Source organism: Scyliorhinus torazame, chromosome 3, assembly GCF_047496885.1.
Source record: "Scyliorhinus torazame isolate Kashiwa2021f chromosome 3, sScyTor2.1, whole genome shotgun sequence".
Lineage (NCBI taxonomy): Eukaryota > Metazoa > Chordata > Chondrichthyes > Carcharhiniformes > Scyliorhinidae > Scyliorhinus > Scyliorhinus torazame.
Window position 1 is genome coordinate 244,666,816 of NC_092709.1, and position 144,179 is coordinate 244,810,994.

The 144,179-nt window shown below is 49.0% G+C and overlaps 1 long non-coding RNA gene across 1 annotated transcript; it reads left to right on the forward strand.

Moving 5' to 3' along the window:
* Positions 1–5,920: 5,920 nt before the first annotated feature.
* On the forward strand, positions 5,921–101,992 carry LOC140409589 (uncharacterized). The gene is made up of 4 exons (XR_011940409.1): positions 5,921–6,028; positions 33,826–33,901; positions 84,017–84,059; positions 101,502–101,992. It is a non-coding gene; the product is annotated as an uncharacterized lncRNA (long non-coding RNA).
* The last annotated feature ends 42,187 nt before the right edge of the window (positions 101,993–144,179 follow it).

Below are 144,179 nucleotides of genomic sequence, written 5' to 3' on the forward strand. Positions count from 1 at the left end.
TTTCAGTCTTGCCCCTTGCCTGAGGCCATAGAGTCATGGAGTCCTACAGTACAGAAAAGGCCCTTCTGCTCATCTAATCTGCGCCAGTCAAAAACAACCACCTAATTATTCTAATCCCATTAACCAGCACTTAGCCTATAGCCTTGTGTGCCTTGGGAATGCAAGTGCACATCAAAATACTTCTTAAATGTTCTGAGAGTCTCGGTCTCCACCACCCTTTCACGCAGCGAGTTCCAAACTGCCACCACGCTCTGGGTAAAAACGTTCTTCCTCACATGCCCTCTAAACCTGCTGTCTCTGACCTTTAATCTATGCCCCCTGGTCGTTGATCCCTCCACCAAGGGGAAATGTTTATTTCTGTCTACTCTATCTATGCCCCTCATAATTTTATACATTTCCCCACGCAGACATGGGGAGAATGTGCAAGCACCAAACAGACAGTCACCCAAGGCCGCAACTGAACCTGGGTCCCTGGTGCTGTGGGACAGTTGTGCTAACCACTGGCACTTTCATAGCCATTAGCAATGGTTATCTTCTGAGCCCCTGTGGCACCAATTCCTGGAGAATGTGGCAAATGTGAGTCACCAGATCCATTGACATGCGGAGACATTGGTGAAACAGGTACTTTCTTATTTGCAAATCAGACATGCAATGTTTAGACGTTTATACACCTTGGGCCTAGCGAGGTGCCTATGCATGATGTTTCTGTTCTGCTATTTCTCTTCGTTCAGAGGGTCCTTGCTGCCCCTCGGTCTGGAGGGTTTTACTCCTCCTTTTGGCGAACCAGCCGCCTCTGTCACAATCTTCTCCTTCCTTCCTTCCCTTCTGCCTACAAGTGATTCTACAATTAGCACCAAATCCATGCTCCATCTTTGTGATGGCTTTCTCTCTGCAGTGTCATTGAAAAACAGACAAGAGTCAGGATGAATCTGCAACGGTTCTCTTTCTGTCCCTGATTCGTCAGTGAATATGGGGTCGACGGGCTTTGTTCCTTTGCTGGCAAGTACTCGCCTCTGAAAGAATAGGCAGTGCAGTGTGTGTATCTAGGGCCTCCCCATGGGTGACCACTATGAGATTGATTTGTCCAGGTGCCTGGATGTGCTGCTTTCAGCCCAAGCACTGGGATCCTCTTTCACGGCACTGTAATACTGGAGTCTTTGGAATATACATGAGGTCAAACTTTAGTCAGGCTGTGAGGTATTTTGAGAAGAAAGTAAGGGTTTTGTTTTGTGATCTATCCAGTACCACCACAGGAAGATGTTTTTGAAGCTCCTCCAGTTGTCCAACTGCTCTGAAATACTTTATCACTCTGGAGAATTTCCACATTGTGAGAAAAGGGTTAAACCCAGGAGATCGATTTTTGCCACTTTGCACAATTAGTCTTGCATGAATGCACATTGTTGCTTCACTTTGGTGATTCCCTGTTCTTGAGGAACGACTAACATGTCTCAGGTCTGTCAGTGTGCCCATATGGGAATGCACAGCCCATCAAGCCACTGCCTGGAGCTCACTAGCACAGCCTCACTAGGGCAGCACGGTAGCACAGTGGTTAGCACCATTGCTTCATGGCTCCAGGGTCCCAGGTTCGATTCCCGGCTTGGATCGCTGTCTGTGCGGAGTCTGCATGTTCTCCCCGTGTCTGCGTGGGTTTCCTCCGGGTACTCCAGTTTCCTCCCACAGTCCAAAGATGTGCAATTTAAGTGGGCTGGCCATGCTAAATTGCCTGTCGTGTCCAAAAAAAGGTTAAGTGGAGTTACTGGGTTACAGGGCTAGGGTGGAGACATGTGCTTAAGTAGGATGCTCTTTCCAAAGACTATTGCAGACTCGATGGGCCGAATGGCCTCCTTCTGCACTTTAAATTCTCTGATTCTGTTCTCGTTTACAGTTTTGTGTGTAATCCCTGCAGGTTTGAATGTGGGGCTGCTGAGCTCTCGCTGGCAGGCCAGCTTGCACCCTCCCTGTGCTAGTATGGAACCCACCCCCGAGGAAGTTAATGTTCAGGTTACGCTCCCTCAAATAACTCTTAGTCCTCCCCCAGAATCTCTTGATCCCACAGTTTTTTGTGGTGAATATTCTCTTGTTAGCCCACGGACAGTCTGAGATGGAAGTGTCTCTGCCTCGTGTACACCTCAGCCCTCATCATCTTGTGGCCACTTGTACCGTTCAACATGTGCTCCCACACATACCCTAGTATAGGCTGCTGGGTGCCATGATGAAACATTATGAAACACGTCAGAGTGATTCCACACCAATGTTTGGTCATGACCCAGAGTGGGGCATGATTCTGTTGAGCAAGGCTATCATAAGATGCCAATGTATTGATATTATGTTCTTATTGACGGGTCGAGTGGATGATCATGAACTATTTTTATGACACAGTGAAACAGGTTTTTGTAATTTTACAATCTTTTCCTCTCCCATCCAACATGACATTGGCTGTGAATGCGGCCAGAAAATAGATTAGATTTATTACACGAGGCCGACTTTTATCAGTTCCCATAGCAAGGTTGTTCCTCGAACAGCTGGTCAACTCATCATCGGAGGCTTACATCTTGAGCAGGCGCCACTCTGCCTCAACTATGGCTGACCACAAGTCTCTCCTGTCATTGGCTTGTGCTGGATGGATTTTGCTGGTTGATATGGAACCTGTTTGGCGACATTATGATCACACCTTCCTTGGCCATCAGGGCTTGGGGTGAGGCTCGAACCCGGAACTTCTGGCCTGGAGGCAGGGACACTACACCCTGCACCACTTCTATAGCTGTTGATTTGTTAGACTGTTTAATTTGTCATAATAGAGAAATCAAAGGATGAAGGAAGATGCTGATAAATAAGTATTGACTAATTATTATATAGTCACATAGAATTTACAGTTCAGAAGGAGGCCATTCAGCCCATCGAGTCTGCACCGGCCCTTGGAAAGAGCACCCCACCCAAGCCCAAGTCTCCACCCTATGCACGTAACCCAGTAACCCAAACTAACCTTTTTTTTGGACACTAAGGCAAAATTTAGCATGGCCAATCCATCTGATCTGCACATCTTTGGACTGTGGGAGGAAACCGGAGCACCCGGAGGAAACCCACGCAGACACAGGGAGAAAGTGCAAATTCCACACAGATAGTCATCCGAGGCCAGAATTGAACCCGTGTCCCTGGAGCTGTGAGGCAGCAGTGCTAACCACAGTGCAACCCCTATCTAGCATCATACTTCTGGAGAAGAACAATAGCCAAGCAAAATTGCTAATAATAAAGTCCTCACAGTGGAGACCGTGGCGAAGGCAGGAGGAAAAGAGCGCCCCCATGGCAGAATACAAGACAGAAATGATTTTAAGATGTTTTTGAAATCTTATGAGAGTTTTTACTGTCTATTGCCAGATTGTGAAATCAAAATATGGGCAGCAAGTGTAGAACATCTCACTGTTGAACTTTCCATATTCTGGAATGAACTTTTTCTTCAGAAGGAGAATGATACATTTGGGTATATTTTAACAGCAAGTTTATGCATTTTGTTAGGCAAAATATTTTAAGTTAAAAGTTCTCTTTCTTGAAGTCCAAGATGGGACGTCCACGGTGCAATGGGAATCAATCTCTCAGGGATTCAATACCTCTATATCAATCGCAGGGGCAGCTAGAGCTCAGAATGGGTCCATGTCTGCTCGCTGTAGCTTTAGGTATTGCTGGATTTATCAGAGGATTTTCATGGTAACCAGAAAATCTCTGCCAATAGGCACCTACATTAGTGTCAGGCCCTGTCCACCCCACAATGGGATTTGTTGGTACTTCATGACTAAGGCAGAAAGACAACTGATTCAGATTCCATGCCAAATTCTGGTGCAACCATCCTGCATGCACCCAAACTTTACCTCAAGAAGGAGTAAACTTTATGTGTTTGTGTCTCAGGCTTTTTCTCATCAATCAGTGTCTTATCTGCACAGTAGTCCATCACTATGTTTAGGAGTCTCTGAAGAAAGCTGCTGATAATCTGCATCAGTAGAATTTCTGTTTGACAAATATTGCACAATCTCTCTCCAGAGGGATTTATTACACATAACTAAATCCAAAGTGTTTAAGCACAGGTTGTCAAAGTCTGACTGTGCGACTCCTGAGCATGTCAGAGGCACTGCTAGAAACTAATTAAAGTTATGCTGAATACTGACATAAAACACTGATAAGCTTTCTGAGAGTTGTCCAGCTATGATCACCCTAATCAAGACGGACATGGTTTCACAATTCTCTGAAGGTGCCTCGGAAGTTCACAGTGCCAGGTCTATCCCTCCAGGTTCCATTCGGGAAACAATAACTGGGCGATCATGAACAGTGTTCATGAATACTGAGTTCAGGCATTGGATTACTAAATTTGTCAAACATTTAATCTGGAATTTCTATCACCTGGGACCTCATCCTGGAATTATATCAAAACCAAAGGTGTCCACTTATATCCTCCTCCTCCAAGGATAATTGGTCTTTGGTCATTGAACAGTTAACAAACCTGGGCTTGGTCCATGTTAGGTGAACGTCAGGTAATGTGTGGCATGGTGAGCAGCATAATGTACCACAACTCTCTATGTACAGCATCAGTAGCATCCAAACTACTGTTTGAGTACATATTATAACTCATCACATGTGTAATAGATCCCACCAGTTAGATTTTATTAACTTCATCTTTCTATATAATCCTGTCCTGGTATGGGGAGAGCGTGGGACTATAGCATTGATATACAGGACCACCGTGATCATATTGAATGGTGGAACAGGCTCGAAGGGCTGAATGGCCTTTCCCTGCTCCAATTTTCGATGTATCTGTGGTAGTTAATGAATCCAGGACAATGTATGTTCTTCTACCTGGCCTCTAGATTAATGCCTCAATCATAGCAAGTCTCAGAACAGCTTCATTAGGTCTGTGAGATCCAGGACTTAAACTTGCTGTCATAACATAATCCAGCTATCTTGTGCAGATCTTCCTGAACCACACTGAGAGCCAAATTAATTCTTCTTATTTGGTGGCTGCTGTAGGGAAAGGAGATCCAGTAAAAGTCTGACCAGTTCATAATATTGAAAGAAAACAACGATTTGCAGAGTTCAGCCAAGTTAATAATAGTTGTTAGGCTGTCCTTCAAGATTCCAGTTGAAGTCTTTCAGCACAGCCCTTCCAAAAATTTGACACTGAAGCAATTGGTAAGGAATGAGAGTGTGAATGGAAGGGCTGCAAAATAAAACTGGTTACATCTGTTACACTGAGGCAGGAAACTAATTCCTCTGCTTCTGGTGTTGAGGGCAATTGTAACGGATGTGAAGCTCTGAGCTGCATAATAAAAACTATTACTTTATTTTATCTTTTCAAATAAATTCTTAGGTTGATCTGAGCATTGGGATGTTAAAAGCAAGCGTTTGCAGTGTCAGCTAACGTCATGTGTAAAATAAGTGATTGATTTCAGAGTCATGAGAAGAGAGTGCACAAGCGACTGTCTGGAATCCAAATTTAATTAAGTCAAACCTTGTTTTGCTCTACACATTGGGACTTATTTTCAGTTTTAGTGCTCTCAATGCAGAACTTCACATGCCAGGAATATTAAGCTCTTTGCTAAGACAGCAACAGACTAAAATCAACCCCATTGGTTACTGAAGTTGTTCTGTTATAAATTATTTGTGTTTCTGGTTGATTGCTCCCGCAAATCATGAGACAGTTCTGATTTTGGTGACCCTGGAATTCTTGTAGCAGTAGAGGTTGCAAAGTATGTTTACACACACTGGGGAGGCCTAGAATATGGGCCTTTTCTGGAGTAGTGCATCAACTAGGCAGGGGCTGAAGCTCAGCAAAGCACACCGGAGGAGGTAACACATTTAAATACAGTGCATGCGCGACATGGGTTGCGACATAAATAGGCCTGGTGACCAGTGTCTGCTGAAAGAGGAGAGAAGAGGGTTATGTCACAGATGGTATAGAAGGCTGGATCTGGGAGCAGAGCTGAGTAGGATCTGGAAAAGTGTGCCATTTTGGTGAAGTTGGGGTCAACGGAACATGGGTGAGGTAATGCTGCAATTGGAAGAGAATTCCTGACTTTATCCTTGAAGAAAGGGAGTTAGAATTTTACCGGAGGACGTTCAGAAGAATGAAAGGCAAATTTATTGCGATGTATAGAATTCTCAGGGCGCTTGGTAGGGTAGATGCCGAGAGGGCGAGTCTAGGACCAGAGGGCATAATCTCAGAGTAAGGAGTCGCTGACTGAAGACAGAGATGAGGAGGAACTTCTTCTCTCAAAGGATGGAACTTTGTGACTGAAATTGGCGTCACATAAGACCAGAAGACATAGGGGAAGGAGTAGGCCATTCGGCCCATTCAGTCTGCTCTGCCATTCAATGACATTGTGACTGACCTGGGGCGCAGTTCTCCGACCCCCACCGGGTCGGAGAATCACCGGGGGCTGGCGTGAATCCCGCCCCCGCCGTGTCCTGAATTCTCCACCACCAGAGATTCGGCGAGGGCGGGAATCGCGCCGCGCCGGTCGGCGGAAATCGCGCCGGTCGGCGGGCCCACCCCCGGCGATTCTCCGGTCCGCGATGGGCCGAAGTCCCGCCGCTGTCAACCCACGCTAGCCACCATGGATTGAACCATCTTTCGAACGTCGGGACAAGGCGGCGCGGGCGGGCTCCAGGGTCCTGGGGGGGGGGGCGCGGGGCGATCTGGTCCCGGGGGGGGTGCCCCCACGGTGGCCTGGCCCGCGATCAGGGCCCATCGATCCGCGGGCGGGCCTGTGCCGTGGGGACACTCTTTTCCTTCCGCCTTTGCCATGGTCTTCACTATGGCAGAGGCGGAAGAGACCCCCTCCACTGCGCATGCGCGGGGATGCCGCGAGCGGCCGCTGACGCTCCCGCACATGCGTCGCACGGCAAAGTCATTTCTGCGCCAGCTGGCGGGGCGCCAAAGGCCTTTCCCACCAGCCGGCGGGGTGGAAATTACTCCGGCGCGGGCCTAGCCCCTCAAGGTGAGGGCTCAGCCCCTGAAGATGCAGAGAACTCCGCACCTTTTGGGCGGCGTGATGCGGGACTGATTCGCGCCGTTTTTGGCGCCAGTCGGCGGACATTGTGCCGATTGCTGAGAATCCCGCCCCTGATGTGATAATCCTCAACTCTATTTTCCCGTCTTATCCTCATTATCCTTGACTTCCTTACCGATTAAATATTCGTCTATTTCAGCTTTGAACATATTTAACAACCCAGCGGTAAAGAATTCCACAGATTCACCACCTTCTGAGAGAAGAAATTCCTTCTGTCTTGAATGGGCGGGGTTTACCGACCACCCCATCGATTGTTTTTCATCGGTGAAGGCTGCCTGTCAGCAGGATTTACTGGTCCCGCCATTGTCAGTAGGATTTCCTATTTACTGCACCCCTCAGCGCGGGAAACCCCTGTGCCGGCATGGGTTTCCCGCAGGCGTGAACAGCCAGTAAATCCCGCCCCCAGTCCCTAATGGCAGTAAAGTGGTGGAGCATGCAGAATATGGTGACAAATGTAGATACTTGCGTACGGATGCATTGCAGATATCCTCCTGACTGATCCAGGTAGTTAAAACATGGCTTGAGAATTGGGATTTTCCAACTCCTAGATATGCCTTGTGGCAGCATAGCTCTCTTCATTGACATGCTCTGCAGCTATGCAAGGATTTCTAACAGGAATCAAGAGGCATATCCAAGGGGCTAACCTTTGGTGACCAAAAATAAGCCTGTAATTTCCAGCCTGGATTTTGGAATAAAGGCAGCACAAAGGACTGGTGGTCAATGGAAGAGTCACGACTGCAGCAGGGATAGTGAACCTAATACTGTACGATGAGTTGACTGTGGTCAGAAACCAGCCACAAGTAGAGATGCCAGACTAGTGATAGGGAACACGCAAGACAGTCAATGGGAAGTCTGCCAGTTGGTTGAGACCAAATGTTCTCATCCTGTTCCACTCTAACTAGCGCAGGAGATGTAAGTATTTGTTTTAGGGCAGAGAACTTCAGTGATTTACCTGAAACATTGACATACTGTGACCTCTGAATGTTGCCATTGCAGTCTGGAAGAAGCCCCCATGTCTTAAAAGTGGTAACCCATTATAGCCACAAACAGTGCTGGTTATTCCCTGATTTAAAGCTCGTACTGTGGGTAGAGCAGGTGTCAGAACTTGGACATGGTCTCTGTTGAGTAGTTTCCTCCTCCCCCATCTTCTGGCAGCTTTTTCTGCTCAGTGATGTTTTTTGCTTTCTCACATCCTCCAGCCTCAAAGTCAGCCCTCTGAGACCATTCATTTCTGCATGGAGCTACAACAGTGCAAGATCAACAAAACCCCTTCTGTGCAGACAAAGAACTTTCCAGAGTAATACAATTCACCAGAAAACTTGTAGAAATAATTAGGAATACTAACCCATCAATGCAACATGCAACATGCTGCTGGTGAGGAAGGCCTTCCTGCCAGTTAGGGCCATGTTGTGCATATTAACACATAGCAAGTGGTGTGCCAATCCAAATTTAAAACAAGAGCTTAGAATGGAGACAGTGTGCGCTCCTATTGACCAACTTAACCTTCTTTCCCAATTCAGTGGCTAGTGCACCTATAGCCAGATGTGTGCCCACACCTCCTGCCTGCCATACTTGGGGACTTAGTAGGCCCCTTAAGTGCCTAAGCAACAGGTGTTTCGCGACTGAACTTTGAGGCTGACATGTTTCAGGAAGCTCTTTAACCTAATCACAAAGTGTTTTCCTTTCACTCCTTCCCCAGTTTTTGTTAATTTACTGTGTAGAACAGGTGCTTTATAACCATCTGAGACTTGAACGTAGCCAGTACTGAAGTGGGCAAATGAAGCACACAGACAGTCGGTCCATGGAACAAATTTTTCTCTCAATGGGACCATCTGGTAACTGAAAAGATAAATGTTTTGCTGGATGCTTTGTAAGTTTGCCTGCACAATTACCCTTCCTAAATGCTGGCAGTAATAGTGCTACCTCTGTGGAAGTGCTATGATTAGTCTATTTCTGTAATACCTTTGTCATTGCTTCGGCTCAAGTAATGAACTGTGATACGTTACCAGATGCATGCTGCATTGACTGATAAATGTTATATTTTGTTGTGCATCACTGTTTCAGGCTACATTATGTTACTATTTGTTCCATTTTAATGTGTGCTTGAGTTACCAAAACAAGAGTGATTTATTTCTAAAGTGGTTTGTTACTACTGAAAACATTCGTTGCCACCATTTCAACTTTGTCCCTTTTAGGCAAAGTTGTGAAGTACAAACAAAGAAAGGCAATGCTGTTTATTCTGCAAGAAAAGGGAAAGACATTTTGCAATTTTAATCAGCTACATTGACATGATGTTTCTTGTTGTTGAATTCATTTTGATTTAATAGTTTATATAGTCAGTTGATACTTCCCTGAATAAAATGTGACATTGATTTTAGTCAACACCGTAGTCCGGATCGAAGATGATTTCCGCAGAAAACTTTGGAAGTGATTTTCCAGCCCTATTCGCCGCAGACTCAAAGCAAGTTATAGCTGTTAACTATAAGAGGGTCATAATGTGATTTGCGCCAGGGGGCTTTCAGAATGAGATCTTCCCCATCCCCTGCCGGTGATGTGCAGTGAGGGCGTGAACCTGATAACCAAGAATTTAAATCGATTTAAATAATGTCTTATGTTCGGGTTTGCCATATCATGCCAGGCCTTCAAGCTGGCAGTGCCAGGGTGCCCAAATGGCATCTATCCTGTGCCGGGGATTGGGCCCGTGGGTGCACTGCCCTTATGAGGAGAGGTGAGGGGGACTCAAAGACCCCCTAATCGGTAAAGTTGGGCTTTGGGGAGTCACGTTGGTGGGAACGAGAGATCGGGGCACCATTTAAAAATGGCACCCCGATCTCTTCCTGCATTGGCGAGCTGAGCTCCTCAGTGCAGGAAACAAAGGTAAATGCGGCCTGGGCGGGGCCTTCCTTGCCAAGGCCGAAAAAAGAACAGAGTCCCGTTTTATAGCGGGTCGTTCTCAGCGCAGCAGGTGCTGGGAAACACTCTGCTAAATGCTCCCACAACGGATCTCTGTTTCTTTTCTGATAAATCGTGTCCTTTACCATTTTGGGGGAGAATTTCACCCTTTGAGAGTCAGAACAGTATAAAATAGACCCCCAGTCAGCAGTTACTAAGCATTGTGCAGCAGCAATGCAGGCACTGGATCAATTACATTTTGAACAGCTGTCAGCTGTGATGAATTTGATGGCCTCCTTGAATTTCTATGCTTAAAATAGTGTTGAAGGGTTTTATTTTCAAAGGGAATCTTTTACTCTGTGACTGAGAAGGAAGCTATCAGGTAAGATCCTTCAGTGGAGTTTAGCATTACTTTCAGACATCCAACATTCACAGTCCTTCTATTCATCTCAGATTCTAGCTGACCAGTGTTTTTGCTTCAGTGCAATATTTTCTACAGCTCGTTCATCAGAACAATATGAGTGTATTAATTCAGAAAGATATTGCACATCTTCAATACTTACTCAGCTCTGCGAAAAAGAAACGTCACATGAGTAAATGTTTCCACTGATGCACTGACTGTTGGCAACCAGTTTTTCCCCTCTTGAACAAACCGATAACATTGATTTACCAGACTATTGCAATCATCAGTGAAGGAACTATTTTTCTCCTTCAGCTCTTGAGTGATAAACTGAAGGGGAAGGTGCCAGCCTATTAAAGAAGCCACCCAAAATGAGTGAAGACAAAAATTGTTCCATGATGTCTGAAACGTGCTTTAGAACATTTGCCTTAGTTATTTTTCTGAAAAAGGTGTGACTTCCATATTCCATTACTGTGTAGAAAAGGCAAGGAAAGCAGAACTAAATTAAAGCATCTACAGATTCAGAAAAGGAAATATTTCTTGGGTTGTGGTCAAAATGTAAGGGATTAGTAATGGTTGGTCAGCTTTTTCCAGCCAACGTAGACACAATGGGTTAATTGACCTTTTGTGCTGCATAATTCTATGATTTGTCATTAGAACATTAGAAGAGAAGATTCTCAATCCAGTGTCGCCGGAATCGCGAATTGAATTCGGGCAGAGAATCGTGAGGCAGCCGAAAATTGCAGTCAGTGTTTGGCGCCCATTGGAATATCATGCTTCGACACATCAATAGCAGTGTGGACATGCAAATTGTACAGTAGCATGCATTAACATCTGATTAATTAGCCCGATCAGGTAGTCTCCGGCCTCCCGCTACACTCCGCCTCCACCAGGTGAACGTGATGGCAGTGCGGTTCACTTGTGGTATTTAAAATCAAGAAACAGGCACCATGGCTACTGAGGGAGAGAGGAGGTAGGTAATATCCCCAAATGGTCAATGGTGGGCTGATGGTTGTGCTGCTCGCTGGGGGCATTTGCCAGGACCGGGGTGAGTAACCGGGGTCGACCAGGGGATGGGGTGTCTCCCTAGGACTGGTTTGTCCAGGCACAGACTGCCCACTATGGCCCATAGATGCGCAGAGTGCACCGGTTATATGGGTGCACAGGTCACGCCCCTAGAAGCCCACAGACCCCTGCTGGCCTAACACAGCAGTGGCCCAGCAGATGTTGACATACCCTAGTGTACCCATCTGAGGCATTCTCCCACTGCAAGGGCCACAAGGAAGCCACAGAGCGTGCCTTGACTGGCGGAAACATAGAACAAGGCCGTTGGCACCCACCCTGGCACACAGCCCCTCACAGGACAGATGTCCTGCCAGTGACACCATCAGCTAGCCCACCCCACGGGACCACCGGCTGGCACCACGCCCTGCCCTACTACTGCGCCTCTGTCCCCATCCATCCTGCCCCCAGACAAGTAGGCACAAAAGGGTGCATGTCACATGGGACCCACAGTACACCGCCGCTGGTCCCAACAGGTGTCCACCCCCGTGGGCCCTGTTCGCACGCATACCACCAAGCATTGAGCTGGTCGGTAGCACACTGAGCTCACATCAGCTCCCCCACAACCTGGTACCACCCTGCTGGAAGACCACCCAAGGAGGACCCCCACAGTAGAACTCACAGGAGGGCCCAGGTCAGGGGCCACAGAGCATACTGCTGGCATGGGTAGCGCCAGCCGCCGGTAACTCTGCCAGCAAGGACAGGTAGCGGGTGTTAGAGGTCCATTGGTACCAGTCATGGACAGGGCCAGTGGTGTAGTGTGGAGGGCAAAGTGTCAGGAGGAATGGCCAGGGGTGGGGGTGGAATTGGGAGGGGGGGTCATGCAGGGGCAGAGGCTGCAGTGCAAGACAGGGCCACCATGCAGCCCATTGAACCTGGTCGGGCATGGGAGTACTCACCATGCTAACATATCTGCACTTCACCCACTCCAGATAATGTAGTTCAGTATCCAACCAGGAATGGTTGGCATCTGCCTAGCCGCCGCAGCCCTAGCACTGCGGCTGCACAAACAGTAGCTGTTCAGGGAGAGTCCTGCAGAACCAGAGCCTGCCCCAGAGAAGCAAGAGCCAGCTGGTGATGCTGGAGAGCCAGCCGCCCAACAGGCCGAGGAGGAGGCGGGACGGAAGCGTTTCATCAGGCTTCGTGCATACTTGCAGAGCCTGTCATTCGAGGACCTGCCGGACTGAGCGTGTCACCGAAGACCTTGACTGACTAGGGAGACCGTACAGTATAGCTGTCACATCATGGCGCATCTGGCACCGCGGGGGTATGGGGGAGGAGACCCGCTCCTGGTGGCTGTCAAGGTGACGGTCGCCCTGAACGTTTACGCCATTGGGTCCTTCCAGGCGCCTAGTGGTGACCTGCCTAGGACCTCACAGACCTCAGTGCACAGATGCATTTGCCCCATCATGGAGGCCCTGTATGCCTGGGCAGCACAATATATCCATCTGAATATGGACCAAGACCACCAGGAAGCCCAGCAGAGGATTCACCACCATCTCTGGGATACCCCAGGTCCAGGGGGTGATCGACGGGATGCATGCCCCCTATGAGCACAGGAACATGAGGGGGTGCCCTTCACAAAACAAAAGGGATTCCACTCTCTCAATGTGCAGTTGGTGTGTGACCATCAACTACACATCATACACGTCTGCATATGAAAATCAGGCAGCGTGCACAATGTCTTCATCCTGGCACGCTCAACAGTGCCCAACATCTTTGAGGCGCTCTTCTGGGTGAGGGGCCGGCTGCTGGAAGACAGAAGTCATCCGCTGCGGTCGTGACTGATGACACCTATCTGGAGGCCTCAGGACAAGACCAGAAGCATCATTGAGCGTTTCACCAATGTGCAGAAGATGTGGTTCAGGTGCCTGGAACAATCTGGGGGGCCCCTCCTGTATAGACCTGGGTGGAGGCTTGGAGCAACATACTTGAGGAGGAGAATGAACTCTAGGCCTCATCCGATGAGGACAATGCGGAGAAGGGCCAGGATTGGCAGGGCATGGGGCCTGTGCAGCCACAGGAGGCCCTTCCAAATTGCTGATGATATCATCAGTATGTCACATGATCAAACTCTTTAAAGTGACCCTGTTTCCACCCGGAACAAACACGAATACATGGCACTTTTCTTCCCCTTTTCATTAGAGCTTCCAGTAATGAAATACAATATAACATTAACAATCAAAATTTACAATGTGGAAGACTTCCGGTTGCGGCGATGACCAGCTAAGCCGCACGTTTTGGCGGCTCCAGTTTAAACGGACCTTCGGGTTCTTTTAAGAGCCCCAACGGGAAATTCTTTTTTGACGAAACCCGGTGTGGGTTGAGGCAACAGGGAGTCCCCCCCCAGTGAGAAAGAAAAATATCGGCGGCGGCGGCGGCCAGATCTCGGAGAATCCTCGAGGGCAGCGGCAGAAGAAAGAAAGGAGCAAGATGGCGTCAGAGGGAGCCCAGCCGACCTGGGGACCGGACCAAGACGAATTTTTAAGACGGTGTGTGGAGCTGCTTAAAAAGGAGGTGCTGGCCCCAATGCTACAGGCAATCGAGGGGCTTAAAGAGACACAAAAGGCCCAGGAGATAGAGCTCCGTGTGGTGGAGCAGAAGGTAATGGACAACGAGGACGAGATCCTGGGCCTAGCGGTCAAAATGCAGACGCACGAGGCGCTCCATAAGAAGTGCATCGAAAGGATTGAAGTCCTGGAAAATAGATCAAGGAGAAAGAACCTCCGGATCCTGGGTCTCCCCGAGGGAGTGGAAGGAGCTGACAGCGGGGCTTACGCGAGCACGATGCTACGCTTGCTAATGGGAGCTGAGGCCCCCTTGGGCCCCTTGGAAGTCGAAGGGGCCCACCGGGTCCCTGCGAGGAGACCAAAGGCTGGAGAACCACCTAGGGCGATGATCGTGCGATTTCACCGCTTCAATGACAGAGAGGTGGTTCTGAGATGGGCCAAGAAGGTACGAAGTAGCAGATGGGAGAATGCGGTGATACAAGTGTATCAGGATTGGAGTGCGGAGGTGGCGAGAAGGAGGGTGAGTTTCAATCGAGCCAAGGAGGTGCTGCATAAGAAGAAAGTGAAGTTCGGGATGTTGCAGCCGGCGCGATTGTGGGTCACGCACCAGGATTGACATTACTATTTTGAGACATCGGAAGAAGCATGGACCTTCATTCAAAAAGAGAAACTGGACCAGAACTGAGGGACTGATGGTGGAGGGGAAACAACACTGCTGATGTATAGAGGTGTAAATTGGGGAGGTGGGGACACTGAGAAATGTGAGCGCAGGTGGGGGGAAGAAGAGACACAGGCGGGGGATGGGGAATAGGAACGGGGCGGTAGGGGGAGCTGCGTCATGGGGGGCGGGATGGTTCTAGAAAGTTTTTTTTTTCTTTTCCCGCACCAGAGAGATGATGGCGGGAAGATAGGCGCAAGGAGGATGGGAGTTCCTCATACGGGGGGGGGGGGTCAAGGAGAGAGCGGGAGAAGCCGGGGGTCAGTTGAGGTCAGCTGACTTTCGAAAGCAATATGGGGGGAGTAACCATGCTAGATGGGGATCTAGCGGGGGGGGGGGACAACTGGGTTGCTGCTGCGGAGATCGAAAGGGAGCTGGTAAGAGAAAAGGTGGTCGAGGTGGGAATGCGCCGCCTGGGGGACGGGTGGGTGCGCGGAACCGGGACGTGGGACTGACCCAGAGAGGGTGATGGCTAGTCGACAGGGGAGGGCGGCGGGCAGCCCCCCAGTCCGGCTGATCACGTGGAACGTGAGAGGCCTAAATGGGCCGATTAAGAGGGCCCGAGTGTTCGCGCACTTGAAGGGACTGAAGGCAGACGTGGCCATGCTTCAAGAGACGCATCTGAAGGTGGCGGACCAGGTTAGGTTAAGGAAAGGATGGGTGGGACAGGTGTTCCACTCAGGGCTGGACGCAAAGAATAGAGGGGTGGCCATATTGATGGGGAAACGGGTGTCGTTCGAGTCTCGGAACATTGTAGCAGACAGCGGGGGCAGATATGTGATGGTGAGTGGCAGACTGCAGGGAATGGAGGTCGTGCTGGTCAACGTATATGCCCCGAACTGGGATGATGCGGGATTTATGAAGCAGATGCTGGGATGCATCCCGGACCTGGAGGTAGGAAACCTGGTAATGGGGGGGGGACTTCAACACCGTGCTAGACCCAGGGTTAGATAGATCTAGATCCAGGACCGGAAGAAGGCCGGCAGCGGCCAAGGTGCTTAGGGGGTTTATGGACCAAATGGGGGGAGTGGATCCGTGGAGATTTGCCAGGCCGCTGGCTAAAGAGTTCTCCTTTTTCTCCCATGTCCATAAGGTATACTCCCAGATAGATTTCTTTGTTCTGGGAAGGTCACTGATTTCGAGGGTGGAAGGAACGGAGTACTCGGCCATAGCTGTTTCAGACAATGCTCCACACTGGGTGGATCTGGAGCTAGGAGAGGAGAGGGAGCAGCGTCCACTCTGGCGACTGGATGTGGGATTATTGGCGGATGAGGGAGTCTGTGGAAGAGTGCGGGGATGTATCGAAAGGTACCTGGAGGCCAACGATGATGGGGAGGTCCGAGTGGGGGTGGTATGGGAAGCGCTGAAGGTGGTGGTCAGGGGAGAGTTGATCTCCATCAGGGCTCACAAGGGGAAAACAGAGGCCAAAGAAAGGGAAAGATTACTGGGGGAGATTTTGAGTGTGGATAAAAAATATGAGGAGGCCCCGGACGAAGGACTATATAGGGAGAGGCGACGACTCCAGACGGAGTTCGACCTGCTGACCACAGGGAGGGCAGAGGCACAGTGGAGGAAGGCACAGGGGATGAGATATGAATATGGGGAAAAAGCGAGTCGCCTGTTGGCCCACCAGCTTCGAAAGAGGACAGCGGCGAGGGAAATAGGGGAGTTAGGGATGAAACGGGAACCACGATGCGGAGAGCAGGGAAGGTAAATGAGGTGTTCAAGACCTTTTATGAGAGGTTATATAGGTCCCAACTCCCGGAGGGAAAGGAGGGGATGCAGCAGTTTCTGGACCAACTAAGGTTCTCGTGGGTGGAGGAGCAGGAGGTGGCAGGCCTGGGGGCGCCAATTGGGGTGGATGAGGTGACCAAAGGGCTGGGGAACATGCAGGCAGGGAAGGCCCCAGGACCTGACGGGTTCCCGGTGGAATTTTATAGGAAATATGTGGATTTGTTGGCCCCGCTGCTGGTAAGAACCTTTAATGAGGCCAGAGAAGGGGGGACCCTACCCCCGACAATGTCGGAGGCGACGATATCACTAATCCTGAAGCGAGATAAAGACCCGCTGCACTGCGGGTCTTATAGGCCTATCTCACTCCTAAATGTGGACGCCAAGTTGCTGGCAAAAGTGCTGACAATGAGGGTAGAGGATTGTGTCCCGGGGGTGGTGCACGAAGATCAGACAGGGTTCGTAAAGGGGAGACAATTGAATGTCAACGTGCGGCGGCTATTGGGGGTGATAATGATGCCCCCAGCAGAGGGGGAGGCAGAGATAGTGGCGGCAATGGATGCAGAGAAGGCATCTGATAGGGTAGAGTGGGAGTATCTATGGGAGGTGCTGAGGAGGTTCGGGTTCAGGGAGGGGTTTGTCAGCTGGGTTAAACTCCTCTATGGGGCCCCAATGGCAAGTGTAGTCACAAATCGGCAAAGGTCGGAGTATTTTCGACTACATAGGGGAACAAGACAGGGATGCCCGCTGTCCCCATTACTGTTCGTGCTGGCAATTGAACCACTGGCCATAGCGCTGAGAGTCTCCAGGAAATGGAGAGGGGTGGTTAGAGGGGGAGAGGAACACCGAGTGTCACTCTACGCAGATGACCTACTGCTATATGTGGCGGATGCAGTGGGGGGGATGATAGAGGTTATGCAGATATTGAGGGAGTTTGGAGATTTCTCGGGATATAGGCTTAACATGGGGAAGAGTGAGCTTTTCGTAATACACCCTGGGGACCAGAGTAGAGGGATAGATGGCCTGCGCTAAGGAGAGTGGAAAGAAACTTCCGATACCTGGGGACTCAGATAGCCAGGAGCTGGGGAACCTTACACAGACTCAATCTGACTCAGCTGGTGGAGCAAATGGAAGAGGATTTCAAAAGGTGGGATATGCAGCCGCTGACACTGGTGGGTAGAGTGCAGGCGATTAAGATGATGGTCCTCCCGAGGTTCCTATTTGTGTTTCAATGTCTCCCTATATTGATCACTAAGGCCTTTTTCAAAAAAATAGATAGGAGCATCATGAGCTTCGTGTGGGCAGGGAAGGCCCCGAGGGTAAGGAGGGGGTTCCTGCAACGTAGCAGGGACAGAGGGGGACTGGCGTTGCCGAATTTGGGCGACTACTACTGGGCCGACAACGTGGCGATGATCCGTAAGTGGATGATAGAGGGAGAGGGGGCGGCGTGAAAAAGGCTGGAGATGGCGTCCTGTAAAGGAACGAGCTTAAAAGCGCTGGTGACGGCGCCACTACCGCTCTCCCTGAAAAAGTTTACCACGAACCCAGTGGTGGCGACAACATTAAGTATCTGGGGGCAATGGAGGCGACAGAGGGGTGTGCTGGGAGCCTCGGTGTGGTCCCCGATCAGGAACAACCATAGGTTTGCCCCAGGGAGGTTGGATGGAGGGTTCCAGAGCTGGCACCAGGCAGGAATTAGGAGAGTGGGAGACTTATTTATAGATGGGACGTTTGCGAGCTTGGGAGCGCTAGAGGAAAAGTATGAGCTGCCCCCGGGGAATATCTTTAGGTATATGCAGGTGAGGGCGTTCACGAGACAACAGGTGAGGGAATTTCTGCTGCTCCCGACACAAGGGATCCAGGATAGAGTGCTTTCGGGGGTGTGGGTCCGGGAGGGCAAAGTGTCCGAAATATACCGGGAGATGAGAGACGAGGGGGAGGAGCTGGTAGAAGAACTGAAGGGAAAATGTGAAGAAGAGCTCGGGGAGGAGATTGAGGAGGGTTTGTGGGCTGATGCCCTAAGTAGGGTAAATTCCTCTTCCTCATGTGCCAGGCTTAGCCTGGTCCAATTTAAGGTGCTACATAAAGCACAAATAACGGGAGCGAGGTTGAGCAGGTTCTTCGGAGTGGAGGACAAGTGCAGGAGGTGCGGGGGAAGCCCGGCGAACCACACACATATGTTTTGGTCGTGTCCGGCACTGGAGGGGTATTGGAGGGGAGTGGCGGGAGTGATCTCGAAGGTGGTGAAGGTCCGGGTCAAGCCAAGCTGGGTGTTAGCTTTATTTGGGGTAGCGGATGAGCCGGGAGTGTAGGAGGCGAAAGAGGCTGATATTGCGGCCTTTGCGTCCCTAGTAGCCCGGCGTAGGATTTTACTCATGTGGAAGGAAGCGAAACCGCCCCGGCGTGGAGGCCTGGGTGAACGATATGGCAGGGTTAATAAAACTGGAGCGGATGAAGTTTGCACTGAGAGGATCGGCTCAGGGGTTCACCAGGCAGTGGCAACCATTCCTCGACTATCTAGCGGAACGTTAGGGGGAAAATAGATAGCCAGCAGCAGCAGACCGGGGCGGGGGGGGGGGGGGGGAGGGGTGGGGGGGGGGGGTAGGGAAGGGTGGGGGGGGGGTAAATTGTTTGTGTTCTAGATGGGGTGAGGGGGCGGGGGGGGGCACTATTTCGTATTATTTTGTTAGTTCACTATTTTATTTAAACAATGTTATCTATCAGTTATCATGTTACCGTTTTTGTTGATTTGTAAGGGGGAAAAATTGTGTTTGAAAACTTTAATAAAATATATTTTTTAAAAAAAATTTACAATATGTACAATTAACAAACACAACAGTCAATAAGTTAGACATTTCAGAGGACGTCGATTTTCTGTGTGGTTGTCGGCGAACCTCAGGCATCTGCTTTTTCTCGTTGACTGCAACCTCTGGTGATTTTAGTTGCATTTGTACGTCATCCGTAGTTGTCTCAACCAGAGACAATGCCATGTTTGCAGGTGTTCTCAAGTGTTAAAATGTCCTCAGTGTCATGATATGCAGACATGCAGCTAATGATATAGACAGGCACAGACAGGCAGCTAATGAACACAGAGAACAGGACATGACCAATGAGCAGGCAGGACACTCAGGGGTGGTATCTCACTATAAAAGGCGTGAGGCACTCACAATCCGTCTCTTTCCACTGATGAACATCTACAGAGTGAGTCAGGCTGTATTTACAGTATCACACCTCCAGCATGTGACGAAGAGCTAGTCTGGTTCAGTCAGGCAGAGTAACCACACTTAGGTTAGCAGAGAGTCAAACTCACAAAGAACTGTGCTAACTGTGCTGCTGGTTCAATAAATCAGATTGAACTAACTTCAAGGTCTGGCATATCTTTTGGTTAAAGTTGCATCCAGTTGCAGCCTGTGTTATCCCAGAGTACATAACACATCACTCAGCTGGGGTACTATCTTCCACAGTTGTTTCTGGTATTGACTTTTGGACTCTGAGAGGAAACCAAAGCACCCGGAGGAAACAACAGCAGCATGGTGGAATGGTGGTTCACACTACTGCCTCACAGCGTCAGAAACCCGGGTTCAATTCCGGTCTTGGTTAACTGTCTGTGTAGAATTTGCACGTTCTCCACTGGTCTGCATGTGTTTTCTCCAGGTGCTCTGGTTTCCTCCCACAGTCCAAACATATGCAGATTAGGTGGGTTGGTCGTGCTAAATTGCCCCTAAGTGTCCAGGGATGTACAGGTTAGGTTCCAGGGATATGGCAGGGGAGTGAGCCTAAGTAGGGTGCCCTTTCAGAGGGTCGGTGCAGACTTGATGAGCCGAATGGCCTCCTTCTACACTCTAGGAATTCCATGGTTCAATCCTGTGGTTCATGCCGGCACGGGGATAATGTGCAAACTCAACACAGTCACCCAAGGTCCGAATTGAACATGGGTCCCTGGTGTTGTGAAGCAGCAGTGCTAACCAACATTCCACCTTATTACAGTGTTATATTGCTGCCTTGTTTACTTCAATTATCTTATTCATTTATAACAGTCACATAATCAAATGTTATGTTTTGATGTTCAGCAAGACATTTAGTAAGACGGAGAAGCTTGTAAAGTTTAATGGAAAACATTTATTAACAAAAATAATTTTATAAATACAAAACTTTGAAATCAGTTAAAGTTAAACATTAAGTTAAATGTAATCAGCTGAACAATGACAGAAAACGACCTAAATTTTTACAAATTATTTGCAATAAAATGTATTTTCTCACTTAAATACAATGGTTAATACAATATATGTTTCCACATAAACACAATGGTTCTGTCTATTGGTAAAAAGGAAAGAAGAGGGGGCATGGAGAGGGAGGGGAGAGAGGAGGGGGCAAGGGGAGGGAGGGAAGGGAAGTGGAGGGAAGAGAGAGGAGGCAGGGTTTTGACATATCAATTGTTAATTTTACAAGCTCAATGTTTGAAAAGAGTAGCTACCAGGCAATCTCAAATGACCTTTGCGTCACTGGGCAGAGATGATGCCTCAAAATGTGATGCTCCAGTAGAGGTGAAGCATGACTACAGATTTTGAATCGGCACTGGATTCTGTAATACCAGTCAGAGAGATAGTTCACATTTGCTTACAGGAGGCTTGCATGTGCCAACTATCGCATTAAACTTTGTTAATGCATTTGAAGTAATCACTGAGGCTTGTAAGGATGAACATTACATCAGCGAGACTCGTAAACAGCACAGCTTAAAATACATTGCAAAATCCAAATGTACTTTAGCTCTGAATCAGCTGGAAGGACAGGCATGGTAACATTAGTGTCCTTGAAGGAGTCAATGGCACCAGTATCAATGCCATGATCATCCAAAACCAACTCTGCTGGAACCCCCAAATGCTCAGGATGTCAGAGTCCCAACTGTCAAGCAAATCTTCTTCACCCAGCTCAAGGAAGGATCCTGAACACGAGGAGGACAAAGGAAGCTCTTTAGTGACACCTTGAAGGATGAACTCAAGAAATGGAACATAGATGTCACTGCCTGGGAGACCTTTGCTCAGAATAGACCCACTTGGAACCTCCTTATTGAAGGGACATAATTCTTCAAGAACACCCAAGGGAAAGAGGAGGCCCGGAAAGGGAGCCTGAGAAAGGAATACCTACAGAAAGCAAATTCAAGATGCGCCTGGGCATAGGGATCTGGATGCCTTTGCTCGTCAATCAGTATGCTGGTAGAGCATGTAATTAAAAAGGCAAATGGAATGTTAGCATTTATTGGAAAAGGACTGGAGTATAAAAGTAGAGAAATATTGTTGCAATTGTATAGGGTGTTGGTGAGACAACATCTGGGGTTTATCTCCAGTTTTGGTCTTCTTATTTGAGGAAGGATGTGGTGGCATTGGAGGCAGTTCAGAGGAGGATCACCAGATTGATTCCGGGTATGAAAGGGTTGGCGTATGAGGACAGATTAAACAGTTTGGGTTTATACTCGCTAGAGTTTAGAAGGATGAGAGGGGATCTGATTGAGCTGTATAAAATACTAAGTGGGATTGGTAAAGTAACCGTAGACCAAATGTTTCCCCTTATGGGGAAATCTAGAATGAGAGGTCACAGATATAGATTGAGAGATGGCATATTTAGAACTGAGGTGAATATAAACTATGCCTTGCAGAGGGTGGTGAATTTGTGAAACTTACTGCCCCATAGTGCAGTGGAACTGAGTCACTAAATGTTTTCAAGAAAGAGATAGGTACATTTTTTATAAAATAGGTGAAAGGGATATGGGCAACAGATGGGGAGGTGGATTTGAGACCAGGAAGAGATCAGCCATGATCTGATTGAATGGCGCAGCAGGCCCGACAGGCTGAATTGCCTACTTCTGCATCTAATTCCCATGTTCCTATGACTTAGCGTCAAAGGATTGATCCCATCTTTTGGATCCTCCTGAGTAATTGAAGATGTGGTTCTAGGCCACGGTAGCATAATGATTAGCACAATTGCTTCACAGCTCCAAGGTCCCAGGTTCGAGTCCCGGCTTGGGTCACTGTCTGTGTGGAGTCTGCACGTTCTCCCCGTATGTGCGTGGGTTTCCTCTGGGTGCTCTGGTTTCCTCCCACAGTCCAAAGATGTGCAGGTTAGGTGGATTGGCCATGATAAATTGCCCTTAGTGTCCAAAATTGCCCTTAGTGTGGGTTGTGGTTACTGGGTTATGGGGATGGGGACAGGGTGGAGGTGTATGGTTGGGTAGGGTACTCTTTCCAAGAGCCGGTGCAGACTCGATGGGCCAAATGGCCTCCTTCTGCACTGTAAATTCTGCAAATTCTATGAAAAAGGTTCAGGCTCATCAGCCACGCACGGACCCAAAGAACCCGTGACCAATAACACAGGGTATCTTAGATGGGCAATAATACTCATTTGCAAGTGATCACCGCGTTCTATTCATTGTAGTTCATTTAATGGGATAGCATCCTCATGACAGACCAAAGTTAAAAATATATATTTATTTCACTTTCTGTGACTCCAAACTCACTTTATGAAGTACCTTTTTATTGGAATTAAAGTCTCATGACAAACCAAAGGTTTTAAAAAATACGTCTCCCTTTCATTTTATTTGCATGTTAAACATATTTATAAATGTTAAACACTAATAATATAAAACATTACCCTACCAAATAAATGTCTCCCAAAGTCTTGTGCCTCTGCTCCATGATTCTGGACCGAGAAATAAAAGTACAAATAAACCGGTGTAAAACCGGGGCAAGTCGACCAAGTTAGCGTTGTCCCTGGATTTTTCATTCAGCAGGTCCAGCGCAGCACAGGAATCCCAGCTATCAAAGAAAAGCTGGCTGGGCTTTGAACGTCACGTGCTTCCAACGCCCGTGTCCCCGCACTTCCAGTTCATCGCGCGCCATGCATGTGCGGCGGCCCAGCGACTTAAGTCGGGGTTTCCACAGGAAGTTACAGGCCAATGACATTACATTTGTGGATTTCCAATCCTCTGGGACCTTTCCAGAATCCAGAGAATTTTGGAAGTTTACAACCATTGCATTCATTGTCTCTATAGCCACTTCTTTTAAGAGCCTAGAATGCAGGCCATATAGTCCAGGAGGCATTTAGTCACATTAGCTTTCATAGTACTATTCCTCTAGTGATAATGATTATTTTAAGTGCATCCCCTCTTTTTCCCTTTTGATTCTTACTGTTCCTGGAATGCCTTTTGTGTCTTACACCGTAAGTTGCAATGATTTACATGCTGATGTAGGCACTCTGATTGTTTTTGGCCTCTGCCATGAGTCACATCACTGACTCCATCCCATTTTGTGTCTATTTGCCAGACTGACCTAAGCCACCCAGAACCTTGTCCAAGCTTCCACGCTCATATCCTATCTGCTATTGAGGCCAACTATGTAGAATTGCCCATTATTATCTCTACATCTACTCCCTGCCCATGTTTAAGTCACCACTACATTTGATTATTTCAATATCCTCCCCGCTTGCATCTGATCCTTCACTTTGCACTTTGAGGCAGGTTGTCTTACATCCTTTAAAAGGTACGTGGATGAGCACTTGGCACGTCTTAACATTCGAGGCTATGGGCCAAGTGCTGGTAAATGGGATTAGGATTGGCAGATCAGGTGCCTTTCATGCGACGGTGCAGACTCGATGGGCCGAAGGGCCTTTTCTGCACTGTATTTTTCTGTGTTTCTCACAGTGGGGGGCACAATTACCCTCATCATTAGCAGTTCTTCATAATTTGGTGCTTTTATTACAAAGGTTATTGTTGCTGTTGCGTATAGTGTATTGAGTATATAGTACTACTTCAATTAGCTGTTATCTCATTAGAAATGAAACTTTTAGGACACTATAAGAGCAGGGGACTGTATTACCAGAGTTTTATTTGTATGGTTCTCCAGCTTCCAAGCTCAACTGAATCCAGGGATCGATTACTGATCGATTGGCTCATTGTTCTCTCACACACCCCAACAAGGGACTGGATAGGCTGGATACCAAAAGGATGTTTCCTCTTGTGGGGAAACTAGAACTCAGGAGCCATTGTTTAAAAATTAAGACGGCGATGGGTAGAATATTTTTTTCTTTGAGACAGTCATTAGAGCGTGCAATTCTCTCCCGCAGAAGGTAATGGAGGTTGGGTCTTTAATTTTATTCAAGGCTGAGTTAAACAGATTTTTGTTAGACAAGGGAATCAAGGGTCACGGGAGGCAGAGAGGAAAATGTAGCTGAGATCACAACCAGATCAGCCATGATCTTATTGAATGGTAGAGCAGGCTCCAAGGGCTAAAAGGCCTACTCCTGCTAATAAGTCCTATGTACTTATTTTCCTATGCTCTCCAGACTTAGGACCTGCAGCAGAAATCAGTGTTTTCCCACTGGCATTGAATGACAAATGGTAAGCACTGCAGATGGCACACATTTCCTTTCCTTAATCATCTTGACAACCTTATTGCTTTCAGTAACAGCACTGATATTATAGTAACAAATGACTCTAAAATTATCAGTGCTTCTTACTTTTTATTCTTTACTCTTTCACAGGATATGGTCATCGCTGGCAAGCACTAATTTGTTGCCCATCCCTCATTGCCATTAAATTGAGTGCCCATTTCAGAGTGCAGCTAAGAGTCAACCACATTGTGTGGGCCTTGGAGTCAATGTAGGCCAGACAGTTTTTAGGACTGATTTCCTTCCCTAAAGGACATTAGTGAACCAGATGGGTTTTTATGACAATTGACACTGGTTTCATGGTCATCATTAGACTTTTAATTCCAGATTTTCTTTTGAACTCAAATTCAAATTCTACCATCTGCCGTGTTAGGATCGAACCCTGGTCCCCTGAGCATTACCCTGGGTCTATGGATTACTAGCCCAGTGAGAATACCAGTACGCCACTGGCTTAAGAAATGCTTATAATGCAATTTTAATTTTAATTAAAATTGATAAAACTTTAATTCTGTTTCAAGCTGTTCTTTTCTTTCAGGTACTTGATCGCTCCTATTTTTTATTTCATACTTTGACTTTGTCCTCTACCTAATGTAGACTGTTTAATATTTTCAAGTCAATTGATTTGTGAGAAGTTGTTTTCAATGTTTAATTTATTTTCTTTCCTCTGCTCTGATTCCCATTGTGTAGTTCGTAGCTTGAAGTAAGTTTTAAAATTTCAGATTTCACTGGATGTTTTGGAGGCAGGCATTGTAACTGGTCAGAAGACCAGATTCAGAAGATTGACAAGTTTGCAAATTGGATTTGGCAAGGTCAATTTTTGATACATTCCTCAGAATCCAAATGGGAAGATGCTGAGGACTGGTAACCTTGACGGTGGCAACCCTAGAAAACATAATAAGCAAACTCGAAGCAGTGATGAAAGGTAGATGCATGAAAAATAAATTGATTCGAACAGCATTCCTTCTGCAATCTAAAAAAATATTTTCAAAGATTATTTTTGGAAATAATTTTAAAGGATTTGAAAGATGCTTCAATATGAATGTTGCTCCCTGTTGATCAGCACAAGTTCAAAAATCTGTTTGGTGTATCCCATCAGCAGTTAAAGAATAAAAGTTCATTGACAATTCAAAGAAGAGCAATAAAGATGCCTCCAAGCCTTAAAACGCTCCTCAATGAGGAAAAGCATTAGCACCTTACCATTCAACCCAACTAACCCACTAACCTTTTAACTTGCTAAAATATGGAAATAATAAGAGCATCTAATCTAGCCTCCTGGTTTACTATAGCTGCTGGTCTCTGACTAGACTGAAGTCAATAACAAAGGAGGAAAAGCAGAAAATGCTGGAACCAGCAGTTCAAGCACCATTTATGGAACAAAGAACAAAGTTTATATTTCCGGTCTTCGATGTGGCTGCTTTTTTCTAACTTTAGAAATATTGAACAATAAGTACGCAACATTTTTTAAATGCATTTTTCTTCCCTCGAATGGAGTTGTATTGTGCCGAGTGCAAACTCAAGCTTCGTGTGAGACAGCCTCTGGGGGCTATATTACCCTGCTTAGAATTCTTTCTCTGCACAAGTAATAGATACACGGAATCCTATCAAAAAACCTAGTGGAGGATAGGATTTAAGATATAAATGCAAATTATGAATAGAGATAATACATACAATGAAAAACATGTTTTTAGCACTCCTTACACAAATGAAGTGACACTTGTGAAATGCAACTGACCAGGGTTGAATTACATAATTTCTAAGTATATTGATATCCTCAGGTTACAGGTGTGAAATAACCATTTCACAGATCTATCTAGTATGTTTTACTTCACCGAGGAGTTTAAATCCACTGATAACAGTTCACAACATTGCAAACTGCAGCAGGGCAAAAGCGTCTTGAACTGATTGCACATTTACTCCAAACAGGTCTATATATAAAAGACAGTAATAAACAAGAATAATGGTGACGCATCTTCTGGGTCCTAATTTAGGTAGCTATTTTCATCCTCCCAAGGTGGGAAGTTGGAAACTCATTTTTTCAACAGGTTAATGATTTTCTTCCCCATTTGCCAACACACTTTATTATTTATCTGTTACACTACCTTTTCTTAACCGCTTGACTGCTTTTGTCTCAATATTTGGCACAACCCAGAAGCTGTTGCCCTTAACCAATAATAACGTGGTAACACTAGATATTAGAGCGTCCTGCTAGGGCTGTAATAACAGAGACTGACAACCTCATACACCAATCAATCTTTGAACAACTGTATTACTGATGTTGGCTGTTTGATTTGAACATTACTTAAGAGCAGAAAACATTTGTTACATAAATAACTTATTTGTTTGGAAATATTTCTTATCATGCATACAGTTGGTAATGGTTGGATGTGAATTATTATGCTTGCCAGGTACTTGAATTCAGATTAGTCACATGATAGAAGTAATTATTAGAGTTTCCACTTAGGGCATAATCTGTGACTTTGACTTAGTTTCTCCGGTCCCACGTGGGCAGTAAGACAACACTTGCTCATGTGGTGTCCCGATTTTGGCGACCCTCCTTAAATTTATTCTCTGGCCAACCCCGTCATTTTCTTCTGTCTGGTGGTGCCCACTCTGGCGGGGCGCACATCTGAGAGGCACAATACATGTCCTACCAGCCTCAGTCATATCCCCATCATGATGACCTGCAGACACATCTGACCTGCCCTTTGTAGCACTCCTTTGTAATGGTGTTGCTGGCTCTCCATGTGGAGCCCAGGATCTTACATAGCATGGTGAGACATCCAACTTATGTGAAACTTTTCCATGCCTCGCTGGCATGAACTGTAGTTGGTACTACTATAGACAGGTGGGGCAAGGTTCTCGGGCCTCCCTGCGACATGTTTCTCAGTGGCGGGTGCTGGCACACCGATGGCCGGCAGCAGAATCTTCTAGCCCCGCTCATGTCAATGGGATTTCCCATTGAATTCAGCCCATGCTACCCGGAAACCAATGGTAAGGCTGCACCGGCGATGTCACCAGAAGATCCCGTCGGCGTGAACAGCCAGAAGATCTCATGCATTGAGTCACAGCTTCATGGCCATGTTTATGGTGTTCAATACCCAGACCAGTAAGAAGTTTTACAACACCAGGTTAAAGTCCAACAGGCTTGTTTCGATGTCACTAGCTTTCGGAGCGCTGCTCCTTCCTCAGGTGAATGAAGAGGTATGTTCCAGAAACATATATATAGACAGATTCAAAGATGCCAGACAATGCTTGGAATGCGAGCATTAGCAGGTGATTAAATCTTTACAGATCCAGAGATGGGGTAATTAATTTTATATGGAGGTATGTGAACAGGATCAGCTTTGAGCATGATCGCTCAGTAAACCCAGCACACAGATATTGGAAAGTTAATTTGGGTTGAAATTTCCACAATCTTTTGTGCTGGTTTGGCCGATGTTGGGCAGATTGTACTGAAATAACGAGCAGAACTGAACAGAAACTCCAGGCGATAGTATTTTTGAATCCAGAGTTTCAACTATTTTGTTCTCTTATTTACTCCTTTCAACAAAATCCCTTCAATGCAAACAGCACATCAGTATTTTATCACTGAATTGCTATCTGTAATTAGAAAAAGGGAATGAGTATCTTACAGAAGGAAATAACTGGCCATAATTTACTGTAGCTGGGCATTTAATGGCATCTGCAGCTAGTTAAATTTACACTTATATGATATGATCTTTAATTTTTTTTGCATGGCAAGTTGATGAAAGTGTACGTTTATAATCTTATAGCAAGGAAAATGAAGCATATGGGCCCTGAGTGAACAGAGGAGGTAAGTTAAATTAAAGTGGGACAATATCAGATCTCGTACAGAAAGAGAAATAAAGTGAGTGAAAGAAAGGATAAAAGCAAATTACTGCGGATGCTGGAATCTGAAAGCAAAGAGAAAATGCTGGAAAATCTCAGCAGGTCTGGCAGCATCTGTAGGGAGAGAAAAGAGTGAACGTTTCGAGTCCTGATGACCTTTTGTCAAAGCTAAAGACTTAGAAAGTGGGAAATATTTATACTGTGGGGTGAGAGAATGAAAGGTGAGTCATAGCCACAGAAACCATGGGAACAGAGTGCTAATAGCCACAGAAAGCAAAGGGAAAGAGTGCTAATGGCAGTCCCCAGAGAGAACAGAAGGTGTGCAAGGCCAAACAGCAGAAAAACTAACATCAGAGGGTAAACTGTGACAGATGTAGATGTGGGGGGAGGGGGAGAAAGGGTAAGGAAAGGGGGGATGGGGGGTGTAAATATATATAAAGAAAGACAAGAAAGAAAGAAATGGTAATTGACAGTTAAAATGAAATGGGATGAAAACAAATGGGTCGAGGTGGGGTAGAGCTAATCACCTGAAGTTGTTGAATTTGATGTTGAGACCGGAAGGCGTGTCTAACCGAAAGATGAGATGTTGTTCCTCCAGTTTGCGTTGAGCTTCACTGGAACATTGCAGCAGGCCAAGGATAGACATGTGGGCATGGGAGTAGGGTCTTGTGTTAAAATGGCAAGCAACGGGAAGGTCAGGGTCCTAAATGGCCACAGACCGAAGGAGCTCAGCAAAGCGATCACCCAGTCTGCGTTTGGTCTCTCCGATATAGAGGAGACCACATTGGGAGCAGCGAATGTAATAGACCAAATTGACAGAAACGCTGCTTAACCTGAAATGAGTATTTTGGGCCTAGGATGTTAAGCATGGAAGGGGTAACGGGGCAGGTGTTACACCTTCTGTGATTGCATTGGAAGGTGCCATGGGTGATGGGAGAGGTGTTGGGTATGGTGGAAGAGTGGACTAGATTATCTCGGAGGGAACAGTCTCTGCGGAATGCTGGCAGAGGGGAGTGAAAGGAATATGTGTTGGTTGCAGCATCACGCTGGAGTTGGAAAAAAATGGCGGAGGATTACACTTTGCATAAGGAGGCTGGTGGGGTGAAATATGAGAATGAGGGGGACTCTATCCATGTTCTGGGAGAGAGGGGAGGAGGTGAGGATAGTGGTGCGGGAGATGGACTGCACGCTGTTGAGGACCCTGTCAACAACTGAAGGCGAGACATCACAGTTGAGGAAGAAGGAACACATTTTCGAAGCACCATTTTGGAAAGTTCCATCATCGGAACAAATGCGACGGAGGCGACGGAGCTGAGAAAGGGATGGAGTCCTTACAGGGTGTAGGATGCAAAGAGCTGTAGCCCAGATAGCTATGGGAGTCACTGGGCTTGTAATGGATATTAGTAGATAGTCTATTGCCGGAAATGGAGACAGAAAGATCAAGGAAGGGAAGGGAAGTGTCTGAGATGGACCAGGTGAAAGTGATGGAGGGGTGGAAACTGGAAGCGAAGTTGATGAGATCATGAAGCAGCACCAAAATAGTCATCAATGTATTGGTAAAGGAGTTGTGGGAGGGGACCCGGATAGGCCTGGAACAAGGAATGTTCCACATACCCCATAAAAAGGCAAGCGTAGCTAGGACCCATGCGGGTACCCATTGCTACACCTTTGATTTGGAGAAAATGGGATGAGTTAAAGGAGAAGTTGTTGAGAGATAGAACAAGTTCAACCAGGCCGAGGAGAGTGGTGATGGATGGGAATTGTCCGGCCCTCTTTTCGAGAAAGAAGCGAAGAGTTCTAAGGCCATCCTGGTGTGGGCTGGAGGTGTAGAGAGATTGCACATCCATGGTGATTAGGAGGCGGTTAGGGCCCGTGAACTGGAAGCTGTCAATCTGACGCAGGGCATCAGAGGAATCCCGGATGTAGGTGGGGAGGGAATGGACCAGAGGAGTGAGGATGGAGTCAAGATAAGAGGAGATAGGTTCGGTGGGGCAAGAGCATGCTGACACAATGGGCCTGCCAGGACAGTCCTTTTTGTGGATTTTGGGAAGTAGGTAAAAGCGGGGTGTCCGGGGTTGGGAGACTATGAGGTTGGAAGCCATAGGGGGAAGGCATCCGGAGGAAATGAGGTCGCTAACGGTGTTGGAGATCATTGCTTGATGTTCAGTGGTCTGGTCATGATCCAGGAGGAGGTAGGAGGAAGCTCCTGAGCGTTGGTACTCAGCATCAGTGAGGTAGAGGTCAGTACGTCAGATGGGAACAGCACCCCCTTTGTCGGCAGGTTTGATGACAATGTCGGGGTTGGACCTGACGGTGAAAAGAGTGGAAAGTTCAGAAGGAGAGAGGTTGGAATGGGTGAGGGGGGCAAAGACGCCCAGTGTCCCATCGACAGTTCTTAATGAAAAGAGCGAGGGCAGGTAATTGTCCCGCCCGGGGGGGGTGGGGGTGGGGGTGGGGGGTGGGGGGGGGGGGGGTGGTCCAGTTGGAGGCAGAATGCTGAAGACACATGAAGGGATCTGTGGGACGGGGGGAGGACTCTTGCTCAAAGAAGTGGGCACGGTGATGGAAGAGTTCAACATCATGTTGAGCCCAGAATTCATTGAGTGGGGACATAAGGTTACAAAGCTGAGTCCTTTGCTGAGAACAGCACGCTCAGCCTCAGAGTGGGGAAGGTCGGGTGGTATGGTGAACATCTGCAAGAAACAGGAAAAGCTTCTTGTTAAGGCCTCGAATGATGTGGAGGATGAAATGAAATTGGGGACAGGGACAGCTTTGAGAGAGAGTAAGACGGTAATGTCCGTGTCTTCATGTGGCGCCGCATGGCTCTGAGTGTGGCTTTCAGGATGCGGCGAGAGCAGCACTTCGAAGAATGTTGTATATCCTGCAGGTACCTGTAATCCTGGAGGTTACATACAGGGTGGAATTAAAGTTGAAATCCCCTTGGGGTATGTCGGAGACAAAGATAGTCACCGAGGAGGGAAATATGGCTGTGGAAGTGAGTCTTGATAAATACCTTGTCCAGCACTAAGAGAGAAATGGAAAGCAGTGAAGGTGGATAGTGGGGGAGGGACATACGGAAATCCTGTCAAAGAGAAGAGCAGTACTTCTTCAGGGTAGGCATTCCTGGAAGAGAAGTGGCAGTGAGTTAAACACTGGATAAAAGCAAATTACTGCGGATGCTGGAATATGAAACCGAAGAGAAAATGCTTAAAAATCTCAGCAGGTCTGGCAGCATCTGTAGGGAGAGAAAAGAGCTTACGTTTTGAGTCCAGATGACACTTTGTCAAAGCTAAAAGACTTAGAAAAAGGGAAATATTTATACTGTGGGGTGAGAAAAAGAAAGATAAGTCATAGCCACAGAAACCTGGGGTGAGGGAAAGAAAGATTGGATTACGAGAAAGAGAAAAAAAGAGGCAGAAATAAAATTGGAAGAAAACATAATCTTCCACTTTAAAAATCTCTAATAACAAATCAAAACCTGAAAAAACTGGACTTCACATTGATATTTCATTTTCAGTGCTAGAGAGGTTGTTTGACAGGAAATAATACTTAGTGTAAAAAGTGTACTTTGATTGAAATGGATAGGACTTAAGTTTCTGAGCAAGTTTAGTTTGTATCCACCACGCAATTATTTGTCCCTCAATCAATGTCTAGCAAACAGGTTATTTGGTCATTATCACATTGCTGTTTGTGGGACTGCGCTGTGTACATATTGGTTGCCATGTTTCCTACATGACAACAGTTGATGATATTTCATGAAAGTACTCAATGGCTGTAAATCATTTTGAGATCTTTGGTGCTTATAAAAATTGCTCTTTAATTGCAAGTCTTTCATTTTTGTTTTCCTCTCCCCAGCAGCATTGATGGTGAATAATCTTTGATAGTTTTCCATATAAATGTGCATTCTGTGCTGTTAGTCTTCTGAGTGTATGTGCAAACTAACAGTACGGTGTGTACTGAATATAGCCAAAGGCTTTTATTACTTCCTTCTCTGCAATCATTTTCTAAAGCCACTTCCCCACACGAGTTTCATTAAATTCACTAAATCCAGGCAAAATACTCACTTTGTGATTTGAATGTGTTGCTGTGGAATACTTTCAGCATTAATGATCTTCACAAAAACCTCAGGCAGTAACATCACGGCGAAATTTTCAGAAATGTTTGTATGTCCAATTTTGGAGAGATCTAAATCAGTGCCAGCCATACAAAAAAACTGTTGAGAGTTTATTGCACAGCCTTTTATTTCTTTACTGTGTTATTAAAATTAACTGAAGAATATATGATCAGGAGTTGTATTTTATTCAATATTATTTTATTAATAGCCATATGATAAGCAGGGGCATTCTGGAATATTTGTGGTAACTGAATTGGAAAATAATCTTGGAAGGTGAACCAAAATTAGAATTTTAAACCTCTAATTTTATAATTCCTACATTGAACCCAGGTTCAGTTACAAAATTATATTACAGAAAGGGAACTTTATTTAGGTTCTCTATTACAACAGAGATCAACAAGAACTGTTAATTCAATAAACGCACCAGCAAAATATAAATCTTGCAAGTGGAAAATGGGTGTGGTACTCGGACATTGTTGAAATACCATTCTTATATTTAAGATGTTCGCATTGCCCCTTTGTTAAAGTATAATATTTGTTCAATGTACCTATCCTTAATGAAAAAATAGGACTGTTTGTTTAACTGATTTATTGGCCAATAATACAACAGAGCTCAAAGCCTACTTATTGTTGATTTATTACTGAAACAAGCTTAAGATTTAATGCCACAACAAACCTTTTTGTTCTAATAAAGCTCTGGGGCATGGTACTTCCCTTCACTTGAAAGTGAGGATTTGCTGCTTATAGTTTCTGTTTCCTGGAGCAAACACCTCACAAATTGATGGATCTGTCCTCTGAGGTTTTCTCTGAGGCATTACAGCTTTTTAAAATATTAATATGTGAGCACATTTAGCAGAAAGTAGCTAGTCTGAAAGTCTCTTGTGGCTGCTATACAGGTCACCAGAGACCTTCTGCCTCTCAAAGCAAAAGATTTAGTCTAAGTGTAGTATTAAGCCAAGCTTTTGGATTTTACAGAATGACATTCCTTGCTGTCACATTTTCAGATGGAACTGCAATAGCATTTTTCACATTTATTTTTGTTCATCTTGTTTCAGAATTTAGTTTGTGTACTGGGAACAGCGATAATGCAGAATGCACTACAGCCTCAGATCTCAGCTGAACACTGATTAGGTAAGACTGGACGTCACATCTTGTTATAGTGTTGTATAGTTGCAGGATTCCCTCTGAGAATTGGATTAGGACATGCACTGATTCCATGGAGAAAAAAAAAACTTCAGATGAAGAAGTACATCACAGGCAGTAATCAAGGGTCAGATTATCATTATTTTTAACACAATTACAGACTAAATTTAAATTCCAGACGTTTTAACCGACAGAAGAGAGATGCACATTTATTATACAATCAGATACGAAGCAGTAACAAAACAAAAACTCCACCAAGGAATTGAAAAGATCTAAACTATTGCAAAATAAAAATCATGGGCAGAATCTTGAGGCCGCCTTTGGTGTCCACAGGATAGGCAGCGTGGGCGAAACACCTTGCGAGAATCGGGAAACCTGATTCTTGCCAGACAGATTGCGTTTCATGATTTTCCCTGCACCTCGCTGGCGACGTCATGAAATTCATGCCCACAGAGGGTGTGAACCTCATTTTAATCAATTTTAATACATTACTTACAGTACTTAGCACCCCCCACTGCCCCCTGCCCCCCAAAAAACCATATGATACTACCTCACTGACTATTTTTTTTTTTCATTTATATTTTTAAATTTAGCGTCGCCAATTCACCTACCCTGCACAATTTTGTGTGGTGGGGCGAAACCCACTCAAACACGAAAAGAATGTACAAATGCCACACAGATAGTGACTCAGAGCCGGGATCAAACCTGGGACCTTGGAGCCATGAGACTGCAGTGCTAATCACTGTGCCACCATGCTGTCCACACCTCACTGAATATTGAAAAAAATTGTCGGCGTGAGGGAGTTGAGGGGATCTCTCCTGGGGGCAGAGGTAAGTATAGCCCCCAGAGGGGGGGAGGGACATGCCCGGGTATTGCCCTGGCACAGCCCAAAGGTTGGCACTGCCAATTGATGTTCAATATGAAGGAGCACTGATTCATTAGCTGAAGAGACGGTTCCTTTCCCATGTTTGACCTGATGCCACGAGACTTCATGGCGTCTGGGGTCAATGTTGAGTACTCTCAGGACAACTCCCTCCCAACTATAAACCACTGTGCTGCCACCTCTGTCATGTCAGTGGGGCAGGGCAGACCTTGGGATGATGATTGTGGTTTCTGTGACATTATTTTAACGCATGATTCCATGAGTGTGACTTTGTCAGGCTGGTGTTTGACTAGCCTGTGCGACAGCTCTCCTAATTTTGGCACAAGCCAAAGTTAATCTATGGACATTTCATAAGAGGATAACTTAAATTCATTGAAGTGAAAGTTATGGCACAAGAATAAGATTGTGGCGCAAGAATAAGATTGTATGTTCAAGTTTTGATTAAAAAACTGCATGCACTGTAGCTTGGGAACATCTAAAGATTTTACAGGAAGTCATGAAAAATCGAGCAGAGACAGCTGAAGTTCAAACTTTTAAAACTGGTGATAAAGTATTGACACCTTTGCCAGGTAAACCAGTGTTGGTTAGGTTTAGTGGGACGTATTATGTTAAAAAGAGATTCACTGAGGTAAACTCTGTAAGTAGTCCCCCAAATAGAAGGGAACTAAGAGTGTGTCAAATACATATATTGAAATGGTTATTATCGGGCGGCATGATGGTACAGTGGTTCGCACTGCTGCCTATGACGCTGAGGACCCGGGTTCAGTCCTGGCCACGGGTCACTGTCTGTGTGGAGTTTGCACATTCTCCCCGTGTCTGTGTGGGTTTCGCCCCCACAACCAAAGATGTGCAGGTTTGGTTGATTGGCCACACAAAATTACCCCTTAATTGGAAAAAAATACTTGGGTATTCTAAATTTTAAAAATATATAAATGGTTATTATGATAAGGAGGCAGGTCAACCAGTGAGTGTACTACAAAGTGTAAAGAAGAAAAATAGTGAATAGACTGGAGTGTTCAAATGATGAGGCAGATTGAAAATATTCAGATTAAACCTCCAGTAATCACGTTAGCCAGTGGTTAGAAAAATTATATAGAATATTAAACCGTCTTCCGGAGAAGTTACAGGGTGACATAGTGAAGCTGCTATTAAAAGTATGAGTCAGTGTGTATAGATAGACTAGGGCCAACTTCATTAGCTTTTCATGAAATTGATGTGGGAAATGCCTTAACCATCAAACAATACCCTTCCCTTCTTAATCTGGAAAATTGGCTCCAGTCAAAGAGGAAATTAAATTTATGCTGTCCCATGATATCATTGAGCCTGCCAAAGTAGCTGGAGTTCTCCAGTCGTACTGATCTGATGGATCATTAAGATTCTGCATTTATTATAAGAAAATTGATACTGTAACAAAAATTGATTCTGATCCAATTCCCCAACTTGAGGATTGCCTTGATAGTGTTCAAAATTCAAGCTTTGTTAGCAAGATCAATTTGTTAAAATATTATTGGCACGTTCAACTAACAGATCAAGCCAAGAAATCTCTGCTTTTATAACCCCAGAAAACCAGATTCCCTGGTCCTGGGGATGTGGGGTGGCGTCAATAGGTGGGAGCAAAGAATCCCGCCACCAGCGAACGGCACACGCATTTGGGAGACCGGAGAATCCTGCTCACAATATGGAGCATTCACAATAAGGTAGCTGAATTAACAAAGCAAATTGGTATACAAGATAGGACATGGTTGCAGGATGACCAAGGCTGGAAACTGAATAGCCAAGGGTATTCGATATTTAGGCAGGACAGGCAAAAAACAAAAGGAAGTGGGGTGGTGGCGTTAGTTAAGGATGAAGTCAGTGCAGTAGTGAGAGAGGATATTGGCTCAGAAAGTCTAGATGTAGAATCAGTCTAGTTGGAGCTATGAAGAGGTGAGAAACATCAATGGTAGTTGCCAAAAGGCCTCAAAACATAACGGTAACATCGGGGATGGCATGCAACAGGAAATTTGAGGTGCAAGTCACAAGGGAGCTACAGTAATCAGGGGTGACATTTCTATTGGACAAACCAAATTAACAACAATACGATGGCAGATGAACTCCTGAAGTAAGTACGGGATGGTTTTTTAGACCGGTATGTTGAGGAACCAACTAGGGAACATCCTAGATTTGGTATTGTGCAATGTGAAGGATTTAATTAATAATCATGTTGTGCGGAGTCCTTAAGGGAACAGTGACCATGACATGATAGAATTCTTCATTAGGATGGAAGAAGACCGATCTGAAACAAGAGTTCTAAATCTAAATAAGCAAAACTACAAAGGTATGAGTTCGCTAAGATAGAGTGGGGAACTTAATTATTCGGCACAACGGTGGATAGGAAATGGCTAATATTTAAGGAATGAATGCACACATTGCAACAGTTATACATTCCTTTCTGGTGCAAAAGTGCTGAAGGAAAAACAACCCAAAAATGACTTACAAAAGAAACTAAGGATGGTATAAGATCCAAAGAGGAGTCATATAAAGTTGTTAGAAATAGTAGCAAGTCTGAGGATTGGGAGAAGTTCAGTATTCAGCAAAGGAGAACAAAGAGATTTATTAAGAGGGGAAAAATAGTGGGTGAGAGCAAACTGTCAGCATAAAAGCGGATTGTAGGGGTGGCACAGTAGTTCAGTGGTTAGCACTGCTGCTGAGGGCCCATGTTCGATCCTGGCCCCGGGTCACTGTCTGTGTGGAGTTTGCATATTTCCCCCTGTCTGCATGGGTCTCACCCCCACAACCTGAATATGTGCAGGGTACGTGGGTTGGCCACGTTAAATTGCCCCTTACATAGAGCATAAAACATACAGTACAGAAGGAGGCCATTCGGCCCACCGAGTCTGCACTGACCCACTTAAAACCTTACTTCCACCCTATCCCCGTAACCCAATAACCCCTCCTAACCTTTTAGGTCACTAAGGGCAATTTATCATGGCCAATCCACCTAACCTGCACGTCTTTGGACTGTGGGAGGAAACCGGAGCACCTGGAGGAAACCCACGCAGACATGAGGAGAACGTGCAGACTCTGCACAGTAACCCAGTGGGGAATCGAACCTGAGACGCTGGCGCTGTGAAGCCACAGTGCTATCCACTTGTGCTACCGTGCTGCCTAATTGGAAACAAAATTGTATGAGTAAATAAAAGCAGACTGTAAAAGTTTCTTTTAGCGTAGAAAAAGAAAAAATATCAGTGAAGACAAATGTAGGTCCCTTACAGTCTGAAACAGGAGAATTTATAATGGAGAACAAGGAAATATCAGAGCAATTAAACAACTACTTTAGTTCTGTCTTCGCAGAGGAATACACAAATATCTTTCCAGAAGTTTTAAGGCACCAAGTGTCGAGTGGGAAGGAGGAATTGAAGGAAATTTGTATTTCTAGAAAGAAATAATGCTAGGAATATTAATAGAACTGAAAGCTGATAAATCCGCAGCGCCTGATAAAGTACATCCCATTGTAATAAAGAAGGTGGCCATGGAAATAGGGACTGCGTTGATTGTCATCTTCCAAACTTCTATAGATTCTGGGACAGTCCTGGCAGATTGGAAGGTGGCACTATTTAATAATAGAGGGAAGGAGAAAACGGAATTACAGGCAGTTTAGCCGAACATCAGAAGTAGGGAAAATGCTGGACTCTATTATAAAGGATGCAATACCAAGACACTTAAACAATATTAACAGGATTAGACAAATTCAACATGGATTTATGAAAGAGAAATCATGTGTCACAAACTACTGGAGTTTTTGAGAATGTAAAAACTAGAATAGACAAGTGTGAACCAATGGATATGGGTGTATTTTATTTTCAGCAAGCTTTTGATAAAGTACCATGGAAGAGGTTAGTGTGCAAAATTAAAGCATGTGGGATTGGGGCAATACACTTCCATGAATTGAGAACTGAGGAAACAGAGAATAGGAATAAATGGGTATTTTTTGAAGTGGCAGGCAGTACCGGGTGGAGTCTTGCAGGGACTAGTGGGGTGTCCTTCTCTCCATTTTTAAATACTGGAGTTACATTTGCCACAGCTATTCACAATATACATCAATGATTAGCATGACGAAACAAAAAACAATATTTCCAATGTTGCTGGTGACACAAAACTTGGTGGGAAATTGAATGGTGAGGAGAATGTTAAGAGGCTCCAAGGTGATTAATAAATTAATCTGTTTTGGGTGTAGACTAAGGAGAGGTGCTGTTACACAATGATGATACTGTTGCAGTCATTTCTCAAGAAAACCTAATAAATACCCACAAAACTACTCCGCAATTGAGAAGGATACAGGTTGGGCAGGCCTTTCCACCCCCGTGGCATGTTTTCCAGTGGCGGAAGTGGCTCGCCATTAACCACCAGCAGGATTTTCAGATCCCACCGATTTCCATGCCGCTTTGCATGGCTTGCTCACCCAGCTGCTGGGGAACCCGTTGCAGGGAGTCACCTCCGCCGGACCAGAAGATGCCCCCCCCCCCCCCCCAGCAGGAAGGACTGGAAACACCCACCCTAAATCTTGACTTGGCTTTTAAACAATTTGTAACCAAGGAGAGAATTTAATTTACACTAATCATAACCCACTCATGCTTTTGAAGAGGTTCTGCATGAAGAATCTTCGGTTCTTTTGCTGGAATTTGATGCTGTAGTCCTTCAATCTCAAACTTGATCATGTCACGAGGAAAAATATAACATGACTGCTGATGCTCTGTCCAGAGTTCAAAGAATAGTATAGGCAGGCTCTGAGTTATGATAATTCTTTGATGTTTGAATCTTACTAAACCAAATTGTTACATTTACTTCCTTTTCCTTTGGTTAAGCCCTTATCGTTCTGTAAATACGATATGTGTAATTGTGACCCCTTTCCTTGGATTACCATCTTGCCATGGTGAAGAGGCTTGAACGTTCCGTTGATCACAAGAACAATGCCATCAGGAGTTTTAAGCTCTTCAAACAGTGCGCTGGGGTTCAAGAAAACAAATTAGCAGTGACATCACAGGAAAGCAGTAAGCTGACTGATTGGAGAGTAACTAATATTAGGGACTGTGTATAAATAGCTGTAACTGAAAGAATTGAAAAAGGTAACAGTTATGGAACCAAGCTTACAGAATAAAGTGAGCCATTTATAGTAGTGGTCGGAAGCATATAGTTAACTGTAAGTCATTTTAATTTAATAAGTATTTATTTTTAAATTAATTTATTAATTAGTTCTAGAAATGGCAGTTAGAGGGATAAAATGCTTCACTTATGAGATGTGAGAGTTCCGTGAAGCTTCTAGCATTCCAGACAATTGGATCGGTTGGAGCAGCAGCTGGATGCACTTAGTAGAATGCAGGTGGGAGAAAGCATCAAATACAGGAGTTTTAGAGATGTGGTTACACCCAAGGTGCAGTAGGATAGATGGGTGACCACTGGAAGGGGCAGGCAGTCAGTGCAAAAATTCCCTGTGATTGTCCCCGCCTCCAACAAGTATACCATTTTTGATACTGTTGGGGGGACAGCCTATTACAGAAAAACAGCAGCATCAGCCAGTGTGGTGGCACCATAGCTGGTTTTGTTGTTAAGCAGGGAGAGACAAAGCGCAGAAGAGCAATAGTTATAGGGGACTCTATAGTCAGGGGCACAGATAGGTGCTTCTGTGGACGTGAAAGAGACTCCAAAATGGTATGTTGCCTCCCTGGTGCCAGGGTCCAGGATGTCTCTGAAAGGGGGAATTCTGAAGGGGGAAGGTCAACAACGAGAGGTTGTGGGACATAATGGAACTAGTGACATAGGCAGGAAGAGTGACGAGGTCCTGCAGCAGGATATGAGGGAGAAAGTTAAAAAACAGGACCTCTAGGGTTGTAATCCCGACACTTTCTGTGCCACATGCCAGTGAGGCTAGAAATAGGAAGATAGTACAGCTAAACACGTGGAAAAACAGCTGGTATAGAAGTAAGGGTTAATAATAATAATCTTTATTAGTGTCACAAGAAACTTACATTAACATTGCAATGAAGTTGCTGTGAAAATACCCTAGTCGCCATACAATGGCACCTGTTCGGGTACACAGAGAGATAATTCAGAATGTCCAGTTCACCTAATAAGCATGTCTTCGGGACTTGTGGGAGGAAACCGGAGCACCCGGTTTCAGATATCTGGACCACTGGGATCTCTTCCAGGATAGGTAGGACCTGTACAAGAAGGATGGTTTCCACCGAAACTGGAGGAGCATAAATATTCAGGCCGTGAGGTTTGCTAGTGTCACACAGGAGGGTTTAAACTAGTGTGGCAGGGGGGTGGGAACCGGAGCAATAGGTCAGAAGGAGAAATAACTGAGGGAGAAGTAGAGAATAGGGCCAGTTAGACTTAGGGAAAGAATAGGCAGGGAGATGTGCTGAACACAGCAGGACTAGTGTCTGAAATGCATTTGTTTCAATGTGAGAAGTATAACAGGCAAGGCAGATGAAGGTAGAGCTTGGATTAGTACTTGGAGGGATTTTGATGTTTCAGGCAGGATATAGGGGGATGCAAAAGGGGTGGGGAGTTGCGCTACTGGTTAAGGAGAATATCACAGCTGTACAGCCATAGGATACCTCAGAGGGTACATTCAGCAAGGCAATATTGGTAGAGCTCAGGAATAGGAAGGATGCAGTCACAATGTTGGGGGTTTACTACAGGCCTCCCAACAGCCAGTGGGAGATAGAGGAAAAGATATGTAGGCAGATTTTGGAAAGATGTAAAAACAACAGTGTTGTTGTGGTGGGTGATTTTAACTTCCCCTATGTTGACTGGGGCTCATTTGGTGCTAGGGGCTTGGATGGAACAGAATTTGTAAGGATCATCCAGGAGGGCTCCTTGAAACAATATATAAATAGTCCAACTAGGAAAGGGGCTGTACTGAACATGGTATTGGAGAATGAACTTGGCCAGGTGGTCGAAGTTTCAGGAGGGGAGCATTTCGGGAACAGTGACCATAATTCAGTATGTTTTAAGGTAATGTTGGATAAAGGTAAGAGTAGTGCTTGGGTGAAGTTGCTAAATTGAGGGAAGGCTAATTATAAGAATATTAGCAGGAAAGGAAGAATCTAGATTGGGGGTGGATTCCCGTACAGGCCTCCCCGAACAGGCGCCAGAATGTGGCGACTAGGGGCTTTTCACAGTAACTTCATTGAAGCCTACTTGTGACAATAAGCGATTATTATTAATTATTATTATTATGTTTGAGGATAAATCAACATTTGGCATGTGGGAGGCTTTCAAATGTCAGTTGATACCCCAGAATACTGAGGGAGGCAAAGGAGGAATTTGTTGGGGGCTTGACAGAAATCTTTGTATCCTCACTGGCTACAGGAGAGGTCCCAGAGGACGGAGAATAGCTTATTTTGTTCCTTTGTTTAAGAAGGGTAGCAAGGATAATGCAGGAAATTACAGGGCAGTGAGCCTTCCGTCAGTGAAATTATCGGGGAGGATTCTTCGAGACATGATTTACTCCCATTTGGAAGCAAATAGATGTATTAGCGAGACTGGTACAGAAGGTGAAGTCACATGGGATCATAGGTGAGCAGGCAATATGGATACAGATCTGGCTCGGTTATGGATGACAGGTTCCTATTCCTGAGCTCTACTAATATTGCCTTGCTGAATGAACCCTTTGAGGTATCCTATGCAGGTTGCAGTGGAAGGGTGCTTTTCTGAATTGCGGGCTGCGACTAGTGGCATGACACAGAGATAAGCACTGGAACCTTTGCTGTTTGTAGAATATTTAAATGATTTGGAGGAAAATATAACTGGTTTGATGAATAAGTTAACAGACGACACAAAAGTTGGTGGAATTGCAGATAGCGATGAGGACTGCCAGAGGATACAGCAGGACATAGATTGGTTAGAGACTTAGGTGGAGCGATGGCAGATGGAGTTTAATCCGGACAAATGTGAAGTGATGCATTTTGGAAGGTCTAATACAGGTGGGAAATATACAGTAAATGGCAGAACCCTTACGAGCATTGACAGGCAGAGGCATCTGGGTGTACAGGTTCACAGGTCACTGAAAGTGGCAACGCAGGTGGAGAAGGTAGTCAAGAAGGCATTCGGCATGCTTGCCTTCATTGGCCGGAGCATTGATTATAAAAATTGGCAAGTCATGTTGCAGCTGTATAGAACCTTAGTTAGGCCACACTTGGAATATAGTGTTCAATTCTGGTCGCCACACTACCAGAAGAATGTGGGGGCTTTGGACAAGTACAGAAAAGGTTTACCAGGATATTGCCTGGTATGGAGGGCATTAGCAATGAGGAGAGGTTGGATAAACTCAGTTTGTTTTTACTGGAATCACGGAGGTTGAGGGGCGACCTGTTAGAGATCTACTAAACTATGAGTGAAAGAGTCAATTAGTAGTGGACATATGTTTAAGGTGTGAATGACAAAGTTTAGAGGAGTGGTATGAGGGACATTTTTTACACAGAGGGTAGTGGGTACCTGGAACTCGCTGCAGGAGGAGGTGGTGGAAGCAGATGTTTAAGCGGCGTTTTGACAAAATATATAAATAGGATGGGAATAGAGGGATACAGGCCCTGGATGTTTAGAAGATTTTAAGGTAGATGGGCAGTAAAGTCGACGGCGGCTTGGAGGGCTGAAGGGCCTGTTCCTGTCCTGTACTTTTCTGTGTTCTTTCTTCTTTGTTCCATGTTTCCTTTTACCATTCGCCGTCTTCGGAGTCAACCACATCTCACTCCTGCCACTCTTCTGGGGAGCAGCTTTGTGCAGATAAGCAATGCACCATAAAACCAATGTTCTGTCATCCAATTTACAACATCAGACATGATGAAATCCAGAGCTTCCACCACTCTTGCTGTGAATTCATTTGATTGTCACAATTGTTGTTGCTTGGAACACTCTACCCATCTAAAAAGGCATCCTCACAGTGCCCTACAACATCAGCCTGCTCATTCTTGAGCTGAACTCCTCCATTCTTTCTGCAAATATTGACTATGTGCATGGAAAACCTGCAAGATTGGTGAAAATGATACAGAACAATTTCCATACTTTAGAGATCCTGGGGAAAAAAATCAGTTGAAGTAATAGATAGTGTCATGAAAAGAGCACTTATTTAATACTTCATCATATCAGAAATATCTCAAAACCCCTTCACAGAGAATGAATTACTTTGAAGTATAGTGACAGTTGTTATGTGTCCTGACTTCAACAAAGTGCAGACGCAGGGGGTGAGAACAGCATGTAGGAGTACAGAATGAATGTGAGAGGAAGGTACAGGGGACTAATGATCAGAATAGTATTGACAGCATCGAAACAGGAAAGATTGTGACAGGCAGAGAGTCAAGAGGTAAATCTTAGGGATTGCTAACAGGCAAGAAAAGATCAAAGTTAAACACTTGTATATTACTTCGCATTGGTTTAATAATGGAACCTGCATCTGTGAAGTCAGTTTTCCCATTCATACGTATTTGTGCATTTGTATACTGTCATAGCCCTCGCGTGGACCACGGGGAAACCTTCATTGTTCTCCCCGTGGGACTCATGGACTACGAGACCCCCAGGAAGGAAGTGGAGGCCAACACTTGGCCTCCACAGAGCAAAGGTTAAAAGCAGTCCCAGATTGGGGCTTGGTACTATAAGTTATAATTGCACTGGTAGTGAGATGTTGCATTATGCAAACCATTGTAAATACTTGTAAATAAATCTATCTTCCATTTACCGTCAGCCTTCTCTGTGTCTTTAGACTGGCGATGTGGATTAACGGAAAAGCCAGACTAGCCTATAGTTTATTAATCTTTATTAGTGTCATTAGTCGGCTTACATTAACACTGCAATGAAGTTACAGTGACAATTCCCTAGTCGCCACACTCCGACGCCTGTTCGGGTATTCTGAGGGAGAGTTCAGAATGTCCAATTCACCTAACAGCACGTCTTTCGGGACTTGTGGGAGGAAACCGGAACACCCGGAAGAAATCCTCGCAGACACGGGGAGAAAGTGCAGACTCCGCACAGACAATGACCCAAACCGGGAATCGATCCTGGGACATTGGCACTGTGAAGCAACAGTGCTAACCACTGTGCCAACATGTGTCATCACATTGTATTGAATAAAGTGCTGTTGTTCAGGAAACTGGGTGCTTTCGATGCAGGTCTGATGGATTGGAATCAATATGAGGAACGCATGCAATCCTTCTTCCAGGCACATGGAATATTGGGGGAAGTTTTCCTCCTGACTGCCTGCAACCCAGATTTTGGGGATTATAAAGAGTTTGGCATACATGGCTGCGCCAGATTCCAGGGGCTGGATTCTCTGTTTTTGGGACTATGTCACAACGCTGTCGTAAAACCTGTGGACTTTTACGCCAGAAAAACTGGCATGAAAAGGTCACCTATTCCGAGCCCTGCAGGAGGCTAGCAGTGAACCAGCGTAAAACTAGCAGCCTTTGCTGCAGATATGGGCCCCTGCATTTCCAAGTCAGAGGCCGCGCACGCGCATGCCAGCGACTTCCAGAGGTTGCGCCGTGCTCCATGGCAGACTCGGACCGTGGAGCTGGACCCTAAACATAATGGCCCTGATCGGCCACATGCCTGACCCTGACCGCCCAGCCCAAAATTGCACGGCCATGTAAAAGGCCCCCTCTGCCCTCCGATCGGCCCGCCCCTGACCAGGGCGGCCAGGGACTGAATCCGCAGCCGCCACGCTAGTATCCCGACCAGCAGGACCATGTTAGATCCACGCCATCGGGACTTCGGTCGGTCGCTTTTCGGGGCCCGGAGAATCGGGGAGCTGGCGCTGGTCCCGATTCCGTGAGGGGAAATGGATTCTCTAACCTGGCGCCGGCCGCGATTTTGGGATCGCGGTGCGGAGTATTCAGCCTCACGTCTTTTGATGAGTTGGTATCTATGATTTCTAACCACTATGACTTCAAGCCTTCCGTAATTATACTAAGGTCTCAATTTAACACGGTGGTGCACTCCCTGGTGAATAAGTCACGGACGTCTTGTCCCATCTGGGGCACCTGGGTGAGCATTGCGGGTTCAGTCTATCTATCTCGGAGATACTGAGGGATTGGCTCATATGTGATATTAACAATACAACCACACAGAGGAAGCTATTAGCGGAAACTACATTTAGATTTGAAGCGGGCCATTGAACTTGTCCTTTCTCGTGAACATGCGGAGGAAAGTGTGCAGGAGCTGCAGGGCTCCATGGACTATGGTGTCCATAGCTGCCCTCCTTTTCAGACACCCTAATGGTTAATGGACTGTGTGACCCAGCCAGTATTCCTTCGACAGAGTGACCCCGAGGCAGTTCCGCGAAAGAGTTCAGGTCTCAGGTGCTGCCACTGTCCGATGGGATACTTCGCCCTTGGATGAGGGCCAGGGTCACCCGGTGAGGCACAGAGCGTGCCTGTGGTGCTTTTGTTACTGTTCAGTGGCGTCTCCCTCTGAAACAACTACTTACACAGAATGACCTTACAGATGGGCAAAAAATGCTGGCCCGGCCAGCGACGCTCATATTCCATGAAGGAATCAAAAAAAGGAAAAATATTTTCAGCACAGCCCGGATACCAAGATTGTCCATGCTGTCGCCCTCCACGGTTGGCCATGAGCCTGTGGCGGATGAGGTGATCGCGATGCTAAATTGGACATCTTGCCGGAGACAGCTGATTGGGTGCATGCGTGGACTTAGCGAGACCTGGAGATGATGAAGCTCATGGTGTTGTGCGGCGGTTCAAAGGAGGCCGTGCCAGCGACTCTTCGGCCCTTTGTTCAGAAATTCTCCAAGACCAATTTGGAGGATGGAGTTATATAGTGGGACGCTCGGCTGGTCACCAGCCCCCCCCACCCCCCCCCCCCCCCGCAGGATCAGGAGGCCCTGCTGCAGAACTTACATAGCAGCCATCCGGGGAAGTCGATAATGAAAACGTTGACCCGGAGTTATGTTTGGTGGCCGGGTATCGATGGGGACATCGACAGAGTTAAGAAAGGCTGGCCGGCGTGTCAGGATCTTCAGAAACTCTCTGCACCCATGGGAATGGCAGGGTTGTTCATGCGTTTGTCTCCTTGCAGACTTTGAGGCGCCGTTCACGGTGCCCATGTTTCTGGTGCTCCTGAACGCCTGGTCGAAGTGGCTGGAGGTGTCCAGGCTGACCTCCACGATATCCAGGGCCACAATTGAGTAGCATCCACGGGAACCCAGAGGTCCTGGTGGTGCACAATGGCACACCATTCACCAGTGCGGAGGTCACCATTTCAATGTGGCGGAACGGCATTCAGAATGTTCGGAACTACATAGCATCCTTCCTCCAATGGACTAGCAGAGAGGGCAGTTCAGACTTTCAAACGGGGATTGAAGAAGCAGTTGTCTAGGTCCGTGGATACATGCATTTCCTGTTTTCTTATCGCTGACAACTGCGATCACATCTGCAGAACGTTTTATGGGTCGACCGCTCAGGACTCGGCTGAGTTTGTCTTTTCCATGCCTCGGTACCAAGGTCGAAGCAACACCATGATTTGAGAGCACAGGAACTGGCATTTCGCGTCTGACATGTCATATGCACTTGAAACTTTGATGATGGAGCTTTGTGGCTCCCCGGTCTGGTCCTGGAACGGACGGCCCTGGTTCCTAGAAAGTCCAGTTTCAGGGGAGGTCCAACATTTGGACCACTTGACCAGGCATCAGCCCGCCAGTCAGGATGCCCAACCAATGGTGATTCCACCTTCGCCACGTCAGGAGCTACCCGTCGAATTGAGGGCCCAGCAGTCCTGTCCAGCAGGAGGTCGATGACTTTTGTTCCGACCTGGACATGGACGTGTCCATACCGGCGGACGTCAGCGTGCCCAGGACTGAGGTCCCAGTTGTAGCACTTCGGCAGTCCAAAAGGACCGAACCTTGTGGGGGAGGGGTGTCATAACCCTCATGAGTGTTATATTTTAAATAATGACTGATCTAAAATATATATATTGCTCTTAAATCCACCAGGATGATAAAATAACCAATACTCTTCTTGTTGAAAGAGGAACTATTTAATGAGTAATAAAATAATAAACTGTGAGTCCTTTTACTCAATAATAAACTAACAATAAAGAAATAAAGGACAATACAGATAACTATATAACTATACACTGTTATAACAAACTAGTTCTAACTTCTCTCACTCTATGTCTTGCTTGTTCACTGTTCTGAATCACATCATCATGTGACTTAGAAAAGGCGGGAATCCCGTTCTTATAGTATCTGACTGTGAGCCATCTAGTGTTGAAATGACTGTTCTACATTTACATACATTGATCATGTATATCTGAATATCACTACAATGAGGACCACGTGGAAACCTTTATTGATCTCCCCATGGGGCATGTGGAGTACAAGCTACCCAGGTAGAGGGCTGAGGCCTACCACCTGGGGCTCGTTATGAGCAAAGGTTAAAAGCAGGTCCAGATCAGGGTCTGGTGAGTTAAGTCCTCCCAGCTAGGATTGCACTAGGAGTGAGATGGTGTGTTATATAGATCATTGTAAATAAATCTATCTTCTGTTTACTGTCAGCCTTCTCTGCATCAAACAAACGTTTATTTACAGACAGCACAGTGGCACAAGTGGATAGCACTGTAGCTTCACAGCGCCAGGGTCCCAGGTTTGATTCCCCGCACGGTCACTGTCTGTGCGGAGTCTGCACGTTCTCTCCGTGTCTGCGTGGGTACCCTCCAGGTGCTTCAGTTTCCTCCCACAGTCCAAAGACGTGCAGGTTAGATGGATTGGCCATGATAAATTGCCCTCAGCGACCAAAAAGGTTAGGCGGGGTTATTGGGTTATGGGGATAGGGTGGAAGTGAGGCCTTAAGTGGGTCGGTGCAGACCCGATAGGCCGAATGGCCTCCTTCTGCACTGTACGTTCTAAGTTCAAAGTTCTATTATATATACCTGTGAGAAAAATTTCTTACTGATAGATTCATCGTTGAAGCCTGTTGACTTGCATCATAGCATTTGGAATGCAAAATTCAGCTCTGTAAAGTCCAACTTCAGACTACATCACCTTGGCATGGCAGCTGCAGTCTGGGCGGGCTGGTGCCAAATGACACAGCAAGGGAATAGCAGTCCTGGGAGGACAAATTATTTTTCAACTTGAGAGAGGACTACAGGTCCCTGCTCCATGGATCTAACATCACATTCTAGAATGGCACCTCAGCAATCCTAGTAATCTGCTGGAGCACAGATTGTAGACTGTTGTGAAATATATTAAGCCCCTTTGACACTGATATCTTCAGCCATGGTGACAGAAATGAGAGCCTGAACTTTCCTGGCAACAACAGAAGCTGAGGCACCAGCTATCACACACTGAATTATGTTCGAGTCTGCCATACTACCTCTAATTATGGGCTATTCCTGTCTCTGAGCTGGTGGCTACAGGTACGATGAGATTGAGTGAACGTAGTTTACCACTATCAGTGCCTTGCACCTCTTGGATGTCACACTTCTTTGCCATAGCTTGGCTGTGTGGCATTTCTTGACAATCTGAAAGAAGGAATGCTGCACAAGGATAAGGTGATGCTAAGGGAAGTGGGAGGTGTGCAAAGCAAGAGGTGCATGCTTACAGAATCTGCAGCTTGTACACAAAAGTTTGTGGAATGAGGAGGAAGTAGAATGTGGGAACATGGATTATATGAGAAAAGATGATTATTATTATAAAATGCCTTCATAGAACAAAGAACAAAGAAAAGTACAGCACAGGAACAGGCCCTTCGGCCCTCCAAGCCTGTGCCGACCATGCTGCCCATTGAAACTAAAATCTTCTGCACTTCCAGGGTCCATATCCCTCTATTCCCATCCTATGCATGTATTTGTCAAGATGCCCCTTAAACGTCACTATCCTCCCTGCTTCCACCATCACCTCCAGCAGCGAGTTCCAGGCACTCATTATTCCCTGTGTAAAAAACTTGCCTCATACATCTCCTCTAAACCTTGCTCCTCGCACCTTAAACCTATGCCTCCTAGTAATTGACCCCTCTACCCTGGGAAAAAGTCTCTGACTATCCACTCTGTCTATGCCCCTTATAATTTTGTAGAACTCTATCAGGTCGCCCCTCAACCTCCGTTGTTCCAGTGAGAACAAACAGAGTTTATTCAACGTCTCTCCATAGCTAATACCCTCCATGCCAGGCAACATCCTGGTAAATCTCTTCTGCATCCTATCTAAAGCCTCCACATCCTTCTGGTAGTGTGGCGACCAGGATTGAACACTATACTCCAAGTGTGGCCTACGTAAGGTTCTATACAGCTGCAACATGACTTGCCAATTTGTATACTCAGTGCCACGGCCAATGAAGGCAAGCGTACCGTATGCCTTCTTGACTACCTGCTCCACCTGTGTTGCCCCTTTTAGTAACCTGTGGACCTGCACACCTAGATCTCTCTGATTGTCAATACTCTTGAGAGTCCTACCATTCACGTTTTTTCCCTACCTGCATTAGATCTTCCAAAATACATTACCACACATTTGTCCGGATTAACCTCCATCTGCCATCTCTCCGCCCAAGTCTCCAAACAATCTAAATCCTGCTGTATCCTCTGACAGTCTTCATCTCTATCCGCAATTCCACCAACCTTTGTGTTATCCGCAAACGTACTAATCAGCCCAGTTACATTTTCCTACAAACCATTTACATATACTACGAACAGCAAAGGTCCCAGCACTGATCCCTGCAGAACACCACTAGTCACAAGCCCTCCAATCAGTAAAGCACCCTTCCATTGCTACTCTCTGCCTTCTATGACCTAGCCAGTTCTGTATCCATCTTGCCAGCTCACCTCTGATCCCGTGTGACTTCACCTTTTGTACCAGCCTGCCATGAGGGACCTTGTCAAAGGCCTTACTGAAATCCCTCTAGACAATATCCACTGCCCTACCTGCATCAATCATCTTTGGGACCTCTTCAAAAGACTCTATCAAGTTAGTGCGACACGACCTACCCTTCACAAAATCGTGCTGCCTCATCCATTTGCTTCCAAATGGGAGTAGATCCGGACTCAAAGACTTCTCTCCAGTAATTTCCCTACCACTGATGTAAGGCTCACTGGCCTGTAGTTCCCTGGATTATCCTTGCTACCTTTCTGAAACATAGGAACAACATTGGCTTTTCTCCAGTCCTCCGGGACATCACCTGAAGACAGTGAGGATCCAAAGATTTCTGTCAAGGCCTCAGCAATTTCCTCTCTTGCCTCCTTCAGTATTCTGGGGTAGATCCCATCAGGCCCTGGGGACTTATCTACCTTAATATTTTTCAAGGTGCCCAACACCTCATCTTTTTGGATCTCAATGTGACCCAGGCGATCTACACACCCTTCTTCAGACTCAACATCCACCCATTCCTTCTCTTAGGTGAATACTGATGCAAAGTATTCATTTCGTGCCTCACCCATTTTCTCTGGCTCCACACATAGATTCCCTCCCCTGTCCTTCAGTGGGCCAACCCTTTTCCTGGCTACCCTCCTGCTTTTTATGTACGTGTAAAAAGCCTTGGGATTTTCCTTAACCCTATTTGCCAATAACCTTTCCTGACCCCTTTAGCCCTCCTGATTCCTTGCTTAAGTTCCTTCCTACTTTCCATATATTCCACACAGGCTTCATCTGTTCCCAACCTTCTAGCCCTGACAAATGCCTCCTTTTTCTTTTTGACGAGGCCTACAATATCTCTCGTTATCCAAGGTTCATGAAATTTGCTGTGTTTATCCTTCTTCCTCACAGGAACATGCTGGTCCTGAATTCCTTTCAACTGACATTTGAAAGCCTCCCACATGTCAGATGCTGATTTACCCTCAAACATCTGCCCCCAATCCAGATTCTTCAGTTCCCGCCTAATATTGTTATAATTAGCCTTCCCCAATTTAGCATTCACCCGAGGACCACTCTTACCCTTGTCCACCAGCACTTTAAAACTTACTGAATTGTGGTCACTGTTCCCGAAATGCTCCCCTATTGAATTTTCTACCACCTGGCTGGGCTCATTCCCCAATACCAGGTCCAGTACAACCCCTTCATAGTTGGACTATCTACATGTTGTTTTAAGAAGCCCTTCTGGATGCTCCTTACAAACCCTTCCCCATCCAAGCCCCTAGCACTAAGTGAGTCCCAGTCTATATTGGGGAAGTTAAAGTCTCCCATCAAAACAACCCTGTTGCTTTTACTCCTTGCCAAAATTGCTGGTAAACCAGGGGCTGGTTTAGCACAGGGCTAAATCGCTGGCTTTTAAAGCAGACCAAGGAAGGCCAGTAGCATGGTTCAATTCCCGTACCAGCCTCCACAAACAGGCACCGGAATGTGGCGACTAGGGGCTTTTCACAGTAACTTCATTTGAAGCCTACTTGCGACAATAAGCGATTTTCATTTCATTTCATTCATTTGTCTACCTATCTGCTCCTCTGTCTCCCACTGGCTGTTGGGTGGCCTATAGTAAACCCCCAAGATTGTGACTGCACCCTTCTTATTCCTGAGGTGTCCCATCACAGTACAGATGTGATATTCTCCCAAACCAGTAGCACAACTCCTCCATCCCTTTTACATCCCCCTCTATCCTGCCTGAAACATCTAAATCCTGGAACCTTTAGCTGCCAATCCTGTCGTTCCCTCAACCAAGTCTCTGGACTGGCAACAACATCATAGTTCCAAGTACTCATCCAAGATCTAAGTTCATCAGCTTGACCTGTTATACTTCTTGCATTAAAACATATGCACTTCAGGCCACCAGTCCCGCTGTTTTCAGCAACATCTCCCTGTCTGCTCTTCCTCAGAGCCATACTGGCCCTATTCCCTAGTTCTCCCTCAACTTTTTCACCTTCTGACCTATTGCTCACCCAACCCTCTGCGTACTAGTTTAAACCCTCCCGTGTGACACTAGCAAACCTCGCAGCCAGGATATTTATGCCTCTCCAGTTTAGATGCAACCCGTTCGTATTATACAGGTCATACCTGCCCTGGAAGAGCTCCCAGTGGTCCAGATAACCAAAACCCTCCCTCCTACACCAGCTGTTTACCCACATGTTTATCTTCAATATTTTCAGCCCAGTAGCTAACCAAGGCACCACTACAATGAAGGTTAACATCATCTCCACAATCATGGAAAGTGTATCCAACCACACTTGACCCTTTACTGGTTAGGTACTGCATTTATACACATGGATATGGCCATGTCTTGTTTGTCTGTTTGAAAGATCAGCCTACTGCTGTTTGCTCCAGGAGGTCGTGTCTGACAAATCTGTTAGAGTTCTTTGAGGAGGTAACAAGGAAGTTAGACAAAGGAAAACCAGTGGACGTGATTTATTTAGTTTTCCAGAAAGTCTTTGACAAGGGGCCGCATAGGAGACTGTTGAATAAGTTAAAAGCCCATTGTGCTATGGGTAAGATCCTGGCATGGATAGAGGATTGGCTGACTGGCAGACGGCAGAGAGTGGGGATAAAGGGATCTTTTTCAGGATGGCAGCCGGTGACTAGTGGTGTGTCCCAGTGGACTGTGCTGGGACCACAACCTTTCACAATATACATTTATGATCTGGAAGAAGGAACTGAAGGCACTGTTGCTAAGTTTACAGATGACACAAAAATCTGTAGAGGGACAGGTAGTATTGAGGAAGCAAGGGGGCTTGCAGAAGGATTTGGACAAGCTAGGAGAGTGGGCAATGAAGTGTCAAATGAAATACAATGTGGAAAAGTGTGAGGTTATGCACTTGGAAGGAGGAATTTAGGCATAGACTATTTTCCAAATGGGGGAATGCTTAGGAAATCAGAAACACAAAGGGACTTGGGAGACCTTGTTCACGATTCTCTTAAGGTTAATGTGCAGGTTCAGTCGGCAGTTAAGAAGGCAAATGCAATGTTAGCATTCATGTCAAGAAGGCTAGGATACAAGACCAGGGATGTACTTCTGAGGCTTTATAAGGCTCTGGTCAGGCACCATTTGGATTATTGTGAGCAGTTTTGAGCCCTGTATCTAAGGAAGGGTGTGCTGGCCTTGGACAGTGTCCAGAGGAGGTTCACAAGAATGATCCCCAGAATGAGGAACTTGTCGTGGGAGGAACGTTTGAGGACTCTGGGTCTGTATTCGTTCGAGTTTAGAAGGAAAAGGGTGGATCTTATTGAAACTTACAGGCTACTGCGAGGCCTGGATAGAGTGCATGTGGAGAGGAAGTTTCCACTTGTAGGAAAATCTAGAAGCAGAGGACACCATCTCAGACTAAAGGGACGATCCTTTAAAACAGAGATGAGGAGGAATTTCTTCAGCCAGAGGGTGGTGAATCTGTGGAACTCTCTGCCGTCAAAGGCTGTGGAGGCCAAATCACTGAGTATCTTTAAGACAGAGATAGATAAGTTCTTGATTATGTTAAGGGGAATCAGGGGTTATGGGGAGAAGGCAGGAGAATGGGGATGAGAAAATATCAGCCATGATTGAATGGCGGAGCAGACTCAATGGGCCGAGTGGCCTAATTCTGCTCCTATGTCTTATGGTCTTATGGTTATGCAGGCATTTCTGCCAAAGCCTGCAATCAGCTCTTCGCTCATGTTTCAAAGAAAATGTGATTGTTTCCATGTAGTTTTGCACAAGTTCAAGGTCTTTTCCAAATAAGGTGCAGTGTTTGTGTTGATTCCACAACCTGGGTGGGATTCTACCTTCTGACAGCAGAGTGCTGACGCCGTCGTAAAAACCGGAGATTTTAACGACGGCGTCATCGGACCGCTAAGTTGAGCGATTCTCTGCCGCACAAGGGGCCAGCACGGCATTGGAGCGATTCACGCCACTCCAGCTGCCGATACAGGCGACAAACGTGCGGTGTGGGTCTGCGCATGCGCGCTGCGACTGGCGCGAATGCGGCCATGCGCGCTGCGACTGCCGCGAATACACACATGCGCGCTGTGACCGGCGCGAATTCGCGCATGCGCAGTAGCTTCCTTCTCTATGCCGGTTCCGACGCAACATGAGTAGGGATACAGGGAGTAAAAGAGGCCCCCACCAGGAGAGGCCGGCCTGCCGATCAGTAGGCCCCAATAGCGGGCCAGGCCACAGTGGAGACCCCCCCTGGGGTCGGATCCCCCCTCCCCCCACCCCCCCACCAGATCGCCCCCCACACGATGGACGCCGAGGTCCCGCTGGGTAAGACCACATGTGAACGGTGCGGGCGGGCCTCAGGCTTTCTTGGCGGCCACTCGGCCCATCCCGCGCGGATAGCGGCCCCTGACCGGCGCCACACCAACTGTGCTGGCGCCACTGGCGCCAATTCTCCGGAACCGGCGTCTTGGCGGCGAATCGCGCCCGGCCCTGCGTTTCTCCGGGCTGAGAGAATCCCACCCCCTGAGTTGTGGGTCAACACCTCTGAGATCCACTCAGTCTAATTTAGACAGGGAAAACCATCGTGATGCAACATGAATTTGCTAGCAGCCATTCACTTCCAGCTGCCAGAAATTGAGTTTTGATATTTCCTTTTGCCCAGTATGAGACATGCAGGTAGGCAGTCTGGTGACTCCATTGCCTTTTGTGTTGGCACATCCTTAAACAAAGAGATGTGTGAATTCCACAGATAGCTGTGGATGTCCAGATTAAGACTTGCTACTGTCCTTAGCCCAAATTTCAATACTCACATGATTTGCAACAGCCACCTTAACAGCATGATTGTGTACAGTTTTTGACTGAAAGTTCACAATATAACATGTTTGTACTGGGCATAAAGGGCATCTCCTCTTGTCCTCCACTTTCACCACATCAGAGAACAGTGGAACACATTCTCTACCATGTTGTGCCATATTCACTCTTCTTGCAGGTCGACTGTCTTTATCATCAATTTCCAGTGTCTAATGGAGCCAGAACATACCTGCAGCCCAAATTCAGGCTAGCTTTAAATGGTGCTAATTTCACACAAACTTGGGTCCTCTGCTGAATCCACAGTAGCATGTCTAACATTGGGCTGCACACTATCAACATTAGCAGGCAGCTTAAAGTTTGAATCCAGTCGATGTTGAAATGCACATGCATGATTTAATCACGCACTGTGATCCCTACATCCATTTTCAAGTCTTTTTCAATTTCCCCCCTCTATATTTAGCAATTTTGTGAAAGGTCTCATCACATTCAAGACAATCATAGAATCCCTACAGTGCAGAAGGAGGCCATTCGACCCATCAAGCCTGCACCAACTCTTCAAATGAGCTTTCTACCCATACCCACTTCCCCAACCCCATAACCTAATCTGCACATCCCTGACACCAAGCGACAATTTAGCATGGCCAATCCACCTAACCTGCACCTCTTTGGACTGTGGGAGGAAACCAGTGCACCCGGAGGACACCCACACACACATGGGGAGAATGTGCAGACTCCACACAGACAGTGACCCAAGGCCGGAATTGAACCCAGGACCCTGGAGCTATGAGGCAGCAATGCTAACCACTGTGCCACCATATCGCCCCCAGTGTGGCGGAATTAGGAATATATTTACATCTAACTTCTTTCTTATTATTTTAATGGGATATCAATGTCGCTGACAAGATCAACATTTGTTACCCATCCCCAACTGCCCTTGAATGAAATGGCCATTTCAGAGGACAGTTAAGAGTCAACCCCATTACTGTGAGTCTGGGGTTACATGTAGGTGACAACAGGTAACAATGGAAGATTCCCTTCATTAAAGGCCATGAGTGAACCAACTGAGTTTTACATCAATCAATGATCATTTCAATGCACTATAACTGAGACTAGCTTTCAATTCCAAATGTTTTAATTTAATTTATTTATTGAATTTAAATTCCATCAGCATGGTCGGATTTGAACCCATGTCTCAGTCTGAGTCTCAGGATTGCAAGTCCATTAGAACATAGAACATACAGTGCTGAAGGAGGCCATTCGGCCCATCAAGTCTGCACCAACCCACTTAAGCCCTCACTTCCACCCTATCTCCGGAACCCAATAATCCCTCCTAACCTTTTTGGTCACTTAGGGCAATTTATCATGGCCAATCCACCTAACCTGCACGTCTTTGGACTGTGGGAGGAAACCGGAGCACACGGAGGAAACCCACGCAGACACAGGGAGAACGTGCAGACTCCGCACAGCCAGTGACCCAGCAGGGAATCGAACCTTGGACCCTGGCGCTGTGAAGCCACAGTGCTATCCACTTATGCTATCGTGCTGCCCATGTTCTCCCCCCCCCCCAAAAGACAACACAGCTAAAAATAAAATGCTATCCATGCATGCCCATGGGGCATGGCATTCTAGCATTGGTAAGCACTCAACTGGAGAGGAGGTCTTTAAGGAAATAATGTTTAACAAATATATTTTTCCTGGTTTTCTTTAACAAGTTTGGTGGCTGGGAAGGATCGCATATCACTTTCAAATTTCAGAAGGAGTATAGCTGAAGCTTGTTTCCATGCCATTAAGTTAGATAATAGAGTACACTATTGTGAAACATAACGATGCAATAATGGATCCCTCCATGTTGCTAAATTGATGTGTGTACGATGTTAATCCCTTTAAAGGTTCCCTCCTCCGTCCTCCTTCCCTTAGAAAGACGCATGCTAATTAACAAAGGAAAAGTGCTGATCTTTGTTTAGTGAGCAATGAAATGAAACCATCATGGAGGAGAAAGGTTATAGGTTACCAGTGCATTCAACTTATTCAGTATCAGTGAAAATACAAGCAGATGTACAAAATACAAAGCAAGCAGAAAAAAACCCCAATGGAAAAGGGCATGACTAATCTAACTTTCGTGACCATCATCTGAAAAAATAATAGAAATTCATGCAAGCACCTCAGAGATTCAAGTGCTGAAATAAAGAAGCCAAGAAGAACAACTTGATAATGACGTGAGCCAAATGAACACACCAGAACCTGGTTCACCAAATGGCACACCTGAGGCCAATTCAGGAGAAGCAGTGGAGATAATCAATCTGTGGGTTGAGCGATGATGTCAGAAATTGGGCAATGAGGGAAGTCAGTATTAGATTACTATGGTATAAGAATTCTGGCATTGGAAAAAGCTGTGCAGGTCAAATGGGCTTAATCTTAATCGAAACCGAATCACTGGGTGCGAATTCTTGGGTCTATTTGCTGCAGTCCAGGTAAATTGGCATCAAAGATTGTCACGCAAAACTGTAATGGCACAATGGTCTCCCTCTAAAGAGAAGATGGTTCAGATACAATCGAGGTGCATTCCCATGATTGAAAATTAGGGAAAAACAAATAGTGTTCCCTGGATGATGGAAGCGATAGAAAGTAAGATGAAGCAGAGAAAGACTGCTTATGGCAGATGTCAGGTTGATTACATCAAGTGACAATTGAACATATATATTTCAAAGGGGAGGTGAAAAAATAGATAAGAGTGACAAAAAGAAAGTATGAGGGCAAAGAAGCAGCCAACATAGAAGGAATAAAAAGTCTTCTGTAGGCAAATAAACAATAAAAGCATGTTAATCGAGGAATCAGGTAAAACAAAGGGAATTTAGGCATGGGTGCAAAGGGTATGGATAAAGTATAAATGACTACTTTTCACCTGTCTTTACCAAGGCAAAAGGTGCAGCCTAAGTGATGCGACCATCAAGTCACACGAGACGATGAGTAGAAGTGAACAGTGGTTTTAATACGCTAGATCTGTGCCTGCCTGCGACTGCTCTGTACTGAGTGCCGCCTACAGGCTTACAGGATTATATACCAACCCTGAAGGGGCCGAGCCACAGGCGGAGCCCACAAGGGCATCAACATAATACAACACAGTCCAGTGGTGAATTGTAAGAGCATACGTTCACCACATTCACCACTTGTTTAAAAAATTGAAGTTCAGCGGGGGTGAAGTGGGCTCACCGAGCGAGTCTGTCCGGTGCCTTGATCATTCGCTGTGATCGCCTTAGCTCCGGCTTCGCTGCAGGTATGTGTGTTGAACTCATAGCTGCGGGCACGGGTGTTGGGCTTGTTGACTCCGGGAGCGTGTCGTCTGGAGCTTCATCACTGTAGGTCGGCGATGGGAGGAGGGGGTGTGTGGGCCATGTAAGGGCGGGGGCGGTGTTCGGTGTAGGGTGGGGGGGGGTAGGTGATTGTGCAGGGGAACCGGCGGGTGCCAGATCCCGGAGGGAGACTGTATCTAGTCGGCCGTTGTGTGCGCCACGTAGGCATACTGAGGGTTGGCATGTAGGAGCTGGATCCTCTTGACCAGAGGGTCGGACTTATGGCTCCTCACGTGCTTTCGGAGGAGGACAGGCCCCGGCGTTGTCAGCCAGGACATAAGCGAAACCTAGGAAGTGGATTTCCTGGGGAAGACAAATAGGCGGTCATGAGGGGTCTCGTTCGTGGCTGTGCAGAGGAGCGACCTAATGGAGTGGAGCTCGTCGGGGAGGACCTCCTGCCAGCGGGAAACATGGAGACTTCTAGACCGTAGGGACAGAAGGCCGACCTTCTATACCGTCACAGTCTCTCTCTCTCCACCTGTCCGTTTCCCCGGGGGTTGTAGCTGGTAGTCCTGCTCGAGGCAATGTCCTTACCGAGCAGGTACTGACGCAGCTCATCGCTCATAAACGAGGAGCCCCGGTCCCTGGGGACGTATGTGGGGAAACCGAACAGGGTGAAGATGCTATGCAGGTCCTTAATAACAGTGGTCAGTGTAGCCACCTAAATTGGCCAACTCCCGATTTAAAATGGCGAACGGCAAAGGCTGAAGGGAAATTCAGCCAACACAGGCAGAAACCAGCAGGTGCAGGTTTACTGTGTATTTAACTCTGCAAAGCCCAGACAGCATCGATACCAGCGACCATCAGCATAATAATGTAGCAGCCATCTACATACTAATGAGCAATCCCCGGGAACAATAGCAACATTTGGGACACACAAAACTAAGCCAGACTCCCCGGCGCCAGCAGGAGACAACACAAAAGAAGTTAACGAACACCTCAAGACCGCCCATCGATCAGGGAACCGCTCCAGTATTGGAGAAATCGAACCAAGCGATTGTAACGTAGTTCAATCACCTAGAACCAGGTACAGGGTCCGCCCCGAAAGGCGGGAAGCCCCTGGGGTCTATAAAGTTAAGCCCCCAAGTTCAACTCACTCTCTTCTTCCTGCCCGGGTCACCCAGCAACCTCGAACCAACCTTGACCGTGACTGGTGCAGTGACCGCTGAAAGACCGTAAGTCTTAATTCAAATCTCGCTACGAGATAGGCGCTCCTAGCTACCAATCCGTACCAACTTCAAATCCCGCAGACTCAGAACCCGAACGAAAGGCCATTTGTTCCCCTGACCTGGTGGGCCAGTCCGAAGTTAAGTATAGGCCTGTTAGTTGTAGAAGTAGCTTAGACGTAGAATTTGTGCATGAGTAGCGATTACTGTGGATAATAAATGTGCTTTGATTTGAATCTTACTAAGCGGTGTATTGGATTATTGATCATTACTCGGACTTGAACCTCGTGGCGGTATCATAAAGATACTTGGCGACTCGAGAGCAAAGGTAATAAAACAGAGCAATTGAACCAACCGGGAAGTTAGCAACATTATTTGGCGACTCTGGTGGGACCCGATCTAGAAGTGGCTTAACCACTCCGGGATAACCCAAAAATTTGGATTAGAGATCCAATTGGGAACAGAAAACCACAAGTGTTCAAGCAGTTCTGATCAATCCTCATAATTCGGAAGTGTGTGTATGCATGCGTAACTAACAGGGCGATAAGGTAAAACTGATAGATTTTTTTGTTGCGACAAAACTGTCAGGAGTTTGTATTCGGAAAGTAGAGAAAGCCGTACCCGTATTTACAGCACAGTCTTAATACCCCTGTCCCAAATTTGAAGAGCAGCATTCGGATAGGAAAGATGGCAATGCAGGCAATGCAACGCTTCATGAACCCCGAGGAATTTGCGGTCGCAGCGACCAGCAGCAGTAGAGTGGGACAATGTCCCATTTGGGAAGAGGAGATCAGGAAATATCTCAAAGGGAAGGGATGGCCCCTTTGGAGTGAATTCTGTGACAACGAGGAATCAGGCCCCGGGAGTATAGGGCATACTTGTTGGGAGAACCTGAGCGAGATCCACAAGAAGAGCTTAGGGAAAGCTCGCAAGCCGATGGCAACCGTGTCCTGCTTGGCACAGTTGCGAGGTACAGAGGAGGTCGTTAGGACGCTCCGGAAAGAGGTAGAAGGCATACATCGAATGAGCAAGGTCGATGTCAGTGAGGTAGAAAGAGAGAACTTAGAGTTGAGGAGGAAGTTGGCAGCAAAAAACGGAGAGGTGGAGGATGCCAAAAGGGTACACCAGTCTTGTCTGGCACACTTAAGCAGCTTACAGTCCCAGTATGAAAAGGCCTATCAGGACACGCAACATGCAGTCCTGGTACGAGAAGAAACCGTGAAGCAGGTAGAAACATTGCAGAGGCAGTGTAGTGACCTGAAGGCAGCGTCAAGAGCACTCCGTGCTGCCACCACGGAGCAAAGTCAAAGCTCACTAGACCACGCAAAGTGCCGGAAGCAGATTGCAGAGCTGCAATCGCTGCTTTCAGTCCAAAAAGGATTCCAGGAAACCTTTGGAGCAAAATTAGATAAGGAAGACGGCCCTGATTGGGAAGAATTAAATGAAACGGCAGAGATATGTTCAGGGAACATGTGCGCAGGGAAAGCCACAGAAGAGGAAAGTGCCCCAACCCCCCACAGAGCAGATAGTTCAGGCTCCAATGAACCCAGTCACCACCCACCGCACAGCCACATCAGACGACACGGAATTTTTGTATACCACCCCCTTAACAGTGACCCAATTACGGGACGCGTGCGAGAAAATCACACCGTCCGTCCCCACCTCAGACCCCCACCACTTCTTTGCCAGAGTAAAGCAGCAGGCAACCATGTACGGCCTGGATGAGCGAGAGCATGTAAAGCTCACAGTTTTAAGTTTAGACACTTCAGTCGTAGCAGCCCTTCCCGACCCACAGAATGTAGGAGGAGGCACCCTTGCAGAAATGCATACCGCGATCCTAGATGCGGTCGGGTATAAACGGGGTGACCCCGTAGATGGCCTCAATAAATGCAGGCAAAAGAAAACCAAGCACCCCACAGCGTTCGCTGGACGCCAGTGGATCCACTTTGCAGCAGTTTTTGGAGACTTAGACTGCGCCCATTTGTCCCCAGACAACATGGCCAAATGGACCCGCACCCTTATCTCCCATGCCACAGAAACAGGACAAAAAGCATGCGCGAATTATGATCCCTCAGAGGAGGCTCATAATGAAAAATGGGTAGTAAAAAGATTGTCCCGCGCCTGGGAGCAGACTGTACAAAACAAACCCGCAGTTAAACTTCCCGAAGAAAAGCAGGCCGACGCAGATAAACAGGCAGTTACAACACACCAGAACCCCGCATGGGTGAATGAAGGAAAGAACAGCCCCCCACCCAAGTTCCAGGAGTGTTACAACTATGGACAGTTGGGACACTTTGCAAGAGAGTGCAATGCCCCACGAAAGCCACAGAGAGCCCAGCAGACGGGCACTCTGAGTAAGAAGAAGACAGAGCCCATTCATAGTGTTAGCACCCGTTCAGATCAGACGGACCTGACCGGAATGGACTGACGGTGTTCGGGCTTCCCCAGTTGGGTCTGCGACACGCTTTGGGATAGGTCCGGACGACCAGTAGTTGCAGCGAAAATTCGGGGACAGCCCATCGAATTTCTCTGGGACACAGGAGGGTCCCGCACCACAATAAATTCCTCCACCATGTTCCAAAAGGACACGTGGCCCACTACAGCCACCATTACCCTCAGCGGCTTTACAGGCCACTCACAGCAGGGACACATCACAGCCCCTGTACCCATTCAAATCGGCAACATCACCACCAAGCACCCCGTGGTTTTAGTTGACCTGCCTCACACAGCAGAACACATTCTGTGAATAGACTTCATGAATTCCCTCAATCTATCATTTGATCCAGTCAACCAGTGTGTCTGGAAAATGGCAAAATCCACAAGAGCCCCCGCAACGCTCAACATAGGTGAATAGGCAAACAAAATTAGCGCAGTAGACGAATTTTGGTTCAACCCGACCACGCTTAGCACGGGCAAGCAGGTTAGGGCGGTTCTGCAAAAGAACAGGGCAGCATTCGTGACCCACAAACACGACTGTGGCCGGATGCCTGGCTCCGTACAAATAACAGGACCTGACCCTAGACCCCAAAAACAATATGGATTTCCCCAAGAGGCAGAGGGAGAAATCACAAAAGTAATCGAAAGCTTATTAGAGCAGGGCGTACTTAGATCAGTAGCCTCCACTAATAATGCCCCGATTTGGCCGATGGATCATGGCGACTGACCATCGATTACCGGGAACTCAACAAAATCACCCCTGCAGCAGCCCCCACGGTAGCACCAAGTCCCGAGACCATGCTCAAGCAGGGACTCAATTCCCGATTCTTTACGGTTTTGGGTGTCAGTAATGGATTCTGGTCCATTCCATTGGCAAAGGCGTGCCAGTACAAATTTGACTTCACTTTTAAAAATCAGCAGTACACATGGACATGCCTGCCACAAGGATTCCACAACTCCCCCTCCATTTTCCACCGACAGCTGGCAAATAGTTTAGCCAAATTCTCTCGCCCCGAATGTTTCGTCCAGTATGTAGATGACCTACTACTGCAGACAGACACCAAGGAAGAGCACATCGAACTTCTGTCCAAACTCCTAGAACTTTTACATTCAATTGGTTGTAAAGTTAACCCCAAAAAGGCCCAGATTTTGGAAGACAAGGTGATATATTTGGGAACAATTATCACGCACGGTAAACGCGAGATCGAGCATAAAAGGATTGACTTGATTGCTAAATTGCCCCTTCCCCAGAACGTTTCAGCCCTCCGGTCATTTTTAGGACTAGTTGGCTACTGCCAAAACCACATTGCCGGTTTCGCCAGCAAGGCAGCACCCCTCTCAGACTTCCTAAAGAAAGGAGCCCCCTGGGAATGGCTTCCGCAGCATAGGGATGCTGTGGACTCTTTAAAACAGGCACTCATAGCAGCCCCCGCACTACAAGTTCCAGAGCCACTTTCCCCTTACGCTATAGAGGTAGCAAGCACAGACCGCACCCTTTCGGCCGTGCTCCTTCAGGAACGGCACGAACAGTTAAGGCCCGTGGCTTACGCCTCCAGAGTTTTAGATGCTGTGGAGCAGGGATTTTCAGCCTGTGAGAGGCACCTGCTCGCAGTATTCTGGGCAGTCCAGTATTTTTCGTACATTACCGGACTGAACCCCATCACAATTCTCACCGAACACACCCCCACTCAACGTTTACTGGACGGACGACTCAAGGACGGTACAGTCAGTCAGATTAGAGCAGCCAGATGGACCCTTCTTTTGCAGGGACAGGACATCACTGATAAAAGGACAAAGACCCACACCTTTTTAGCCGACAACCTACAGTGCCCCGGAACCCCCCATGAATGTGAAATTAGCTCTCCACGCCACAACACAGGCCCCTTTATTGCTAAAACACCCCCCAGAAAGATAGGTAGTTCAACCCAGAGCCCCAAGCACACAGACACGTGCGAACCCATAAAGATATATGTGGATGGATCTTCCACGATACTGGAAGGGAAGCGCATAACAGGTTGCGGTATTTATGTCGAGGACGCGCAGGGACGCGCCCTAGAAGAAATAGCAATAAAACGTCCAGGACACAGGCAGCAGAACTTGCGGCCATCGCATACATAGTGGAACACCCAGATTCCTTCCCCAGCCCAGCAGACCATATACTCGGACAGCCTCTATGTCTGCAACAGCCTTACAGAATTCCTACCCCTGTGGAAAGCAAGAGGATTTGTTTCCGCAGACGGAAAACAACTCCCCTCAGCCCCATTACATTTTAGAGAGAGCACAGAACAGGACTTTTGGGATAGTCAAAGTTCGAAGTCACCATCGTTCCTTCACCCCCTGGAAATGTAAAAGCTGATGCACTGGCTAAAGCAGGTTCCAGACACGGATATTTTTGGACACCCCCCCGAGAGCGCACCAGTGAATGCAGTTCAGGTCTCGCAGACGAATATCGAGGATTTAGTGCAGGCCCAGAAGCAGGACAGCAATCTCAGGGAGATTTTAAAAGGAGATTCCCAGCACCTTTTGATAGGTTTAAAAATGCTCTGTCCACACATGACGGTGTTGTGTTAAAAGACACCCTTTATGTGGTTCCTGAACAGGACAGGAATCAACTGATATGTTTGTTCCATGACAGTCATGGACATCAGGGAATCGATCCCACTACAGCCCACCTCAGGCAGCTCTGCTGGTGGCCTAGTTTAAAAGATGATGTAAATCACTACATTGAGAATTGTCTTATCTGTGCCCAGAATAATCCGGACAGATACGCCAAAAAGGCTCAGCTGAGTGAAATGAAATGAAAATCGCTTATTGTCACAAGTAGGCTTCAAATGAAGTTACTGTGAAAAGCCCCTAGTCGCCACATTCTGGCTCCTGTTCGGGGAGGCTGGTATGGGAATTGAACCGTGCTGCTGGCCTGCCTTGGTCTGCTTTCAAAGCCAGCGATTTAGCGCTGTGCTAAACAGCCCCAGTCACACCCGACTCGTTACTGGCCCCTGGACTAACCTCCAGATTGATTTTATAGAGCCATTGCCCCCTTGCAGGAATGGTTATAAATATGTACTCGTGGTGATAGACACGTTTACAAAATGGGTGGAAGCATTCCCAGCCAGAACAAACTCTGCAAAGACCACAACCAAGATTTTAACCCACCACATCCTTTACAAGATGGGGACTCCCCCGCAGCATTGAATCCGACCAAGGTTCCCATTTTACGGGACGTGTCATGAAGAACGTCCTCACGATATTTGGCCTTACCCAAAAATTCCAATTGGCATACCACCCCCAGTCAAGTGGTATCGTGGAGCGCATGAATCGGATCCTAAAATCCACCCTCAGAAAAATGGTCCAGCAAAACAACACCACTTGGGACTCAGTCCTTCCTTTTGCACTGATGTTTTTGTGAAATACAATTTCCACATCCGCAGGTTACACCCCGCACACCCTCATGACCGGACGCCCCATGAAAGGCACAGAATTTTTATTAGGTTTAGACTTGACCAGCCCCGAAGTGATGGCCCTCACACACGAGAACGCAGTCAAACAATTAGTGGAAAATGTTAAAACGGCTCAGCTAGCAGCCGCAGTGAAATTGGGCACAAGAAAGAAACAGAGCAAGGCCTGTTTTGACAAGACTGTGCATGCAACTGAGTTCAGTGTAGGGCAGCAAGTCATGCTCTCCATATACAATCCCAGCACATTCCTGTCACCAAAGTACTCGGGTCCGTACTCCATTGCGGACAAAGTAAGCCCTTCCGTCTACAAGATAAAGTACCCCAATGGAAAGACTGCGTGGTTCCATATCAACCAGCTGAAGGCATATGGCCCACAATCCAATCACGCACACCACGTCATGCTCAACGCAGCAGACCACACCCCGCCCACAGCCAACGTAACCCTACCCTCCCCCAACACGTCCAGCCCAGCCATGGACTCAACCTCGACTCCACCCCCAAAATATACACTCCACCCCGGAATGCCCACCGACTGCAGCAGTGGAGACAGCGACTTTGACTCGGACGATAGCCACAGCACGCCTCCCTACTATCACCATGCAACAGGACCCACACCCAGCGAATCTGACCACGATTCGAGTGATCCCTTCACAATCACTTTCCTACACAAACCCCACCACCGACCACCGACCTACAATGACGACCCCGATTCCGTCCCCGCACAACTAAACACCACCTATTGGCACAGAGACAATTCGTACAGACTCGTCCGGAATGACGAGAGCGATCTGAAATCATACCAAGCAGCCCTATCAGCCCTGATACATTCAAGAGTTTGGCATCCGGGAGAAGATGATGACCTTGAGTCTGACTCCTAAAACGAGAACCCCTTTGCGACCCTGTTCGCAACCAATAACTGAGGTGTCCAGATGATGTTTTAAAAGGAACCGCTTGGGAGAAAACGGTGTCCTTTCTGATGGAACCTGCAGCATGGTTTATGTTGTTTGTACTAGTATTGTTAAATGTTGTATGTCAGACCGGAATTTTGTTTTCCCACAGCCCCACGCTTTTTCGGCCGAAACCTCTGAGGACTTGCCCACAGAGACTTGCTACTGTCTCAGACGCCTGTTCAGAGGAACTCGTCTGTCGACAGACGCCCGTTCGTAACTGCCCTTCTGGTTCGAAGGTAGAACCAATACGGCAGCCCCACCACGATGACTACATTTCTTGCCCGTTCTTGTCGGTTGCTCAGGAGAAACGGCTTGGGACCCGCCCTGCCTGGGAAACCCTCCTCTGGTCAACTACGCTCGGGTAGGGGACACGCGGCATTGGTCGCCGTCCTACCCGGGGACTCCATCCAACTCTTACCCGTCGCGGCCCATATGCACCTCATTTTGGAAACTTTTAGTTCAAAAAGTTTTGTTTTGTTTCAGGTAATCCTTAGATTGCCAACCATATGCTATTTACATCCTCAAACATTTGGATGGTAAACCGCACAGTCTGCGAGACGGCTCGCACTGGTTCATTATTTGTAAGTGTGTCTTGTTAACGCACACCTTAAGACCGCCCATCGATCAGGGAACCGCTCCAGTATTGGAGAAATCGAACCAAGCGATTGGAACGAAGTCCAATCACCTAGAACCAGGTACAGAGTCCGCCCCGAAAGGCGGGAAGCACCTGGGGACTATAAAGTTAAGCCCCCAAGTTCAACTCGCTCTCTTCTTCCTGCCCGGGTCACCCAGCAACTTCGAACCAACCTTGACCGTGACCGGTGCAGTGACCTCCGTAAGACCATAAGTCTTAATTCAACGCTCGCTACGAGATAGGCGCGTCTAGCTACCAATCAGTACCAACTTCAAATCCCGCAGACTCAGAACCCGAACGAAATGCCATTTGTTCCCCTGACCTGGTGGGCCAGTCCGAAGTTAATTATAGGCATGTTAGTTGTAGAAGTAGCTTAGACGTAGAATTTGTGCATGAGTAGCGATTACGGTGTATAATAAATGTGCTTTGATTTGAACCTTACTAATCGGTGTATTGAGTTATTGATCATTATTTGGACTTGAACCTCATGGCGGTATCATAAAGATACCTGGCGACTCGAGAGCAAAGGTAATAAAACAGAGCAATTGAACCATCCGGAAAGTTAGCAACGCCATGATCATGTCGGGGCATGGGATGGCAAAGGGGAAACGAGAGTGCTTGCACTCCACGCAGATTTGGCAGTCCCTGGTCATGGCCCTGACCTCCTCGGTGGAGTAGGGCAGGTTGCGGACCTTGATGAAGTGGAGAAGCCGGGTGACCCCTGGGTGACAGAGGTCATTGTGGATGGCCCAGAGTCAGTCATCTTGTGTGCTGGCGCATGTGCCGCGGGAAAGGGCATCTGGGGGCTCATTGAGCTTCCCCGGACGATACACAATACCGTAATTATAGGTGGAGACTTTGATTCTCCACCTCAAGATTTTTTCTTTCTTGATCTTGCCCCGCTGTGTGTTGTTGAACATAAAGGCTACCGACCGTTGGTCGGTGACGAGGGTGAATCTCCTACCAGCCAGGTAGTGCCTCCAATGGTTTAGCTGGTTTAGCACACTGGGCTAAATCGCTGGCTTTTAAAGCAGACCAAGGCAGGCCAGCAGCACGGTTCGATACCTGTACCAGCCTCCCCGAACAGGCGCCGGAATGTGGCGACTAGGGGCTTTTTACAGTACCTTCATTTGAAGCCTACTTGTGACAATAAGCAATTTTCATTTCATTTTTCATTCCAATGTCGCACAGCTCCCACAATGGCTTGAGCTTCCTTTTCGACCGAGGAGTGTTGAATCTTGGAGGCGTTGAGGGTATGGGAAAAAAAGACCACGGGCCTGCCTGCCTGGTTAAGGGTAGCGGCCAGGGCGACATCTGACGCATCGCTGTCCACCTGGAAGGGGATGGCCTCATCCACGGCGTGCATCGCAGCCTTGGTAATGTCTGCCTTGATGCTGCTGAAGGCCAGACGGGCCTCAGTCGTCAGGGGGAAGATGGTGGCTTTGATAAGTGGGCAGGCTTTGTCCGCATAGTTGGGGACCCACTGGGCATAATATGAAAAGAACCCCAGGCATCTTTTCATTGCCTTGGGGCAGTGGGGAAGAGGGAGTTGTAGGAGGGGGCGCATGCGGTCGGGTTCGGGCCCCAGGACTCCGTTTTCCACGACATAGCCGAGGATGGCTAGTCGGGTTGTGCGGAAAACGCATTTCTCCTTGTTGTAGGTGAAATTGAGGGCTTGGGCGGTTTTAAGGAACTTCTGAAGGTGAGCGTCGTGGTCCTGCTGGTCGCAGATGGTGACGTTATCCAAGTAAGGGAACGTGGCCCGCAGCCCGTACTGGTCCACCATTCGGTCCATCGTTCTTTGAAAGACCGAGATCGTGTTGGTGATGCCGAAGGGGACCTTGAGGAAGTGGAAGAGGCGGCCGTCTGCCTCAAAGGCCATGTAGTGGCGATCTTCCAGGCGGATTGGAAGCTGGTGGTGTCATAATATCCACTCATGTATATAATGAGATGCAGACAGGCAGTGATTGACACACAGGATAACCAATGAACACACATGACACAGAACAACCAATCACCAGACAGTACACCACTACTATAAAGCCCACAGGGCTTTAAGACTCTCTCTCTCTCACAGGACAAAGCTACTGAGATAGTTAGAGTGCACAAGCCAGTGAGCACCATCTCCATGTGGTAGAGAGCTAGTCTGGTCAAGCCAGTAGGAGGTTATCAGTTAGATTAATAGAGTGTCAACCCACAGCAGGTTATGTACAGCAATCAGCAGGTTCAATGAAATAGTGTTGGACCATCTCCTGTGTCGGAAGCCTGTTTCTAGTTTCACTGCATCCAGTTGCAGTCAACATTGAACCAACTCACTTAACACATCAGGTGGTATGCAGACTTCAGATCTACCGTGGAGAAAACCCAGTAGTGTGCAATCTGATTCACCATGTCCGCTATCCGGTGAAGGAGGCACGCATCGAGTTGCATGTACTGATTTATGGTTTGGCTCTAGTCTACAACCATCCAGTTCTTTTCCCTGGTCCTGACGACCACCACTTGGGCTCTCCAGGGGCTATTACTAGCCTCGATGATCCCTCCCTCAAGAGCCGCTGGACCTCTGACTTGATAAAAGTCCTGTCCTGGGCACTGTACCGCCTGCTCCTGGTGGCGACGGGTTTACAGTCGGCGGTGAGGTTCACGAAGAGCGAGGGAGGGGCGACCTTAAGGGTCGCGAGGCTACATATGGTGAAAGGGGGTAGGGGCCTGCCGAACTTCAGGGTCAGGCTCCTGAGGTTGCACTGGAAGTCCAGTTCTAACAGAAGAGGAGCGCAGAGATTGGGGAGGACATATAGTTTGAAATTGGCGTACTCGGCGCCCTGTATCGCGAGGTTCGCGACACAGTACCCCTGGATCTGCACTGAATGTGATCCGTAAGCAAGGGAGATTGTTTGGGATGCGGGGGAAATCTGGAGAGAACAGCGCCTTACCGTGTCTGGATGTATGAAGCTCTCCGTGCTCCTAGAGTAAGACAGACAGGGCGTTCCGTGCCCATTGACCCGGACGGTCACCATCGAGTTCTTGAGGTGATTGGGCCGTGACTGGTCGAGGATGACAGCGCCAAGCTGCGGGTAGCCGGCGTGGTCAGAGGTAGCGGGTTGGTCCCAAGATGGTTGCCCCCGTCGATCACACGTGTCAGGCGGCATTGAAGATGGCGGCCAAGATGGCGGACCCCGTCAGTTGCATGTGTCGGGTGGCGTTCAAGATGGCGGCCAAATGTCGGCCCCCATGAGTCGCACTTGTCGGGTAGGGTTAAAGATGGCGGCCCCCACGGATAGCACGAGGCGGGTGACACGTCAGAAGGGGGCGGTACCGGCAGGCATGCAGCCATGCTGCGGGGTCTGCGGGCCTGTGAGTCTGTGATTCGGGCCTGCGATTTGGGAGCTTTGGGTTGGGCCAAGCAGACTTTGGCAAAATGTCGTTTCTTGCCGCAGTCGGTGCAGGTCGCGTTCCGAGCCGGGCAACGCTGCCTGAGGTGCTGGTTCTGACCGCAGAAATAGCAGGGCGGCCCCCGGGTTGGGCGGGCAGCCGCGCGGCACAGGCCTGGGTCACCCTCAGGTCGGGTGACCGTAAGGGAATCGCGTGGTCGGAGGGTGAAGCATTTAGGCTCTGGAAAGCTACTTCTAAGGAGGTGGATAGTTTTACCGTCTCTTCTAGGCCGAGTACGCCCTTTTCGAGCAGACGCTGTCTGACATTGTCGGACCAGACTCCAGCCACATACCTGTCCCGGATGTCGAGTTCCAGATGCAGCAAGGCCGTGACGTCCTTGTAATTGCAGTTTGGAGCGAGTACCCGCGACGTAGGTATTCCTCCAACGATTCCCCGGGGCATTGATGACGACTGGTGAGGAGATGCCGCGTGAACACTTCGTTCACTGTCCTCACGTAATGTCTTTTGAGGATCGCGACCGCGTCTGCGTACGTGGTCGCTTCCTCAATTAGTACGGAGATTCTGTGGCTGACCCGGGCGTGGAGGAGACTCAGCTTGTGTGCCTCGGTAACTGCGGGTGAGGAGGAGGCAGTGAGGTAGGCCTCAAAGCAGCGGAGCCAGGGGGAAAAGATTCCCTTGGCTTCAGCTGCTTGTGGGTCGAGTTCCAGTTGGTCAGGTTTGAGGGCGGCTTCCATAGCGATACCTTAACGTATTAAATTGATGCGACCATCAATTCACACGAGACGATGAGTAGAAGTGAACAGTGGTTTTAATACGCTAGATCTCTGCCAGCCTGCGACTGCTCTGTGCTGAGTGCCGCCTACAGGCTTACAGGTTTATATACCACCCCTGAGGGGGTGGAGCCACAGGCGGAGCCCACAAGGGCATCAACATAATACAACACAGTACAGTGGTGAATTGTAATAGCATACGTTCACCACACTAAGTCTTAGTGAAAGAGGAAGTAGTTAAGACAACAGGCGAAATGTAATATAGGCACTGGCTGCAAGAGCTCCATCTCATCTTTTCTCAGGAAAATCCATTAAATTAAGTGCCAATCAGGCACTTAACTGGGCAGTGGCTAATCGTTTCCAGAGTCAAGGACCCCAGTGGTGGAAGTCCCACCTGCTGAGAGATAGTAGCCACAGAAGCCACCCAGCCAAAGCCCAGGATCATCAAGAGGCCCTGGAATAGTTGAGAAATGGTGGGAGTGATTGTGGGGTCGGAGTTGTGGATAAGAAGGAGGAGGGGTGTTGGCAACAGCAAGGGCAAGAGGTGGCTGTTAGCAGAATCCACCAATTTCCAATACCTTGACCGCCCTTCAAGCACTGAGTGCCTTTAAACAAGGGAAACTCCCCCCACCCCATCAACTTCCAGAGCGCACAAACAATCCAAATGAGAATTTGCTATTTGGGCTTCCCGAATGGTGAGTTTCCTGCCCATTTGTTTTTTCAAAAAGATAGGAAGTTATGTAAAGGGAGTGTGGTAACACTATTCGTTAAGGATGTCATTAGCACGGTAATGAGAGATGAACTTTGCTCAAAAGAGCAAGATGTAGAATCAGGTCTGGTAGCATCTGTGGAGAGAAAATATGGCCAAATGGTTTTAGTCTGGATTATTTTTTATCCGAGCTTGTTTCATGTTGTTTTTTCCCCAGTACCATCTCCCCTCCCTCTACCCAACTCCACGAGAGCACAAAAGAGCTCTGATGAAGAACCATCCAGATTTAAAATATTAGCTCTGTTCCCTCCACAGATGCTGCCCGACCTGCCGAGATTTTCCAGTATTTTCTGATTTTGTTTTAGATTCCTGTATCTGCAGTAATTTGCTTTTATCTAAAAAGTAGAATTAGTTTGCATGGAGCTAAGAAATAGGAACAAGCGGTGACTTGTGGGAAGTGTTTATAGGCCCCATACAGAAGAAATAAATGGAATATATAAGAAAGATACTGCAATCATCATGCATGATTTTAATCGACATGTAGATTGGGAAAATCAAATTTGCAAAGGTAGCCTGGAAAATACTTTCATTGAGTCTTTTCAGGACAATTTCTTGGACAAGTACATAAAACTAGGAGCAGTATTGGGCATTTCAGTTGCTCAAGTCTTCTCCACCATTCAGTATGGTAGCATAGTGGTTAGCATTGTTGCTTCACAGCGGCAGGGTCCAGGTTTGATTCCCGCTTGGGTCACTATCTGTGCGGAGTCTGCACGTTCTCCCCGTGGCTGCGTGGGTTTCCTCCGGGTGCTCCGGTTTTCTCCCACAAGTCCCGAAAGATGCGCTTATTGGGTGAATTGGACATTCTGAATCTCCCTCCGTGTGCCCGAACAGGTGCCGGAATGTGGCGATTCGGGATTTTAACAATGTTAACAGACGTAATACCAACTATGTAAAATATTTTTAGCTTTGTATCTTGGATTGATGAAGTATGAAATAATGTAAGCTTTTCAACTGCTGTACTTTTCCAGTGAAGTTAGAATTATTGTTATCATAGATGTCATAGAATTTACAGTGCAGAAGGAGGCCATTCTGCCCATCGAGTCTGCACCGGCTCTTGGAAAGAGCAACCTACCCAAGGTCCACATCTCCACCCTATCCCCATAACCCAGCAACCCTACCCAACACTATGGGCAATTTTGGACACTAAGGGCAATTTAGCATGGCCAATCCACCTAACCTGCACATCTTTGGACTGTGGGAGGAAACCGGAGCACCCGGAGGAAACCCACGCACACACGGGGAGGATGTGCAGACTCCGCACAGACAGTGACCCAAGCCGGAATCGACCCTGGGACCCTGGAGCTGTGAAGCAATTGTGCTATCCACAATGCTACCGTGCTGCCCACGGTATCAAGTTATCAAGGGCAATTAGGGATGAGCAATAAATGTTGGCTTCTCCAGCGACACTCACATTCTATAAATGAGTAAAAAAAAGTATTTGTAAATACGAATAGCTTTCCAAACACAGGAAATCTTCTGTTAAATAACATGTGACTCTTCGCTGTTCTCTGAAATGTGATGCCACTGGGACGAACATTCTTGTTGGCAACGTCCCATCACTACATCTATTTTGATTTACTGAAGCTCATTTGCCATATTTCATTCTGTCTATCTGTGATTAAGCAATAATGAACAAGCAGGAAGGCAGCATGTGGTAATTGAGGATAAATTGCTTGATGAAGGACAGATTAAGAGTGAATGTGAACCGCACCCTATCTCCAGCCATAAACTTTCTGCAATTATGTATCTATTTTTGCTTTGATCACACCTTAGTAGGTATTTTATGTTAATCATGAATTTTGTTCTCGAGCCTTGGGACATACAGCCAGAGACTGACAGATCATATCAAACAGCATGCTCCTTCAACGATTCGCCCGTGTTTGCAAAACCTGAACAGCGCCCAACATTAGGTGTGATTCTATGATTAGACAACACTTGCTCAACAATCATGAATGTGCTAAGAATTATGCTGACAACAAATTTAAGATTATCAGTCAGGCTTATATGCGGTGTGCTTCTGCGTGCTAGAAGCTATACATATTAATATACAGGACCCGGTTGTTTGCAGACAGAAAGAACATATACACACATTGCACCTGTTTCAACTAAACAAAATAGGTAACACTTATTCTTTGGTTCATTCCCCAGGGCAGAGCCTGGACCAGAGAGACCTAACCCTAACCCTAACCCAACCCCCTGCTTTGAATTTAAATAAAGCTTGGCAGTTAATTTTCATTCATCAGTTAACTGGTGATTTCTTCATTGCAATGCCTCTACAAACCAGATTCCACTTACCAATCAATCAGCACTCTCTTCTCATGAAGTATAAATTGTTGTTCACTTTACATTTGGTATTCTTGCAAATTGTGCTGACAAGTGCAAGATGAAAAGCTATAACAATGTGTTGTTTTTCAGTGCTACTCAAGCTCTGTTCTACCAAATGACTAATTTTGTTCTACTTGCACCCACTTTGCAGCATAATTTGTATTTGCTCTTTTAATCATCAGGAAGGGGCCGACTGAGAGTTACTCCTATCCTTACTTCTAACCTCTGCCCACTGCTAGCCAGCACCCTCTACCCACAATGCCCATCCCACCCTCACTCACATGCGGACTGAGTGCCTCATGGTTCTCTGCCTCTGGGGGTGCGTTACTGTTAGCTGCCACTTCACCTGGTGGCGCAGATTAGAAAGGGAGAGCTGTTGACCACTAATTAGCCAGAAACTCTTGGGGTTAGGATTTCTACTCCGGAATCATCAATCCCGTGGAAAGCCTGCCATGGTCAAATAAGCGCCTTTTCCAACTGGCCTTCTCCAAAAGTAACAATATAGGCTTCAGTCAGTTCTCCAGCCAGCAGGCAAAGCCCCATCCCCAATATTATATTCCTGTCTATATTCCCACATGGCTCCTACTGTTTGTGGCTCACCATCCTTATTCACCAGACTTTGTGCATTTACATACATGCATCGTAAATCTGCCTTTCTAATGCTCTTAGTCCTTCTTAGTCCGCTCTTATCTAATCTGGTGCTACTGCTCACTTGTCTAGGTCAGCCCAGGCTCGAGCAGGGACCTGTGTGGCATCTCGCAATTGTCAACACACAGGTGCATCCGGGAGGTAATGGATGCTCTGTATGCCCAGGCATCCGATTACATCATTTTACATCAACTTAGACGAGGCCAACTAAACTGCCCTGGCTGCAGGATTCACCACCATTGCCAGGATGTCCCAGATTCTTGGGGTCATGTCACCCTGTGAGTATCGAGGCATCAGGGAGTGTCCTTTAGTAACAGGAAGGGGTTCCACTCCCTGAATGTTCAGATCATGTGCGACCACCCGCCTCAGAATCATGCACATGTGTGCCCGCTACCCTGGGAGCATGCATGATAAATACATCCTAAAGCACTCGGTGATCCCTGGTGTCTTTGAAGACCACCCCAGGATGACGGTTTGGCTTGTCAAGGGATGCCTGCTGAGGTCATGACTGATGGTGCCAGTGCAGAGGCCTGAGACCAAGGCGGAGACCCGATGTACTGAGGCCCATGCTGCCAGCCATGCTGTCATTGAGTGGTGCATCAAGCTGCTCAAAATGGGTTCTGCTGCCTGGACTGCTCTGGTGGTGAATTGCAATACAGCCCCCAAAGGGTCTCCCGCTTTGTGGTGGTCTGCTGTGCCCTGGCACAGTGATGGGGTAACATGCTGGACAGGTAGGAGGAACATGTGGCCTTGTGGGAGGAAGAGGAGGAGTACCAGGAGGGGCTGGAGAATGAGCCGGAGAAGGACCCGGAGAATGGAGGACGGGTGGCATCAAGGGTCCAACTAATCAGGAGAAGCAGGGAAGCCCTCATCATCTCTAGATTCTCATGAGATGAGGATGAGTGTCCATCAGCTCTCACCCCACCCCCCCCATCACACCACCCCTTCCCCGATCTGCCTGTTCCCCCTTCCCATATGCCCCGGTCAACCCTTCCCTCCTCCAAGGGTCTATGGTACATGACACCAGGGTGATGGTCCTGTGTCGGCACTGCAATGGGTCACAATTAAAGACAAAAGGGTGATGACCACTCGCTGTGAGGAAAGCGGTTGTCCTCCTCAGTTTCGGATTAAATTTGACTCGTGTCTTTCTGGTGACAGCGCGCACACACCCATCCTCACGACGGAGTCTGCATTGGGGCTATTTATTTTGGAACACTGTTGTCGGGGGCGGGGGGTGTCAGAATTTGTGTCCAGTGAGTGATGGGGCTTGCAGTCCAGGATGTCCATCACTGTGGGTTTCCTATGCTCCCACCATTTCTTGGGGGCCTGTAGCTGGAAAAGACTCCAGATGGGGAGAGAGAACCACCCTGTTTCGAAGATTAATATAGCAGAGGCGTCATATGTTTCAAGTGTGAATTGTTTTACTGGTAATCATTTTAATGTGACAATTATCCATTCCCCCTAGCTACGACTACTGGCCTCATCAGTGCCCACTCAGTGCCCAGTCTTGATCCTCTGTGGTCTAGTGCTCCAACGAGGTGGGTCCCCAGGATGCACATCAGAGCTGGAGGCAACCTGTTGCCTTCAGCTCCCTACGGCCTTTGATGTCCTTGGCAGTTGTCCTCTGGAGGACCTGGAGCTGGAGGGCCCAGGCTAATTTACCAGTGTCAGAGGTATCGCCATTCCACCCTGTTCTGCCTGCTGCCCTTGAGATGTGCCGATGTCAGGAGGGAGAGGGGCAAATTCAGAAGGACTGGAGTCTGCCTGGGTCTCCTTGGTGGCAGGCCCCAGGATGGGCTTCAGTGCTTCCTCCTCCGTGAGGGTGAATGTAGGGCCTGGGTGATTCCATGGGATGGAGGGAGCTCCAAAGGCCTCTTAATCATCTGCCGCTGGAGGACCGACATTGTCTGCACCATGGTGTTGAAGCCCTCAGTGATAGTTCCCTGTGACTGGGCCAAGCTCTGGAGTGTTTTGGCAATGTGCGCCTGTGTCTAGGACATGTCCCCCTGCAAATGGGACATGATGTCGAGGTCCTCAGCCATGGTCATCAGAGACTGAGCCATACCTTGGACATCACCACTCATGGCTCGGACGTCACCCTCCATGTTTCCCAGTGCGGGTGCCATCTTAGCAGTGTTAACTGGGTGCCACAAAATGCCAGCACCATCTCATGTGACTGAAGCCTTTGGCATTCCTTCAACTTCCTTGCAGTTGCAGAAATGTCACTGACACCCCCACATGTATTTCACCGCTGTGGCTTATCGTGTCCAGCATCTCAGGAAGAACCTATCCCAGAGGCTCAACATCCGGCTGGGGCACAGCTGAGTCTTGGGATCCAGAAACTTCCGACTGCTGTCTCTCTTGGATGTACCTGCCATCACCTGATGTGCATCAGCAACTGGTTGGTGCCCACCAGATAGTTACCCAGAATCCTGTCTGCTAATCACACCTACCAAGGTGTGTGTCTCTGATGATCTAAGGCGGGGATGATAATTGTCTCGGACATCAATAACTCACTTGAAACATGTCATCTGGGTGAAGATGCAGTGGATCCTCACTTCTCTGGTGCAGGCCAACCTCACTGTCAGTCACTGATCTCTCCTCGGGCAACCCCGTGATCTCTTGGTCCTTTCATCATAGGGGCTGAGCACTTGGATCTTTGGAATTCGTCCCTCCCCCTTCACCCCACGCCCCCTGTTTTCTCCCTTTCCCTCTTATGGGCTCTCTCCTCCTGCGGGGACAAAGAGATGCTGTGGGGTGTCAGCCAGTGGTCTAGGCTGGGGTGGTGGTGTGGGGAGGGGGGTGGGGGGAGCTTGGAAATGAAGGGTGGCAGGTGGGACTGATACCAGGAGGAGAGAGGTGATAACTTATCCGTGCAGTTCGTAGGAGGCTGTTCATCTTCTTCCTACATTGAACAGCAGTCCTCCTGGTCATGCTGCCTGCACGCACTGATGCTGCCACTGCCTCTCAGGTCACATTCCATTGGGTTTCCTACTCCCTCAAGGGTACAGGGTGCCCAGCCTCTCCTCCGTGGCATCCAGAAACCTGACCTGGTCGGTGTTCACAAACCAAGGAGCAAGCCTCCGCACTGCCATCCTGGCTTGACTGGGAGTGAGTGCTGAGGGTCCATTTTTATGACATTTCCCTTGGGGACTGCGACAAACTGAGCTTTCAGTCGGGCAAATCAGACAGCTGGGGGACAAATCAGACACATGGGGCGAAATTCTCCCCCAACGGCGGGATGCCCGCCGACTGGCGCCAAAGCCGGCGGCAATCAGACGGGCATTGCGCCGGCAAAAAGGTGCGGAAGTCTCCGCATCTTTGGCGGCCTAGCCCCAACATTGAGGGGCTAGGCCGACGCCGGAGGGATTTCCGCCCCGCCAGCTGGCGGAAATGGCGTTTGTTGCCCCGCCAGCTGGCGCGGAAATGCGGCGCATCGCGGGAGCGTCAGCGGCCGCTGTCAGTTTCCCAGCGCATGCGCGGGAGCGTCAGCGGCCGCTGTCAGTTTCCCGCGCATGCGCAGTGGGGAGAGTCTCTTCCGCCTCCGCCATGGTGGAGGCCGTAGCGGAGGCGGAAGGGAAAGAGTGCCCCCACGGCACAGGCCCGCCCGCGGATCGGTGGGCCCCGATCGCGGGCCAGGCCACCGTGGGGGCACCCACCGAGGTCAGATAGCCCCGCACCCCCCCCCCCAGGACCCCGGAGCCCGCACACGCCGCCTGGTCCCGCCGGTAAATACCAGGTTTGATTTACGTCGGCGGGACAGGCAATTCCTGGGCGGGACTTCGGCCCATCCGGGCCGGAGAATCCAGCGGGGGGTCCCGCCAACCGGCGCGGCCGGATTCCCGCCCCCGCCCAATCTCCGGGAGCGGAGACTTCGGCGGGGGCGGGATTCACGGCGGCCAACGGCCATTCTCCGACCCGGCGGGGGGTCGGAGAATGACGCCCCTGGGAACTTAGGCATGGGTGGGAGGGTGAGCTGTGAGGAGGATGTAGAGATCCTTCAGTATGATTTTGACAAGTTGAGTAAGTGGGCAAATTAATGGCAGGTGCAGTATAATTTGGAGAAATGCGAGGTTATCCTCTTTCGTAGAAAAAATGTGAAGGTAGACTACTGTCTGAATGGCCATAAATTGAGAGAGTGGAATGTGCAATCTGCCTGGGTGTCCTTGAACACCAGTCGATGTAGGTAACCATGCAGGTACTGCAGGCGGTAAAAAAGGCAAATGGTATGCTGGCTTTCATTGCGAGAGGATTCGAGTACAGGAGCAAGGCTGCCTTGCTGCAATTATACAGGGCCTTGGTGATATTTTGGAATATTTTTGTGCAGTTTTGGTCTCCTTATCTGACTAAGGATGTTCTTGCTGTAGAAGGAGTTCAGAGAAGGTTTACCAGGCTGATTCCTGGGATGGCAGAACAGATGCATGAGGAGAGATTGAGTCGATTAGGATTGTACTGGCTGGAATTCCAAAGAATGAAGGGAGATCCTATAGAAACTATGAAATTCTAACAGTACTAGACAGGGTATATGCAAGAAGGATGTCTCGATGATAGGGGTGTCCAAAACCAAGAGTTCCAATCTGAGGTTATGGGATAGACCATTTAGGACTAAGATGAGGAGAAATTTCTTCACCCAGAGAGTAGTGAGCCTATGGATTTCAAGAAGAAGTTAGATATCGCACTTGGGCTGACGGGAATCAAAGGATATGGGGGGAGTGGGGATTAGGTTTTTGAGTTGGATGATCAGCAATGATTATAATTAATGGTCAAGCAGGCTCGAAGGGCTGAATGGCTTCCTCCTGCTCTTATTTTCTATGTTTCTAGAGGGCCATTTAGAGGGGTCATTTTTTGCACTAAGTGGAAAATCCCACCCATCATCATCTACCTGTATGATTGTAAGGGCCATAATTGATGTTAGTTTAATCTCTCACCTGAAGAATGGCACTTCTGACAACACAGTGCTCTGTCAGATTACAAATTGAAGGATAATTCTCCTACTTACATCCTCCCAAAAAGTTTGATTTGAAAATCATGCACCAGGTGCTATCAGTGCGCTTGGCTCAATTAATTTATTTTGAAGTAAATAATTACGGTCAAGTTATTGGGGGGCACGGTAGCATTGTGGATAGCACAATTGCTTCACAGCGCCAGGGTCCCAGGTTCAATTCCGGCTTGGGTCACTGTCTGTGCGGAGTCTGCACATCCTCCCCGTGTATGCGTGGGTTTCCTCCGGGTGCTCCGGTTTCCTCCCACAGTCCAAAGATGTGCAGGTTAGGTGGATTGGCCATGATAAATTGCCCTTAGTGTCCGAAATTGCCCTTAGTGTTGGGTGGGGTTACTGGGTTATGGGGATAGGGTGGAGGTGTTGACCTTGGATAGGGTGCTCTTTCCAAGAGCTGGTGCAGACTCGATGGGCCGAATGGCCTCCTTCTGCACTGTAAATTCTATGAATTTCATCTGTTTTATACCACAAGGTTGAATAGATAAATAGATCCAGGAATGCTACTTAAGAGACAAACACAACTGCTTATTGTGTCGCATTAGTCATCACTGCGAAGATGACCATAAAATGTTGCAATTGCTGACAAAGAAATATCCTAGTAGTCTTGACAACAAAGGTCATTTATTTGAGCCTGGGTGAGAGATATATTGGATTATGTGGTAGCTTATTTCAGTCAAGGAGAGTACTGAAAGGGGGTAACTGGCACAATGATTGTATCTGTTCCTCTATAAATCATGATGCATTCGACTGAACCTTACATCAACTTCAAAATGTTTGTATTGATTCTATATCTATCAATGAGAATCCACAGTGTACATCTGTTCGCAGTAATGCTAAGAGCAAGCACTTGCGTTATGAAAAAAATGGGCCTGTCAGAAGGAGGGGGGCAATCCAATTAGGAAATCAATGGAAAAAGTACTGAGACAAAGTAAGGAAAGAGCACACAACCTCACACATTTACCCTTACGTTTAGAGGGCCATTTGCACCACATAACTTGTATGACAAATTAAACTCTCACTAGTTACAGGAGCAGCCTCTCTTTTATTAGATGAGTTTACCACTTCTTTTCAGACGAGGAGTTAAATCGAGGCCCCAGGCGTGGGCATAAAAGATCCCATGGCACTATTCAAAGGAGAGCAGGGAGTTAGTCTTGGTGTCCTGGCCAATATTTATTCTTCAATTCACATCATTATTATTTGGTGTGACAGAATCTTTATTATCTACCTGCATGATTGTAAGGTCCATAACAGACCCTGAGTTTAATTTCTCATCTGAAAAATGGTACTCCCAACAACACAGTACTCCCTCAATATTTCACTTGCATACCAGCTAAGATTACAAATCTCCCCTCCAGTCATTACAAAGTTTGGGGGGATTGCTGTCCCAAATTTCTACACTACAACAGGACTTTGTTGGATGTAAAGCACTTTGTGGCACCTTGGGGTCATGAAAGGTGCTATATAAATGCAAGCCTTTTCTTCTACTGAAAACTCAAAAACAATTGTTCTTTTGTAAACAGGTAACAACTTCCTGAAAGAATGCACTAATATTCAGATTTAGATAAATTCTAAAATGAATGCCCTGGTCAGAGTTTAAGGAACTACGGGGGAATATACAAAACAGGACCTTAAAGGTAACAATTTCTGGAAGACTCCGATTTTCAGTAAAACGTATAACCAATTAAACTAAATCAAATAAACTGAGGACAAATTAAAGGCACAGTCCCTTAAAGGAATACTGCCTTAAACAAAGAAACAAATCATAAATGAAACTTAAACATTAAAACATGATTAAGAGGGTTGATAAGGCACCCAGTCCTCTCCGGGCATGGAAGGCCTCGAAGCTAGACACTGCATGTTCCTTCTCTAGCGATATCCACCTGTGAATGTATCCACAGAAGAGGCGTCAACAGTCGGGTCAGCCACCCTCTTACTTGCCCACTGCCTGGGCCTGTTTATGTATCTGGAATACTCCAGTGCCATACGCTATTGAAAATATAATAGCAGGATATGGCAGGCTTTTGAATGGCTAGAGCCATGGTTAATGGAAAGGGTTTCAAATTCCTGCGACATTGGAAGCAGCTGTGTGGCAGAATCGAACATGTTTATGATGCGCAGATTGCACCTGAAGAAAATTGCGGCCAACATCCTTGCATGTCGGTTACCAGTGCTGTGGTGCAGGGCTTTTTAAGAAGGACATCGGGAGTCCATATCGAGTAAAATAAAAACAAAGATTTATTTACACAAACGATATATACACCACCTGGTAGATCCCTACCAGGTTCCTCCCTGGTCGGTGCCTTTTTGGCCAACCTTATATATATTGGTTAATTGAGATACCCTACCTCTAGTGGAGAGCTTGACTCCACAAGGAGCATGGGGATGACAAGCATTCCAACCACTTGTTCCGTGCGGGGCATTACAGGCTTAAACTAATTCGGCAAGAGGTTTGTCACCAAGATGTCGTATTTAAAAGTAAACAAGTGATGCACATTCGACTGAGTAAGACAACAAGGGTTAAAGTAGAATTAGATGGAATTGTAGAAAATATAAAAAGGTCCAAGTTAGGTTTGACGTGGATGCATGTAAATTGCAAATCCGGTTAATAGAGTAGGTGGACACCAGGCACAAATTGTCATGTGGGAATATTATTGAGTTGTGATATTTGAAAAATAACTCAATACAGGAGAGATTGTATAATCCTGGTTACAAGATATTTTGGATAAAATAAGGAAAAAATACAGGAGGAGGAGCAGCGGTTTTCGTAACAGAAAATATTACCGTCCAAGCAGGAGAGGTCAAAGACACAGTTTTTCATAAAGGTCAAGAAGTATTAGCAAGGAACTATACCATCAGTGAGAAGTAAATACCTGCCATCATAGAGGTTTATCATAGAATTTACAGAGCAGAAGGAGGCCATTCGGCCCATCGAGTCTGCACCGGCTCTTGGAAAGAGCACCCTACCCAAGGTCAACACCGCCATCCTATCCCCATAACACACTAACCCCACCCAACACTAAGGGCAATTTTGGACACTAAGGGCAATTTATCATGGCCAATCCACCTAACCCGCACATCTTTGGACTGTGGGAGGAAACCGGAGCACCCGGAGGAAACCCACGCACACACGGGGAGGATGTGCAGACTCCGCACAGACAGTGACCCAAGCCAGAATCGAACCTGGGACCCTGGAGCTGTGAAGCAATTGTGCTATCCACAAGGCTACCGTGCTGCCCGTAAATATAATATTATCATATTAGCACAAACAGGATTTGTCTCCTACACTGCTCAACAAGGTTGTCTGTAGAAGACACGCTGACCAGCTTTTGGCAGCTAGAACAAGGTTGTCAACGGAGTCAACCGAGGGTCTAAAAAAACTGTGCTGAATGAAGACCTGTACATAGCTGAGGACCCGACAATACCAGAAACAGCTGTGGAAGACAGTACCTCAGTTGAGGACGTTGCAGCACCGAGTCAACCTCCAAATCCTACATTGGCTCCAGTTGAGGAAACAATGGACAACGTCTAATCTACACCAAAAACACAAAGGTTACAGTCAACATGATAAAGCAGACACCTGGGTTACCCGACAACCACACAGAAATCAACGTCCTCAGAAATGTCTAACTTATTGACTTGTGTTTATTAATTGTTCATCTTGTAAATTTTGATTGTTAATGTTATACTGTGTTTCATTGCAGGAACCTCTGATATGAAGGTGGAGGAAACGTTTGTTCGAACAAGGTCACTTTTAGGAGTTGAATCATATGACGTACCGATAAGGTCGTTGGTAGTTTGGGCGGGTTTACCAGTTAGTCTATCCTAAAAACCTGTGAGAAAACCCTCGTGGTCTACAAGCCTATCCTTTAAAAATACCACAGACATATTGGACAGGGAGCTAGGGTGATGGAGTTGTTGGTAAATGAACGTGAACACATTGAAGTAGAAATTAATAGATGGGTATGGGGGTAGAATTTCAGGAGGTAATTAAAGTGGGATTAGGCTCACAAGGATTATAAACGTATATAGAACCTAATGTGCAGCAGACGGGAAGCAACTTAGAGATGGCGATAGCTCAACCCAGCCCAACCTCCTCAACTGGCATAGGCTTCTGACATCACCTGAATTCAGGAAGCCGCATGTGATTTATCTCGAGTATCGGCTACATGTTATGCGCCTGACCGATGGATTCTGTGGGGGTAATTTTACTTTTGGGAGATGGTGTATACAGTTTACACCACTTGTACATCATGCTTGATTTTCTGTACCATTTGAAGTGGATAAAAGAGAATATTGGATGGAGTGTTCAATAGCCAGCCAATCCAAGATTACCTATTGTATACCATTTTACATGGTTAAAATTACCCGCATTGTAATTCTGTCGCACCGGATGCAAAATAAGGTGTATTCCATTCTGCAGCAATGGCATCTAAAAGGGCAGCACGGTAGCACAGTGGGTAGCACTGTTACTTCACAGCTCCAGGGTCCCAGGTTCGATTCCCGACTTGGGTCACTGTCTGTGTGGAGTCTGCACGTTCTCCCTGTGTCTGCGTGGGTTTGCTCCGGGTGCTCCGGTTTCCTACCACAAGTCCTGAAAGATGTGCGGTTAGGTAATTTGGACATTCTGTATTCTCCCTCTGTGTATCCGAACAGGCGCTGGAATGTGGTGACTAGGAGCATTTCTCCGGAGGAGACCGAGATGCATCATCCACTCGGCACTTCTGGCTGAAGATTTTTGCAAATGCCTCAGCCTCGTCTTTTGCACAAATGTGCTGGGCTCCTCCACCATTTACTTCATCGCAGTGTTAATGTAAGCCTACTTGTGACAGTAAAGATTATTATTATAGTGTGTGTTTCTTTGGTAGCCTATTTCTACTGTTGATTTTGTTCTGCAAGAAATAAATTCTGCGTGGAATTTTTCAGATAATTTCTGTTACACGAAAAATGTAAACTGCCAGGTGCTTCGAAGTTTGTTACATATTTTTTCAGCAGTTGACCATTTTTCTGTGACCTTCTTCATTTTTAATTCAAACTGTTCAAGATCTTTGCGCCTAGTCCCGCAACTGACCTATACGATTCTGACTATCCACCCAAACAATCTCAATTCTGTATTCCAAATGCATTCCAGTGGACAGCCCAAGTACTTTATTTACCGAACTGAAGGGGACGGCATTACTGCAGTGGCTGGGGACAATACATAAATATTGATTTCACAACTTAGAAGATACAGTAAAAGACTGACCCTCCCTCACCCTTTTAGTGAAACAATGCCATAAATAAATTTTATCTTCGCTTCTCTAGTAGTTCGATTGCTGTTTAATTCAACCAGTAAAGTATCTTCATTATCACTTTGCCTGTTGGACAGGATGATGTGACAAGGATAATACAGGAGATGTACTTTTTTGTGCAAATCACTACACCGGATGCTGTGCTATGTCAACTAAATTCTTTATTTATAGTGCACTCCAAAAAGGCCGTTTGTAACAAGCAAACATTATTCAGGAGCTAAAGGCCACAGCTGACAAATGTTGTTTATATAAATTCCTATCCACAATGAAAACAAAATCAATAAATGCAATTCTGGAATTAAGGAAAAATGTCTTTCTGCCATTTTGGGTCACGGCCAACTCATTTATTTACTTCTTTTTCTAAGGAGAAAGACTTTGTTACCTCCAGCATTAACAGGATTTTGTTTTATAAATTAAGTTAATCACAGAAGCAATTTTCTTTCTTTCAAGAGAAGTTGGTTGGGATATAATGCGTTATCTATTAGAGGCATTCATTCCAACGCAGAAGCAATATTAATCTTTTAGCTATCTTTCAAATAGAATCTGCAAGGAACTTGAACATCTGCAGGTTCCAAGTCACATACTTTTGCAAATAGCTGTTTTATACAGTGCAATGAAAGCCTTTTCCCAGAAGAATTGTAAAAATATGAACCAGTAATATAATTTCATGGGCTAGTCTTGGGTAGAGAGTAACTATTCTTTTACTTAGTTCATGTTCCATGTTTCCCAATGCTACTTAAGCAATCATACATTAGCGTACATTTGCATTGTGGTATAGTTACAAAAATATGCAATCATAATGAGGAAATCTGGTCATTTTCAGGCATTCTTTTAAAATTGCATTATTATTCCGAGGATTTTCCGACCAATTGCTAAAATGCTGATACATAAACAAAAAATAGCAGAGAAAACCAATTTGTTCATTTCTTCTCAGTATCTGCAATATATTTAACATATTTTGCTCAACGTAACCGCATGGTACTTTGAAAGAGTATGGGGGGGAAAATAAATCATCCAAGTAGCACGTCCTCATGATCCATGTTCCAATAGATTTCACAGTCAATGACTTACTTTTGAGGTGTAAGTCAGTTCTGCTGAAATCACCGCCATTTGAGTTTAGAAGGACGAGGGGGGATCTTATTGAAACTTATGGATACTGCGAGGCCTGGATAGAGTGGACGTGGAGACGATGTTTCCACTTGTAGGAAAAGTTAGAAGCAGAGGACACAATCACAGACTAAAGGGAAATCCTTTAAAACTGAGATGAGGAGGAATTTCTTCAGCCAGGGGGTGGGAATCTGTGGAACTCTTTGCCGCAGAAGGCTGTGGAGACCAAATCACTGAGTGTGTTTAAGACAGAGATAGGTAGGTTCTTGATTAATAAGGGGATCAGGGGTTATGGGGAGAAGGCAGGAGAATGGGGATGAGAAAAATATCAGCCACGATTGAATGGTGGAGCAGAATCGATGGGCCGAGTGGTCTAATTCTGATCCTATGTCTTATGGTCTTATAATCTAACTAAGCCACACAAATAAATGGCCAGGTAACATATCTTTTGGATATGACGGATGAGGTAAAAATGGAGACCAAGGCAATGAGAGAGCTCCCGATTCCTCAAAATAGTATTGTGGAATATTTGACATTGGTCTGAGCAGACACGACCCAAGGTAACATCTTAGCTGAAAGGCTGCAAGAAAACAAAAATAGAAGACCATTTTTTTCATAGAATGTACAGTGCAGAAGGAGGCCATTCGGCCCATCGAGTCTGCACCAGCTCTTGGAAAGAGCACCCTGCCCAAGGCCACACCTCCACCCTGTCCCCATTACCCAGTAACCCCACCCAACACTAAGGGCAATTTTGGACGCTACGGGCAATTTAGCATGGCCAATCCACCTAACCTGCACATCTTTGGACTGTGGGAGGAAACCGGAGCACCCGGAGGAAACCCACGCACACACGGGGAGAACGTGCAGACTCCGAACAGACAGTGCCACAAACCGGGAATCGAACCTGGGACCCTGGAGCTGTGAAGTAATTGTGCTAATCACTATGCTACCGTGCTGCCCTCCATATGGCCCATTCGAACCTGCTTCACCACTCAATACAAAGATGGCTGATCATGGGTTTCAGCTCCACTTTCCTGCCTTCTCTCCATATCCCTTGATTTCCTGGGAGACCAATAATATGTCTATCCCAATATATTCAGCGATGGAGCATCCACAACGATCTGAGGTAGAGAATTTCAAAGATTTGCCTCCTTTTGAGTGCAGTAATTTCTCCTCATCTCAATTCTAAATGAGAGGCCCCCTTATCCTGAGACTGTGTCCCCATATTTTAGGTTCGCTGACCAGCGGAAACAATCTCTTGGTGTCCACCCTGTCAAGGCACTACAGAATCTTGTATGTTTCAAGGAGATCACCTCGCATTCTTCTGAACCTTCAGAGAATGTAGACTCAAGTTACTCAGCCTCTCATCATAGGACAACCCCATCATCCCAGGGACTAATTTAGTGAACATTTGCTGTACCATTTCCAATATATTGAAGAATATTAATCAAGAACAAGAGGGCACAGATTTAAAGTGATTTGCATGTGTGACTTGAGAAAAAAGCTTTTCACAATGCATGGCTTGGGTTTGGAATGCACTGCCAGAATGTGCGGTGGAGGCAGGTGCAATTGAGGCATTCAAGAGGACATTAGATGATTACTTGAAAAGAAACAATTGTGCAGAGGTATGGGGAAAAGGCAGAGAAGTGGCACTGTCATGTTGGCTAGTTTGGCGAGCTGGTGCAGATGCGATGGGCCAAATGGCCTCCTTCTGCATCTTAACGATTCTATGACTCTGAAATATGGTGCATTCCAATGGCCATGCTGCGCCCGAAAGGTAGCTCACCACAGCGCAGCGTGGCTGCTGATAGCCGGGAGACCCTGCACCCGGGATCTACCCGGCTCACAATGTCTCGTGGGATTCAACGCAATGGGCAGGATCACCTTTTAGCAAATCTGTATATTAGAGCGAAGCAACAAGCCTCACTCCAGTGTGCAGATTCCCAAGATACCTGAGGCTTTGGGATTAAACCTTTTCGCCTCAGAGACTATGGGCGGGCACCGTTCGGCACTGGTCTCCACAAACGAGGATCAGACGGAATGGCACTCGTGGGGATCTCCAAGAGGATCAGAGGCTCCCAGCTGCATGCCCTTTGGGCAGAGTTGTGCCCTGGCACTGCTGGCACCACCTGGGCATCCTGGAAGTGCCATCCAGGGGTACTGCCAGGGTGCCAGGTTGGCACTGCCATGGTGCCAAGCTGGCGGTTTTTGCTCGCGCACACGCGATCAGGCCGGAGTCTCTCACTACAATGGCGAGTTCCAGCGAGCAGAGCTCCCACTGTACAAAACAGGCAATGTGCGGCCTCAGCTGCGCATTCCCCATTCAGGGCCCTTAGCCATGTGTTTCTCGGCACTCCCTTTTGGGAGAATCGCATCCATAATTTCTTAACATGGAGACCAAAAATGCATTTCTGGCTCGAAGGGCCAGATGGCCTATTCCTGCTCCGAGTTCTTGGGCGGGATTCTCTGACCCCCCCACCGGGCCGGAGAGTCGCCGGGGGGTGGTGTGAATCCCGCCCCGCCGCCCTGACGCCGGCAGCCCGATTCTCCAGCGCTGGTTTTTCGGCGGGGCCTCGAATCGCACCGCGCCAGTCGGGGGCCATTGGCAGCGGCCCCCCCCGGCGATTCTCCGACCCGCGATGGGCCGAGTGGCCGCCCGTTTACGGCAGGTCCCGCCGGCGTAAAATACACCAGGTCCGTACCGGCGGGACCTGGCTCTGCGGGCAGCCTGCGGAGTCCTCAGGGAGGCACAGGCGGAATTGGCCCTGGGGGGGCCCCCACGGTGGCCTGACCCGCGATCTTTCCATCCACGCCGGCCGGTGCAACAGCCTGCCATGGCCGGCATGGAGAAGAAACCCCCTGCGCATGCGCTGGGATGACACCAGCACACGCTGGCTCTCCCGTGCATGTGCCAACTCACGCTAGCTGGCGGAGGCCCTTCGGTGCCGGCTAGCGCAGCGCGAACCCCGCCGGCGCCGGCCTAGCCCCTGAAGGTGCGGAGGATTCCGGGCGGCCCGATGCCGGAGTGGTTCACGCCACTCCTCGCTGCTGGTACAGCCCGCCCCACAGGGTAGGGGAGAATCCCGCCCCTTATGTGTACTCCAGGTATGGGGCGGGATTCTCCCCTACCCGGCGGGGCGGGAACCACTCCGGTGTCGGGCCGCCCCCAACGGTGCGGAAGTCTCCGCACCTTTAGGGGCCAAGCCCTCACGTTGAGGGGCTAGGCCCGCGCCGGAGTGGTTTCCGCTCCACCGGCATTTGGCGCCATGCCAGACAGGACCGAAAGGATTTCGCCGGCCTGCGTAAGTTCACGCATGCACGGGACGTCTGCGGCTACTGACGTCATCCCCGCGCATGCGCAGGGGAGGGGGTCTCCCCCGCCTCCGCCACTGTGAAGACCATGGCGAAGGCGGAAGAAAAAGAGTGCCCCCACGGCACAGGCCCGCCTGCGGATCGGTGGGCCCCAATCACGGGCCAGGCCACCGTGGGGGCACCCCCCCGGGGCCAGATCGTACCGCGCCCCCCCCCCCAGGACCCCGGAGCCCGCCCGCGCCGCCTGTTCCCGCCAGTAAGGTATGTGGTATAATCCACGCCGGCTGGCGAGGGTTGACAGCGGCGTGACTCGGCCCATTGCGGGCCGGAGAATCGGCGGGGGTGGGCCCGCCAACCGGTGCGGCGCGATTCCCGTCCCCGCCGAATCTCTGGTGGCGGAGAATTCGGTACACAGCGGGGGCGGGATTCACGCCAGCCCCCGCCGATTCTCCGACCCGGCGGGGGTTCGGAGAATCCCGCCCATGGTCTTACCAAAACCCTGTGCAATTGTAGACAAACTTCTTCAATCCTATATTTCAATTCCCTTGAAATAAAAGTCAACATGCTTAATTCGCTCCTGTACCTGCCTGCTATCTTTTACATTCCTTGTACAAACTCAAGATTCTTTGAACATCAACAATTACGGGTTTCTCACCTTTCAAAAATATTTTGTTTAAAAGGTGGGAAACTGTACTCAAAACAATGCAGTACTTCTTTAACACCATTGTCAGCATTAATGGCATGCTCGTGTCTTGCATGACCCTTAAATGTAAACTTCTCAGAAACTAGTATCATATTAATTAATCAAACTGTTGCGAAAAGAGTAACATACTTGTCTCGTCATCAGATTTCAATTTATTCTCAGATATGAGTTTCTCCAAAGGTACATGTATATCTGAAAACTATCTGTTAAGTATCATGAACCAATGGGGCAGCACGGTAGCAAAGTGGATAGCACTGTGGTTTCACAGGGCCAGGGTCCCAGGTTCAATTCCCTGCTGGGTCACTGTCTGTGCGGAGTCCGCATATTCTCCCCCTGTCTGCGTGGGTTTCCTCCGGGTACTCCGGTTTCCGCCCACAGCCCAAAGACGTGCAGGTTAGGTGGATTGGCCATGATAAATTGCCCTTAGTATCCAAAACGTTTAGGAGGGGTTATTGGGTTACGGAGATAGGATGGAAGTGAGGGTTTAAGTGGGTCGGTGCAGACTCGATGGGCCGAATGGCCTCCTTCGGCACTGTGGGCGTCATTCTCCGACCCCCCAGAGGGTCGGAGAATGGCCGTTGGCCGCCGTGAATCCCGCCCCCGCCAGTTGCCGAAGTCTCCGAAGGGAGAAAAGTCGGCGGGGCGTTAATGTCGCCGCCGCCGTCGGAGAATGTCACGGGTCTGCGCAAGGCAGCCGATTTTCGGCCTGCCGATATTCTCCCTTCCGGATGGGCCGAAGTCCCGTCGACATGATGACCGTTCAAGGCGACGTAAATTAAACCTCCTTTTCATCGGCGTGACTCTGTGCTCCAGGTTCACGCCGACCAGCGTGGAGGTGAGTGCCGGCATGAGGGGTTGGCTCTGGGCAGGCGATGGCGTGGCCGCAGTCTAAATGCGTGAGGAGAGGTGTGTCTCGGGTTGTGTGTGTGTGTGGCGGGGGGGGGGGGGGGTGGTTAGAGTAGGCTGGGCTCCGGGGGAGTGCCGGGAGGGGGTCCGTGCCGGGGTGGAGGTTGGGGGGGTCCGTGCCGGGGAGGGGGATGGGGGGTCCGTGCCGGGGAGGGGGATGGGGGGTCCGTGCCGGGGTGGAGGTTGGGGGGGGTTCCGTGCCGGGGTGGAGGTTGGGGGGGGGGTTGGGGGGGGATCCGTGCCGGGGTGGAGGTTGGGGGGGGGGTCCGTGCCGGGGTGGAGGTTGGGGGGGGGGTCCGTGCCGGGGTGGAGGTTGGGGGGGGGAGTCCGTACCGGGGAGGGGGATGGGGGGTCCATGCCGGGGTGGAGGTTGGGGGGGGGGTCCGTGCCGGGGTGGAGGTTGGGGGGGGGTCCGTGCCGGGGTGGAGTTTGGGGGGGGGAGTCCGTGCCGGGGAGGGGGATGGGGGGTCCGTGCCGGGGTGGAGGTTGGGGGGGGGGTCCGTGCCGGTGAGGGGGATGGGGGGTCCGTGCCGGGGTGGAGGTTGGGGGGGGTCCGTACCGGGGTGGAGGTTGGGGGGGGTCCGTGCCGGGGTGGAGGTTGGGGGTGGTCCGTGCCGGGGTGGAGGTTGGGGATGGGGTCCGTGCCGGGATGGAGGTTGGGGGGGATGGTCCGTGGTCCGTGCCGGGGTGGAGGTTGGGGGGGGGGAATCCGTGCCGGGATGGAGGTGGGGGGGGGGGGTCGTGGTCCGTGCTGGGGTGGAGGTTGGGGGGGGGGAGTCCGTGCCGGGGAGGGGGATGAGGGGGGTCCGTGCCGGGGTGGAGGTTGGGGGGGGGGGGTTCGTGCCGGGGTGGAGGTTGGGGGTGTCCGTGCCGGGGTGGAGGTTGGGGGGGGGGGTCCGTGCCGGGGTGGAGGTTGCGGGGGGGAGTCCGTGCCGGGGAGGGGAATGGGGGGTCCGTGCCCGGGAGGGGGATGCGAGGGCAAGTGAGTTGGTCCACCTGGCCAGGTGCCAGCCTCCAACAGTTGGACCCATGCGGTCCATGCCACCTGGCTTGGGGGGAAGAGGGGATATGGGCAATGATGACATGTCGTCGTTCCCCTCCCCCCAACCATGCCGTCATGTTTTCCGATCATCCAGCGATGTTGGCCGCCGTGGCGGCAGCCGCTCATGTCTATGTTGCCCTGGATGAGGAGGAGGAGGAGGAGCGTGCCAGAGAGGCGGCGCAGGCTGCCGCAGAGGGACAGGCGGCAGCCGCCCAGGCTGGAGGGACACCTGACCGACAGGACGAGGAGGGGGAGGAGGACATCGCGGCCCCACGGCAACGGAGGCACCCGAGGGCGCCCCGTGTGTACCAGCCCCGGCAGTCATGACAGGAACTCACGGACCGGGAATGCAGGAGGAGACTCCGGATGAGGCGGGAAACCGTGGCACACATCTGTCACCTGCTGGCACACCTGTCACCGCGTGGCACTGGCGGGGGACACCCTCTCCCGGTGTCCGTCAAGGTTACGGTGGCCCTGAACTTTTATGCAACGGGGTCATTCCAGGCACCGAGTGGGGACCTGTCCGGCATATCGCAGACATCGGTGCATCGGTGCATCCGGGCAGTGACAGATGCCCTATATGCCATGGCGCACCGCTACATCCGCTTCCCCGTGGACCGGGCCAGCCAAGATGCCCGGGCCGTGGGCTTCTCTGCCGTGGCCGGGTTTCCCATGGTCCAGGGCGCGATCGATGGGATGCACGTCGCCGTGCGGCCATCTGCAGATAACAGGGCCGTGTTCACCAATAGGAAGGGGACCTATTCGATGAACATACAGGTGGTCTGCGACCACCGCATGATGATCCTGCACGTCTGCGCCCGTTACCCAGGCAGTGTACACGACCCATACGTGTTGTGGCGGTCATCCATCCCCGGCATGTACGAGGGACGCCATCCCCGGCTGAGGGGCTGGTTGCTGGGCGACAGGGGCTACCCATTGAGATCGTGGCTGATGACGCCTATACGGAGGCCACGCAATGAGGCGGAGAACCGCTACAATGATGCCCATGTAGCGACAAGGGGAGTGATAGAGAGGTGCTTTGGCGTGCTGAAGATGCGTTTCAGGTGCCTGCACCTCTCTGGGGGCTCCCTCCAGTATCGGTCAGATAGGGTCGGCCGCATCATTGTGGTGTGCTGCGTCCTGCACAACATAGCCCAGCAGAGGGGCGATGTGCCGCCGGCAAAGGAGAGCGGACTGGAGGAGCAGCAGGAAGAGGCGCAGTCCTCCCCAGATGAGGGGGATGGGGGTAATGGTCAGGGCAGACGGGGTAGACACAGGCAGGTGGCTGTCCACCGTTACCGGCTGGGCCAGCGGGCATGGGACAGACTGATAGCCGCCAGCTTCACTGACTAGATGGGCGTGGGAATCGGGTAGTATGGCCACAGACCGCACACCATGGCAACAGCCGACCACCCACACCCCCCACCCATCCACCCACCCAGCACCCTCACCCCCCTCCCCAACCCCACCCGCATGCACACCACCCCCCCCCATTGCCGATCCACCTGCGGCACAACGGGCCGGGCTCACATAGTTGCGGGTGGACGCGTGTCTATTGCAGGCCATGGAGGATGATGACAACCCGCCCTGCGATGAGCTCCTGGCTCTACATCGTTGGACTATGTCTGACCCATGGCCACAGCACCACCATCCACCCGGACCATCCCTGCATGCAGCTGTGACACTGCAGCGCACGGTCCCGTCCTCTGCCCAGGGGGATGTTGATGGCGGCCCAGGGGGAACGGGGCAGACTCACTTGTAGCTGAGGTAAGACCACCCCTCACACACACACTTGCGCTCAACGTACATGACACTCCCGCACGCTTTGGACAGAGCACAAAGGCAGCTTCTGTAGGTGTAACATTGACTTTAATAACCAAAGGAGTTCATGCACGTGCCCTAGCTCCTAAAACTCATCTGTGCCCTGCACCCGTGCCAACTTACTCAGTGTCTAATTGTTTGGCCTTACGGGCCCTTTGACTACGTCTACGTGGTTCCCCAGATGGTACAGCAGAACTGGAGGTGGACTCCTGTGATTCCTGCCCTCTGACACTGGATCCCTTTGACGGCCGTTTCCTGGGGCGTCCTGGCCTAGATGGGCCAGGCTGTGGCCCGGGCGACTGGGATGGCGAGCTGCCAGCCTGTCCTGCCCGTTGCCCACCTGATGCACCTGGGACGGAAGGGGGGGAGTCCGAGGTGTCGCGGTGTACCAGGACCTCCCCTACAGGGGGAGCCGGGACGGACCACACCACCTCCTCCTCCCTCGGGGTGCCCGATGGCCCCCAGGCCTCTACATGGGTGGGGGATGCGAACGGACTGGCCATCCGACGCCCCCCAGACATCTGGCGCTGCCAGTCCTGGAGTCCCGTGCTGGTATCGACAGGGGTCTGCAGGTTTGCAGCCATGGAGCCCAGGGGGTTGGCAAACCCTGTCTGTGACAGTGCGACGCCGGCTCGCACATGGCCACTGGCGCCGATGCCCTCAGCGATGGCCTGCAGAGACTGGGCCATGGCCTGCTGAGACTGTGCCATGGCCTGCTGAGACTGGGCCATGGCCTGCTGAGACTGGGCTATGGCGTTGAGCGCCTCTGCCATCTGGCGCTGGCACTGGCTCATGGCCTCCTGTGAGAGGGCAGCCATTTCCTGGGCCACAGACGCCGCCTGCACGGAAAGCCCCAGGCCTCGCAAACCGTTCCCCATGTCTGACATCGTCGCACCCGTTGCCTCCACCGTGGACGGCACCCGTGCGGTGTCAGCTTGGGTGGCACGCATGACCGGCACCACTCCCAGCTCCTGGACGCGGGTGGACTCCTCCACCTGCGACTGCAGCCGCCGCAAGCCGCCCGTCACCCTCTTGGTGGTTGCATCGGATCTATGTGTGGGTGTGGTAACTCCAGGAACGCGGGATCCATCTGGGCGGCAGATGTTCGCTTGGGCTGGGCTGCCATCCGACCGCCCAGCCCCTCTGCTGCTCCTACCTCCACCTGCTGTACCGGGACGGCTGTGTTGTGCGCACCAGTGAGTGTGCCAGACGCCTCATCACTAAAGTGCCCAACCGAGGTGAGTGTTTCTGCGATGGTGGAGGGTGTTGGTGACAGCAGTGGCGTTGTGTCGTGCTCTTCGTCCCACTCTGAGTCCATGGCACTTTGGGGTGGGGGTTCGTCTCCACCAATCCACTCTGAGTCACTGTCCGGTATTTCGTCTTCCTGGGTAGTGCTGTCCCGGGTAGGGGTGTCCTGGGCAGTGCTGTCCCGGGTAGTGGTGTCCCGGGTAGTGGTGTCCTGGGTAGTGGTGTCCTGGGTGGTGGTGTCCTGGGTAGTGGTGTCCTGAGTAGTGGTGTCCTGGCTCGGATGTGACGGGGGCCTGTGGTTGCCCCCCTCGTCGCTGGGTGGTCACTCCCGCACGTGACGGGGGTGTCGTCTCCCTGTTGCTCCAGGTCTCTCCGTCTCCCGTGGCCTCCAAGGGGCATCCTGCGGGCGTCGCATGCTGGAGGTTGCGGGTCTCTCCGTCTCCCGTGGCCTCCGAGGGGCATCCTGCGGGCGTCGCATGCTGGAGGGTGCGGGTCTCTCCGTCTCCCGTGGTGTGCGAGGGGCATCCTGCGGGCGTTGCATGCTGGAGGGTCCGGGTCTCTCCGTATCCCGTGGCCTCCAAGGGGCATCCTGCGGGCGGTCTGCATCTGCGGGGATGGGTGCCTGGACGTTTGGTCCTGCGATACACAATGAAGCATGCATGGTTAGACATCAGGCAGTGATCAGGTGATATGGGGGAGGGGGATATTGGGGAGGGGGGATATGGGGACGGGCTGTCGGTGGCTCACTTGCTACTATGCCCCCGACCTCTGCATCAGCAACCTCCCGGTCCTCAGGTCCGCCAGCCAGTTCCAGGGCCCTATCCTCGTGTTCGGTCAGTGGCCTCTCATCAGCGGGGCCTCCTCCAGTCCTCACATGCTCCCTATTGTTGTGTGCGTGCTTATCCTGTGGGGGGGGGGGGGGTGGCAGGGTAAAAGGCAACACTGTTAGGCAGGTATATGAATGCATGCCATCGGTTGCGCGTGAATTGCAGAGGTTAAGGTTAGGGCTGGATTCACTTGGGGATATGGGGGATATGGGGGAGGGGGAATATGGGGGATATGGGGGAGGGGGAATATGGGTGAGGGGGGGATATGGGGGAGGGGGGATATGGGGGAGGGGGGATATGGGGGATATGGGGGAGGGGGATATGGGGGAGGGGGGATATGGGGGAGGGGGGATATGGGGGAGGCTCACCCTGCCTGCTCTGACAAGGTCGTTCACCTTCTTGTGGCACTGGGTGCCTGTCCGTGGTGTCAGGGCCGCAGCGGTGACGGCCTCTGCCACTTCCCTCCTCAGACGCTGGCTGTGGCGTGGGGCAACTCTGCGGCCGTGCCCGGGATACAGGGCGTCCCTCCTCTGCTCCACTGCGTCCAGGAGCGCCTCCACATCTCGTGACTCGAACCTCGGGGCTGTGCGGCGGCCAGCCATCCAGTCGGGTGTTGCGGTTCCGGTCGGGTGGGGGGGAGCAGCGCGGCCTTATGAGCCGTCACGCCGTGCGGCGCATATGACGCTGCACGGCGTGAACCACTGCGCAAGCGCGGATCCCGTTACGTCGCTGCTAGCCCATTTCGGGCCGGAGACTTTCAACCCATTTTTCCGACATGATGCAAGTCAGATTTGCGCCGTTTTTTGCGCCGATCGGCGGACTTTCCGCCGATAACGGAGAATTTCGCCCCAGCATGTTCTACGTCTATGTCTAATGAAAGTATTAGGTAAGTCTGGTCTTCTAGGTAGTGTAATGGATAAAGAAATCATTCAAGAGGCAGTTAGATGATGTGATGAAGGAATTGTAAGTTTCTATGGCAGAATAAGCTAAGGGGAGGAACAGCAATTACCATCACTGCAATCCCAATTGGTCCTCTGTGATTGCAAGGAGGTTATTTATTCCAGAGTGTGAAGGTCTGGTAATGGCAAACAGCTGAATGCTCCCTCCTCTACACTCACTTCCACTGATCATCCTCTACCTCTTCTACCCCTTTCTCAACTGCTACCCCTTCCCTTCTCAGTGCTCAGCACTGCATCCTGAGCTGAAATAGTAATTATGGGTGTGATTCAGTGACCTCGGGCGAAATTCTCTCCCAACGGCGGGATGTCCGCCGACTGGCGCCAAAGCCGGCGCCAATCAGACCGGCATCGCGCCGGCCCAAAGGTGCGGAAGGCTCCGCATCTTTGGCGGCCTAGCCCCAACATTGAGGGGCTAGGCCGACGCCGGAGGGATTTCCGCCCCGCCAGCTGGCGGAAATGGCGTTTGTTTCCCCGCCAGCTGGCGCGGAAATGCGGCGCATGCGCGGGAGCGTCAGCGGCCGCTGTCAGTTTCCCAGCGCATGCGCGGGAGCGTCAGCGGCCGCTGTCAGTTTCCCGCGCATGCGCAGTGGGGAGAGTCTCTTCCGCCTCCGCCATGGTGGAGGCCGTAGCGGAGGCGGAAGGGAAAGAGTGCCACCACGGCACAGGCCCGCCCGCGGTTCGGTGGGCCCCGATCGCGGGCCAGGCCACCGTGGGGGCACCCCCCGGGGTCAGATCGCCCCGCGCCCCCCCGCAGGACCCCGGAGCCCGCCCACGCCGCCTGGTCCCGCCGGTAAATACCAGGTTTGATTTACATCGGCGGGACAGGCAATTCCTGGGCGGGACTTCGGCCCATCTGGGCCGGAGAATCCAGCGGGGGGTCCCGCCAACCGGCGCGGCCGGATTCCCGCCCCCGCCCAATCTCCAGGAGCGGAGACTTCGGCGGGGGCGGGGGCGGAATTCACAGCGGCCAACAGCCATTCTCCGACCCGGCGGGGGGTCGGAGAATGACGCCCCTCATCTTTCCTGACTTGGTGTCGGGATGAGGCCATTTAATCTCACAAGATTTGCAACATTCAAAACATCTTGTGACATTTAAGGAATCTCGTGAGACGTTGCGATCTGGATCTCGCCCTCACTGGATGTCATCCAGATCACCATATTTAAATGAGCTGTACTGCTCACTTAAATATCCGTTCACTGGATTCACCCAGCGCATGGGATTGAATGGCCATATCTGGCAGACCTCACCAGGGCGACATTTAGTACTAGTCCACACAAATATGGTCAGGCATAATGGCACCTGGGGGAATCTCCCAGTCCATTGGAGTCCCCAGGGTGGTCGGTGACAGGGCAGGTTGGCGCCCTGGCTCTCCCTCTGGCACCTGGGTACCATGACACTACCAGTCTGGCACCCTGGCATAGGCACTGTCAGGCCACCAGGCTGGCAGTACCAGGGCAGTGCCAGGTCGGCACTGTCAGGGTCCGGGCCGAGGGGGGAGGTTCCTACCATGTAGAGGGATGGTGAGGGGGGGTTCCTGGGGGCCTCCCCAAGGTTGGGGAATTGAAGGGGGGTCAAAAATGGAGTGTGCCTGAAAGTTGGGCGGCAGGTTTGGGGTGGAAGAGATCGGGGCAGCCTTCCAAAATGGGGCCCCAATCTGCTCCAGATGGAGTTTAATCCGGACAAATGTGAGGTAATGCATTTTGGAAGGTCTAATGCAGGTAGGGAATATACAATGATTGGTAGAACCCTCAAGAGTATTGACAGTCAGAGAGATCTAGGTGTACAGGTCCACAGGTCACTGAAAGGGGCAACACAGGTGGAGAAGGTAGTCAAGAAGGTATATGGCATGCTTGCCTTCAATGGCCGGGGCATTGAGTATAAAATTGGCAAGTCATGTTGCAGCTGTATAGAACCTTAGTTAGGCCACACTTAGAGTATAGTGTTCAATTCTGGTCGCCACACTACCAGAAGGATGTGGAGGCTTTAGAGCGGGTGCAGAAGAGATTTAACAGGATGTTGTATGGAGGGCATTAGCTATGAGGAGTGGTTAAACAATTCGTTTTGTTCTCACTGGAACGACAGAGGTTGACGGTCACAGCCTGCAGAACACCATTGTTATGGGACCTTTTTCCCGAAAAAGATTTATTTTCTGAGATTTTTAATGGAATTGTTCTCACTTGTTTTTCATTTCTTCTTGATGCTCTTCCATGATGTTGGTTTCATTGCCAATCTTGATACACTCAGGAATCCATGTCCAAGCAACTTGAATCCAAAATTGATGATTGGACCGAGACTCTATTATTAAAGATGTGGTAATAAGGCACTAAGAAAATTATAGTGGCCCAGATCTTCCGGATCGGAGACTATGGCCGGGATTCTCCGATCTGAGTTCACCCCGCCACCACTGCCAGCAAGGTCGAAGAATTCCACCGGCGTGAACGGAAGGAGAATTCCAGTCCACATGTGACCCCCCAAAGAGATGCGCTACGGAGCTCCTTGGAAGTGCCAGCGCATTGACTCCATGGGGATTGCCCAGGAAGTTTAACCTTCCGATGGGTAATTACCCTGCCCCGGGACACTCCCAAAATGTTTCCAACTCTGAGTTAGAAACAAAAGCTTCGGGCAGTTCCAATTAATTACCGGATAGTTACCCAGGTAATGTTAGGCAAATTAAAACCTCGTCTATCGACAGAATTGAGCCCCACAAACACACACTGGCTGGGATTCAAACACACACTGGCTGGGATTTTCTGCTCCCGTTTTCATCGGCTGGCTTCGACACTGGAGGCGGAAAATCTCATGAGAAGTCCAAATTGCGTATCATGCTGATGTAAACGTATGATGCGATTACCTTCTCTACCCCGTCAATTAAGTTGTTTCCCACCTGGCAAGCAGACCTCCCAGAGGACTTTGGATGAGTGCATCACTCATCAGGGAAAGGCCCATGCCTGGGCACTACCAGGTTTTCTTGGTGAAAACTTGTGCAGAAGGGTGGCCTTTAAAAATGATGCCCTGATCTTCAAACTAAACTGCTAATGGGGAAGGCTCAATCAGAGCACAGACTACTAGTGTTGCATCATGGGATCCACCCCTTTATGATTTTCTGACTAAGTCCCGAATGATTCTAACATTCTACGATAGGCAGAGAAAGCCATTGTTTCTCCTTGTGAGTTGAACGACGCTTTTCCCACCTGCTATTGGCCTTTGTCGATATCTGGGAAATTCTCACCCACTGACCCTCTCGACTCCACTTTCAAACTTTCCAAACCCAACCTGACTAACCTCCATCACTCAACTAACTACAACCCTCCAACCTCTGAACCCAATCTGACCCAATATCACCACCCTACCCCCTCAACTTTCCTAGCCCTTTACCGACCCTTACCCCTTCCTAAAAGCACCCATGCCCTGCAAAACAGAATTTAAAAAAAACACATGACCATTGCAGCCAAAAACATTTTAACCCCAGGCTTTTAACCCTTAAATTTCCCAACACTTAGAATTCAATATTTCTAAAGTCTTCCCATCGTCAAACAACATGTCTCCTTTTAGCAATAATCATAATGCTCAAGCAGCCGAAATTAGAGGAGTGCAAATATCTCAGAAGGTTTTGGGGCTGGAGGAGATTACAAAGCGATTACAAAGAGATTACAAAGAAAGGGAAGGGTGAGACCATGGAGGGATTTGAAAACAAAGAGGAGAATTTTAAAATAAGAACTTTGCTTCACCAGGAGTCAGTGTAGATCAGTGAGCACAGGGGCTTTAGGGAAATGGGACTTGGTGAGAGTTAAGGCACAAGCAGCAGAGTTTGGAGCTTGGTAGAATGGAGGAGACCAACTCAGTCTACGGGTAACAAAAGTAGAAAATAATCCCTTAAATGTCCAACCACTCAGGCTCCCAAGAAGTACAGTTAAAGGTTTTCCCAAAAATTCTGTACCCAAAGCATTAACCTATCTATTTTTTTATTTTCAGATGCTGAAGGCCTTCCAATGCATTTCCAGCATCGTCTGTTTTGATTTTCTAGCCAAGTGTCAAACCTGACAGGCCCTTGAAATAGTAAATTCAAGTGTCAGGAGATGAACATTTTTTGATAAAATTACTATAAATGGAACGTTATTCAAAAATATTCAACTGCAAGCAGTAAGATTTCTCACTGTTCTTCGGGATTGAAAACTGTTTGGGAGATTCTGATATTTTGTGACCAATTTAGCATGCCTCTTGAAATTAGCCAGTATTCTGTTCTGGTAAACAATTCTCTTGACAAGCCATTCATTATGTAACCTCATTCCAATATGAATGTTGATATAAAAGCAAGCTGGTAAAGTGCTGGACTGAAACCTTTGAAGTATTCTGTTAATTTGATTAATATGCAGTCATATCCTGCGATGATGCACTCTGCCTTTCGCATTTTAAACAGTAATTTGCAGAATAACTCGCTGCTTGTGATCTGTGAAATTTAGACCCTGCACCCAGGAAACAATGAAATAAATTATATGCAGGGTACAAAAACAAAGAGCCTAATTAATTGTTTTAATTATTGTTTTTGTTTTCAATGATATTTCATTGCAAAGTTAAGTGGTAAAGTGTAAGACAAATGTTGAGGTGCAAAGTTAAGTGGTAAAGTGTAAAACAAATGTTGAGGTGAAAGTAATGTTGGAGGTAAGTATCAACGTTTACCCCCATACTCAACACTTGGAGTGAATGGTTTTCAGTTTGAAGATTTTTTTAAAAATAAACTAGAACTCATTTCAGTTTTGACCATCCAATATCAAACACAGTTAAATGTGAAGTTTGTTCTATTCTACTTTAACCAAATCGCATAACACCTCAATTCATGGGGGGAAATTTAATGCCCTGTCCTGAGACATGTTTGGAGGCATGGGGGCACTTAATCAAGGGTACAGCTTGGGGATCTCGCCGCCTTCCTCTCTCTGCCCTAATTAAGTCCGAGGCAGAAATGTTCTCGGACCGCCTTCCTGCCACGACACCAATTAGTGCCTCAACCCAACATCATTGGTATACAAACTGTGGCAGGTAGGGCTGGAGGGAAACTGAAAAACCAGTCCGGTAGGCTCCTAGAGGGGTAGGGTGGAGATGACTTTCATTGTCAGGCATTCACTGGGACTCAGCATTGAGATTTAGTGTTCCCAACACACTTCCCTTTCTTCCTACCCTGCTCCCTCCGAGCCAGCAATCCTCTCCCTCACTCATCCGTGACCTTGATTCCTCACTGATTCTGGGTACATTGAAAGCAACTGCCACTGCCCCCTCTTTTTTTTTAAAGTTAGAGTACCCAATTACATTTTTCCAATTAAGGGGCAGTTTAGCATGGCCAATCCACCTAGCCTGCACATGTTTGGGTTGCGAGGGTGAAACCCACGCAAACACGTGGAGAATGTGCAAACTCCACATTGACAGTGACCCAGAGCCGGGATCGAACCTGGGACCTCAGCGCCGTGAGGCAGCAGTTATATCCACTGCGCCACCGTGCCGCCCTCCACTGCCCTCCTTATGGCACAGACAATAATGAGGACAAAGGCAAGGTTTGCAAACTTGGAGTTCCTGATCTCAGGGAAGGTCTGCTCAGACCACTTGGGTGCCTGACTTGTACTTACTGTGATAGGTCTTCTCCAAAGGAGGGCCAGTGGGTCTCCCGCTGACTCTCCAGTGAGTGGGTGAGACCTCTGTCGGCTGAATTCAATTCCCCACATGAATGTGAATGTTTTCAGTTCTGATAGAGGTTTTGATATGATGTCGCAAACATGCTGAAACTATCAATTAATGCTAATTTGTATCAAATTAGGATGATTTATATGGGTTTACTAGGTGCCAAAAATTAGATTTACATCACTCAAATTCATTTAATCAAAGTGCATAGAACAAACAGAGAAAACGCATTTATAGCCCATTTACGTAGACTGGATTGACCTCCAATTTAACAGTTAAATAGGCCAGTATTCCATCCCCAACAGAAGCAGAACAGCAGTTAACTAAATTTGAAGTGATTTGTTTAAGATAAAACTGAAATGAAATTGCCAACATTGGCAGCCAAATGAGCATAATGAGAGCAGGCAATCCTTTCCATCAAACTGTCTACCCAGGTCATGACGATATCACCGTAATGTTGTATGGTTATGTGTGACTGAGGACACAGGTGATACTGTATATTCCCTACCTGTATTGGACCTTCCAAAATGCTTTACCTCACATTTGTCCGGATTAAACTCCATCTGCCATATCACAGCCCAAGTCTCCAAACAATCTAAATCCTGCTGTATCCTCTGACAGTCCTCATCGCTATCCGCAATTCTACCAACCTCTTTGTGTCATCTGCAAACTTACTAATCAGACCAGTTACATTTTGCTCCAAAGCATTTATAGATACTACGAACAGCAAAGGTCCCAGCACTGATCCCTGCGGAACACCACTAGTCACAGCCCACCAATCAGAAAAGCACCCTTCCATTGCTACTCTCTGCCTTCTATGACCTAGCCAGTTCTGTATCCAGCTTGTCAGCTCACCTCTGATCCCATGTGACTTCACATTTTGTACCATTCTGCCATGAGGGACCTTGTCAAAGGCCGTACTGAAGTCCATATAGACAACATCCACTGCCCTACCTTCCTCAATCATCTTTGTGACCTCCTCAAAAAACTCTATCAAGTTAGTGCGACACAACCTCCCCTTCACAAAACCGTGCTGCCTCTCGCTAATACAACCACTTGCTTCCAAATGGGAGTAGATACTGTCTCGAAGAATTCTCTCCAGTCATTTGCCTACCAGTGCCGTAAGGCTCACCGGCCTGTAGTTCCCTGGATTATCCTTGCTACCCTTCTGAAACAAAGGAACAACATTGACTATTCTCCAGTCCTCCTGGACATCACCTGAAGGCAGTGAGGATCCAAAGATTTCTGTCAAGGTCTCAGCAATTTCCTCTCCTGCCTCCTTTAGTATTCTGGGGTAGATCCCATCAGGCCGTGGGGACTTATCCACCTTAATGTTTTTCAAGACGCCCATCACCTTGTCCTTTTGGATCTCAATGTGACCCAGGCTATCTACACACCCTTCTCCGGACTCAGCATCCACCAATTCCTTCTCTTTGGTGAATACCGGTGCAAAATATTCATTTGGTACCTCACCCATTTCCTCTGGCTCCACACATAGATTCCCTCCCCTGTCCTTCAGTGGGCCAACCCTTTCCCTGGCTACCCTCTTGCTTTTTATGTACGTGTATAAAGCTTTGGAATTTTCCTTAACCGTATTTGCCAATGACTTTTTGTGACCCCTTTCAGCCCCTCAGGAGCTGGTTTAGCACACTGGGCTAAACAACTGGTTTTTAAAGCAGACCAAGGCAGGCCAGCAGCACAGTTCAATTCCAGTACCAGCCTCCCCGAACAGGCGCCAGAATGTGGCGACTAGGAGCTTTTCACAGTAACTTCATTTGAAGCCTACTTGTGACAATAAGCGATTTTCATTTCATTTTCATTTTTAGCCCTCCTGACTCCTTGCTTAAGTTCCTTCCTATTTTCCTTGTATTTCACACAGACTTCGTCTGTTCCCAACCTTCTAGCCCTGATAAATGGCTCCTTTTTCTTTTTGACGAGGCCTACAATATCTCTCGTTATCCAAGGATCGCAAAATTTATCCTTCTTCCTCACAGGAACATGCTGGTCCTGAATTCCTTTCAACTGACATTTGAAAGCCTCCCACATGTCAGATGTTGATTTACCCTCAAACATCCGCCCCAATCTATGTTCTTCTGGCAAGATGGATACAGAACTGGCTAGGTCATAGAAGGCAGAGAGTAGCAATGGAAGGGTGCTTTTCTGATTGGAGGGCTGTGACTAGTGGTGTTCCGCAGGGATCACTGCTGGGACATTTGCTGTTCGTAGTATCTATAAATGATTTGGAGGAAAATGTAACTGGTCTGATTAGTAAGTTTTCGGATGACACAAAGGTTGGTGGAATTGCGGATAGCGATGAGGACTGTCAGAGGATACAGCAGGATGTAGATCGTTTGGAGACTTGGGCAGCGGGATGGCAGATGGAGTTTAATCCGGACAAATGTGAGGTAATGCATTTTGGAAGGTAGGGAATATACAGTGATTGGTAGAACCCTCAAGAGTATTGACAGTCAGAGAGATCTAGGTGTACAGGTCCACAGGTCACTGAAAGGGGCAACACAGGTGGAGAAGGTAGTCAAGAAGGTATACGGCATGCTTGCCTTCAATGGCTGGGGCACTGAGTATAAGAATTGGCAAGTCATGTTGCAGCTGTATAGAACCTTAGTTAGGCCACATTTGGAGTATAGTGTTCAATTCTGGTCGCCACACTACCAGAAGGATATGGAGGTTTAAGAGAGGGTGCAGAAGAGATTTAACAGGATATTGTATGGAGGGCATTAGCTATGAGGAGCAGTTAAACAACTCGGTTTGTTCTCACTGGAACGACCGAGGTTGAGGGGCAACCTGATAGAGGTCTACAAAATTATGAGGGGCATAGACAGAGTGGATAGTCAGAGTCTTTTTCCCAGGGTAGAAGGGTCAATTACTCGGGGGCATAGGTTTAAGGTGCGAGGGGCAAGATTTAGAGGAGATGTAGGAGGCAAGTTCTTTACACAGATGGTAGTGGGTGCCTGGAACTCGCTGCCGGAGGAGGTGGTGGAAGCAGGAACGATAGTGACATTTAAGGGGCATCTTGACAAATATATGAATAGGATGGGAATAGAGGGGTACAGACCCGGGAAGTGTAGAAGGATTTAGCAGCATGTTCGGCACAGGCTTGGAGGGCCGAAGTGCCTGTTCCTGTGCTGTACTTTTCTTTGTTCTTTGTTCTTTGTTCAGTTCTCGCCTAATATTGTTATAATTAGCCTTCCCCCAATTTAGCACATTCACCCTAGGACCACTCTTAGTCTTGTCCACTAGTACATTAAAACTTACTGAATTGTGGTCACTGTTCCCAAAATGCTCCCCTACTGAAACTTCTACCACCTGGCCAGGCTCATCAGTAAGAATAATCAGTAAGAAACACAACAAAACCTCCTCCACGATAGTCCTCAACGCTGGGGCCCCACAAGGCTGCATATTTAGCCCCCTACTATACTCTCGATACACATATGACTGCGTGGCAAAATCTGGTTCCAACTCCATCTACAAGTTTGCTGATGACATGACCATAGTGGTTGGATCTCGAACAATGATGAGTCAGAATAAAGGAGGGAGATAGAGAACCAAGTGGAGTGTTATAATGACAACATTCTCTGCCTCAATGCCAGCAAAACTAAAGAGCTGGTCATTGACTTCAAGAAGCAAAGCACTGTACCACCCCTGTCTGTATCAACGGGGCCGAGGTGGAGATGGTTGAGAGCTTCAAATTCCTAGGTGTGCACATCACCAAAAATCTGTCCTGTTCCACCACGTCGATGCTACAACCAAGAAAGCACAACAGCACCTATGCTTCCTCAGGAAACTAAGGAAATTTGACATGTCCACACTGACTCTTACCAACGTTTACAGGTGCTGTCGTGTTGGGTGTTCCGATACACAAGCGAACCAACATGGTTGTAGATGGTACAACTCTGTTTTATTATTCTGTACAATAATAACTATTAACCTCTGGCTGTGGTTCGTACTTCACCAGCTAACCTGTGGACCCAGCCCTAGCACTTTCTTAATGAGGCACTCAGCACATGGTGTATGTCTGAGTGGCACGCTGTGAGCTCTGTGCTCTGAGCTATCTCCTGGTAGAATGAGCGAGAACTGTGGTGCCCCCTGTTTTATAGTGCGTGTGCTCTCACTGGTGATTGGCTGTGATGTTGTGTGTGTGTTGGTTGGTCCATCTACCTGTCCATCAGTGTGTGTGTGTGATTGCACCATGATATGTTAATATGGATATCATGACATCCCCCCTTTTCACAAGGATATGTGCCTACATGGTAATAAATATCGGTGTGTACCGAGTGCAGCTGAATCTGTGTGTGCAATATTTACAACATGACATGAGGCTAAACTATATACATAGAAAGGTGTTAGGTGCAACAGAGCAACGAGGTTGTACCACAAACAAAACAAGTGCAATCATCAAATATCGTAAGAGAACTCCTGGAACGACAAGAAAGAAACACGTTAACATTATTGCACAACAATTCAGTGAGTCCAATGTGCAAACAGGCTCATCAGACCAGTCTATTAGGTGGGCGACGAATTTGGGTTGACCATTAGGGTGGCAGACCATTCATTGCCCGGATTAAGGCTGTGCACTGGCATCGGCTGGTGGGTCCTACTTGGGGATATCCGGTTCCTGTCTATTACCGCAACGCGGAAGGGTTCCCGGTCGTCGGTATCAACGGTCTGCACGTCGTCAGGATATGACTCGGTGTATGGGGGCTGAATGGCCCGCATGTCCCTGCGAGGCTGGCGGAATTGCAGAGAGTTGGCAGGTTGAGCTGCTCGACAGCAGGCAGCGTAGTGGCCCATCCTGCCACAGCGGAGGCATTGTCGCGTTTTGGCTGGGCATTGCCGCTTTAAGTGTGCGGATCCACAGTTGCCGTACGTCGTGACGTCGTGGCATTCGTTGCACCACCGTGCATGCGCGGTGCGGTCCTGCGTAGAGCGCGCCTGTGCATCACGTCCCTCTGCGTCGACGTCCCCTCTTTTGGCGCGTACGAGCGTGGGAGGCCTCGGAAAGCGCGCGAAATGACCGCCCTCGTCCGAGCCGCGGGCCGGGAGGAACTCGATCGACTGTACCCGCTCAGCCTCGTTGGACCCCTGCCATGCCGATTCGGCCGCCTGGAATTGGGAGTACCGGCTCGTCGCGTTTTCGTGGAGGACGCAGGTCTCAATGGTGGTGGCTAGAGTGAGGCGCTTTATTTTGAGGAGCTGCTGGCGTAGGGTGTCCGAGGTGACCCCAAAAACTATCTGATCCTCAATCATGGAGTCGGAGGTGGCCTCATAGCCGCAGGACTGCGCGAGGATACGCAGGTGTGTCAAATAAGATTGAAAAGGCTCATCCTTACCCTGCAGGCGCTGCTGGAAGAGGTACCTCTCGAAGCTCTCATTAACTTCCACGCTGAAGTGTTCCTCAAATTTTAGAAGGACCGTCTTGTACTTCGTCTTGTCCTTGCCTTCCACGAATGCCAGGGAGTTGTAGATGTGGATGGCATGTTACCCCGCCATGGAGAGGAGGAGGGCATTCTTCCTGGTGTCCGATGCATTCTCCCTGTCTGTGGCTTCTAGGAAGAGCTGGAAGCGCTGTTTAAACAGCTTCCAGTTGACGCCGAGATTTCCAGCGAATTGGAGCGGCTGCGTCAGGCTGATGGTGTCCATGGCGCAGGATGGCGGATCTCTGAAGAGGTGCAGGTAGGTCTCACAGTCGCTGGCGAGTTTCCAGCCCTGGTATCACGTCATGTTGGGGGTTCCGATACACAAATGAACCAATGCGGTTGTCGATGGTACAACTCTGTTTTATTATTCTGTACAATAATAACTATTAACTTCTGGCTGTGGTTCGCACTTCACCAGCTAACCTGTGGACCCAGCCCTAGCACTATCTTAGTGAGGCACTCAGCACATGGTGAGTGGCACGCTGTGAGCTCTGTGCTCTGAGCTGTCTCCTGGTAGCATGAGCGGGAACTGTGGTGTTCCCTGTTTTATAGTGCGTGTGCTCTCACTGGTGATTGGCTGTGATGTTGTGTGTGTGTTGGTTGGTCCATCTACCTGTCCATCAGTGTGTGTGTGTGATTGCACCATGATATGTTAATATGGATATCATGTCAGGTGCACCATTGAAAGCATCCTATCAGGCTCCATCACAGCCTGGTATGGCAACTGCTCGGCCCAAGACCAGAAGAAACTACAGAGAGTCGTGAACACTGCCCAGTCCATCACACGAACCCACCTCCCATCTATTGACTCTGTCTACACCTCCCGCTGCCTTGGGAAAGCGGGCAGCATAATCAAAGACCCCTCCCATATATTACTCACTCTTTCAACTTCTTCCATCGGGCAGGAGATGCAAAAGTCTGAGAACACGCACAAACAGATTCAAAAACAGTTTCTTCCCCGCTGTTACCAGACTCCTAAACGACCCTCTTATGGACTGATGGATTTATGGACTGATCTGATCTCTTCACACATCTTCACCCTCTTCCTGTGTCTATGTATTTACATTGTGTATTTAATGTTTGCCCTATTGTGTATTTTCTTTTCATGTATGGAATGATCTTTTTGGGCTGCACACGGAACAAAACTTTTCACTGCACCTCGGTACACATGACAATAAACCAATCCAAGGTGGAGTGACCAGACCTTGAAACGTACAACAGTGGATGATTAGAAGATCTATGATGTAAGGACATGCTTTAACATGTTTGGGGAATCTGTAATTTTTCTTCCAATGTTTGAAAAGGACTTTGAAGAGAGTTTGCAAACCTGAAAAGAGATAAATTGTAATTTTTGGATAATAAGAAATACTGGTCCATGTGACCTGATGACCTTTGACCTGGAGGCAGTACAAGCCAAAAGCATATATGGAAGCCATGTGGCAGACAAAAAAAGGAAAACGAATAGAAGTTCTGGCTGATGCACACTGTCATGACAGGCAGGAAGGATTCAGAAGAAAATGCAACATTGTGTGGACGATTTCAGTGGTGGAACCCTGTTTATTCAGACACTGCTGCCTTCAGGGAATTAGCGACATTGATCAAGGGAAGAGACTGGGACCCTGCCCGAGGAAGATCCAAGATTGGAGAGGACTTTGTGGTTGAAATTATTGGCCGTAGGGGAATATAAAAGTAGAGATGTATTGTTGCAATTGTATAGGGTGTTGGTGAGACCACATCTGGAGTATTGTGTGCAATTTTTATACTTGCTGGAGTTTAGAAGGATGAGAGGGGATCTGATCAAGGTATTAAAATTCTAAAAAGGATTGATAAAGTAAATGTAGATCAAATGTTCCCCCTGTGGGGCAATCTAGAACAAGAGGACATGGATATAGGTTGAGAGGCGGTAGATTTAAAACTGAGATGAGGTGGCATTGCTTCTCGCAGAGGGTGGAGTAACCACCAAGACTCTTGGTAAGATTATCTTTCTGGTAGCCAATGTGCGATTCCCAGGCACAATGGCAACAGTTCAGGTAAACAAAGCCAAGCCAGACTCCTCGGCGCCAGCAGGAGCCAAGACAAAGGAAGGCCAACGAACATTTAGGGACCGCCTAGAGATCAGGGAATCGCTCCAGCATTGGAGAAATCGATCCAAGTGATCAGAGCATAGTCCAATCACTTGGAACCAGGTACGGGGTCCGCCCCGAAGGGAATCCCCTGGGGATATAAAGTAAAGCCCCCAAGTTCAAATTGTCCTTCTTGGCAGGGTCACTCAGCAGCGAATCAACCCTTGAGAGTGAACTGCCCAAGCTGCCTCCAAGCAAGTAAGTCTCAAGTCAACGCTCACTATGAGATAGGCACTCCTAGCTACCAGTCCATACCAGCTTTTGAATCCCATAGACTCAGGACCTGAACAAAAGGCCATTTGTTCCCCTGACCCGGTGGCCAGTCCAAAGCTAAGTATAGGCCTGTTAGTTATAGAGATAGTTTATTAAGTAGACTTTATGCATGAGTAGCGATTGACTGTGTATAATAAATGTGTTTTGATTTGAATCTTACTAATTGGTGTGTTGAGCTATTGATCATTACTTGAACTTGAACCTCGTGGCGGTATCATAAAGATACCTGGCGACTCTCGAGCAAAGGTTATAAAACAGAGCCAATTGAACCAACCAAAAGTTAGCAACACCATCTACGATTTGCCTGTTAAATCATGTTTAATTTACATTGATTCTTATTTGTTTTCAAGTAAAAGTTAGAAAGAGTGTAATCTTATTTGATAATTTGATCATTTGGGGGTTATTTGGTTTAAGGATTCCAACAGCGATTGAAACTATCATAGCTTGTTACATGGCATTGTGATATTCATTAATCTTGGACTGGGTCATACGCTGAGGGAGGGGGGTGTCCCTGTAACCCATTGTAAATTGTAAATATCAAGGGAGAACCCACCTAAACTTGGCCGGCTCGTCCCGTCTAGATTTTCCAGACGATGGCCATTTAATTAGTTTGATTTCTCCAGGAGGAAGGCCTGCCTCAGCGAGCTGTCAGACAATCAGAGGCCAGCAGAGGAACTTATCCCTTTAACCTGTTTTCTATCAGAAATATATCTATCTCCCTCTTGAAACCATTTAATGATGTGGACTCACTGCACTATGGGGAAGTGAGTTCCACATTCACCGCCCTCTGCGAGAAGTAATGCCTCCTCATGTGGGCAGCATGGTAGCACAGTCGTTAACACAGTTGCTTCAGAGCTCCAAGGTCCCAAGTATGATTCCTAGCTTTGGTCACTGTCTGTGCGGAGTCTGCATGTTCTCCTTGTGTCTGCGTGGGTTTCCTCCAGGTGTTCCAGTTTCCTCCCACAGTCCAAAGAGGTGCAGGTGGATTGGCCATGATAAATTTCCCTTCGTGCCCAAAGAAAAGGTTAGGTGGGGTTACTGGGTTACGGGGATAGGGTGGAGGCATGGGCCTAAGTAGGGTGCTCTTTCCAAGAGCAGGTGCAGACTCGATGGGCCGTGGTGGCCGTTTCCACACTGGCACATGCGCATGGTGGCCGTTTCCGCACCAGCGTCCCGCAACATGGCGGAGCCCTACAGCGGGTCGACACAGGAGGTATGCCCCCTCTAGATCGTGGGCACCCACCGATCGGTTGCCCCCAATCACGGGCCTGGACGTCGTGGAGGCCCCCCCGGAGCCTGATCCCCCTGCCCCCCCACCAGGATGGCCACCGCTGCCGCGGCTCCGAGCTCCCGCCGGGTGGTGCCAGGTTGGGACCACGCTGGTGGGACTCAGTGGAACTCGCCGTGAATTTGGCCGGTCGACTGCGAAGAATCGTCGCGGGGGCTTCTTTTAACGGCCCCCAACCGACGCCGCGTCGACTGCGTTGGCGCGACTGCTGCTGATTCTCCGGTCGGTGGAGAATCGCGAACCAGCGTTGGAACGCGTGGCGAGAAATTCCCGCGTCACCAGCGATTCTCCAACCCGGCGCGGGCTCGGAGAATCCCGGAATTCTACTTTTATAATCCAGTCTTTTTGCAATAAATGTTATTAATTTGCCTGACTATTTTTTCAGCCAAAACTCAAAACCTCACACGTATCCACATTAAACTCCATCTTCCAAATTTTAGCCCGATCTCCTAGCCTATCTATATCCATCTCCTCTTCACTGCCTGTTTTCCCACTTATTTTAGTGTCATTCGCAAAATTTGCTATGTTGCACTCTGTGTGTCTGCTTGCAACTCATTTATATAGATCATAAACAGATGAGGTCTGAGGACTGAAATGCCCGGCACCTCATGAGTTACAGTTCAGCAGACAGAGAAGGACCCATTTAACCCAATCCTCTTCTTTCTGTCAGTCAGCTAATCCTCAACCCAATCTAGTGTTCTACCCCTAACCTCTGTGATCTCGCCTTCTCGATCAATCTTTTATTCGGCACCTTGTACAACGCCTTCTGGAAGTCTAGATATACTACATCCACTGGTTCCCCATTATCCATTTTCCTGGTTATGTCCTCAAAGAACTCAAGCAAGTTTGTCAAGCATGACTTACCCTTAATAGAACCATGTTGACAATAATGGATTGAGCTTTGTCTTTCCAAATGTTCAGTTATATCATCCGTAATGATTAATTCCAGCAATTTGCCCACAACAGAGGACAAGCTAACCGGTCTCCCTTTTTGAATAGGAGAGTTACATTAGCGCGCTTCCAACCCACCGGTACTTTTCCAGAATGCAGGGAATTTTGAAATATCATAACCAATGCATTCACTGTCTCTGCTGCCATCTCCTTTAATACCCTAGGGTGCAGGCCATTAGGTCCCGGAGACTTAGCTGCCTTTAGTCCCATTAGTTTATTCAATACCTTCTCCCTACTGATGGTTATTGCACTACGTTCTTCTGCATTAGCTGCAATTGTTGGAAAATTTGTGTTATCCTCTACCATTTTTTTTTTTTTTTTTTTTTTTTTATAAATGTTTTATTGAAAATTTTTTCCCAAACAACAATTTTTCCCCTCTTACAAAGCAAACGCAACAATAACAATACAGAAATTTTAAACAATACACAAGTAACAAAACCCCTTTATCTTTGACCTAAACTAAACCCCCCCTCCCCCCCCCCCCCCGCCTCCCCCTGGGTTGCTGCTGCTGGTCATCTGTCTTCCCTCTAACGTTCCCCTAGGTAGTCGAGAAATGGCTGCCACCGCCTGGTGAACCCTTGAGCCGATCCTCTCAGGGCAAACTTTATCTGCTCCAGTTTAATGAACCCCGCCATATCATTTACCCAGGCCTCCAGTCCGGGGGGTTTTGCCTCCTTCCACATGAGTAGGATCCTGCGCCGGGCTACTAGGGACGCAAAGGCCACAACGTCGGCCTCTTTCGCCTCCTGCACTCCCGACTCTTCCGCAACTCCAAATAGAGCTAACCCCCAGCCTGGTTTGACCCGGGCCTTCACCACCCGCGAAATCACTCCCGTCACTCCCTTCCAATACCCTTCCAGTGCCGGGCATGCCCAAAACATATGTGCGTGGTTTGCCGGGCTCCCGCCACACCTCCCACATTTGTCCTCCACTCCAAAGAACCTGCTCAATCTTGCTCCCGTTATGTGTGCTCTATGTAGCACCTTAAATTGAATCAGGCTAAGCCTGGCGCATGAGGAAGAGGAATTTACCCTGCTTAGGGCATTAGCCCACATACCCTCCTCTATCTCCTCCCCTAGTTCTTCTTCCCACTTTCCTTTTAGTTCGCCCACCGACTCCTCCCCCTCTTCCCTCATCTCTCGGTAAATCTCTGACACCTTGCCCTCTCCGACCCACACCCCTGAAAGCACCCTGTCCTGTATCCCCTGTGTCGGGAGCAATGGAAATTCCCTCACCTGTTGTCTAGTAAATGCCCTCACCTGCATATATCTCAAGAAATTTCCCCGGGGCAACTTATACTTTTCCTCCAATGCTCCCAAGCTCGCAAAAGTCCCATCTATAAATAAATCTCCCACCCTCCTAATTCCCAACTGGAACCAGCTCTGAAATCCTCCATCCATTCTTCCTGGGGCGAACCTATGGTTGTTCCTGATTGGGGACCCCACCAGGGCTCCCCGCACCCCTCTCTGTCGCCTCCACTGTCCCCAGATATTCAATGTTGCCGCCACCACCGGGTTTGTGGTAAACTTTTTAGGTGAGATCGGTAGCGGCGCCGTCACCAGCGCCTCTAAACTCGTCCCTTTACAGGACTTTCTCTCCAGTCTTTCCCACGCCGCTCCCTCACCCTCCATCATCCATTTACGTATCATTGCCACATTGGCGGCCCAATAGTAATCGCCCAAGTTCGGTAGTGCCAATCCTCCTCTGTCCCTACTACGCTGAAGGAACCCCCTCCTTACTCTCGGAACTTTCCCTGCCCACACGAAGCTCGTGATGCTCCTGTCTATTTTATTAAAAAAGGTCTTAGTGATTAGTATAGGGAGACATTGAAATACAAATAAGAACCTCGGGAGGACCATCATCTTAATTGCTTGCACCCTGCCCGCCAGCGATAGAGGCTGCATGTCCCACCTCTTGAAGTCCTCCTCCATTTGTTCTACCAACCGTGTCAGATTAAGTCTGTGCAAGGTTCCCCAGCTCCTAGCGATCTGAATCCCCAGGTATCGGAAGTTTCTTTCCACTTTCCTTAGAGGCAAGCCTTCTATCTCTCTACTCTGGTCCCCTGGATGTATCACAAATAATTCACTCTTCCCCATGTTTAGCCTATACCCCGAGAAATCCCCGAACCCCCTCAAAATTCGCATAACCTCTATCATTCCCCCCGCTGGGTCCGACACGTATAACAATAGGTCATCCGCATATAACGAGACTCTGTGTTCTTCTCCCCCTCTAATCACCCCTCTCCATTTCCTGGAGTCTCTCAACGCCATGGCCAGAGGTTCAATTGCCAACGCGAACAACAATGGAGACAGCGGGCATCCCTGTCTTGTTCCCCTATATAGTCGGAAATACTCCGATCTATGTCGACCTGTAACTACGCTTGCCGTTGGAGCCCCATAAAGAAGTCTAACCCAGCTAATAAACCCGTTCCCAAACCCAAACCTCCTTAACACTTCCCATAAATACTCCCACTCCACCCTATCAAATGCCTTCTCTGCGTCCATTGCCGCCACTATCTCTGCCTCCCCCTCCACTGGGGGCATCATTATCACCCCTAATAGTCGTCGCACGTTAACATTCAGTTGTCTCCCTTTTACGAACCCTGTCTGGTCTTCGTGCACCACCCCCGGGACACAGTCCTCTATCCTCGATGCCAGTACCTTTGCCAACAATTTGGCGTCCACGTTCAACAATGAAATGGGTCTATAGGACCCGCACTGCAACGGATCTTTATCCCTCTTCAAAATTAACGATATCGTCGCCTCCGACATCGTCGGGGGTAGAGTCCCCCCTTTCCTGGCCTCATTGAACGTCCTCACCATCAACGGGGCCAACAAGTCCACATATTTTCTGTAATACTCCACCGGGAACCCGTCTGGTCCTGGGGCCTTCCCTGCTTGCATGCTTCCCAGTCCCTTAATAACCTCGTCCACCCCAATCGGTGCCCCCAGGCCTACCACCCCCCGCTCCTCCACTTTCGGGAACCTCAATTGGTCCAGGAACTGCCGCATCCCCTCCTCTCCCTCTGGGGGTTGAGACCTATACAGTTCCTCATAGAAGGTCTTGAACACCTCATTTATCTTTCCTGCCCTTCGCACCGTGTCTCCCCTTTCGTCTCTAATTCCTCCTATTTCCCTCGCTGCTGCCCTCTTTCGCAATTGATGAGCCAACAGGCGACTCGCCTTTTCCCCATATTCATACCTCCTCCCCTGTGCCTTCCTCCACAGTACCTCCGCCTTTCTGGTGGTCAGAAGGTCAAATTCCGTCTGGAGTCGTCTCCTCTCCCTGTACAATTCCTCCTCCGGGGTCTCTGCAAATTCCCTATCCACCCTTAAAATCTCCCCCAGTAATCTTTCCCTTTCCTTGGCCTCTGTTTTCCTTTTGTGGGCCCCAATGGAGATCAGCTCTCCTCTGACCACCGCTTTTAGTGCTTCCCATACCACTCCCACAGGGACCTCGCCGTCGTCATTGACCTCCAGGTATCTCTCAATACACCCCCGCACTCTTGCACACACTCCCTCATCCGCCATCAGTCCCACATCTAATCGCCAGAGTGTTCTCTGCTCCCTTTCCTCTCCTAATTCCAGGTCCACCCAATGTGGGGCATGATCCGAAACCGCTATGGCTGAGTACTCAGCTTCTTCCACCCTAGAGATCAACGACCTTCCCAAAACAAAAAAATCTATCCGGGAGTACACTTTATGGACATGGGAGAAGAAGGAATACTCCCTAGCCCTAGGTCTAAGAAATCGCCATGGATCCACTCCCCCCATTTGGTCCATAAACCCCTTAAGTACCTTGGCCGCTGCCGGCCTTCTTCCGGTCCTTGAGCTGGATCTATCTAGCCCCGGGTCCAGCACCGTATTAAAGTCCCCTCCTAAAATCAAGTTTCCTACCTCCAGGTCCGGTATACGCCCCAGCATCCGTCTCATAAATCCCGCATCGTCCCAGTTTGGGGCATACACGTTAACCAACACGACCTCCATTCCCTCCAGCCTGCCACTCACCATTACATATCTACCTCCGCTATCTGCTACGATGTTCTTTGCTTCAAATGCGACCTGTTTCCCCACCAAAATGGCCACCCCTCTATTCTTTGCGTCCAGTCCTGAGTGGAACACCTGTCCCACCCATCCTTTCCTTAGCCTAACTTGGTCCGCCACCTTTAGGTGCGTCTCTTGGAGCATAACCACGTCTGCCCTTAGCCCTTTCAAATGCGCGAGCACTCGGGCCCTTTTTATCGGTCCGTTCAGGCCTCTCACGTTCCACGTGATCAGCCTCACTAGGGGGCTACCTGCCCCCCTCCCGTGTCGACTAGCCATTACCTTCTCTAGTCCAGTCCCATATCCCGCCTCCGCGCTCCCGCTCGCTCCCCCAGCGTCGCACACCATCCCCGCCCACCCACTCTTTAGCCATTTCCTTTTGGATTTCCGCAGCAGCAACCCAGTTGTCCCCCCCCCCCTTCTCCCTCCCTCCTCCCCTCCCCGCTAGATCTCTTTCTAGCTTGATTGCTCCCCCCATATTACTTCCGTAAGTCAGCTGACTTCAACTGACCCCGGCTACTCCTGCTCACTCCTCGACCCCCCCCATGTGGGGAACTCCCATCCGCCTTGCGCCTGTCTTCCCGCCTTATTCTTTCTGGTGCGGGAACATCCCTTTACCTGACCCGCCTCTTATGGCGCAGCTCCCTTTCCCCTCCCCCTCCCCTTCCCCATTCTCCAACTATGTCCCGTCTTTCCCCCCTCACCGGCGCCCACATTTTCCCAATGTCTCCCCCCTTCCCTGTTTACTTCTCAATTAACTTCCACCGTAACATTAACAATAACATTTCCTGCAGCATCAGTCCCTCAGTTCCGATCCAATTTCTCTTCTTTGATGAAGGTCCATGCTTCCTCCGCCGTCTCGAAATAATGGTGTCTCTCCTGATACGTGACCCATAGTCTTGCCGGCTGCAGCATCCCGAACTTCACCTTCCTTTTATGCAACACCTCTTTGGCTCGGTTGAAGCTCGCCCTCCTTCTCGCCACCTCCGCACTCCAATCCTGGTATACCCGTACCACTGCATTCTCCCATCTGCTACTCCGCACCTTTTTAGCCCATCTCAGGACCTCTTCTCTATCCTTAAGGCGGTAAAATCGCACGATTATCGCCCTGGGTGGTTCTCCCGCTTTTGGTCTTCTCGTCGGAATCCGATTTGCCCACTCCACCTCCAAGGGGCCCGTAGGGGCCTCAGCACCCATCAGTGAGCTCAGCATCGTACTTGCGTACGCTCCACAGTCCACTCCTTCCACACCCTCAGGGAGACCCAGTATCCGAAGGTTCTTCCTTCGCGCTCCATTTTCTAGGGCTTCGATCCTTTCAGTACACTTTTTATGAAGTGCCTCGTGCGTCTGTGTCTTAACCGCCAGGCCCAGGATCTCGTCCTCAATATCTGTCACCTTCTGCTCCACCACACGGAGCTCTGTCTCCTGGGTCTTTAATGTCTCCTTGAGCCCCTCAATTGCCTGTAGCAACGGGGTCAGCACCTCCCTCTTCAGCAGCTCCACGCACCGTCTCACAATTTCATGCTCAGGCCCCCATGTCGCCTGCGCTTTCTCCGCTGCCATCTTGTACTTCTCTCTTTCTGACCCTTTGGTCGACGATTCCTCGCGCTGCAGCCGCCGCCGCCGGTTTTTTCCTCCTTCGTTTGGGGGGGACTCCCTTCTCACACGCCCCACACCGGGTTGCGTCGTCGAAAAATTCCCCGTTGAGGCTCTTAAAAGAGCCCGAAGGTCCGTCGGAGCTGGAGCCGCCGAAGCGTGCGGCTAGCTAGGCATCACCGCAACCGGAAGTCCCTTCAGTGGCCTTGATGAGGTCTTTTCACAGTTGTTCCCTCTGCTGCTAGAATTCACCTTTGATACAGGCCCTCAGGTCAGCTTGCAGCTTTAAGCTTGCCCTTCCCCCGCCTGCATGCTGGAAGAGGCCCTGTTTATCCTGTAGTTGCAGCCAAATCTTTCACTGTTTCTGCGTGTGTCTGGCAACCAAGAGACATACCCTTCCTGGGGGACACTGTCGGGGGAATATTGCCGCCTTCTTCCCACACCGGGAAATGTCAAACAAATGCCGTGGGGGCCCTGTAAAAGAGCCCAAAAGTCCGTTCCAAGCAGGAGCTGCCGAATATGCGACCTAGCTCTGCATAGCCGCACCCGGAAGTCGTTATCCTCTACCATGAAGACAGAGGCAAAATATTGGTTCAGTGCTTCCACCATCTCGGTGTTTCCCATTATTACCTAATCAGGATCGCACTCTAGGGGGTCAACATTAACTTTAGCTATTATCTTCCTCTTTATATACTTATAGAAGGTCTTGGTATCAGTGTTTCTGTTTTCTGCCAGTTTCCTTTCGTAGTTCATCTTAGCTTTTTTGATTCTATTTTTAGTAGCTTTTTGCTACTAGAAAATGTGAGGAACGATACAGAGACAATCAAGCTCATAACTTCAGCCACAGACTGTGAAATTTAAAAGTGCAACACCTGGAAAGAGATTGTGAATAGTTCGACAGAAAGAAGGCATTGTAATAGAAAGAGCTCTATGACAAGTTTTTCAGGTTATTCTCTCTTCCAAACTCTTACATCGCACAGAATGAATGAATAAATGAAATGAAAATCGCTTATTGTCACAAGTAGGCTTCAAATCAAGTTACTGTGAAAAGCCCCTAGTCGCCACATTCCGGCACCTGTTCAGGGAGGCTCGTACTGGAATTAAACCCGCGCTGCTGGCCTTGTTCTGCTTTACAAGCCAGCTGTTTAGCCCTCTGAAGATACAAAAGCCTCAGAACACGCACTAACAGATTCAAAAACAGCTTCTTCCCTGCTGTTACCAGACTCCTGAATGAATTTCTTATGCAGTGTTTTTCAAACTTTTTTGTCCGGGACACATTTTTACCAACCTGCCATCCTTCGGGACCCACACCTCCCAGCCAACCTTCGTGACCCTCGCTGGCCGACTTTCGTGACCCACGTTGCCTGAACTTCGCGACTAACTTTTTTGCTTACCTTTAATGCGACAGGTGAGCCTGCTTGGTCCTCACGATCTCATTTGTTTTGTCAGTCAATGTTACATTTCTGCTGAGGGCTTCAGCTGATAATTTAAGTTCTCGCTGCATCCTTTGATGAAAATCAAGAAGTTTGTCCTTGAACGCGCCACCGTTGCTTTTGAAATATCATGACGAATGCATCCACTATCTCTGCTGCCATCTTCTTTATTCCCTAGGGTGCAGGCCAATAGGCCCCAGAGACTAATCTGCCTGAAGGGGCTGGTTTAGCACAGGGCTAAATAGCTGGCTTTTAAAGCAGACCAAGGCAGGCCAGCAGCACGGTTCAATTCCCGTACCAACCTCCCCAAACAGGCGCTGGAATGTGGCGACTAGGGGCTTTTCACAGTAACTTCATTTGAAGCCTACTTGTGACAATAAGCGATTTTCATTTCATTTTTCATTTAGTCCCATTAGTTTATTCAATACCTTCTCCCAGGTGATGGTTATTGGTTATTGCACTAAGTTCTTCTGCATTAGCTGCATTTCTTGGAAAATTTGTGTTATTCTCTACTGTGAAGACAGAGACAAAATATTGGTCCAGTGCCTCAACCACCTCGGTGTTTTCCATTATTACCTTTTGAAGTTTTGAAGGTTTAATCTTTCAATTGTCAGTACTTCCCTGCATATAACGCACATGGGATTTGCATCCTGATTTGCATTGGCACAATTAATAAAGCCATACCTCACAAAATCATTTTTATACTGCTTAGTTTTCAATTTCAGCTTCTTCTTAATGGATTGTTCAACAGAGGCACTGGAGCTCACACCAGCACCCCATTGTCCTGCCATGGAGCCTCCTGAGAAGCTCACTCCAGCAGATTCTGTTGTGAGTTCCTGGCCTATCTCTGGCCTTCTCTTCCTTATTACAAACTGATCCATCTTCAACTCTTCACACACTCTTGTTACTCGCTTGTTTGCTGGCAGCTACAAAATGGAGGAATCTCTCCTCCAGGATTTCGCGGCCAAAGGATGGATTGCGCGATGTTAGTGTACGTGTCATGTGTGTGACCTGCTCTTTCTCACCACTTCTGGTGCGAAGACTCTGCCGTTTTTAAAAAGAAATTCGGTCCTGGGACAGCACGCTGACGTCAGGAGGAGACGGTACTGGGACAGCGCACTGACATCAGGTGGAGACGGTACTGGGACAGCGCACTGACGTCAGGAGGTGGCAGTCTGCCACGCTGGGCACCGGGCCTGTTCACTGCTGGATCTGCCTGAGGGGGCATGCATGCAGACGGCATTCTCTTTTTTAAAAACAGCACATGGCATCCCATGAGATTTATTTGTAAAGACTGATAACTTATAACACACCATTATAGTGACACGATTGCAGTGATTTCAAATATTCACACGAATTTCACATGCGGGTTCTTACATTCCACCTGCCCTGCCACAGGGGAGAACCACAAATAATTTATTTTCTGTGATTGCTCCTGGTGCCTTCTTGGATCGCAGTTTGAAGAACCAACAAATTGATGCAATCCCTGTTTATGCAGGGCTGTTTAGCACAGGGCTAAATCGCTGGCTTTGAAAGCAGACCAAGGCAGGCCAGCAGCACGGTTTGATTCCCGTAACAGCCTCCCCGAACAGGCGCCGGAATGTGGCGACTAGGGGCTTTTCACAGTAACTTCATTTGAAGCCTACTTGTGGCAATAAGCCATTTTCATTTCATTTCATTTCTCCTCCCTGTGATGTTGTAGGCATTGAAATACTTGTAGAAACCAGGGAACTGGTGCTGACTGCCAGCCACGTGACCCACCATTCTCACCCCTCACACAAACTTCACTTGTTCGCTCTCCAAGTCCTTCACAGGCCTCGAGCTCCAGCAGTCCCACCGCCGGAGGTACCGCCCACACCTCCTCCTATTGGTCAGCGGAACAATTAGACATCAGGGGCGAGATTCTCCGACCCCATGCCGGGTCGGAGAATCGCCGGGGGCTGGCGTGAATCCCGCCCCCGCCGGTTCCTGAATTTTCCCGCACTGGATATTCGGCAGGGGTGGGAATCGCGCCGCGCCAGTTGGCGAGCCTGCCCCGGCGATTCTCCGGCCGCGATGGGCCGAAGTCCCGCTGCTGGAATGCCTGTCCCGCCGGCGAGAATCAAACCACCTCCCATACCGGCGGAACAAGGCGGCGCGGGCGGGCTCCGGGGTCCTGGGGGGGCAGGGGGGGCGGGGGCGATCTGGCCCCAGGGGGTGTCCACACGGTGGCCTGGCCCACGATCGGGGCCCTCCGATCCGCGGGCGGGCCTGTGCCATGGGGGCACTCTTTTCCTTCTGCCTTCGCCACGGTCTCCACTATGGCGGAGGCGGAAGAGACCCCCTCCACTGCACATGCGCGGGGATGCCGTGAGCAGCCGCGCCGCACGGCAAAGTCAGTTTCGCGCCAGCTGGCGGGGCACCAAAGGCCCTTCCCGCCAGCTGGCGGGGCGGAAATCAGTCCGGCGCGGGCCTAGCCCCTCAAGATGCGTAGGATTCCGCACCTTTGGGGCGGCGCGATGCCGGACTGATTCACGCCGTTTTTGGCGCCGGTCGGCGGACATCATGCCGATTGCGGAGAATCCCGCCCCAGATGTGACGTTAGGAAAGCTAATCACCCATTGGACAATCTGGGTACCAATCGGGATGGAGCAAGGCAAAATGCTGCGGATGCTGGCTGTCGCGACCGGCATTCTCAACCTAAAAGCAGGTTGCGGCTGTTGGACGCTTCTCCCACGATTGGGAGCACCATAACCGATTACTCTGCGACCCTCTCGACACCCAGTGGGTCGCCACGCTTAGTTTGAAAAATGATGGACTGAATAGATCATTCTACACATCTTCTCTACTGATGTGAGTACTGTACTCCGTGCTTCTCCCGATGTCCCTGTCTATGTATTTACATTGTGTATTTATCGTATGTCTATGTTTTTCATGTATGGAATGAGCTGCCTGGATTATACTCAAAACAATACTTTTCACTGTACCTCAGGACACGTGCCAATCAATCTAAATCTAGAATTGAGATGGACCAGGGAAATGTCAGAAGGAATTGAAGAACCCTGATATCATTGGGAAGCAAAACAATAGAACCTTGGACATACCATTTACATCTGGATGGAGACAAGGAAGTAGAAGCCAGTAGAAACTCTACAAGTACACAGGTGGAAGACACTGCTATTGAATAATGAGACTGCCCTCAGGACCAAAAAATGAAATCAGCTCGAGGTCAGGGAGATTGGTCAAGGCACCACAGAGACTAACCCTGTGAAGTTTGAGAATTTTGGGAGAGACTTAGGAGGATCTATATAATGGAATAAAGACTTGGAGGGGAATGTAGAGTAAAGGGTTCATACGAGGAGCACCTAATACTAATGTAATAATGATGCAGTGTCACATGAGTAAGTAAAAGATCTGGAAAGAGGCGGCAGTACAACCTCATGTAGATTACTGAGATGCACATGGATCTGTTAAATAAACAAGAATTGCTTTTACGAGTAACAGTTTATGGTAGCATTCTGAGGGTAACAGACAAACTCAAAAGAAACTTTATCTAATCCCTGAACCGAAGGTGAACCATCCTGTCCAGATGGTCATCAAGAAGTTGCATATTGAGTGATATGGCTTCTGGTACATGTACATCCCCACTGTTGTGTGCAAGTGAACAAAGGGCATGCAATCAAACAACCTCTGGAATCTGGAAACTCCTGTCATTCTGCATGGAAAAATCCTAGGATTATTTCCTGCTGTTAGCTTTGTCCATGGGGAGTGCAATGTAACTGCTGGGTTTTGCAAATCGATATCAGTCACCTGCTTAATGCAATTGTGAACTACAGGCTGACTGATCTTTTTGATGTTTCTGCTGACAGCCTATTTAAAAAGGAGCTCAGATTTGCAGATAGCAACCGGCCCATCCACTGGCAATGCAGTGCCTGCCCTTGCGTGTGGCTGGAGGTCAACCTGAAGAATGTGCTCAACTCTTTCATTGCTTCTCTAATTAATTTGGATACATTGCTTTGTGGTCAAGTGTGGATGATTATACTAAAGTTGATAGATGTGGTAGACCAATTAATGGCAAGTGGAATTAGTCATCCAGCATTGCTTCCCGGCATCCATTTCTTCCTCCCTATACTCTTCTCTTACTTCCAAATAACACTTTTACAGTGCTGAGAGCATTGAGCACCTCCTCCCAGGCCTTGGAGCATATTCATTGCAATGAAATGAGAGAAGTTACGCTCTCTTCCGCTTTAAATGACTATGTGGGGAACTGAACAACATTTGCAACTATGAAGGCCTTGTGATTTGGGAAGAACTAGTAGGCACCGCGCACTTAGTATTGTGCCCAGCAAAAATACATGGAAAACGATAGTACAGTACTTTCAGATGATCAGAAAATTAGATGAAGCTCCTATCACGTTCAATTGTTATCCATTTGATTGTGTGAATTTGTGCTCCCTGTGTTTGTTTGGTTAAGCCTGGTCTCAGAGAAAAGTACACAAAGTCATTGAAAGAAATGGAGGTCAGACCTGAAGCATGGAGTAGATATTTTAAAGAATTGCAAATAAACCCTGTTATACACATAGAAAATAGTGTAATCTCTGCATAGATCTGAGATATAAAACATACAATAGCTCCTATCCCTTTCAGCTGGGAACGAGCTGCATTTGACCCTAAACCCAGAAGCAAATCAGGTTATATACAGATGATGTGGTGAACTGGCTAACACAGGTGCAAAATCACCCAATAAATCTTTGCATTTCCAGTTTTATTGGAAGCAGGATGACGGGGCAAGTGCCCAACTGACCAACCAACTTATTTAAATATTTTAATGAGGCTACAGGCCTCAGATTTTATCACTCTTCCAGCTGTAACTCTAGCTGGCCAGATTTCCCAGGTACGAAAAAAAAAGGTATCAGGAAACCTGGTAGCTAAAGAGAGGTGAAACAGCAACATGGATCAGGTAAGTGCGTTAAGAGAACTGCTGGTGGACTAGGAGAATAGGGAGCCCTTGTGCCTGTCCCATCCATTGCTCCATTCATGAAATGCTGTAAATCTCCAAAATGATCAAAAACCTCCCACAAGATCACTGACTGTTGCATAAACAAGCGCTCCCTCACGATCACTGACTTCTCCCATACTCACCGACTGCCCTGCTCATTGATCTACCCCAACAAATTATGGCCTTGCCAACAACACACACATCTTGTAAAAAAATTAAAAAATAACTCTCATGCTGCAGAGCTGGAACCTCTTCTGAAGCGTTTCTCCATCCAACAGGCAGCTAATCCTGCCAATCAGGATGGCTTCCTGCTCGGAGGCCCATTAGGACACACACTGTCCAAGGAGGTAAATCTCTTCCCTCTATCTCAGTAAATCATTATTTGGCATCTTGGATGGCCACCTTTACTGATTCCAGTTATCAGAATTATTGAACTTAATTTCAGAATGCAGATTTTACACCAAAGTCACAGTGGGATAAACAGCTGGCTTGTAATGCACAACAAGGCCAGTAGCGCGGGTTCAATTCCCGCACCGGCCTCCCCGAACAGGTGCCGGAATGTGGCGACTAGGGGCTTTTCACAGTAACTTCATGGAAGCCTACTTGTGACAATAAGCATTTATTATTATTATTATCAGGAGAACTAAGTCAACTCCAAAGTCCAGAAATGTTGAGACGCTCGAGCACATTAGCATTTGAGTAAAAGTAAGTGAGATAGGTCTGGAAGGGACTGAGAGCTTAACAATAACAAGGAAGTATTAAATGCTAGGGTAACATCAGGGAAATCTGGAAAAAAGACTACAAATCATTTGCGACAAAATTGATGAATTAATAGTCCAGATAGAAACGACTAAGTTTCTACCTTTCCCTGGATTCCCACCTTTCCGTCGTGGAAAGGCTTAAACATTCCGTTGATCCTGAGAGCAATGTCGTTAGGAGTCTTAAGCTCCTAACAGGGTCAACCACGGCAGCAAAGTTGGAGGGGAGGAACTAGACAAAACGTAATCCAAAACAATTCCTCAATGGTGGGTCAGGTAGAAGATACTTGGATTGCATTAACTGCTGCTATGGCAGACGAGGGCAGTAGAGGGAGCCCCAGTCATCGTGGTTCCCTTGCCACTGGAAATGGACCTACCCTCTGCCAAGGACCGTGTGTCTTGCTGATGTGCAACGGCATTCCCATGTTAAAAGATGTCCCGCACCAGGCGTCTACCTAAAGGAAACCAGCACATGCCCCACACAGACAAGCCCTGCGATGATCGGCGAGAGGTGACGGGGACAGGACTCTGAGATTTGGAAGTTCCTAGCTTCAGACTGGCTGGTAGGTGGTGTAGTGTGACTCAGTCGTCGCTCCTGGAACAGGAACAGGAGAGCGTTACGGCAGCTTACTTCATGACTGAGCAGCCCTCTTCAGGATCCACTCTGCTCACCCTGAGTAAGGAGAAGGCTCGAAAAGGTTTCCTAAAAATAGCCTGTTCCGTCCACAACCTGACTGGAAAACCGCATCCAGAAGGTTCATCTACCTGCGGTCAGAAAATCAAAGTTAAACTGAATTACGGAACTCAATGGCAGCACGGTAGCATAGTGGTTAGCGCAATTGCTTCACAGCTCCAGGGTCCCAGGTTCGATTCCCGGCTGGGTCACTGTCTGTGCGGAGTCTGCACGTTCTCCCCTTGTGTGCGTGGGTTTCCTCCAGGTGCTCCAATTTCCTCCCACAGTCCAAAGATGTGCAGGTTAGGTGGATTGGCCATTCTAAATTGCCCTTAGTGTCCAAAAGTGCCCTTGGTGTTGGTTGAGAGGGGTTACTGGGTTATGGGGATAGAGTGGTGTGGGCTTGGGTAGGGTGCTCTTTCCAAGAGCCGGTGCAGACTCGATGGGCCGAATGGCCTCCTTCCGCACTGTAATTTCTATGATGAATGGGCAAAACAATAGACTGGAACGGAGAACTGCCCTTATTTCCCGTGAACTCAGGCCTTTCAACTTTGACATCACTGCCCTGCAAGAGACTCGAAGAGCAAGCGAAGGGTAGATGAGGTGTGGTTGCAACTTCTTCTGGAGAGGAAAAGTCAAGGATCAGCCCAGGACGCATGGAATTGGTTTCGCCAGCAAGAACAAATTTGTCAAGCGTCACTTGGAGCTCCCTGTTGGCATCAACGAGCGCCTCATGGCCCTCAATCTACAACTAGCCCACGCCTCAACCTTTGAAAATGAAAATGAAATGAAAATCACTTATTGTGACAAGTAGGCTTCAATGAAGATATTGCTTCAATGAAGATACTGTGAAAAGCCCCTAGTCCCCACATTCCGGCGCCTGTTCAGGGAGGCTGGTACGGGAATGCCAAGGTACTTGATGCCAAGGTTAGAACAGACTCCAAAATCTGGAGAGGAACCATCAGAAAGAATGGAATTGGGAATTGCAACTCCTATGGTATTCTCCTGCTCGCCAAATGCAGAGAACGCTACCTTGTCATCACTAACACACTGTTTCGCAAAAAAGACAAGTTCAAGGTTTCCTGAAAACATCTACGATCAAAGCACTGGCACATGATTGACTTTGTTAGTGTCCGATCCAGAGACCAAAATGATGCCCTCATCACCAAAGCAACAACAAGTACAGATGACTGCTGGACAGACCATTGGCTCATCCGCTCCTGTGTCCATCCGCTCCTCTGTGTCCATCACACTCCACTAGAAGCAGCGAAAGATGAAGAAACCGCTGTGAAGAAAACTCCCTAACTTTCTGAATTAGCCTACCATGGGGAACCTCATCAAATGCCTTACTGAAATCCATATACACCACATCTACTGTGTGACCTTCATCAATGCGTCTCGTCACATCCTCAAAGAATTCAATGAGGCTTGTGAGGCATGACCTGCCCCTCACAAAGTCATGCTGACTATCTTTAATCAAACTATGTTTTTCTAAATAATCATAAATCCGATCTCTCAGAATCCTTTCCAATATTTTGATCACCACAGACGTAAGACTGATGGGTCCGCAATTCCCAGGGATTTCCCTATTCCCTTTCTTAAACAGGGGAACAACATTCGCCTCCCTCCAATCATCCGGTACTACTCCAGTGGAGAGTGAAGACGCAAAGATCATCGCCAACGGGGCAGCAATCTCTTCCCTCGCTTCCCGTAGTAACCTTGGGTATACCCCATCAGGCCCAGGGGACTTATCTATCCTGATGCTTTTCAAAATTTCCAGCACATCCTCCTTCTTAATATCAACCTGTATGAGTCTATTAACCTGTTTCTCAAGAGCAACAAGGTCCCTCTCCCTAGTGAATACTGAAGCAAAATATTCTTTTAGGGCCTCCCCCATCCCGTCAGTCTCTAGGCACAAGTTCCCTCCACTATCCCTGATCGGCCCTACTCTCACTCTGATCTTCCTCTTATTTCTCACATAAGTGTAGAACGCCTCAGGGTTTTCCCTAATCCTTCCCGCCAGGGCTTTTTTATGCCCCCTTCTAGCTCTCCTCAGTCCATTTTTGAGTTCCTTCCTGGCTACATTCTGCCGAGTCAGATCCTTGCTTCCTCAACCTTACGTAAGCTTCCTTCTTCCCCTTGAATAGAAGCTCCACTTCTCTTGTCATCCAAGGCTCCTTCACCTTACCATTCCTTCCTCATCTCATTGGGACAAAATTATCCAGCACTCGCAGCAAGTGCTCCTTAAACAATCCCCACATTACTGTTGTGCATTTCCCCAAGAACAATTCTTCCCGCTTTATACTCCTCAACTTCTGTCTAATAGCAGTATAATTTCCCCTCCTCCAATTAAATACATTCCCATACTGTCTGTTCCTATCCCTCTCCATGACTATGGTAAAGGTCAAGGAGTTGTGATCACTGTCACCGAAATGCTCTCCGACCGAGACATCTGACACCTGGCCTGGTTCGTTGCCGAGCACCAAGTCCAATATGGCCTCCTCCCTAATAAGTCTATCTACATATTGAGTAAGGAATCATTCCTGTTCACACCTACCAAAATCTGCTCCATCCAAACCATTTGCACTAAGGAGGTTCCAGTCAATATTAGGGAAGTTGAAGTCACCCATGGCAACAACTCTGTTACTTCTGCACTTTTCCAAGATCTGCCACCCAATCTGTTCCTCTATCTCTCTGCTGCTATTGGGGGGATCTATAGAAAACGCCCAATAAAGTGACTGATCCTTTCTTGTTTCTGACTTCCACCCATACTGACTCAGTAGTCAAACCCTCCTCAACTACCTTCTTTTCTTGAGCCGTATAAAACCCTAGTTAGACCACACTTGGAATCTTGGGCGTCACTCTCCGACCCCCCCAGAGGTCGGAGAATGGCCGTTGGCCGCCGTGAATCCCGCCCCCGCCGGTTGCCGAAGTCTCCGAAGGGAGAAAAGTCGGCGGGGCGTTAATGTCGCCGCTGCCATCGGAGAATGTCACGGGTCTGCGCAAGGCAGCCGATTTTCGGCCTGCCGATATTCTCCCTTCCGGATGGGCCGAAGTCCCGTCGACGTGATGACCGTTCACGTCGACGTAAATTAAACCTCCTTTTCATCGGCGTGACCCTGTGCTCCAGGTTCACGCCGACCAGCGTGGAGGTGAGTGACGGCCTGGGGGGGTTGGCTCTGGGCAGGCGATGGCGTGGCCGCAGTCTGAATGCGTGAGGAGAGGTGTGTCTCGGGTTGTGTGTGTGTGTGTGCGGCGGGGGGGTGGTTAGAGTAGGCTGGGCTCCGGGGGAGTGCCGGGAGGGGGTCCGTGCCGGGGTGGAGGTTGGGGGGGGGGGTCCGTGCCGGGGAGAGGGATGGGGGGTCCGTGCCAGGGTGGAAGTTGGGGGGGGGTCCGTGCCGGAGTGGAGGTTCGGGGGGGGGTCCGTGCCGGGGTGGAGGTTGGGGTGGGGGGGTCCGTGCCGGGGAGGGGGGTGGGGGGTCCGTGCCGGGGTGGAGGTTGGGGGGGGTTCCGTGCCGGGGTGGAGGTTGGGGGGGGGGTCCGTGCCGGGGTGGAGGTTGGGGGGGGGTCCGTGCCGGGGTGGAGGTTGGGGGGGGGGGGTCCGTCCCGGGGTGGAGGTTGGGGGGGGTCCGTGCCGGGGAGGGGGATGGGGGGTCCGTGCCAGGGTGGAGGTTCGGGGGAGGGTCCGTGCCGGGGTGGAGGTTGGGGGGGGGTCCGTGCCGGGGTGGAGGTTGGGGTGGGGTCCGTGCCGGGGAGGGGGATGCGAGGGCAAGTGAGTTGGTCCATCTGGCCAGGTGCCAGCCTCCAACAGTTGGACCCCTGCGGTCCATGCCACCTGGCTAGGGGAGGAGGGGATATGGGCAATGATGACATGTCGTCGTTCCCCTCCCCCCCACCAGGTCGTCATGTTTTCCGATCATCCAGCGATGTTGGCCGCCATGGCGGCAGCCGCTCATGTCTATGTTGCCCTGGATGAGGAGGAGGAGGAGGAGGAGGAGCGTGCCAGAGAGGCGGCGCAGGCTGCCGCAGAGGGACAGGCGGCAGCCGCCCAGGCTGGAGGGACACCTGACCGACAGGACGAGGAGGGGGAGGAGGACGTCGCGGCCCCACGGCAACGGAGGCACCCGAGGGCGCCCCGTGTGTACCGGCCCTGGCAGTCATACCAGGACCTCACGGAGCGGGAATGCAGGAGGAGACTCCGGATGAGGCGGGAAATCGTGGCACACATCTGCCACCTGCTGGCACACCTGTCACCGCGTGGCACTGGCGGGGGACACCCTCTCCCCGTGTCCGTCAAGGTTACGGTGGCCCTGAACTTTTATGCAACGGGGTCATTCCAGGCACCGAGTGGGGACCTGTCCGGCATATCGCAGACATCGGTGCATCGGTGCATCCGGGCAGTGACAGATGCCCTATATGCCATGGCGCACCGCTACATCCGCTTCCCCGTGGACTGGGCCAGCCAAGATGCCCGGGCCGTGGGCTTCTCTGCCGTGGCCGGGTTCCCCATGGTCCAGGGCACGATCGATGGGATGCACGTCGCCGTGCGGCCACCTGCAGATAACAGGGCCGTGTCCACCAATAGGAAGGGGACCTATTCGATGAACATACAGGTGGTCTGCGACCATCGCATGATGATCCTGCACGTCTGCGCCCGTTACCCAGGCAGTGTACACGACTTATACGTGTTGCCGCGGTCATCCATCCCCGGCATGTACGAGGGACGCCATCCCCGGCTGAGGGGCTGGTTGCTGGGCGACAGGGGCTACCCATTGCGATCGTGGCTGATGACGCCTATACGGAGGCCACGCAATGAGGCGGAGAACCGCTACAATGATGCCCATGTAGCGACAAGGGGAGTGATAGAGAGGTGCTTTGGCGTGCTGAAGATGCGTTTCAGGTGCCTGGACCTCTCTGGGGGCGCCCTCCAGTATCGGTCAGATAGGGTCGGCCGCATCATTGTGGTGTGCTGCGTCCTGCATAACATAGCCCAGCAGAGGGGCGATGTGCCGCAGGCAGAGGAGGGCGGACTGGAGGAGCAGCAGGAAGAGGCGCAGTCCTCCCCAGATGAGGGGGATGGGGGTAATGGTCAGGGCAGACGGGGTAAACACAGGCGGGTGGCTGTCCACCATTACCGGCTGGCCCAGCGGGCACGGGCCGGACTGATAGCCGCCCGCTTCACTGACTAGATGGGCGTGGGAATCGGGTAGTATGGCCACAGACCGCACACCATGGCAACAGCCGACCACCCACACCCCCCACCCATCCACCCACCCAACACCCTCACCCCCCTCCCCAACCCCACCCACCCCACCCGCATGCACACCACCCCCCCCCCATTGCCGATCCACCTGCGGCACAACGGGCCGGGCTCACACAGTTGCGGGTGGACGCGTGTCTATTGCAGGCCATGGAGGATGATGACAACCCGCCCTGCGGTGAGCTCCTGGCTCTACATCGTTGGACTATGTCTGACCCATGGCCACAGTACCACCATCCACCCGGACCATCCCTGCATGCGGCTGTGACACTGCAGCGCACGGTCCCGTCCTCCACCCGGGGGGATGTTGATGGCGGCCCAGGGGGAACGGGGCAGACTCACTTGGGGCTGAGGTAAGACCACCCCTCACACACACACTTGCGCTCAACGTACATGACACCCCCGCACGCTTTGGACAGAGCACAAAGGCAGCTTCTGTAGGTGTAACATTGACTTTAATAACCAAAGGAGTTCATGCACGTGCCCTAGCCCCTAAAACTCATCTGTGCCCTGCACCCGTGCCAACTTACTCAGTGTCTAATTGTTTGGCCTTACGGGCCCTTTGACTACGTCTACATGGTTCCCCAGACGGTACAGCAGAACTGGAGGTGGACTCCTGTGATTCCTGCCCTCTGACACTGGATCCCTTTGGCGGCCGTTTCCTGGGGCGTCCTGGCCTAGATGGGCCAGGCTGCGGCCCGGGCGACTGGGATGTTGAGCTGCCAGCCTGTCCTGTCCGTTGCCCACCCGATGCACCTGGGACGGAAGGGGGGAGTCCGAGGTGTCGCGGTGTACCGGGACCTCCCCTACAGGGGGAGCCGGGACGGACCACACCACCTCCTCCTCCCTCGGGGTGCCCGATGGCCCCCAGGCCTCTACATGGGTGGGGGATGCGAACGGACTGGCCATCCGACGCCCCCCCGACATCTGGCGCTGCCAGTCCTGGAGGCCCGTGCTGGTATCGACAGGGGTCTGCAGGTTTGCAGCCATGGATCCCAGGGGGTTGGCAAACCCTGTCTGTGACAGTGCGACGCCGGCTCGCACATGGCCACTGGCGCCGATGCCCTCAGCGATGGCCTGCAGAGACTGGGCCATGGCCTGCTGAGACTGTGCCATGGCCTGCTGCGACTGGGCCATGGCCTGCAGAGACTGGGCTATGGCGTTGAGCGCCTCTGCCATCTGGCGCTGGCACTGGCTCATGGCCTCCTGTGAGAGGGCAGCCATTTCCTGGGCCACAGACGCCGCCTGCACGGAAAGCCCCAGGCCTCGCAAACCATTCCCCATGTCTGACACCGTCGCACCCATTGCCTCCACCGCGGACGCCACCCGTGCGGTGTCAGCTTGGGTGGCACGCATGACCGGCACCACTCCCAGCTCCTGGACGCGGGTGGACTCCTCCACCTGCGACTGCAGCCGCCGCAAGCAGGCCGTCACCCTCTTAGCACGTCTCCGGGTCGGTGGTTGCATCGGATCTATGTGTGGGTGTGGTAACTCCAGGAACCCGGGATCCATCTGGGCGGCAGATGTTCGCTTGGGCTCGGCTGCCCTCCGACCGCCCGGCCCCTCTGCTGCTCCTACCTCCACCTGCTGTACCGGGACGGCTGTGTTGTGCGCACCAGTGAGTGTACCAGACGCCTCATCACTAAAGTGCCCAACCGAGGTGAGTGTTTCTGCGATGGTGGAGGGTGTTGGTGACAGCAGTGGCGTTGTGTCGTGCTCTTCGTCCCACTCCGAGTCCATGGCACTTTGGGGTGGGGGTTCGTCTCCACCCATCCACTCTGAGTCACTGTCCGGTATTTCGTCTTCCTGGGTAGTGCTGTCCCGGGTAGGGGTCTCCTGGGCAGTGCTGTCCCTGGTAGTGGTGTCCCGGGTAGTGGTGTCCCGGGTAGTGGTGTCCTGGGTAGTGGTGACCTGGGTAGTGCTGTCCTGGGTAGTGGTGTCCTGGATAGTGGTGTCCTGGGTAGTGGTGTCCTGGGTAGTGGTGTCCTGGGTAGTGGTGTCCTGGCTCGGATGTGACGGGGGCCTGTGGCTGCCCCCCTCGTCGCTGGGTGGTTGCTCCCGCACGTGACGGGGGTGTCGTCTCCCTGTTGCTCCAGGTCTCTCCGTCTCCCGTGGCCTCCGAGGGGCATCCTGCAGGTGACGCATGCTGGAGGGTGCGGGTCTCTCCGTCTCCCGTGGCCTCCGAGGGGCATCCTGCGGGCGGTCTGCATCTGCGGGGATGGGTGCCTGGACGTTTGGTCCTGCGATACACAATGAAGCATGCATGGTTAGACATCAGGCAGTGATCAGGTGATATGGGGGAGGGGGATATAGGGGAGGGGGGATATGGGGACGGGCTGTCGGTGGCTCACTTGCTGCTACGCCCCCGACCTCTGCATCAGCAACCTCCCGGTCCTCAGGTCCGTCAGCCAGTTCCAGGGCCCTTTCCTCGTGTTCGGTCAGTGGCCTCTCATCAGCGGGGCCTCCTCCAGTCCTCACATGCTCCCTATTGTTGTGTGTGCGCTTATCCTGTGGGGGGGGCGGGGGGGGGGGGGGCGGTTGTGGCAGGTGTAAAAGGCAACACTGTTAGGCAGGTATATGAATGCATGCCATCGGTTGCGCGTGCATTGCAGAGGTTAAGGTTAGGGCTGGATTCACTTGGGGATATGGGGGATATGGGGGAGGGGGGATATGGGGGATATGGGGAGGGGGGGATATGGGGGAGGGGGGATATGAGGGATATGGGGGAGGGGGGATATGGGGGATATGGGGGAGGGGGGATATGGGGGAGGGGGGATATGGGGGATATGGGGAAGGGGGATATGGGGGAGGGGGGATATGGGGAGGGGAGATATGGGGGATATGGGGGAGGGGGGATATGGGGGATATGGGGGAGGGGGGATATGGGGGATAAGGGGAGGGGGGGATATGGGGGAGGGGGGATATGGGGGATATGGGGAGGGGGGATATGGGGAGGGGGATATGGGGGAGGGGGTATATGGGGGAGGGGGGATATGGGGGATATGGGGGAGTGGGGATATGGGGGATATGGGGGAGGGGGGATATGGGGGAGGGGGGATACTGGGGATATGGGGGAGGGGGGATATGGGGGAGTGGGGATATGGGGATATGGGGGAGGGGGGATATTGGGGATATGGGGAGGGGGGATATGGGGATATGGGGGAGGGGGGATATGGGGGAGGGGGGATATGGGGGAGGGGGGATATGGGGGATATGGGGGAGGGGGATATGGTGAGGGGGATATGGGGGAGGGGGTATGGGGGAGGGGGTATATGGGGGAGAGGGGATATGGGGAGGGGGGATATGGGGGATATGGGGGAGGGGGATATGGTGAGGGGGATATGGGGGAGGGGGGTATGGGGGAGGGGGTATATGGGGGAGAGGGGATATGGGGAGGGGGGATATGGGGGATATGGGGGAGGGGGGATATGGGGAGGGGGGATATGGGGGATGGGGGGGATATGGGGGAGGGGGGATATGGGAGGCTCACCCTGCCTGCTCTGACGAGCCCGTTCACCTTCTTGTGGCACTGGGTGCCTGTCCGTGGTGTCAGGGCCGCAGCGGTGACAGCATCTGCCACTTCCCTCCACAGACGCCGGCTGTGGCGTGGGGCAACTCTGCGGCAGTGCCCGGGATACAGGGCGTCCCTCCTCTGCTCCACCGCGTCCAGGAGCGCCTCCACATCCCGTGACTCGAACCTCAGGGCTGAGCGGCGGCCAGCCATCCAGTCGGGTGTTGCGGTCGGGTGTTCCGGTCGGGTGGGGTGGAGCAGCGCGGCCTTATGAGCCGTCACGCTGTGCGGCGCGTATGACGCTGCACAGCGTGAACCACTGCGCAAGCGCGGATCCCGTTACGTCGCTGCTAGCCCATTTCGGGCCGGAGACATTCGACCCATTTTTCCAACGTGACGCAAGTCGGATTTGCGCCGTTTTTTGCGCCGATCGGCGGACTTTCCGCCGATAACGGAGAATTTTGCCCATTGTGTCCAGTCCTGGTCGCCTTATTATAGGAATGATGTGGATGCTTTGGAGAGGGTACAGAGGAGATTTACCAGGATGCTGCCTGGAGTGGAGGGCATGTCTTATGAAGAAAGATTGAGGGAGCTAGGGCTTTTCTCACTGGAGCAAAGAAGGCAGAGAGGTGACTTGGTAGAGGTGTACAAGGTGATGAGAGGCATGGGTAGAGTGGATAGCCAGAGACCTTTCCTCAGGGTTGAAATGGCTGTCACGAGGGGACATAATTTTATGGTGATTGGAGGAAGGTATAGGGGAGATGTCAGAGGTAGGTTCTTTACACAGAGAGTGATGGGTGCGTGGAATGCATTGCCAACAGCAGTGGTGGAGTCAGTCATTAGGGACATTTAAGCGACTCTTAGACAGGCACATGGACAGCAGTAAATTGAAGGGGTGTAGGTGAGGTTGATCTAGATTAGGATAAATGGTCGGCACAACATCGTGGGCTGAAGGACCTGTACTGTGCTGTACTGTTCTATGTTCTATGAAAGTTCAATGTTGTGAGGCTTCAAGAGCCAAGTATGCTCGCGAACTTCCAACAATGTCTTCTCCAAAATCTCCATAGTGTCCATTCTAATGGAGTGAAGAAAAGCTGGAAAGAGGTGAAGACAGCCATCATCTCAAGCTGTGAAGAAACTATTTGTTGCAAGACCAGGAAACCCCAAGACTGGTTCGATGAGAATGACCACAACGTCCATGACCTCATCGACAAGAAGAGGAAAGCTCTCTGTGCCTGGCAAAATGACAGACCAGCAAGGCAAAGAGGAGAGCTCATCAATCAGCAAAGGCAGAGGAATAAAGAAGGACTAGGGAAAGCAGAAACCAATGGTGGACTGAGAAAGCTAAGAAGCTGTAACTCCTCGCTGACAAGCATGACTCCCAGGGCTTCTTCAGTGCCATCAGGGCAATATATAGATCCAATATCCTAGGCCTCAAACTAGTGCGGAGCAAGGATGGAACTCTCTTGAGAGACAGAGAAAACATCAGCCTTCGATGGAGAGAAAACTTCAAAGAACTCCTAAACCATGATGCAACCATAGATGAGGACATGTTTGAGGAAATACCCCATCAGAGATGATCTTGGACTCCCACCGATTGTGGATGAAGTCAAAGCCATCATTAAACACACTAAGGATGGAAAAGCGGTAGGAGTGGACGGGATCCCAGAAGAGATTTTCAAACTTGGAGGAAAAGAGATCACCTGTTATCTCAATCAGTTGTTGCTAAAAATCTGGGACAGAGAAGAAATTCCTGCTGACCTCAGGGATGCCGTCTTCGCTACCATCTTCAAGAAAGAGAAAGTGGACTGTGGGCAACCGAGGAATCTCCATACACTCCATCTCCAGGAACATCATTGCCCAAATCCTCACTAGCCGCCTTCTCCCAGTCTCTGAAGAAATCCTTCCGGAAAGCCAGTGTGGCTTCCGACCAAACTGTGGAACAGCAGGCATGATTTTCACTACTCGACAACTTCAAGAGAAATGCCAGGAGCACATCAACCACTCGACATGGCCTCCATCAATCTGATCAAGGCTTTTGACTTTGGCTGTCCAGAGAAATTGATCAACACCCTCCAATTCCTCCACCACAAGATGTTGCTGACAGTCCTCACCAAAGGAAATAAGACAGAAATTTTTGAGGTTCAGGCGAGTCGAGCACGGGTGTGTCATCACCCCCACTATTTCCACCATCTTCATCACCACCATCCTTCACCTTGTCAATAGCAAGCTTTCCAGTGGAGTGGACATCATCTACAGGATGGACAGAAAACATTTAAACCTCAATTGGCTGAAATCAAAGAAGAAAATGACACTGATATCATTCGGGGAACTTCAGTATGCGGATCACATTGCCATCTCCAATCTCTCAGAAGAGAATCTTCAAGCCCTGCTTGACATCTTCGTGGAAGCATACCAAAGAATCGGTCTTAGGGTCAACCTCAAGGTGACTCAAGTCTTTTACCAACTTGCTTCAGCGGAAGAAGTTGCTCCCTTCATCATGATCAACAGAGAAACCCTCCCGCATGTGGAATATTTCCAGTATCTCCTCTAAGGCTGACATTGATGCAGAGATCCAACAGCATATCCAATCCACGAGTGCTCCCTGCAGAAGACAAGAGACTTTTACAGTTGTGACATCCGTGCTGACACTAGGTCCTCATGTACAAGGCGGCTTTCCTCGCAACTCTTGGATCCGGCACAGAAGCTTGGACTATGAGCAGATGCCACCTCAAGGTCCTGGAGAGGTATCATCAATGCTGTATGAGATTGAGTCTCCGCATCAGCTGGGAGGACAGGCGTACTGATGTCAGTGCTCTTGAAGGTGCCAAGAACACTTGCATTGAGGCCATGATCATCAGAAACCAACTCCTTTGGACTAGCCATGTGTTTAGGGTGTCATAGTCCCGATTGCCAAAGCAAATCTACTTTGTCCAGTTCAAGGAAGGCTTCCAAAAAAGAGGAGGACAAAGGAAACACTTCAAAGACACCGTGACGGCTTATCTCAAGAAATGCAACATAGACATCAACGGCTCCGAGACCCTTTCTCAGAAGGGACGCACTTGGAGGAGCCTCCTGATTGAAGGGACAGAATTCTTTGCAGATACCCGACTACAAGAGGAGGCCCAGAAAAAGAGCCTGAAAAAGGAATACCAGCGATCTGGAGCCCAAGTAATCACCTGCCAGGTGTGCAAAGATATGGCTCTCGGATTGAGCTCATCAGCGATGTAACAACCCACAGAACCAATGACCAGTAAGACAAAGTTTCTTCAGAGGACAATCATACTCATTAGTGAGTGATTGCTGATAAAGAACATGAGGTTTGATCTAAAACCATTACATTGATGTGGTTCCAGAATGACGAAGGATGAGAATTAAATATTTCAGGATACTTGACTGTCTCGAATGAGGTGTCATGGAGGAGATTCTCCAGGCCCCCTTAGGTGTGTTTCTCAGTGGCTCACTGATGGTCGGTGGTGTGATCTTCTGGTCCCGTCGCTGTCAATGGGATTTTCCATTGAATCCACGCCCCGCCGCTAGGAAATCCCTGACAGGGTTCTGGCGGGACAAGAAGATTCTGCTGTTGACAACAGCTGGAAACCACCCCACCCCTGCAGCCTCTGAATAAAGGAGCAACCGTGTAGGACTGAGGTGCAAGGAAATGTCTTCACACAAAGCATTGAAAATCTCTAGAGGCTGTGATTGTTCAGCCATTCGATTTGTTCAAGACAGTGCTTAATAGATTTTTGGAAGAGAATCAAGGAATATATTGGGAAGATGTAGCTGAAGTCAATCAGCCATGATCTTTTTTGAATGCTGGAGCAGGTTTGATGGCCTATCCTGTCTCTCATCATTGTGCTTCCCATCTCATCTCTTCCAGTTAAAATATTAATTCTTCCTCCTATGGATTCAGAGTCGTCTTTTACTCATATTGTCATCCTACTACCCGCTTTACCGATCTCTTTTATATACACCATACCCTGATATTATAAACTTTCACCTTTTGCAGCATGGAATGTTATATTTTTTAGGAGGAACCCAATAAAAAAAGAAATTAAAACAGAACATACTGGAAATACTCTAGGTCCAGCCGTAACCAAAAACACATGAAAAAATAATTTAATGTTTTAGATAATTTGTCATAACTGGGATCTGAAAGGTAAGCAAGCCCTTTTCCAACATTGAATTCAACATTGAAGAGGAGTGTGTGAAGAACATTTTCAGGCAAAGAGTCAAGTCTGCTAATGCCTGTCAATAGAAATTACTGTTGCTATCACCATAAGACCATAAGACATAGAAGCAGAATTAGGCCACTCGGCCCATCGAGTCTGCTTCACCATTCATTCATGGCTGATATGGTTCTCAGCCTCATTCTCCTGCCTTATCCCCATAACCCCTGATCCCCTTATTAATCAAGAACCTATCTATCTCTGTCTTAAAGACACTCAGTTATTTGGCCTCCACAGCCTTCTGCGGCAAAGAATTCCACAGATTTCCAAAGATGGAAAATTATAGGCCAATTAGCCTAACCTCGGTTGTTGGCAAGATTCTAGAATCCATCGTTAAGGATGAGATTTCTAAATTGTTGGAAGTGCAGGGTTTGATTAGGACAAGTCAGCATGGATTTAGTAACGGGAGGTCGAGCCTGACAAACCTGTTAGAGTTCTTTGAAGAGATAACAAATAAGTTAGACCAAGGAGAGCCAATGGGTGTTATCTATCTTGACTTCCAAAAGGCCTCCGATAAGGTGCCTCACGGGAGACTGCGGAGTAAAATAAGGGCCCATGGTATTTGAGGCAAGGTACTAAAAGGATTGACGATTGGCTGTCAGGCATAAGGCAGAGAGTTGGGATAAAAGATTCTTTATCGGAATGGCGACCAGTGAGGAGTGGTGTCCCGCAGGGTTCAGTGTTGGGGCCACAGCTGTTCTCTTTATATATTAACGATCTAGATGACAGGACTGGGGGCATTCTGGCTAAGTTTGCCGATGATACAAAGATAGGTGGAGGGGCAGGTAGTATTGAGGAGGTGGGGAGGCTGCAGAAAGATTTAGACAGTTTAGGAGAGTGGTCCAAGAAATGGCTGATGAAATTCAATGTGGGCAGGTGCGAGGTCTTGCACTTTGGAAAAAAGAATAGAGGCATGGACTATTTTCTAAACGGTGACAAAATTCATAATGCTGAAGTGCAAAGGGACTTGGGAGTCCTAGTCCAGGATTCTCTAAAGGTAAACTTGCAGGTTGAGTCCGTAATTAAGAAAGCAAATGCAATGTTGTCATTTAATTCAAGAGGCTTGGAATATAAAAGCAGGGATGTACTTCTGAAGCTTTATAAAGCATTAGTTAGGCTCCATTTAGAATACTGTGAGCAATTTTGGGCCCCACACCTCAGGAAGGACATACTGGCACTGGAGCGGGTCCAGCGGAGATTCACACGGTTGATCCCAGGAATGGTAGGTCTAACATACGATGAACATCTGAGGATCCTGGGATTATATTCATTGGAGTTTAGGAGGTTGAGGGGAGATCTAATAGAAACTTACAAGATAATGAATGGCTTAGATAGGGTGGACGTAGGGAAGTTGTTTCCATTAGCAGGGGAGACTAGGACCCGGGGGCACAGCCTTAGAATAAAAGGGAGTCACTTTAGAACAGAGATTAGGAGAAATTTCTTCAGCCAGAGAGTGGTGGGTCTGTGGAATTCATTGCCACAGAGGGTGGTGGAGGCCGGGACGTTGAGTGTCTTTAAGACAGAAGTTGATAAATTCTTGATTTCTCGAGGAATTAAGGGCTATGGAGAGAGAGCGGGTAAATGGAGTTGAAATCAGCCATGATTGAATGGTGGAGTGGACCCGATGGGCCGGATGGCCTTACTTCCGCTCCTATGTCTTATGGTCTTATAGATTCACCACCCTCTGGCTGAAGAAATTCCTCCTCACCTCATCCACATAGTTTTAACAGCAGGTAAGCTGTTAAAAAGGGTGACTAAATAGACATCAGACATTAACTGAGTCCTGCCAAACTTCATTGAACACTTAGCCAAATAGTCTGGGCATCTCTTACCTTTATGATGTTCCACAGCAGCTGAAGAAATTGTTGGAACAAAAACAAATGTATGTTTTAAAACTTCTTTCAATACAAGAGCACGTGCATAATTTTCCAATAATTGGAGAAGCTCTGCACAGGTTTTTATTAAGCAACCTACTTATTTAATAGAAAGGAGCAACATAGCTCCAGTCACTCAAGTTAGAAATGACCATGGGCGCAATCTACCGGCCGTGTTGCATCTGAACGGGGGTGCGACATGGCCGCTAGATACCGGGAGAGGCCTCCCCGGGATCTAATGAGATAGCACGGGAGCATTGTGGATAGCACAATTGCTTCACAGCTCCAGGGTCCCAGGTTCGATTCCCGGCTTGGGTCACTGTCTGTGCGGAGTCTGCACATCCTCCCCGTGTGTGTGTGGGTTTGCTCCGGGTGCTCCGGTTTCCTCCCACAGTCCAAAGATGTGCAGGTTAGGTGGATTGGCCATGATAAATTGCCCTTAGTGTCCATAATTACCCTTAGTGTTGGGTGGGGTTACTGGGTTATGGGGATAGGGTGGAGGTGTGGACATTGGGTAGGGTGCTCTTTCCAAGAGCCGGTGCAGACTCGATGGGCCGAATGGCCTCTTTCTGCACTGTAAATTCTCTATCGTGAGACGCCCACAATGGGCGGGAACCAGTCTCACAGAATGAAGCTAGCTTAGAAGCTGACCTACCTCAGCCTTCACCGGATTTAACAGCCATTGGCATCTACCGGCCTCATCAAGGAGACCCCAGCCAGGTGCAGTTCAGTACTGGTCCCCACAAACGGGGACCAGGTGGAATAATAATAATAATAATCTTTATTATTGTCATAAGTAGGCTTACATTAATGGTACCTGGTGGTCTCTCAGGCAATCAGAGGCCCATGGGTGGTCAACGTCTGGGCAGAGTGGCACCTTGGCACTGCTTCTGCCACCTGGGCACCTTGGCACTGCCAGCCTGGCACCCTGGCAGTGCCACCTGGGCACCCTGGCAATGCCAGGTTGGCACCCAGGTAGCACTGCCAGGGTGCCCAGATGGCCCTGCCAGGCTGTTAGGGGCACTACTATGGTAACAGGCTGGCAGTGGAAAGGTGCCAAACTGGTATTATGCCCACACAGGGTATCAGGCCCGGGGGTGCCTTGCCCGTTTGTGGTGGGATGCAAGAGGCTTCAGGACTCCCCAGCAGGTGAGTTGGAGCATTGGGGGGATCCGGGGGTTACATTGGGGGGTCATGAGATAGGAGCTCCATTTAAAAATAGTATCCCAATCCTTTCCTGGACTGAGCAGCTCCGCTCGTCAGAGTTCCTCTGCGCAGGAAATGTAGCTAAGTGCGGCCTCAACGGGCATTCCTTGCCGGGCCACGAAAACAAGATAGCATGCCCTTTGTGGGCATTAGCACTGGGATCGATCCCGCTCATCCCGCCCAGAATGACATTCTGTTTTATTTTGGTTAGACCGCGCCCTATACTTCACTGCCTCCATTCACAGCATTGTTTCTATTTACAATGATGCAGAATTGAAAGTAAGATTTCCATTTCACTGATGCGTCCATTCACATATCATAACTAAATGTATAATTTTTAAAATCTGATGTACGCATCTTCGTCTGACAGTGAAGTCAGCAAGGAATTTGTGTACACTAAATTGACTATTCTAAGGATGTTGTACACAAGTTATGCACACATACTTTAGTTTATGTAAGTAGTGGGGATCACACAGTGACAATGGTGGAAGCTTCTGTAGTGAGCATGTATTCTCACGGAAAATTGATCAGGTCACTTTTGTTACTCGTTTGAAGTCAATGCTATAACCTATCCATAATAAAGGTTTGTCGATGTGCAATATATTTAATGTTTTTTAAAATTCTCACAACTATGTCTGAGAATTATGTGATGAAGTTCTTTGGATATGACGTTATCAACTGTTTAAAAATAGTTCTGACTTACAGATAAACCACTGAAAATAAACTGCTGCTGCTTTATACAACACATGTGTGGTATAAACACAGCTGGTTCTTGTTCAACACACGTGCGCACACTCTGATAATTGCCGTAATTCCCCTCTCTGAAGGTTTTACAATTGTCACCAGGGTTTAAATATCTGAGTGAGAGGTGTTAAATGACAAGCTTATGCATGAGCAGTTTGTATCTGATTAACCCTAGCTGAATGATGAATGGAACTGTAATGAATTCTTGGTCAACAAGCAACCTTATATTAATAAAAACTCATTTCAGACCTGATGCATATTTAGAGACCAGCAGTATGCTTGTCAACAAGCATTAATGCTTCTCATACTTATGATTGTGTTGTTAACCACTCTTATGATAATTAAAGTTGAAGACTTTATTGGATATGTATATAATAGAATGTATTGTCAATGACAAAATTATTCCAGCGTAATTTATTGCTTGGGAATCGAAAAAAAAATCCACATTTAGATGCAAGAAGAATGTTCCAGTCTTTTTCTGGATATGTGACAGGGAGTTACTGGAGAGATGAACCTGTGTGCTCTTTACAACGTTGGCAATATTCAGCAGATTAGGATATTCCAATGATGAGATGGCAGATGTCTGCTGGAGTTTTGACTGGAAAGAT